This window comes from Loxodonta africana, chromosome 6, assembly GCF_030014295.1.
Source record: "Loxodonta africana isolate mLoxAfr1 chromosome 6, mLoxAfr1.hap2, whole genome shotgun sequence".
Classification (NCBI taxonomy): Eukaryota; Metazoa; Chordata; class Mammalia; order Proboscidea; family Elephantidae; genus Loxodonta; species Loxodonta africana.
Genome location: NC_087347.1, coordinates 49,730,889 through 49,875,067, shown reverse-complemented (window position 1 = coordinate 49,875,067; position 144,179 = coordinate 49,730,889). Strand labels below are relative to the sequence as shown.

The window sequence follows — 144,179 nt, the reverse complement described above, 5'->3', positions numbered from 1 at the left end:
CTCTTGAGTATTAATTTACTGGAATATTTTCCCTCAAATTAATAAAGAGGTTATCACCAAAAGCACACCTTAAAGAGGGATGAGCAATTTTGTAATCTAACTGCAATCTATACCACATAAAGTACCAACAATGGTGGCAGAAGGAAAGCTCCAGCTGGCTTACTCCAAGTATTCAGAATGACTTTGACTTTTCCACCATCTCCGCAGTCATTCATAAAGACTCATTGCCAAAGGCTACCCAAAGCTGTGATGGAGGGAATGAGAAAGCAAATGTGTTTGGCTGTTAAATCACTGTAGAAGTAGAGCACTGTCGTAACTGAGAGTCTGAGAGCAAAGGCTGGGAGTTAGGGAACTACCTGTCAGGGAGACAGTAGAAGAAACCTCATCACATACAAAATCAAACTAAGTCCTTCCAGCTGGGATTCCGAGGGGCCACTTGTATGACACTTAGGTCATACAAGAGCTAAGAAAGCTATAATGCTTTTTCCCCCCTTGTTAGGATAATTTTAAGTTCAAAAACATTTTTGTTATATGCCTGTTTAAACTGCCTCACATAAACACAACTGAGGAAAACTGTGAGAAACTCATAATCAAAACAAATGGCTGAATGATGTTTTAAATGTTCAAAGGAAGAAATTAACTAATTACACTGCTTGAATGGTAAGGTCACAATGTCTCCTTTGGGAGGTCAAAATTATGTCTTCCCCACCTTCGACCTCACCGTACCCCACCTCCCAATAGTGAAGTGGATAATTTCTGAGGAATACAATGACCCTTTATGCCTGGCTTCTCTTGTCTGCTAGGGATGCCATCTGTCTCCCACTCTATATAAACAATCCCTGCAGGAATCTTCTGATGACCAAACAGATTAACAAATGCCCAGTTTTCACACTGCCAATAATATTCTCATCCACATTAGGTCTCTTCAACAACTCAAAAATTAAGCCTAATAACTGATCTTTGTTTATAAGGAATATCAGTAGCATTTTAAAGATAACCTCTCAGTACATACAGCCATCTGTTGGGAGGAGAAAAACTGGAGGGGGGTGGGGAGACCTCCCTCTAGGCAACAGAATAAATGAGCTCTTGAGGGAATAAGAGAAATAGTAAAAAGAAAATCACATTTGTAAGAAAAACGGACGAAAAAATACATGAAATTTCATCAGGTCTAACTGAGGGGGGCTCCGTTAAAATATGGTTTCTTCTAAATGATAAATTATAGAATACTATTCAAGAAAAGGCAAGTTACACACTCTGACACTAAGAGTCCAGAGGTCCCTTGACTCTAGGACAGTGAGCAGATATCGTACCCTGGAAGGCTAAAGGTTCCCGTGAAGTTTGCCTGCAGTCCACCTCTATTTACACTGATAGCCGATGCTGTCCTTCTCGAAGTTTAATATCGATTGAATCCTTGTAACTCTGTGAGCTCTCTACATTGACTCCAAAGACTTCCAACTCTAAAAGAAATAAATGTGCCTAGAAAGATTTCCTTTAAAAGAGAAAAAAGTAGTAACAGCAACAACATTAAACGAAACACACCTGAGCACTGCTAACAGAGGAGAAGATAAGGCAAGGAAGAGCAGACCTCTGCGGCTGCACGTCCTCGAAAAACATCTACGTGTAAATCTGCAGCCCCACTTTCCTCCAGGCCCCAAGCCCTGCAAAGAATGTTCACAACACATTCGAAACGAAGAAGGAAATGAAACCCCCTCTCCCTTAAGTGATGCTCAAAAGGACCCAGAAGTCCCAGCTCCCTGTGATAACTAAACCATCAAACACGTTCCAGTGCCTCTCACCCGCGTTTCAGGGCAGCGGAAGCCGAAATGTCAAATGAATGGCCGTGCCGAGGCGCGAGAGAGGAAAACAAAGCCACCTCCCGCGGTCCGGTACCTGCGGCGCCTGAGCCAGGCGCGGGCCGCGCACTCACCTGGGGCTCGGCGCCCTCGGACGCCGACTGCGGGTAAGGATCCGGTGGCGGGGCGGGAGGGCGCCCCCGCAGTCGCCTGGGCCGCGGCCCCGGCGCCCTCCTGCCCGTCTGCGAGCGCTACCGGGAAGCTGGAGGCCAGGGGCGCCGCCGCGCGTCGCATGCAGCTCCCGACTGCGGCGGCCGCTGCCACGGGCCGAAGGACTACGCGCTGCCGTCCTCTACCCTGCGACCCCGAGCAGCGAAGAGCGAGACGCGGCACGGGAGTAGAACGCGCCCGGCGCCCTCAGAAGCTCTTCCCGGCGCCTTCCGCAGCGGGCCGGGTCTCGGCTCGCCTTTGTGCTGCTGGCATCTTCCTTTGCTCCCAACGTCGCTCGGAACTCCCCGAGGTGGCTCCGCGCCACCGCCCACCCCAGGGTTATGCCGCGCCCCCCGCGCGAACCGCCGATTGTGTCGAGTCAGCAGCAGCAGCGGCGGGGGCGCGCGAAGCCATGTCTCCCGCCCGCGCTGGGGAGGACGCCGGGGGTCCACGAGAAGTGAGGAGGTGTGCGGCCAAGAGCGGCCGCCCCTGCGCGGCGCGGCCCCGAGCGGCTCCGCCGCGTTCGGCTCCACGGCGCTGGATCTCCAGGCGCCGCCCGCGAGCAGCACGCCGGCCCCCTGCGGCTCCCCCTCTCGCCGCTCCCCGCCGCTCGCCCTGACTCCCTCCCGCAGCAACCTTCCTCCTGCCCAGCCTGTCCGGGAGTCTTGCCCAGCCCCGGCCGCAGAGGGCCAAGGGTCCGACCCGCTCACCTCCAGCGACTCCGGCGCTCCTTCCGCTAGACGCCTCGGTGGCATCTGCCTGCTCCGCCCTACGGGGCGCTGGCCTGGGGGCTTCCTGCACGTTGGCGCCGAGTGGGCGGTTTAGCGGGGAAGGGGGGTACTGGCCGAGAGGGGCAACCAGACCTGGCCAGCTGAACCTCCCTGAGGAAGGTGTGGGAGGGCGGGGCGCAGGCAGTTGCGCGGAGGACGAGTCCGAGGCTGCGGCGGAGCCTGAGCTGCTCTCCGCCTGCGAAGCCAAAGGACATGAAGGTTCTAAGCGGGCCGCGGAGGATGGAGGAGACCTTTTGAGGTCTTGCAGGCAGGACTGCTCCTAAATCCCCCCAGAAAGCTGAATGGGGAGTGCCATGCCTCGGTTTCCCTCACTGCAAGGGCAAGACTGTAGAGCATTACTACTCTATGTCACCTACGCGGGGTGTGGTCATGATTAAAAAATTGGATCGTTGAAAGGCTCTGAGTTTCTCTGCCTAAAGAGGGCACTAAAAATAAGAATTATCCAATTAATATTTTCAGGCTTCTATTTATTTATATTTACTTTGTCAGTAGCATCTTCACAAACTCACCTTGTCATACTCAGAAGAAAAATAGCTCTGAAATGTAAGGCTGTTATCCTCCAGATATAGGAAAGATATACTCAGTTTTACAGTTTTAACCATATTACCTAGAGAAAGACCCAAAACATGCTCTCCCCCAAATAATGGATAGCCATTATTCTGAGGTTTTGTGAGCATATACCCCTTTTCTGGTAATGGCGATTCATTTTTCCTTTTTGGGAACCATCCCTCCCCCTCATGTACGATGAATGTTTGTGGTTTCAAGAGACTGACGCCCCACTCCCCAGAACTGGCCAGTCTTCACATTTCAGATGACAGTGATTGGCTAAGGGTTGGTTATGTTGATCCCGGTACTCAGGCTGGGGCTTTTGCTGGATCAGTTAAAAAGAAAAGAAAAAGCTCTTTAAACTAGAATAACTAAATTGGAGGGATATAAGCCAGTGGTAACAAGGGCCAACAATGCATGGGAATGAAGCCAACATCAAGGAGAGAAAAGCTGAAGGAAAGAGGGTGTCCTTTTGAGCCTCTTGAGGCACATATGTCTGAAGTGAACTCTACCCCTGAAACCAACAAATCCTCCCCCTTTTTATTTCCTCAAGTCAGTTTCAATTGTGTTCTGTCACTTGCCACAAAAGAGCCCTGACTCATTATTCCCCTGAGCCTGTCCATCCCAGGCTTCATTGCTAGGCTACTCCACTGATGTATACTTCTCCATGCCCCTCCCCACCCCATTCCCCACGCCCTAGTCTAGCTCATACTGGAAGAATGGGCATCCCAGGTGATGTTCTCTTTCTACAACTTGTTCTAGACCCAGCAATCCCACACCTGCAACCCTTAACGTCCACTGTTACAAACTGTCTTTAAACAAAAAGCATAAAAATAGAACTAAAATGGATCACTATTGCTACCCTTAGGTTTAAAAAAAAACAAACAAAATTTTCTCTTCCCTTGAAAGCAGCTCCCTCTATCTTTAAAGCTTCCTACATACCCAACTATTAAAACTGAGGCTAATGTATTAAGTAAGATTAAAAGAAAAGTCATCCTAAAACTTCAGACTTGCAAGTGTGTAAATTGTAAAGGTTAAGTTCTTTCATACCCAACTTCCCATCCCCCATCACCACCACTTCCCAATGTAGGTCTCCTCCTCACAGAATCCCTGACTGGTTCTCACCTAGCCTCCTCTTGAGCTATTTCTGTAAGGAGAGCTCAGTACTTCACAAGCTGGTCAATTCTACTTTGGAACTGATCTACCATTAGAAAGTGATTCCTTAATTTGAATCAAAATAGTTCTTCTTCTACCTAATAGGACTCCAAGTTCTAAGTACAGACTTGTGAACCACTAAAATCGTCTCTTTTCCAAAATCTTTGTGTGGCCTTTCACTGTTTACTGTATCCTAGCCCTTCACCATCCTAGTTACCTCCTTTCTATGAATGTACTCAAGTTTGAAAACAGTCACCCTGAAGTATGATGTCCAAAGCCAAACCCAAAGGCGGAATCCAAGAAACTTAAGCTGTAGGCCCCTTCCAACACCATTAAGAGGGGCCCTAGAAATGTGTTCATATGGTCTTATGTTTTTGTAAAAGCATCAAAAGTAAGATATTTTAATCTCAAGTGACTGATAGCTCTTTTCACCCTTAACTTCCCCTCTGTCATAACTTCCCTTTTATCTGGAGGCATTGGAGTAGCTGCAGGCATTTTGGGGATCTCGCTAAAATTGAGTTGGAGATACATTTGGTTTGGTTACATGGGATAAATTTATGTGATTCACAGTCATTGTAACACTGATATCTATTCTCACTGCTTGAGAGCCTAGGTCAACTGGACCACTCAGCTCTGTAACAGGAAGATGGAGGGCCAGAGATCATACCGCCAAATGAATGCATACTTAAGAACCCAGCAGGGAAGTATATATCGGTAATGGAGTAGACAGTGTTTGAAATGTATGGATCCAGAAACTAGAACATGGAAAATGCTCTGAAATCTTATTCATTATATGTGAAAGAAATTTAATAGCTTGTCCCAAATTTTACAGCCCTTACAACATATGTATCTTTCCCCATAATGAGTTGTGGACTGAAAAGAAACTCTTCTAAACTACGAATAATAAAAACAAATTTTGATCAACTATGCTAGTGGAAAAACTGAAATATCTCTATTAATGCTATCAAAAATATGACAAAATCTTTTTCATGTAAAGAAGAAATCAAAGAGTATGCAACCAAAATATGTAGGGCAAAAGTTCTATAGTGAGGTATCCAGCAATTAATTTTTTTTAATTGTTATTTTTCAGAATTTGGTGATGTCTGATACTTGTCAGCTCTTTAAAAGGTATAATTTGTTGTAATTTTTTATTCCAAATAAATATTTTTTTTTGTACCTCTTGTATTTGCTGTATGTGTTCTTTTCTTAAAAGAGGGCTCTCAACTGTATAAGCTTCAGACCCCATAGCACCTGGATCTGACCCTCATTGAATGTGATAATCTGAGTATGGCCTAGTCAGCGCAGCATTCAGGGAGTGGGACCTTCCAATTGTAGAAATGACTAATTAAGCACAATATTGCCTTAAGATGTCCATTCCTGTAGTACTTCATCTATCAATCATCATACAGGAATAAACGAATAGTTACAATGAGGGAATATGGGGCATGACTGAGGATACTCATTTGAATGCCAAATATATTCTTAAATGTATTACAACTTTTCTGCCTTTTTAAACAACGTATACCAAACATAACAGACCCACTATTTTCATAATGCACATCATTTATTTACTAGGCTATGATTCAGTGATGCCCTTAAATCCTATGTAGGTACAAGTGTCCTTGACCCTACATTCAATTGCCTCAGGCTACTATGGTTTTTTGTTGTTGTTGTTGCAGTGGATTTGACACACTTTTAGAGTAACTTTTCTTTAGAGCCCCACGTTTCCTAGCTATCACCCATTGCTTTTTCTTTTTGATAATCTTTTTTATCTCTTTCTAAATTCCTGATTTTGGTCTGGTATGGAATTGGTAGACTACATGAATATGCTTACTAGAATTTTGCCTAAAATGGTTTCTGGAAGGAAGCAGATTCAGTGAATAACTACCTGAATTTTCATTGCCCAGGATTCTTTCTTTTTTTTTTTTTCAACTTCTCACCCATTGCCAATGGAAAGAATCTCTGGATTCTGCCTTCCATGTATTCTTAGGCAAATATTTAATAACCACCTACCAGGAGATGGAGCCCTGGTGGCACAGTGGTTAAGAGCTCAGCTGCTAACCAAAAAATAGATGGTTTGAATCCACCAGCTGCTCCTGGGGCAGTTCTACTCTGTCTTACAGGGTTGCTAAGAGTCAGAATCGACTCAACAGCAATGGGTAACTATGAATCAGACACTCTACTAAGTATTGAAGATAAGAAAGTGAACAGAACAGACAAAAATCCCTGCCCTCGTGAAGCTTATATTCTAGTGGAGTAGGGGACGAAGAGGAAAATAATAAGGAAGATGTGGCAAAGAGCATTAGAGTTCAGAATATCCATATGATCCTCCACATTTGCCGGTATCCCTCACATTTAGGCTAGTCATATGACTACTGGCAAGTCTGATATGAGCAAAAGCAATGTATAATACTTCTGACTGAGGAGGTTAAGGATTCAGTGGACTTCTCTCATTCTTTTCACTTTGCTGGAGACCACGGAGGCCATGTGTTGACATGGTGTCATCCCAGGATGGAAGGAGACTAGATCCTTGAGCCTTCACATGGAGAAGAGCTGTCTGGCAAATATGAAACTGTGATATGAGCAAGAAATAAACTGTTAAGTTACTTGGATTTGGGGGTTATTTGTTACAACAGCTGGTATTAACGATCTTAACTAGAATGGAAATTCGTACCCTGAAGAAGGGTATTGCTATAATAAAAATCTAAGATATGTGGTCTTTGCTTAGGAGTTCAACAGCAGGCAGCAAGGAAACTAATATTGGAAGCTAGAAAGATGGTGATAACGATATGCAGTGGCAAAGCAATTAGTAAAATGTTGCTGTGATAACTTAAAGCTCACCTTATTCTTATTGAGTCAGCAGCTCTAAGGCAAGTGGTTGAAAGGAATCAAGTAGTCAGTGATGACTCCTGCTGGTTGCATAAGGCAAGATATCACACACACACACAAACACACACACACACAAAGATGAGCTCAGGAAAGACTGACCAGTTATCAAAAATAAATTAGAATATAGAGATCCTAGAAATGTAGGACTTTGCAGAGATGGCAAGGCTGGTTGCTCTTAGGTCCCAAACAGTAAGAAATGGGATTTTAAAAGGCTTTGAGAGACAAAGGCCCAGGAAAACTCAGTCTGGAAGGAATCAGATTCGAGGGTATGATCAGACAGCTTTAGGGTCACCATTAAGCTGGGAGTTTAAGAATTCTTGTTTAGATTTTCCAGAATAGATGACATAAAGCAAGTCTTAACACAATCCAAAACAACAAACCACTATAAACCACCTTTTCTGACCATGAAGCCATAACAGTAGAAATCAATAACAGAAAAAGCAAGGAAAAAAAATCAAACACATGGAAACTGAACAACAGCTTGTTTGAACACTACTGGGTTACAGAAGAAATTAAGGATGGAATAAAGAAATTGATAGAATCAAATGAGAATGAAAACACTTCCTACCAGAACCTTTGGGACACAGCAAACACAGTGCTCGGAGGTCAATTTATAGCAATAAATGCACAGATCCAAAGATAAGAAAGGGTCAATATCAAAGAATTAACCCTACAACACGAGCAAATAGAAAGGCAGCAGCCAAAGAAGCCCTTGGGCACCAAAGAAAGCAAATAATAAAAATTAGAGCAGAATTAAATGAAATAAAGTAAAAAAATAGAAAAACAATTGAAAGAGTTAACGAGACCAAAAGCTGGTTCTTTGAAAAGACTAACAAAATAGATAAACCATTGGCCAAACTGATAAAAGAAAAACAGGACAGGAAGCAAATCACTCGAACAAGAAATGAAATGGGCAATATCACAACAGACCCAACTGAAATTAAAAGGATCATAACAGAATACTATGAAAAACTGTACTACAAAAATTCAAAAACCTAGAGGCAATGGACAGATTTCTAGAAACACACGACCTACCTAAGCTAACACAAACAGAGATAGAGCAACTAAATAAACCTATAATAAAAGAAGGGACTGAAAAAGTAATTTAAAAACTCCCAACAAAAAAAAAAAGCCCCGGCCCTGACAGCTTCACTGGAGAATTCTAACAAAGTTTCAGAGAAGAGTTAACACACTACTACTAAAGGTATTTCAGAGCATAGAAAAGGATGGAATATTCCCAAACTCATTGTATGAAGTCACATAACCCTGATACCAAAACCAGGTAAAGACACCACAAAAAAAAAAAAAAAAAGGAAATCACAGACCAATATCCCTCATGAACTTAAATGCAAAAATCTTCAACAAAATTCTAGCCAGTAGAATTCAACAACATATCAAAAAAATAAGTCACCATGACCAAGAAAGATTCATACCTGGTATGCAAGGATGGTTCAACATTAGAAAAACAATCAATGTAATCCATCACATAAATAAAACAAATTGTAAGAACCACATGATCTTATCAATTGATGCAGAAAAGCCTTTTGACAAAGTCCAACACCCATGCATGATTAAAAAAAAAAAAAACCTGGGTGAAATAGGAACAGAAGGGAAATTCCTCAACATAATAAAGGGAATTTATATAAATCCAACAGCCAACGTCATACTAAATGGAGGGAGTCTGAAAGCATTCCCTTTCAGAACGGGCACCAGACCAGGGTGCCCTTTATCACTACTCTTATTCAACATTGTGCTGGAGGTCCTAGCCAGAGCAATAAGGAAAGAAAAAGAAATAAAGGGCACCTGAATTTGCAAGGAAAAAGTATGATTTGCAGATAATATGATCTTACACACAGAAAACCCCAAAGAATCCACAAGGAAACAACTGGAACTAATAGAAGATTTCAGCAAAGTATCAAGATTCAAGTAAACTACAAAAATCTGTTGGATTCCTCTGCACCAATAAAGGGAACTTTGAAGAGGAAATCATCAAATCAATACCATTTACGATAGCCCCCAAGAAGATAAAATACTTAGGAATAAATCTAACCAGAGACATAAAAGACCTATACAAAGGAAACTACAAGACACTACTGCAAGAAACCAAAAAAGACCTACATAAGTGGAAAAACACACCTTTCTCATGGATAAGAAGACTCAACATTGTGAAAATGTCCATTTTACCCAAAGCGATCTATAGATACAATGCAACCCTGATACAAATTCCGATGACATTTTTTAATGAGATGGAGAAACAAATCACTAACTTCATATGGAAAGGGAAGAGGCCCCGGCTAAGTAAAGCATTACTGAAAAAGAAGAACAAAGTAGGAGGCCTCACACACTGATTTTAGAAGCTATTATGCCACCATGGTAGTCAAAACTGCCTGGTACTGGAACAACAACAGATACGTAGACCAATGGAACAGAATTGAGAATCCAGACATAAATTCATCCACCTATGAGAAGCTGATATTTGACAAAGGCCCAAAGTCCATTAAATGTGAAAAAGACAGTCTCTTTAACAAATGGCTCTGGAATAACTGGATATTCATCTGCAAAAAAAAATGAAACAAGACCCATACCTCACACCATGCACAAAAACTAACTCGAAATGGATCAAAGACCTAAATATAAGATCTAAAATGATAAAGATCATGGAAGAAAAAATAAGGACAACTCTAAGTCTTAATACATGGCATAAACAGAGTACAAAACATAACTAACGATGCACAAACACTAGAAGAGAAACTAGATAACTGGGACCTCCTAAAAATCAAACACTTATGTTCACCAAAAGACTTCATCAAAAGAGTAAAAAGATTACGTACAGGTTGGGAAAAAAAAATTGGCTACGACATATGCAATCAGTGTCTAACCACTAAAATCTACAAGATACTGCAAAACTTCAACAACAAAAAGACAAATAACCCAATTAAAAAATGGACAAAGAATATGAACAGGCACTTCACCAAAGAATATGAACAGGCACTTCACCAAAGAATATGAACAGGCACTTCACCAAAGAAGACAGGCTAACAGATATATGAGGAAATGCTCAAGATCATTAGCTGTTAGAGAAATGCAAATCAAAACCACAATGAGATACGATCTCACCCCAACAAGGCTAGCATTAATCCAAAAAACACAAAACCATAAATGTTGGAAACGTGTGGAGAGACCTGAATACTTATATACTGCTGGTGGGAATGTAAGATGGTAGAACCACTTTGGAAATTGATTTGGTGCTTCTTTAAAAAGCTAGAAATAGAACTACCATACGATCCAGCAATCCCACTCCTTGGAGAAATAAGAGCCATCACACAAATAGATAAATGCACACCCATGTTCACTGCAGCACTGTTCAGAATAGCAAAAAGACAGAAACAACCTAGGGGCCCATCAACAGATGAATGTATAAACAAATTATGATATATTCACACAACGGAATATTACGCAACGATAAAGAATAACAATGAATCCATGAAACATAACATGGATGAATCTGGAAGGCATTATGCTGACTGAAATTAGTCAGTCACAAAAGGACAAATATTGTATGAGACCACTTTTACAAGAACTCAAGAAAAGGTTTAAATACAGAAGAAAATGTTCTTTGATGGTTACAAGGGAGGGAGGGAGGGAAGGGGTATTCACCAACTAGATAGTAGACATGAATTACCTTAGGTGAAGGAAAGGACAACACACAGTACAGGGGAAGTCAGCACAACTGGACTAAACCAAAAGCAAAGAAGTTTCCTGAATACAACCAAACACTTCGAGGGACAGAGTAGCAGGGGCAGGGGTCTGGGGACCATGGTTTCAGGGGACAGCTAGGTCAATTGCCGTAAAAAGTTTAAGAAAATGTTCTGCATCCCACTTTGGTGAGTGGCAACTGGCTAACGAGTGCCCATCTAAGATGCATCAATTGGTCCCAACCCACCTAAACCAAAGGAGAATGAAGAACTCCAAAGACACAAGGAAAATATTAGCCAAAGGAGATAAAAAGGGCCACGTAAACCAGAGACTTCATCGGCCTGATACCAGAAGAATTAGATGGTGCCTGGCTATCACCAATGACCACCCTGACAGGGAACACAATGGAGAGTCCCTGATGGAGCAGGGAGATGGGCGAGGGGCAGAGGGTAGGGACACAGAACTCAAATTAATGTAAAAAGACCAGGCTTAATGGTCTGACTGAGACTAGAGAAACCCGAGAAGACATGGCCCTGGGACTCTCTGCCAACCCAGAACTGAAACCATTCCCGAATCCAACTCTTCAGGTAGAGATCAGACTGGACTCTAAGACATTAAATGATACTTGTGAAGAGTGTGCTTCTTAGTTCAAGTAGATAAAAGAATGGACAGCTCCTGTCTGGAGGTGAGATGAGAAGGCAAAAATGGAGAGGAGCTGGTTGAATGGACACTGGAAATCCGGGGTAGAAAGGGGAATTATGCTGTCACATTATAGGGATAGCAACTAGGATCACATAACAAAGCGTATATAAATTTTTGTATGACAAACTAACTTGAGCTGTAAACTTTCATCTAAAGCACGATAAAAAGAAGAAAAAATTACAGATCTGGCATTTGCATCTTGGTGAACAAAGAGTTAGACACTGGATATTTTTAAGGATTTCTCCCAGGAATTCCAGCTTATGTATAAACTGCTCTTACACATTTCAGGTATATGGCTATATCAAAAACAACAACCACAACCCAACAGTATCCACATGGAATACTATACAGTAATGGGAATGAACAAATTACAATAACAATATGAATGAATCTCACCAACATAATGTTGAGTGAAAGAAGACACTAAACAGCACATATTGTATGATTCCATTTTTATACCCACAAAACAAAAAAAGCTAATCGATGCCATTAGAAATGAGGATAGTGGTTAGTTTGGAGTAGGAAGTTATGATTGGAAGAGGGTCACAAGGGGGGCCTCTGGAAAGCTGGCTGTTACAAATTGAATTATGTCCCTCAAAAATATGTGTTGTAAATCCTAACCTCTATGCCAATGGTAGCCCTGATGGCACAGTGGTTAAGAGCTCGACTGGTAACCAAAATGTTCTCAGTTCAAATTCACCAGCCTCTCCTTGGAAACCCTGTGGGGCAGTTCAACTCTGTCCTGCAGGGTCACTATGAGTCGGAATCAACTCGATGGCAATGGGTTTGGTTTTTTGGTTTTCTTAGATAACTTAGACACTAATAATGTTCTCTCTCTTAATCTGGGTGCTAATTACACAGGTGGATTAGTTTGTGAAAATTTATTGAGCTATACATTTATAATAGTATGTGGGACAATTTTTTTCTACATACTTCAATTAAAAAGTTGGGTTTCTGTTTTGTTTATATATATATAGGATATCAGTACAAATTCTAGAACCAGTGCCTGCTCTCCCGTGGACAATGCTGTAGACCCACTGACCACCTACCACCCAACTCTGCTTCTCTAATGAGGTGTTCTTTGTCAGGAGTTTTGATACATCACAGCAGTGATTTGTAACCAACTGTATGCCTCAGAGTATGACCGCACACATACTGAGTTAAAAATCTTCATGGGTAGAGTCTCCCTTTTTTTTTTTTAATGTATATATTTTAATGTAGTATCTGGGTGAAGCAGATAAACTTTCATATTTGAAAATCACTCTCCTGGAATCTTATTTAGCTTATTTTATGCCAAAAAAAGGTAAGGGTTCATGCCATTTGGAGAATATTATGAAACCAACCCCCAAAGGTCATATGAAAAATTTTCATGGTGCCAGCAGATCACACCCCCACTTGAAAGGCAGTATCCCTGCAGCTTCGAATACGCACACAGATCTGCACCGTGATCACTCTGGTTCCTGTTTATTTTGCCTGGATCTCGACTTGTGAGACTAAGCATTATGTGCTCAGTCTACAACGTACATATGGTTACTCCAGCTTGCTGATTAAAAATAGCCTCTTATCTCATTGAACTCCTTAGGAAGCTAAACCCCACCTGTCAACAATTGCCCTGCCAGAGGGACTTTGTTTAAACAGCACTCAGAAACATCATTGATAAGCATTAAAGAAACACTGCAATAAAGAATTCCATTCCACTTTGACTTGGCTCTTTTAAAGAAAAAACCGTTTTTCTCTGAGTATGATCATATATAATTGTTTATGTTAATATCCATTGCCATTGAGTTGATTTCAACTCATAGCAACCCTATAGGACAGAGTAGAACTGCCCCACAGGATTTTCAAGGAGCATCTGGTATACTCAAACTGCCAACCTTCTGATTAGCAGCTTGAGCACTTAACCACTGTGCCACAAGAGTGCCATGTTAATAATTGTTCTTGTTGTTAGGTGCCGTGGAGTTGGTTCCGACTCATAGCTATCCTAAGTACAACAAAACGAAACACCTCCTGGTCCTGCACGATCCTCACAATCATTATTATGGTTCACCCCATTGTTTCAGCTCCTGTGTCAATGCATCTCGTTGAGAGTCTTCCTCTTTTTTGGTAACTCTCTACTTTACCAAGCATGATGTCCTTCTCCAGGAACTGATCCCTCTTGATAACACGTTCAAAGTATGTGGGACGAAGTCCCGCTATCCTTGCTTTTAAGGAGCACCCTGGTTGTACTTCTTCCAAGACAGATTTGTTCTTTTGGCAGTCCATGGCGTATTCAATATTCTTCATCAACACTGTCATTCAAAGGCATCAATTCTTCTTTGGCCTTCCTTATTCATTGTCCAGGTTTCACATGCATATGAGGAGATTGAAAACACCATGGCTTGGGTCAGGCACACCTCAGTCTTCAAGGTGACATCTTTGCTTTTGAACAGTTTAAAGAGGTCTTTTGCAGCAGATTTGCCCAATGCAATGTGTTGTTTGATATCTTGATGGCTGCTTCCATGGGTGTTGACTGTGGATTCAAGTAAAATGAAACTTTTGACAACTTCAATTTTTTTCTCTGTTGATCATTATGTTGCCTATTGGTCCAGTTGTGAGGATTTTTGTTTTCTTTATGTTGACGTGTAATCCTTACCGAAGGCTGTAGTCTTTGATCTTTATCAATAAGTGCTTCAAGTCATCTTTACTTTCAGGAAGGAAAGTTGTGTCATCTGTATAACACAGGTCATTAATGAGCTTTCCTTCAATCCTGATTCCACATTCTTCATACAGTCCAGCTTCTCAAATTATTTGCTCAGTATACAGATTGAATAAGTATGATGAAAGGACACAGTCCTAATGTACACCTTTCCTGACTTTAACCACACAGTCTCCCCTTGTTCTGTTAATAGTTAGTAGTAGTGGTTTGTTATTTCAGGCATTTGATTGTTTTGGTTTAGTTTGTTTGTAATAATATTTGTCTCACCCACCCAGCTACTGCTAGAAAAAAGAAAAACTTCATGGCTGTCATGAGGAAACCCCTTTTGTGGAAAAATTCTGGTTCATTACAACTTCAATGAAGGATATTCAACATACAAAATTTTCCAAAATGCTTAATTTGTATTGACGACATTAGACAATTACACTGACTAAAATTCTTCAATTTTGTAAGCATTGTATTCATGACTATCAGACTTTCAGTGCTAGGTTTTCTAATACAAACATGAGCTCTTTAATCCACTCCTTGAAATCTAGTTGTAAATAAATGTTACTTTTTCCTTTAGTTAACTAAAGATCCCCTCCTCCCCACTCCACCACAACCACCTCCCCCCAAAAAAATGCCTTTTAAAAGCTAAACAACTGGTGAAAGGACAACATGGGAACTTTGCAGCCAACTATGCTTCTAAATTAAAGTGCATTGATTTAAAGAGATTTTCTTTTTAGATGAGCCACACTCCTGAGATTAGAGAATTTAATGGTAATTATCTTAAAAACTGGTTATACCCAGGCTGTGATGAATTTGGGGAAAACACAACATTCCATGCATTTATTATCTCCCACCCCAACAACAACATCATAAGAGATATGTAACAAAGACAATGTTTAAATAGTTTATTAAAAAGGAATTCATTTGATACATTCAAAGTTTTTACCTGTTGTGGTTAAATTTTGATAGGTTAATTTTTGAGGTCTTTAAGAGCTTTAGTATCAAATAACATGTAAAGCAAAGAATTGGGTTTTTTGCTGTTAAGATAAAAAAAAATTCTTTAATTACTGGATTAAAGAGTAATTTTATTCTTTGCAATCAAAGGGAATGGTTCAGCATCTCATTTTAGCATAAATTCCTGAGTTCGAAAACCAAGCCACATTTACCTTCAAGACCTTTGGTTAAATAACTCAAGTATTGTTTCTCCATGACCTATGATAAACTCCTGACAACTCTGAAACCCACAAAAGATTTGTTCCATTTTATAAAGAAAAAAGTGCTAGAAGAAAAATGGTTATTTAATGTGTTACGAGTTGCATGAAACATTGTCAAATCAGAAGTTTCAAATTTTCTTTAGGTTAAAATTTATGTGTCAGTGATGTTTGCCTGATAGTAGATGACAAGTGCATAATATTATGTCATAATTTTATTGTTTCAATTGCTAACTAAGTTACAACTTTGTTTCCTTTGACTCTAGCATATGGAAGTCAATAGTTTTAACCGGGGTATTCACATTGTTTACCCATGGAGTTTTTAATCACTATTCTGATGTCTAGAGACTTAATAATCTTGATGTATTTTTTGTACATCCTGACTATTTGGTAATATGTCCCACAGATCTTTCCATTTTAAGAATTATCATTGTTATAAATTAACCACAGACAGCTCTTTGCTGATTCACTGAGAACTTGACTAAAATATTTCAGCAAAAATGGACTAAATCAAGATATTTAGAACTCTTATGTAGAAGCTGATGGGGTTTTCCAACTGCTGCTGACCCAGAATTATATGGAACCAAAATTAACAAGTAAACTAAAAGAATTACCATGAGGTTTATATGAGAATATTGATGATGTTTAATGTTTTATTTTCTAGTGTAATTACTAGAAAGCCCATGGCAGCTTATGTTGGTTCTTATGTAACTTATGTTGATTCTAACATTATTCAACCTAAATTGTTAAAATATTATCATTCTTTAATACAATACTCTAAAGAATATTTTCCACAGATCAAAGAAGACTTTGATGACCAAAAGTTAGAATCCCAAAATCTGTCTAGGATTATTCCAGGAGACTATGTATATTGGAAAAGACATCAATTAAAAAGACTTATTAGAACCGCATTGGAAAGGGCTATATTTGGTCCTCCTTACTAACCCATAAAAAAAAAAACCCATATGCTACTAAATTACAGTGAGTTAAAGCTTGGATCCATTTGTCTCAATTAAGGAATGCTAAATCATCTTGTTGGACTTGCCAGCCATCTGGAGACCTGGAGATTATACTCAAATGTCCCCGTGGCCAGAAGCAGATGACTTTGGAGGTAGACAGCTAATCCCAAGGGAACAATACCCCATGAAAATTATTGAAATTTTTGGACTCTGCTTTATAATTGTAGCTATTCTTATGTTAATTTCTTTATTACACATTTTTGGTATTATCCCATAATAAAGTTTTATTTCCTTGACTGAAGGAATTTATTTTATTGTAGCTGTTATTTTTATGCTATTTAGGTTGGAGCCCTGGTTGCACAGTGGTTAAGAGCTTGGCTGATAACCAAAAGGTCAGCAGTTCAAATCCACCAGCTGTTCCTTGGAAACCCTATGGGGCAGTTCTACTCTGTTCTATATGGTCGCTACAGGTTAGAATCAACTCGATGGCAATGGGTTAGGTTTTTAGACAGTTTTTCTTCATTATGAAGCTCTTCTTAAATTCAACTAGAAAAATCTATTCACAAGTTATTTACTGCTATGGCCCATGTTGCTGATAATGTTGCCAGTGGAATGGCTTTCCAAGAAAAAATCTTTAGAATCTCTTGGTAAAATTGTCCTTGACAATTGAATAGTCTTAGATTTCTTGCTAGCACAACAGGGTAGAGTCAATGCAATTGCCAATACCTTGTTCCTGGGTCAATACCAGAGTGTAAATAAAACAGGATATTACTAAAAATCACCACTAAGCCATTGGGTTACACACAATACCACCCATGACCATTCCGTCTTTTTAACCTCTTTAGGTGGCTACCCCATAAAATCAGTTCTTGGCTACACTCCACGTTACAAACAGGCTTACTCCTTTTAATCTTTGTGACTGTAATTATAGAAACTGTTAAAGGTTTGTGGACTGTACCACTAATCTTTGCAACCATACTGTATGTTTAGCTTTACAAAGAGTTACGTATCTTGAAAACATCCACATTTCTAGAATCTCTGAATATGTGCCCTAGAGCTGGCCACCTTGTGTAATACCAGGTTGTTCCTCAAGATTTGGCCTTCAGATCTAAACAACCTTCACGAGAATGTCATGAAAAGTAGAGTGGCTTATCTATAGTGTTGTAAAGAAAAGGATTAAAATGACAAGTGGTGCCTAGCTACTATAAATTGTGGTGACTGGGATCATAAAAGCTCAGTGAACAACCACCTTAAACCTCCAACTAAGGCCATGCAGAAGACAGCACTCTTATAGTGATCAAAGATTGTGATTAAGGAATTTCTTCGAAAATTCTTGATCAAGAGGAAGGAATGAACAAGAACATCAAGAACATTTTAAATCTAACCAGAGGTGCTTGGCATGGCCAAAATGGTCGACAGCTAGTTCAATTCAGGAACCATTTTGTTGTTTTTCTTCTCCTCTAGATACATAACTCATGCTTAGAATTTTGCCTATGTACGTTATCAGGAAGTTTATCTCTGTTATACTCAGCAGAACGTATCCAAGGAAATCTATGATATAGATAAGAAACTCTCATAATTAACACTTTTAACTACCTTGTCACTTATGTATATGACTGTTAAGCAAAATGAATAGCCTGCGAACTGTAACTAACCTTTAGAAGCAGCTTGTCTAGTTCCATATAATTGTATTTAGGTGATCAGGCTCACTGAAACCTTGAAAATTATTCTTTCAGAAAACAATCTAAGATTAATGAACATGTCCTGTTTCTAAGACTCCAGAAATCTTACAATCATGCTCACTGGCCTTGTAATTGTCTTAGCAAGGTTTCTATCTTTGTATTCTTTATAATGTTTGAGCACATACTGCTATAAGAATTATGTATTCTGACATAAATGTCAACCAATCAGAAAAATCCACTGTAAATTCCTGACGTTTTATTATAAAATCTTCCCCAAAACCTTCATCAAATTGGAAGTGCTTCTGCAACCTTGTGGTCATACTGCCCCAGCTAGAACTGCATCTATTTCCTCAATAAAACTCTGCTTTTACATTTACAGAGTAGCCTGTTATACTCTTTGACACTGCTATAACAACTTACCACAAATTTAGTGGCTTAAAACAACATGAATTTATTATCTTGTAGTTCTGGAGGTCAGGAATCTGAAATCAGTTTCACTGGGCTAAATCAAGTTGTTGGTAGGCCTGTGTGTTTTCTGGAGGATCTAGGGAAGAATCCATTTCCTTGCTTTTTCCACCTTATAGAGGCTGCCTACATTCCTTGGCTGTGTCCCTTCCTCCATTTTCAAAGGACATAACTCCAATCTTTACTTCTGTTGTCTCATCTTCTTCTTCCACCTGTACCCTCTTGCATCCCTCTTATAGAGACCCTTATGATTACATTGGTCCCATCTGGATAACACAGGATAATCTTCCCATCTCAAGATCCTTAAAGTAATCACATTAGGAAAGTCCCTTTTGCCATGTAAGGTAACATATTCACAGGTTTCAGGGATTAGGGTGGCCTTTATTTAGTCTACTACAAGTAGCTGTATTTCTAACTAAAATACTACATTTACAAGCTTCTCTTACACATAGTTATAAGATTAAGTTAATTACATTAATATTAAATATACCCAACCTATTATGCACAAAAGATTCTTTTACAAATAGATCAAATACAAAAGAAGGTAAATTTTATTTCATATAAGCAGGCATAAAGAAATCAACAAGACAGGGTAAAACCTCCAGGAAGTAGCAACACTATGAAGCCCTGAGCATTCCTGAAGCTAAAGGGGCGAGGGAACAAGCAGTGTTTTCAGTACCTGGTACACCTGCAGCCATGGGACAGGGGTCTGACAGGAACTGTAGCCTCCAGTAGAGAAATTACAGGATCTTAATAATTTCTAAAGCCAAGGCCTGGTATGAGAAATAAATACCAGTCTCTCCTTCTCACTCAAATCTCTTGCTATGCCATCCATTGGCCAAAACCAACTGGAAGCCAGAGGGCAAGAAGGAATATATGATGCTGTGCATAAAATTCAGTTCCTTGTGGCACAGAACAGCAAAGAGAGGGGTGGAAAATAGGTCTGGAAAGGCAAACAGAATAATCAACACACTGTTTTGTACTTTTAAAATTAACATAAATATTACAGTGTACATGTTATCAGGAGGGTCCAGTCCCTGGAGAAGAACATCATTCTTGGTAAGATAGAGGGTCAGCAAAAAAGAGGAAGACCTTCAACAAGATGAATTGACACAGTAGTTGCAACAATGGGCTCAAACATGGCAACAATTGTGAAGATGGTACAGGAACAGGCAGTGTTTCTTTTTGTTGTTCATGGGGTTGCTATGAGTAGGAATCAACTCAAGGGCATCTAACAACAACATTATAGTGTACAGAAAGTAAATTTTAAAATGATGTCTGCACTGCTTTCTTTCAATCATAAATTACAAATACAAGTTACTAAACCAGAAGTTTTGTCTCAGAACAGTCATTTGCCAATATGCATGTGACAGCAGAAACAAACAAACAAGAAAACTATTAAAGAGAGAGAAGGAGAAAGAGAGGTAGAGACAGAGAGATTGATTGATTGATTTTTTAGTTCCTCAAAGAGAGGTGTGGATTTGCTTTTCTACTGTGTTGACTTAGTGATGAAGAAAGAGTGCAGAAGACTATGGCTTCCTATCAATTGACCATTTTCTGAAATGCTGGGTGTTCCATCCTCCACATTGCTCTAGTGGAGAACAGAGACACGGCAGCTGGAACAAATACTTGTAAATAAACACCGCTGACCCACTTAAAAAAACAACAGTTTTATTGAGGTATAATTCATATACAATACAATTCACTCATTTAAAGTGTGCATTTCAATAGTCACAGAGTTATGCATCCATCACCACAATCAATTTTAGAACATTTTCATTATGCCAAAAAGAAACTGCACACTCTCAATCTTCCCATTCTTCCCTCCCATGCCTAGGCAACTACTCATCTATTTTCTGTCTCTACAGATTTGCTTATTCTGGACATTTCAAATAAATGAAATCACACAATACATTGTCTTTTGAGAATGGCCGGTGTCGGATTACCCAATAAACAAGGTAAGCATGTGCTTAGGGCATCAACAAAACAGGGGCACCAGATATCCAAAGCAAAGACCCATAAATGCCAATAGGACAGGACACAAGGAAAAGCATGCATCACAGTAGAAGGAACTGGAAAGGTATTAAATGAAATTGATACCATTTTATAAATTTTGCGTATGACAACAATTATATTTTCCTTTTCATTTCAGAACGGTGGGGTATAACCTCACATTCAGTTTTCACTCACTGACCACGTAACAATGTGACCACAGCACTACAGTCATGTGACTCAGGACACATCCAGTCCTATGAAAAGCAAACCAAAACAAGTCTTCAGATTGAGCATACCCTTGTTTTGTATCACGTTCTTTGCAATTATTCTTGACTCTGTTGGGTAGAAGCAGTAGCCCAATGAACTGTGAAGATGTAGCATCAAAGGTCAGAAAATGAGTACCGAAATATTAAGTATTATTTCAAGAAGAAAAACAGTCATAGAGATCTGCAAAGGGCCCACCAACAAATATCATATGATAAACGAATGAAATTATTTTCAATTGCCTTGTAAATACTATTTCTTTTGACTATCTCAGACCTGAAGGACAAAATCACATGTTCCAAATCAATGTACTTTTACTTATTAATTTTCAAATACAAATTTTTCTGTTAATGTCCAAATTTGAATGTACATTTTATTTGATAAATTTTACTTGCTTTATAAATTTTATTTATTTTCAGTTATTCAAATTTATTTGCTACAGCAGAACCAAATTTAAAAAGTGACATAATTTTATATCCAGGTAAAATGAAACGGCAACAACTAAGTGGAATGAAAAAACGAAAGCTCATAGAAGATAAAAACCAAACAATTTGCAAATCCCTAAAAACAATTCCAAAATTAACTTCCTTTTTAAAACATAATTAATCAGAAGACACTTATTCTGTTGAACGCTGAAGTTTAATGGGTGCAAACTGTTGTACTAGGATCGCTAGTGTTGAAATTACTAACCCAAACCCATTGCTGATGAGTCGATTCTGACTCATAACGACCCTATAGGACACAGTAGAACTGTCCCATCAGGTTTCCAAGGAGCAGCTGGTGGATTTGAACTGCTAACCTTCTGATTAGTAGCTAAAGGTTTAACTACTGCGCCACCAGGGCTTCGAAATTACTAATAGCAATATGAATATAACAGAATTGTTCTAAATTCTACATCCATTCCTTGCTGTAGCAAAAAAAAAAAAAAAAAAATTAATAATGGTGTAGAAAGTAAAACTGTTTTAGAATCTGAAATTGTTGCAACTACAGACCCCATAAATAACAGAAATACAGTTTCTGCTTTGTGGAATAATTTTTCCTCTAATGATGTAAATTATCAGATCAACATCACAGTGACCATTTGAAAATTTATGCCAAAAATTTCTGGATGGTAAACAAAAAGGTTTTGTAGCCAAGTATATTTCTAGGGTACCAAGAAATGGTGAAAATTATGAGAGGGAGTAGCTACTGTATTCTCCATCAGTCGGATCTGTATATTGTTCTGTTTGCAAATTATTCAGTCCTAAATCATTTAATTCCTGGTTTGTTATGGGTGGATTTAGCGATTGGTGCAACTCAAATATGATTGATAACTATGAAAACAGTTCAATTCATAAAGACTGTACATTGTCATATTTAAACCTAAGATTTAACTCATGAACTGGAAACACAAATTAATGAAAAGCATCAGTATTGGAAAGCTGGTTTGCCACGTGTTGTTGCTGCCATAACAATTGCTGAACTTGGACTAGCTTTTTGAGGAAGAAATGAAGTGTTTTGGTCCCCATGAAACGGAAATTTTTGGAATTTACTTGAACTTGTTGCTCAGTTCAATCCATTTTTAGCAGGTCACATCACAAAATATGATAACACAGGAAAGGGCAGCCCACTGTCTACGTCTAAAACAACTTGTGAAGAATTAATAAACTTAAAAAGTGATAAAGTTTGATCAACTATTTTCAGTGAAATAAGTATAATTCAATATTTCAGTTTGTATATTCCACTCCTGATCTTTCTCATACAGATCAGCGAAGTATTGTTTTAAGACATAAATCTCCAACAGATGGAAAACCTGTAGACTGATTTATCACATTTACTAGCTTAAAAAGTCATACTTATGAAGAAATTGCAAATCAAGTACTACACCATTTATGTGAAGTTTGCAAAACAAATTTTTCTAAGTGCAAAGGCCAGTTCTATGACAATGTTCCCAATATGCCAGGGTGTTCTAAAGGCATCCACAGAAAAATTTTAGAACATAATTAGTATGTGATTTTCATACCATGTGCTGCGCATTCACTTAATCTTGTAGGGTGTAGTACAGGAGGTTGCTGTCCAGAAGCAGTTGATTGTTTTTTTTTTTCCCCAACTGTTCAGTTACTCTACACATTTTTTGCCACCTCTACTCACTGGTGGTCAGTTCTTAAAACATACTTAGGCAATGATTGAGTATTAAAGTGTCTTTCTAATACACACTGGAAAGTGCATGCTGTAGCAATGACTGAAATCCTGGTATCTTACACTCAGATTCTAGATGCCTCAGAAAATATTGTGAAGACCAGACACAAAAAGGAGATATCAAAACAGAAGGTGAAAACATTGTCAACAAAATACAAACACTAGCGAATGTATTTATGTTGGTTATATGGAATAATATATAGTAGCATTTTCATCAGATGAGTCAAGCTCTCCAAGACTCAAAAGTAAACTTAAAAGATATGCACAGATATCTATCAGTCATTAACAGATTATTTACATAATTTCAGAGAAGATTTTGAAAACTTGGAGAACACAACAAAACAAATACTGCCAAATACTGATTATCAAGCAGTTTACCATCACAGAAGCATTAGAAGGAAACAAGACAGAAGTACTCCATGATTATCAAGGAGTGCCAGAGATCAATTTCTCATAACCACATTGCCACACTTGAGTCTTGCATGAAAAGAAGGGCAAAAGTGTATGAAGTTCTTTGAAATAGATCTTCCATCTTAAATAATGTGGATATAACCGAAGAAGAATGCATGAAAGCCTCCAAGAAATTAGTGCAGGCTTATCCTGATAACTTAAATTCAAACCTTTATGGAGAAGTGTGACAATTTCATTCTTACATGAGAACTAAGTTTACACATCCAAGAAAGACAAATTTTACTCACATAGGCATGTATGATTCCATAATGGAAGATAAAATGCAATGCATATTTTCCAATGTTGAAATTGCTTTACATGTATTCCTAACTTTAATGATCACAAACTGCACAACAGAACACTCATTTTCATCCATAAAGAGAATCAAAAACCCTCAGCATACAACGATTCAAGGAAAGACTCGATTCATTATCCGTACTATATATGGAAGTAGATATGTTCCGGCAGCTTAGCTGTGATGAATCATCGAAGAATTTGTAAGGACAAAGAACAGAAAGAAATGTTTTTAATTATAATGTGTTAGAGATGAAAGATCTATCTAAAAATAAAATATAGTAATTTGTTGTAATATTTGATTTTTAATCGTTGAATTTTCTTTTATGACACAAGCATCAAAATTGAAGTATTAGCCATTTAAAACAAAACTGGTGAAAGACAATTTTTCACTGTGGGAGATCAAAAGAACTATACAATCGTCGTTGAAACAACTAAGTTCACTGACTCATTTTCTTTGTTGTAGAATGTGTGGAATATTCTTTTTGTAGAAAATGTGGTATATATTAAAAATCATAGTACCCTGCATCCAGTAAAAATTTTATAATTCAGTTCATCTCATTCTGCTAAAATGGCATACTCCACTTTTGCGATCAATTGCTAATATCATAGTCACTTTTAAAAAGAAGTTACATCATGGATAGCTAAGACACACACACATATATATCTGTGTATACACATAACTCACGCAACCCGTTGGAATGTGTGAGTAAGCAGAGGAGGGGGCATCATAGATTATCAGTGTTTAGGGCCCTCACATGTCTTAATCCTGGCCTGAGAATGGCTTCTTTCACTTAATATAGTGTCTTCAAAGTTTATTCATGTTGTAGCATATATCAGTCCTTCATTTCTTTTTACAGCTAGATAATACTCCATTGTATGGATATACCACATTTCATTTATCTGTTTGTCAGTTGATAAACATCTGAGTTGTTTCCACTTTTTGGCTATTATATATAACATTGCAATGAGGATCTGAGTACAAGTTTTTGAGTAGACATATATTTTCATTTCTCTTGGCTATATAGCTAGAAGAATTTCTAGATGATATGGTAGCTCCATACCAGACAATGTTCTGCTGCTATTCATGAGGTTTTCACTGGCCAATTTTTTCAGAAGTAGACCACTACATCCTTCTTCCTAGTTTTAGTCTAGAAGCTCTGCTGAAACCTGTCCACCACCTGCTGGTATTTGAAATATTGGTGGCATAGCTTCCAGTATCGCAGCAACACACAAGCCACCACTGTACAACAAACTGACAGATGCATGGGGATGAGCCAGAACATAAGCCTCTCAAGTTGGAAGACACTCAAAATACAACTGGGGAAGAGCTGCCTTTTCAAATTACAGTCGACTTTAATGACATAGAGCAAAGCTTTCGGGATCTTGATTTGCTGAGGTGGCATGACTCAAAATGAGAAGAAACAGCTGAAAACATCCATTAATAAGCAGAACATGGACTACACAAAGTATGAATCTAGGAAAATTGAAGTTGTCAAAATGAAATGGAATGCATAAAGATCGATAGGTTAGGCATTAGTAAGCTAAAATGGACTGGTATTGGCCATTTTGAATCAGACAATCATACGGTCTACTATGTTTGGAATGCCTAATTGAAGAGGAATGGCATTACATTCATCATCAAAAAGACATTTCAATATCTATCCTGAAGTATATCACTGTCAGTGATGGGATAATATCCATACCCACGCAAGGAAGACCAGTTAAAGCAGCTATTATTCAAATTTATGCACCAACCACTAATGCCAAAGATGAGGACACTGAAGATTTTTACCAACTTCTGCAGCCTGAAATTGATCAAACATGCAATTAGGATGCATTGATACTTACTGGTGAGTGGAACACAAAAGTTGGAAACAACGAAGGATCTGTAGTTAGAAAATATGCCTTGGCGATAGAAATGACAGCAGAGATTGAATGATAGAATTTTCCAAGACCAACAACTTCTTCATTAAAAATACCTTTCTTGACAACAGGAACAGTGACTATACACGTGGACCTCACTGGATGGAAAACACAGGAATCAAATCGACTACATCTGTGGAAAGAGACAATGGAAAAGCTCAATATCATCAGTCAGAACAAGGCCAGGAGCTGACTTTGAAACAGGTCATCAGTTGCTCATATGCAAGTGCAAGTTGTTGCAATATTGAAAGCTTCTACAGGGAAAATACTGAACTAGCAGGAAGCATCGAAAGAAAATGGAAGGAATTCAAACGGCCACTGTACCAAGAAGAATTGGTTGATGTCCAACCATTTCAGGAGGTGGCATATGAACAAGAACTGATTATACTGAAAGAAGAAGTCCAAGCTGTGCTGAAGAGAATGGCAAAAACAAGCCTCCAGGAATTGACAGAGTACCAATTGAGATGTTTCAACAAATGGATGCAGTGCTAGAGGTAGTCACTTGTCTATGCCAAGAAATTTGGAAGAGAGCTTACTGGCCGACCGACTGGAGGAGAGCCATATTTGTGCCCATTTCAAAGAAAGGTGACCCAACAGAATGTGTAAATTATCAAACAAAATTATTTTTTAAAATAATTTTTATTGTGCTTTAAGTGAAAGTTTACAAATCAAGTCAGTCTCTTACATATAAACTTATATACACCTTACTATTTTTACATACTCCCACTTACTCTCCCCCTAATGAGTCAGCCCGCTCCCTCCATCCAGTCTCTCCTTTCGTGACCCTTTTGCCAGTTTCTAAACCTCTCTACCCTCCCATCTCCCCTCCAGACAGGAGATGCCAACACAGTCTCAAGTGTCCACCTAATACAAGTAGCTCACTCCTCATCAGCATCTCTCTCCAACCCATTGTCCAGTCCATTCCATGTCTGATGAGTTGTCTTTGGGAATGGTTCCTATTCTGGGCCATCAAACAAAATTATTAATATTACACACAAGTAAAATTTTGCTGAAGATCATTCAAAGGTGTTTGTGGCAGTATGTCGACAAGGAACTGGTAGAAGTTCAAGCCAGATTCAAAAGAGGATGTAGAATGAGGGATACCACTGCTGATGTCAGATGGATCTTGGCTAAAAGTAGAGGATACCAGAAAGATGTTTACCTGTGCTTTTTTATTGACTATGCAAAGGCATTTGACTACGTAGATCATAACAAATTATGGATAACATCATGAAGAATGGAAGTTCCAGAACACTTATTTGTGCTCATGAACAACCTGTATATAGACCAAGAGGCAGTCATTTAACAGAACAAGGGAATACTGAATGTTTTAAAATCAGAAAAGGTGTGCATCATGGTTGTATCCTTTCACCATAGTTATTCAATCAGTATACTGAGCAAATAATACAAGAAACTGGACTGCATGAAGAAGAATGGGGCATCAAAACTTGCGGAAGACTCATTAACAACCTTTGTTATGTAGATGACACAACCTTGCTTGCTGAAAGTGAAGAGGACTTGAAGCACTTACTGATGAAGATCAAAGACTACAACCTTTGGTAAGGATCGCATCTCAACATGAAGGCAACAAAAATCCTCACAACTGGACCAATAAGCAACATTATGATAAACAGAGAAAAGACTGAAGTTGTCAAGGATTTCATTTACTTGGCTCCACAATCAACGCCCATAGAAACAGCTGAAAAGAAATCTAGCGGCGTTTAAGGTATTGGGCACGTGTGCTGCAAAAGATCTCTTTAAAGTGTTCAGAAGCAAAGACATCACTTTGACGACTACAGTGTGCCTGATCCAAGCCATGGTATTTTCAATCGTCTCATATGCATATGAAAGCTGGGTAATGAATAAGGAAGACTGAAGAATTGACACCTTTGAATTATTCTGTTGGTGAAGAATACCGAATATACCATGGACTGCCAGAAGAACGAACAAATCTGTCTTGGAAGAAGTACAGCCAAAATGCCCCTTAGAAGGAGAGTGAGACTTTGTCTCACTTACTTTGGACATGTTATCAGGAGGGACCAGTCCCTTGATGAGGACATCACACTTGGTAGAGGGTCAGTGAAAAAGAGGAAGACCCTCAACCAGATGGATTGATAGACTGACTGTAACAATGGGCTCAAACTCAGCAACGATTGGAAGGATGGCACAGGACTGGGCAGTGTTTCGTTCCGTCATACATAGGGTCACTCTGAGTTGGAACTGACTCCACGGTACCTAACAACAACATGGTAACTCTATGTTTAACTGTTTGAGGAACTGTCAGACTGTTTTCCAAAGGGACTGCACCGTTTTACATTGAGACCAGCAGTGTGTAAGGGTTCCAATTTCTCCACATTATCATCAGTACTTGCTTTGTCCTTTGATTACAGCCATCCTAGTGGATGTGAAGAGGCATCTCATTGGGTTTTCATTTACATTTCCCTGGTGGCTAATGATGTTGAGCACCTTTTGATGTGCTTATTTGCCAGTAGAATATCTTCTTTGAAGAAATGTCTATTCAGATCCTTTGTCCATTTTTTAATTGGGTTGTTTGTCTTTTTGTTGTTGAGTTGTATTAATTCTTTATATATTCTGGATATTAAACCTTTAGCAGATATATTGTTCCCAAATATTTTCTTCTATTCTGAAGCTTGTTTCCTCGCTTTTTTGGTAAAGTCCTTTGATGCACAAAGTTTTTTCATTTTGGTGAAATCCAATTAAACATTTTTTTCTTTTTGGTTGCTCATGCTTTTGGTGTCATATCTAAGAATCCATTCTGAAAAATAAGGTCCTGAAGCTTTACCTATATATTTTCTTATAATAGCTTTGGTTCTTACATTTAGGTCACTGATCTATTTTGGGTTAATCTTCATGTGTAGTGTGAGGTATGGGTTCATTTTTCTCTTTTGCATATGAAGATCCAGTTGTCCCAATACCATTTATTGAAGAGATTATTCCTTCTCCATTGAATGGACTTGCTTTTGTCTATTTTTTAATTGGGTTGTCTTTTTATTATTGAATTGTAACAGTGCTCGAAACCTGAAACCAAACCCATTGCCATCGAGTCGATTCCAACTCATAGACACTCTATAGGACACAGTAGAACTGCCTCATAGGGTTTCCAAGGAGCAACTGGTGGGTTCAAACTGCCGACCTTTTGGTTAGCAGCTGAACTCTTAACCACTGCACCACCAGGGCTCCAACATAAATTTCTTAAGTGACATCTGGGACTATTATAGGGAGGTTGTAAATGGAGGAAAAAATTCTTTACAAGTTTTTAGACCGTTAGAATAAGCAGAGAAAGTTTTTTATAATTTATTTTGCTGTTATTAAGAATATACACAGCAGAAGACACACCAATTGAACAGTTTCTACATGTACGATTCAGCACCTTTGATTACATTCTTTGAGTTGTGCAAGTAATCTCACTCTCCTTTTCTGAGTTGTTCCTTCCCATTAACAAACTCGCTGCCCCGAGTTTCATATCCAATCTTTCATGCTGCTGTTATCAATTTGATCCCATACAGACAGATCTTAAAAGAGCACAATGCTCAAAGCCGACATTCTTAACTAGTTAAGCTAAACTGCTGTTTGGTTTTAAGAAGATTTAAGGGGATATTTTTGGTTTAAGGTTTAAAGATTATCTCAGGGTAATAGTTTCAGGGAATTATTCAGCCTCCACGGCTCCAGAGAGTATAGATTTCAAGAGAATTTTAAATTCCATCCTGCAGTTTTCCCCTTTTGATCAGGATTTTTCTAGAAAATCTTTGTTGAAAGTATTCATTTATGGTAGCGGGGCACCATCCAGTTCTTCTGGTCTCATGGCAAAAGAGGCAGCTATTCATGGGGGCAATTAGCCACACATTCCATTTCCTCCTCCTATTCCTGACTCAAGGAGAGAAATTCTTAATAAATATATTGCTACCACAATTTATTTAAGAACTATAAACCACTGTGACAATTAGGACTTCTACTACCATGTCTTCTAATCTTTCTCTATTTCTTTTCTTCTTCGTTTTTTATATTATTTTTTCACATTGAAAATAGATTCATGGTTTTGTTCTGATTATGTAACACATGCTCATTGTGTAAAAAAATTGAGTAATATGTATTATTCTTATTAAAAGTAAGCTAAGCACATTTTCATGTTTAAGAATTATTAATATTTCCTTTTCTGAACTTTCTGTTCATATCCTACGCTAATTTTTCTGTTTGGTTACTGACATTTTCCTTATTGGTTTATAATAGCTTTGTATATATGCTAGTGATATTAGCCCATTGCAGGTAAAATAAGATAAGGAATTTTAAGAGAGAACTTTTAAAAAATTATATGTTCAACTTAATATCTTATTTAAAACGGCATTGTTACTACTTTTAACAGTTATGTTTGCTTTCTATACATAAAAGAAACCTAACTATAATGTTTTAATCAAATAGAAATTTATTTTTATCACATATTAAGAAGTATGGAGGTGGCAGTCCAGAGCTGATACAAACTACCCAACTTAGAAAATTAGAACTTAACAAGATTGATGTTGGTTGGTTGGTTGGCTGGTTAATTCCCACCTTGTTTCACAAAAGATTTGAGATATTATTCTGTGAAATATATAATCAACAAGCATGAGCCTTTATAATTCCATTGAAATTTAACTCTATTCTTGGTTGTTTCTCTATAAAAATAATATTCACATATGGATTATTCATATATAGTTACTTTCCTAATGAGTGTCACCATAACATTGTTCCATAATCAAAATTCTATTTGGAATACCTGACATATTTAGCAATGAAATTAAGAGACAGAGTTCAACTGCCATGTAATTCCCTTCGACTGAGAAATTTCTTACAGTGTAATAGTGAAGAAAATCATGTTATCCCCTTTTCAAGCTCAAATTAAATTTTGAACCAACTTGTTAAAAATAGCAGAAAAATTTTCAGGTACTATTTCTAAATATTATTGAATTTCCGTAGTACTTCCTATACAATCTGCCTTGGACATTTGGGATTTACATTACTGCCATGATGGAAGTTAACTTCCCCCGGATGAGCAGCAGGCAAATATTTAAAAATATTTACTATCAGTTTTTTGTAATCCTCTTTTCCTTTTTCAACAATTTTGGCCACTTAATATAACATGGCAAGAACTAGTATTCCTACATAACTTACCAATTTCCCTCTTGTACAGTCTGACTCCAAGATATAAAATAACCAAGCCAGGAATATTATCACAACCTATTGAAGGTATTGGTAACATTGTTAAAGTCCCTCTCTTATTGCCTTTCAACACAGATACCCAAATTAATTGGTCAAACATATCAATAATTACATGTTCCCTTCTTACTCTTTGTAGTTATTACTAGATATGCTCTGAGGTTTTTAATTACTTTGGGAAAATTTCAATTATTTTTGGCTACTCTCAGTATTGTCTGAGGTAAGTGACGTATTTAGGCTGCAATAAACTAAAAGGCTAAAATGATATTAGTGAGTGTAAGCAAAAAAGATTACAAAATTGTCTAGAGGTAGTTACGCTTTCTTGGAAATCGATCAGGACCTTATTAATGTACTGCCTCTAATTTTATTTCTTTCATTTAAGTGTAATGTGCAGAGATCAGTGAAAAGTCCAAAAGGGAGCAAACAAAATTAAGGATTATAAAAGGGAGTAGGTGTGAAGAAAATAGAAGTGGGTCTTTGGTATTGTTTTACCCTGAAAATGAGACAACTGAGAATCTACTTGTTATTTACAGCCAGCCCTGAACCTCTCTTCGGATTTATGTTTCCCCCCACCCCCTCCCCAGCCTGGCCCAAATCATGCCGAACCTCTGTACCTATAAATATGACCCTGTTTGGAAATAGGGATTTTCTTTTGTATATTAATTAGGTCACGGTAGAGTACAGTGGGTCCTAAACCTAATCCTTTCTGAGTGGTGCCTGGTCCCAGGAGAAAACACATGGAGCACATTGGTCCAGGTGACTTACAGACATTGTAAACATGGGAATAAATGCTTATTTTTGTATGCTACTGAGTTTTAAAGTGGTTTTGTTAGGCAGTATTATCATGGCAATAACTGACATATAGAATGGTCATTTAGTTTGATTCCAAAATTTTATTATTATAAAAATTTTACCATGAATAATCATCCTTTCACATATATCTTGAACTTTCAGCCAAATAAATTCCAAGAATTATAACTACTTGTTCATATATTAGGAAGCTAAACAGATAATTTTGATAATGATAAATGGCAATATTTACTGGGTACATTCTACATTCTTTAGTTATTTGTATGTGTCAAGAACTACAACGTGTCTAAGATTTTACCCTACTTGCTGGTTAGCCTACCACAACTGCTGACAAAGACGAGATTCTTGGGTCAAAAACAAAGGACTTTGTTACTCATGACACAGTAAGCAGCTTGAGCATCAGTATATTTGCATCCATTTCTCCTTGCCCCCCAAGTCCCAAAGAAGCATCACTAACTGGTCCAGATGGATAACAGCACAAGCAGTGGGCTGTGTTACAGGAGAGGAACCCTGAGTTTAGGGAACCCAAATCTTTTATAATGGGTAGTAAGAAGGCCTGCACTTTGTTTCAGGGTGAAATACTCTCTTCTAAGGCTCTTCACTATACAAATATACTTGAAAACATGGTCCAGAACAAAGAGCAGTCTGTGCCTCTCCTCACAAGTCACATAGAAATGTGAGAGACTTCAGGCGAATTATCTTCTATCAATGCGTATTAACTTATTTAATCCTCTCCACACCACTTTACAAATATGGAAACTAAAGCACAGAGAGGTTACATAATTTTCCCAGGAGCATAAAGCTAATGAGTACTAGAGCCAGACACGTGGTTTCATATTTCTAGGACAAAGATCTCTTTTTAAGAAACAGCCTTTAATACTGTAATTGTAGAATAAGGTATATATGAACCAGATGGTTTTCGTTATCATACAAATCCGTAGTCCTTTTGAGTCTATTAAGCTGTTCAGTTTATGTAAGGGATTGTATTTTGGTAGCACTGTAGCTAGAGAGAATGTTTTTTTATGAACAGTTATTTTAAGAAGTCAGGATGCTTTCCAGGAAGAAAGAGTATGGGGTAGAAATGAAAACAGCCAAGCTGTCAAAGGTTTCAAAACACAGTATGCACAACACAGCTAACGTAGAAGCTTTGATTTTACTGTCAATATATTTGACTGAATTTACTACCTTGGTAGGTCTTCCATATTGATTGTTAGGGGGAAGACAAAGAAGAAAGCAATGTGAATATGGATTTTTTTCTCTTTGTTGTGGAAAAGGGGAAAACAAGTTTACTTTGTTAATATAATCTTATTAAAGAATGTTTTATAAGTACGCAGCTTTTTGCCATATAATTGGTTCACCAAAATATCCAGATGATATCTTGAGCTCAATTTGAATGTTAATATATTATATAGGTTATCATTATTAGAGCAATGAAGTACCACTTGTTTACAAATACAATTAAGAAAGCTCTACAAAGGAATCAGAGAACCTATGCAATAAAGGAATTCCTAAGAAATAGGATTTATACAATGGTTGTTTCGAATTCAATGTCTGGATGAAGTATTATTTTGATTTCCACGTTTTTCACCTGCCTGGATCTTCCTGCATTTTGGATGAAATGCATTCCTGTTGTAATACTGGTCTGTAGCTTATCTCAGAGTTGTGTGTCTCTTGAAGGTTGAATTGCTCTTTAATTGCTATAACCGGGAGTATTCTGATTCTTTGCAGAAATACTTATTTGAACACATTACTTACATTTAACTTATTAAATCAATTCTTTAATGTAAGTATGCATGTGTATTTATTTTTTATTTGTTATTAAGAAACATGATTTTGCTCAAATCCACAAAACAATGAAGTGTTGTAATCTTTTTTTCATTTCATAAATAAAAACAACAATTTTATTCTATTCATTTGATATATTGACTCCAGGAATCCAAGGAAGTGCTAAACACCAGCATTGTAACTAAGCCTAAGAACAACTCAACCAACATCTTGACTGCAGTGATGTTAACATTTCACCCAGAGATTGAATTCTAAACGACTACTTTATAAATTTTATCTTTCAGGATTTTCCCCAATATGGCGTAGGTTCTTTTGGCCAAGAATCCTGTGGGAGGGACTCTGGCTGTGCTGTGGACACGGGACTATGGATGTAGAGGCACAAATGAACATGGAAATCTCCAAAGTCACCATGTAGATGGGAGGGAGTTCCCAGGAGAAGGAGCAGAGCTGGGTAGACCCTCAATGATGTCCTCTACAGAGTAGCTGTAGTCTCCTTTTCCTTTATCCTGATTTTCTACATCAAGTTTCAGTCTACTCTTTCTTTGTATGAAAACACCTCAAATGAATAGAAAACTAGGCACAAAAAAAAAGATATAAATAATAAAATGAAATAGCCAACTCTAATGATAATGGAGCCCTGGTGGCACAATGGTTAAGAACTCAGCTGGTAACCAAAAGGCTGGCAGTTCAAATCCATCAGTCACTTCTTGGAAACCCTATGGGGCAGCTCTACTCTGTCTTAAAGGGTTACTGTGAGTCAGAGTCAACTTGACAGCAATGGGTTTGACTGAGTTTTTTTATAATGATAATACAGGTCTAGGGATACAGAGGAAACCAGTGATGCAATTCTGATACATATGTTGCAGACTTTCAAACAGGATGGACAGAGACTTTTCCATTTTCTCCCATGAGGCTCAGGTAATCTCACCAATGTAAAGTGACTGATTTATTCGTTCATTTATTCAACAAATACACATTGAGATCTTAGCATATCCCGGTAACTATGTTAGATATTTTTTAAAGTATTTTTATTTTATTTTTTGAACAGGTTATACCTTCAAATGATTTAAAAAAAAAAAGTTATAAGATAAAATCTTATTTCCACGATGTTCCCATCCACCTGATTCCCTAGCTCATACAGCTTATAGGTAGGGTGACCACACATTTTGGCTTGTCTATAATTTTTCCAGTTTGTATCTTTTATCCTGGTTTAATTATTAGTAGTGCCTTTTTTCACTTTCAAAAGTATCCTGGTTTAAATAATAAGCATGAGAGCAGAAATCAATGAATTTGAAAACAAAAACTACAGAGAAAACCAATAAAACCAAAAGCTGGTCCTTTAAAAAAAAATCAATAAAATTAATAAACTTCTAGCCAGACAGACCAAGAAAAAAGAGAGAGAAGACAGGAATTACCAATATCACAAATGAAAGAACGGTTGTCACTACAGATCCCGACAAGGTTAAAAGAATAATAAGGAAATACTACAAACAACTCTATGTTGATAAATATGACCCAAGGCTGTTGAGTTGATTTTGACTCATAGCAGCCCCATGTGTCACAGTAGAGCTGCTCCCTAAGGTTTTTGATGGCTGTAATCTTACAGAAGTAGATCATAAATTTGACAACTTAGATGAAATGGACCAATTCTTTAAAAGACACAAACTACCAAAACTCACTCTAAAAGAAACAGATATTCTAAGTAGTCCTATTAACTACTAAAGAAATTGAAATTGTAGTTAAAAACCTTGCAACAAAGAAAGCTGCAAGCAAATGTTTCACTGATAAATTCTACCGAACATTTAAGGGAGAAATAATACCAATTCTAGAAATCTATTTAAAAAAAAAAAAGAAGAGGGAGAAATACTTCCTAATTTGTTTTGTAATGCTAACACTGTCCTAACACCCAAACCAAAAACATTATATGAAAATAAAACTAAAGACCAATATCCCCCATGAATATAAATGCAAAAATCTTCAACAAACTATTTGCAAGTCAAATCCAGCAATTTATAATACACCACGACCAAGTGGGGTTTATCCCACAAATGTAAGGCTGGTTCAACATTTGAAAATCAATCAATGTAATTCACCATATTAACAGCCTAAGGAGAAAAGCCACATGATTATCTCAAAAGCATTTGACAAAATTCAGTATCTATTCATGATAAAGATTCTCAACAAACTAGGAATTGAAGGAAACTTTCTTAACCTAATAAAGAACAACCACAAAAAACCTACAGCTAACATCATACTTAATGGGAACAAGGTAAGGATATATCTATTCAACATCATAGTGGAATTCCTAGTCAGTGCAATAATGGAAGAAAAATAAATCAAAGTCATACAGATTCGAAGAAAAAAATAAAACTCTCTCTACTCACAGATGACAGGATTGTTTACACAGAAGATTCCAAAGAGTATACAAAAAACATTCTTAAAACTAGTGAGTGTACAACAATAGGAAAATAAGTAAAATTTAGGAGGACAAAAAAAAAAACCTAGCAAGTGAATTTAACAAGTTTGCAGAGTAAGAGATACACACACACAAATCAATTATATTTTTCTATATTATGAATGAACAATTGCCTGTGAAAATTAAAAAAAATAAACCACAATTCTTTTACAATAGCACCCCCAAAATAAAATACAAGAGGGTGGAGGGGGTTAGAAGCTGGCGAAATGGACACGAAAAGAGAGAGTGGAGAGAGGGAGCAGGCTATCTCATTAGGGGGAAAATAATTGGGAGTGTGTAGCAAAGTGTATATGGGTTTTTGTGTGAGAGACTGACTTGATTTGTAAACTTTCACTTAAAGCACAATAAAAATTATTTAAAAAAAATAAATAAAATAAAATACACATAAATCTAACAGAATATATACAGTATCTGTATGTTGAATACTACAAAACATTGATGAAATAAATTTAAAAAAGGAACTAGATAAATGGAGACACATCAGGTTCGTGAAATTGGCAGACTCAATAATGTTAGGATATAAATTCTTCCCAATTTGGTCTAAAGATTCAGCATAATCCCAAACAAAATCCCAGATTTTTTTTTTTTTTTTTTTTTTGTGGATAGCAACAAGTTGATTCTTAAAATTCCTGTACAAAGGCAGGGAACTAGAATAGTAAAAACAATTTGGAAAAAAGGGACAAAGTTGGAAGACTCACACTTCCTGATTTCAAAACTTACTGAAAAAGTCTTAAAAAGACTATAGAAGGATAAACACAGATCACTGGACCAGAATAGAAAGCCCAAAAATAGACTTACACAAATACTTTCAACTGATTTTTGACAAAAGTAAAAAGACATCTCAATAAAGAAAGGATAATCTTTTCAACAATGGTATTGGAACAATCAGGTGTCCAGAAGCAAATAAATAAATAAACCACAACCCATACCTCATACAAAAAATTCTAACTATAAATGGATCACAAACCAAAATGTAAAACTATAAAACATCTAGAACAAAGCACAGGAAAAAATGACCTTGATTAGGTAAGTTTTTAGATATGATACCAAAGCACAATCCATACATAGAAAATTTGATAAATTAGGTTTTATCAAAACTAAAAACTTTTGCTCTGTGAAAGATAGTATTAAGAGAGTGAAAAGACAAATCGTATACTGGGAGAAAATATTTGTAAAACATATTTCAATAAAGGACTTGTACCCAGAATGTATTTAAAACTCCCAGAAGTCAACAGTAAGAAGAAAACAAACAATTCAATTTTAAAAAATGGGCAAAAGGTGCAAAAGGACACTTAATTAAAGAAGATACATAGATGTCAAGTAAGTATATAAATAGATATGCAATATCATTAGTCATTGAGGAAATGTAAATTAAAACCACAATGAGATACCACTACACGTTTGTTCCACACCACTGCCCTCGAGTCGATTCCGACTCATAGCGACCCTATAGGACAGAGTAGAACTGCCCCCATAGAGTTTTCAAGGAGCGCCTGGCGGATTCGAACTGCTGACCTTTTGGTTAGCAGCCGTAGCGCTTAACCACTACACATTTGTTAGAATGCCTAAAAAAACAAAAACCTGACAATACAAAGTGGTGAGGAGGATGGGAGTAACTGGAACTGTCACACACTGTTGACGAGTATGCAAAATCACTCAGCTACTTTGGAAAACAATTTGGTTGTCTCTTACAAAGTTAAATATACACTTAATACAAAGCCCAGCAATCCCACTCCTAGGAATTTACCCAAGAGAAATGAAAACTTATGTTCACACAAAAACCTGTATGCAAATATTTATAAGTTTATTCAAAATCGCCAAAAACTAGAATCGACCTAGAAGTCCTTCAACCAATGAATGGCTCAGCAAACTGATGTATTCATATGATACTACTCAGCAAAAAAAAATAAAACAAATTATTGATTCACCAACAACATGGATAAATCTTAAACACATTTTGCTAAATGAAAGAAGCCAAACCAAAAAGGGTTTAATTCCACTAACATGACATCCTGAAAAGTGAAACTATAAGGATGGAAACCATTTCAGTGATTGCCAGAGGTTGGGAGGTGGGGGAAGGGGTTGATTATAGAAGGGAAGCTTGATGGAATTTTTGGAGTAATGGAACTGTTTGTATTCAACTTCATGATAGATATAAAACTATACATCTGTCAAAACCCAGAGAACTGTGCACCACACAAAATGAATTTTACTGTATGTAAATTTATAAAAATCAACGAGGATGTGGGCAGAACCCAAGATGCAATGCAGACTAGGGCAAATACATTTCGCTATATTCCACATAAATCAGATAACCACACTGAGGCAGATGGGGAAGAAAGAAGCTGACCTAAGTAACTTTGGAGAACAGTGTTTTGAGTGGATACTGTAAGGCTAAAGACAAAAAGAACTGTGAGTACAGTTGTGTTCTAGTTAGTAATTTTCTCAAGAAGGGGGTGTTAATGGGAGTTGGACCAATAAGTAAATACATTTCAAAAAATAAGAACCAGGTTTTCCACTGTTAGAAAAAGAAGTTAAATACAAGGAAAGTGGAATAAACACTGTGCTACTGGATTAGAGTAGGGGGGATCAGTATGAACTCATTTTTTTGTTTGTTTTTTAAATACAGATCTATAGATACAGAAATAAATATCGACGTGTATGTATACTTAGGTTAGTAAGTATAAATATATTTCCTACTCTATCTTTTGAGAAGGACTAGAGGCAGTGATGTCCTAGCAAACAGATCATAATTTCTAAGTAAAACCTAAAAAAAAAAAAAAAAATCCCACTGCCATCAAGTAATCTAACTCCTGGTGACCCAACGGGATGGAGTAGAACTGCCCCGCATGGTTTCCAAGGTTGTAAATCTTTACAGAAACAAACTGCCACGTCTTTCTCCAGCGGAACGGCTGGTGGGTTCAAACCATCAACCTTTTGGTTAGCAGCCCAGTGCCTTAACCGCTGCACCACCAGGCCTCCTCAATTTCTAATACCGTTCTCTAAATAAAAGGAACCAGGGCCCTTGGAAAAGTGGTTGAATCCAGGGCTGGGGCGGGAAAATACAGTATGAAGCATCTTGCGGTGCTAGGAAGTAAGGAAGCGCTAAAAAAAAGTTGAGGGCGTGTTGAAGCAGCGTAGCAACTACTCCGAAAGACCACTCTCCCAGGGGCCGGAGCTGGAACAATTTGAGCAACAAAATAAATGAGAGTATTGGTTTATAACCCAAATATAAATATCCACATGTCCACACTTACATAAATAAATAACTGAATAACTAAATGGGAGAGAAGGTACAATTCTTCCCTATGGGAGAATTCCAATTAATACATGTAGAAAAAAATGAAGGAAATAAGAAAATCACCATTACAGTACTGTTATGGATTGAATTATGTCTCCCCCAAAATGTATTAACTTGGTTAGGCCATGTGTAGTTGTCCTCCATTTTGTGAGTTTCTTATGTTTTATAAATCATAATCTCTGCCTGTGGTTAAAAAGGATTAGGGTGGGATGTAACACCCCTGCTCAGGCCGCATCCCTGATCCAATGTAAAGGCAGTTTCCCTGGGGTGTAGCCTAACCATCTTTTATCGCTCAAGAGTTAAAAGGAAAGGGAAGCAATCAGAGACTTGCGGTCCTCATACCACCAAGAAAGCAGCGCCAGGAGCAGAACGCGTCCTTTGGACCTGAGGTTTCCGCGCTGAGATGCTTCCAGACCAAGGGATGCATCACAAGGCCGTTCTTCCAGAGCCAACAGAGAAAGAAAGCCTTCCCCTGGAGCTGATGCCCTGAATTTGGACTTGTAGCCTACTCAACTCTGAGAGAATAAACTTCTCTTTTTTCTTTTTTTAATAATTTTTATTGTGCTTTAAGTGAAAGCTTACAAATCAAGTCAGTCTCTCACACAAAAACTCATATACGCCTTGCTACACACTCCCAGTTACTCTCCCCCTAATAAGACAGCCCGCTCTCTCCCTCCACTCTCTCTTTTCGCGTCCATTTCACCAGCTTCTAACCCCCTCCACCCTCTGATCTCCCCTCCAGGCAGGAGATGCTAACATAGTCTCAAGTGTCCACCTGATCTGAGGAGCTCACTCCTCACCAGCATCCCTCTCCAACCCATTGTCCAGTCCAATCCATGTCTGAAGAGTTGGCTTTGGGAATGGTTCCTGTCCTGGTCTTATGAGAATTTGGGGTCTGCATCCCACTGGTCTCCTGCTCCCTCAGGGGTTCTCTGTTGTGTTCCCTGTCAGGGCAGTCATCGGTTGTAGCTGGGCACCATCTAGTTCTTCTCATCTCAGGATGATGTAGTCTCTGGTTCATGTGGCCATTTCTATCTCTTGGGCTCGTAATCGCCTTGTGTCCTTGGTGTTCTTCATTCTCCTTTGATCCAGGTGGGCTGAGACCAACTGATGCATCTTAGATGACTGCTTGCTAGCGGAGAATAAACTTCTCTTTGTTAAAGCCATCCACTTGTGGTATTTCTGTTACAGCAGCACTAGATGACTCAGACAAATACCATAATAACAGCTGTTGCTTGCCAGATGTCCTGATAGATGCTAAAATTAGTCCATGTAAGTTTTTTTTACTGTTAAAAATATACACAGCAAAACACCCAAATTCAACAATTTCAACATGTACAATTCAGTGACACTGATTACATTCTTCAAGTTTTGCAACAATTCTCACCCTCCTTTTCCAAATTGTTCCTCCCCCATTAACATAAACCCACTGCCTCCTCAGTTTCCTATCTGACTTCTCAAGTTGGTATTGTCAATTTGAGCCCATATACAGCGTTCTTTAAAAGAGCACTATGCTCAAGGCAGACATTCTTTACTAATTAAGCTAAGCCACTGTATGCCTGGAGCCCCAGTGGAGCAGTGGTTAAAGTGCTTGACTGCTAACCATAAAGTTAAATGATTCAAACCCACCAGCTGCTCTGTCTGCTTCCATAAAGATTTACAGCCTTGGAAACCCTATAGGGCAGCTCTCCTCATCCTATAGGGTCACTATGAGTCAGAATCAACTCACTGGCAATGGTTCTTTTTAATTATTATTGTTTGGCTTCAAGAAGATTCAGGGGATATTTCTGGTTTAAGGTTTAGAGATTATCTCAGGGTAACAGTTCCAGGGGTAGATGTGTAAATTTAAGGAGAAATATTTGCATAGCCTCAAAGTATTTCCCCCCAAATATTCATTAGTTACAAAGAGAAAGATATTAAGACTGTAGTGAAAAACCTAGAGAACACCACCTTAAGCAAGGGACCAACGTTAACATCATCAGTAATAAGACATACAAACATCACGTTCTCCCTGATATGATGTGCCAAGAAGGGTACAACATTACTTCTGTGATATTCTTCCCAATAATGCATAACCTCGATCTAATATGAGGAAGCATGAAAAGCCCCAATTGAAGCATGGGGATTATCTGTGGACTGTCTATACTTATCTCTCCTTTATAGTTCCACAGATAAGTGAGATGCCATTGCAATAGAAAGAACGTATATACTTAGAGAATAGTTGGCTCTTTGGATTGATGCTCTAAAATACATTTCCAGTTTTCATATTAAAACCTTTCTTTGGTCCTTTCACCTCAATATTGTATGCTGTCCTCATTTCTCTTTCACTGGATCGGCTAACAGTTTTACAACTGTGGTTTGATGGGCATTTCTCTCCAGCACACGAAGTGGAGGTTTGTCTATTGGAGAACCCGAAATAGTCAGATCAATTCAGTCGGCCACTTGCTAAGTAAACGGGGGCTCATCTCGGATCTGACTGCATTTGTTAAATGGCTGAAGTGACTGTCGGCTGCTCCCCCAGGGAGAGGAGAGAAACGTGTTCCGCGCCTTGGCAGCGGTAACAGGTGTTCTGTTCCGCTAAAGAGAAGCAAAGTCCTGTTGCCTTTTCACTGTAGACTTTTTTTTTTTTTGGTTAAGTGTGATTACATATCTTAAAGAAAAACTACTAAAAGCGGCTGAAATTTTATATTTTCAATGATCTTTCTTGTTTCTTAGCGAAAGTCAGATTCAGACATCGCTATGAGTAGGAAACAAAGAAACCCCGGTAGCTAGTGGTTCAGGCCGGCAGTTCAAATTCAGCAGGCGCTCCTTGGAAACTCTACGGGGCAGTTCTACTCTGGTTTACAGGGTCGCTATGAGTCGGAATCTTACTAGGCGGCAACGGGTTTCGGTTTACGAGTAGAAATCCACTCGATGGCAACGGATTTTTTTATTCACAAGGGCCCTGGTAGCGCAGTGGTTATGCTTTTGGCTACTAACCAAATAGTCAACAGTTCGAATCCACCAGTCGCTCCCTGGAAACCCTATGGGGCAGCCCTACTCTATCCTACAGGGTCGCTATGAGTCGGATTCCACTCGACCGCAACGGGTGTGGTTTGGTATTCACTCACCTGTCGACAAGGCAAGAAGTAATTTATGCTGAAGAGCCAAAAGACAAGAAAGCAGATTCCATGTGTTTTACTCTACTTCTGGACCTCAGGGACGAGGAGGAAGGGGGGCTTGTCTTTTCATTCAACAAGAATGTCTAAGCTGTTTTTTTTTCTTTTTTACCATTTTTCTTAAAGCTCATTAGCAAAAAGCTGTTACTTTCCTGTTGTTCAGAAGTTACTTTATACTTTAGCCCTTCTACAATTAAAAACTTAAAAAGCAAATCCTCAGACTCTCGCCTGCTGCAGAGTATGTGTTCGTCAAAATCACACAAAAACCACTCGTTCACCAAGATGAGATCCGTAACTCTACAAGAGAGCACAACTCCTCAAGAGGTGAGTGAGTGGAAACTACCTATCCCGGCGTGCCCCGCTCGCGAGCACAATGGAGTCCTGTCGTCATCCGGGTCACGGGGCTGCGCGTTCCCAGTGCGCCGCAGGATTCCGGCCTGGGTCCCGCCCCGGGCAGTGGACCCTCCTGGGACAGGAAAACTGCAATTCCCAGCATGCCCTTCCACGGATGCGCCTGCGTACAAGAGCTACGGCGACGAGGACCGGGTTGTTTTAAAGCGCGGTCTTAATTCCATGGAAACCGGCTCCGCCACAGGCGGACAGATGGACTGTGGGGTGAGGCTGCGGGGCTGAGGCGGGTGGGCCCGGGTCCGAGGAGTGGGATCTGGTGCGGAGAGTTCACCATCGCATTCCCTCGTTGGCAGTGTCCAATCTGGCCCGCTGGGACCTAGGATCCTGATTTGTGGCGGTACTGCACCGAGTGCCGGTGGAAGCCACTTAGGAAGGCAGTTTGCATTGACCTGGCTTCAGCTGAGGGAGGGAAGATAGCCACCATGGCCTCCAGATTAGCTCCAAAACCAAACCAAACCTGTTGCAGTCCAGTCGATTCTTACTGATAGCGACCCTATAGAACAGAGTAGAACTGCCCGATAGGATTTCCAAGGAGCAGCTGGTGGATTCGAACTGCCGACCTTTTGCTTAGCAGCGTAGCTCTTAACAACTGCCCCACCAGGGCTCCACCAGTACCACATTTATCTGTATTCTAGGTTGGAGGTTATAGGTTCCCGGGAAGGTCATTTCGATGTTAATGTTGCTAGATTCTGGCCACCAATTATTCTCCCTGACCTACTTACTAGAATGTAGGTGTCAGGAACTTGGACATTCAATGATTGCTGTTTTCTCAGTACCTGGCACTTGGTATGTTGTGGTTAGGTGCCACCAAGTCGATTCCGACTCATAGCGACCCTCTGTACAACTGAATGAAATACCGCACAGTCCTGCGTCATCCACACTTGGCAAATTTTTATTGAGTTATCTCCCTGTTCTTTTTTTTCTTTCATGCATTTAACCTTTATTTGCTGCCCACCATGTCCCAGGTACTTTGCTAGGCCCTGGAAATGGAAAAAGGATTAAGAAACTGACCCTACTGTGGAGAAGCTTACAATTAGTCTGTATTGAACACCCACACACTCCTCATGACCCTGAATTGTTAATCTTGAAGCATTCACGACCAAATCTCATGACTTTACAAGCTGTGCATATACTGACAAGTTCAAAATTTTTATGTCCAGTTCATACCGCTCCGCGGAACTTCAAATCCACAAACTCAGTCATCCGTTGGACATCCTTCCTATTCTAAACTTAACATTTCTAAAACAACTCTTGCTTTCCCCCCTAAAAAAAACTGGTTCTTCCTGACAGGCTTCCATTGTATCAGTGATAACACCATCCTTGCAATTGTTCAAGCCAAAAATGTTGCAGTAAGATAAGTTGCTTCCTTTCTTTCATATCTCATATGTGATCTACCAACAAATCCTATCTTTAGGTTATGTCTGGACTCTGACCACTTCTTACCACATCCACTGCTGTCACCCTGGAGCTAGCCAAGAGCATCTCCTCCCTGTATTATAAAAGCAGCTTCTTAACTGATCTTTGTACTTCTGCCCTTGCCCTTCTACCATCTGGAGTTAGAGCCAGAATGATCCTGTTAAAACCTAAATTAGATCACAGCACTCTTCAGCTCTAAAGCCTCTAATGGCTCTTTAAGTCACTGAGCCAAACCCTTGCAATGGCCTCCAAGGTCCTACATGATCTAATCCCTTTATTATCCTTTGACCTTGACTCCTACAATTCTCTCCTCACTTGTTCCTTTCCAGGCAAATGACTTCTTTACTGTTCATGGACCCATCCAGTGTTCTTCTTAATAGGGCCTTTTCACTTGCTGTTTACTCTTTCTGGACCTCTCTGCCCCCAGATAGCCATATGGCTTGCTTCTGCACAAGTATTTGCTGAAATAGCATTTCAGTGAGGCTTTCTCTGACCACCCTGTTTAAAATGAAAACCTGCACCACAGCCACCATTCCCATGCTCTTTACAATTTTATTTCTCTTTGCACTTATAGCCAATGAGCAAACTATGTATTTTACTTAATATCTATCTTCCTCAACTGGAATGTAAGCTCCATGAGGGCAAGGAATTTTGCCTGTTTTATTCACTGCTGTTTTTCCCAGTGCCTAAAATAGTATCTAGCACATAGTGGGCGTTCAGGAAATAGTTGTTGGATGAATGAGTAAATGAATGAAGTCAGTGTTAAAACCAGAAAACCAAACTCAAGTCAATTCTGACTCATAGCGACCCTACAGGACAGAATAGAACTGCCCCTTAGGGTTTACAAGAAGCATCTGGTAGATTCGAACTGCTGACCTTTTGGTTAGCAGCTGTAGCTCTTAACCACTGTACCAATAGGGCTCCATACTGACCAAATTTGTTTTTTACAGTGATGGTGATAACAACGTTGAACTCCTTGCTTGTTATTTTTGAACCAACAGCATATGATTGTAGCTATTCCTAGGTATAAAATGTAGTCTGTCCACAGAAACATATGTTCCCTTTTTCACAGTCACCTGGCTTTTAATATATGTTACTTATGACATTGGTCTTATTCATGCCATGCTTTTAGGGAGGTAACTTGCCTCGGAGCTCCTTGGACATATTCCCCCTAAACATAGAAATGGAACTGTATTAGTTTAATAGTGATATGCCACAGAAAGTAGTTGTGAAGAAATTTTTTTTTAATTCAAGTTTACATCTTAGTAATTTTATTATTGTTATTATCAGGTATCAGGACTTAAGTTCAAGGCTGCATTGAATGATATTTGTTCCTTTTCAAAAACAGGGACAAATATGTTTAAGTTGTAGTCTCTTTCTGGAATAATGCAGTTAGAAGTAGATTCTTTTCTTGTAAGACTGCAGTTCTTAGTGTAGAAGCTTTAGATCTGTGGCTTATGAGACTCTACCAAGTGGCCTGTGGATCATGTGGGAGATGGCATTTCTGTGACCCCTGCTTTAGTCCTTCCAGATGGGGGAAGTCAGGCAGGCGGTATAACTACAGTGAAAATGAGAATTTCTGTCTGACTCTAAGTCCCAACTCAGCGGATTCACAGGAACCCCAAGTCCTCATCTCACTCTTCCTTTAACTCTTTTTGATAGGAATTAGTTTTCTTAGAATTTTTTTTGTTGATACTGTATATTTTCATTAATGGATGGCCTGCTGAATCAAGGAGCATTTCTAAAATTTTATTAAGAAATATGGATTTTGATACATCTTATGTGAGGCAAATATGTCCCCCTGGACTCTGGGGATAGGATTATGTGGGACACATATGTCCCTCTGGACTCTACATCACTTTCTAGCTCCCTTGACAGGTACGTACAATGTATGAGACCTAAAAATGAGGTATTCACACAAACATGGAATCATTGTGAGAAATGCAACTTCAAAATAACACATAGGATCCTGGAAATACAAGACTTATCTCACTGTACAAAAGCTAAAAGAGATAAAAGTTTCACACAATCACACCTTCAAGATGCAACACCTTATAATACCCTGTAAAAACAGTAATTTGTGGTACACTCCTGTTTCTTCCATTTCAAACATTTATGTAGGTCCCTCCCTGGCAGCAGCATGCACTAAAAATGAGAAAGCAACTTCCCAAGAAACCTGAGAGGCAGAAAATGTAGCTGGATGAATATATATACCATTACTCATTTCACATACAGTCCCTGGGTGATGCAAATAGTTAACCACTTGACTACGAGCTGAAGGGTTGGTAGTTCACACTCACCCAGAGGTGCCTCAGAAGACATGCCTGATGACCTGCTTCCAAAAGATCACAGCCTTGAAAACCCTATGGAGCACAGTTCTACTCTGCGCCCATGGGGTCACCATGAATTGGAACTGACTCGACGGAAGCTAAAAACACCACCAGGTACCACAAGGACTTTTCCTGGTGGTCATGAAGGTGGTCCTGCTCTTGCTACTCACCTACCCTGTGGCCTGAATGGCATCACTGCCACGTCCCTAGCTTCCAGGGGCTCTCCTTACTTTGACAATGCCACCCACCATAAGGAGGAGCAGGAGGGAGGGTTTTCACCCAATCCTGAGACCCACTTTTAATAAATCCTCAAAGAGTAGAATGGCTTCTTTAGTTTTTGAGTCAGCTGAACATGTTCCTCACCGACTGAGAGGATATTTAAGGGAAAACACCATGTAACTCACTCAAAAACTTCATCCTCTGCCCAGCATCAATCAGTGTGCCAGGCACCTTCATCTCCCATATGTTAAAGTGAAATTTCTGCTTACCAGAGCAAACCTCCACTTCCTCAGGGACTGCGAGCAAAATTGTTCCATCTTTTTGTGTGAGAGTGTTTATTTTTTCTCTCTGAAAGCCTGAGAAGCTCCAGTGTAAAGGAGGATAAGGTGGAAGTGGGAGGTGATACAAATCAAATTCCTACCTGTCTTAGTTATCTAGTGCTGTGACAACAGAAATACCACCAGTTGATGACTTTAACAAAGAGAAATTTATTTTCTCACATCTAAAACCAAAAAAAAAAAAAGCAAAAAACACAAACCTGTTGCTGTCAAGTTGATTCCAACTCACAGCAACCCTATAGGACAGAGTAGAACTGCCCCTAGTTTCCAAGGAGAGGCTGGTGGATTTGAACTGAGGACCTTATGGTTAGCAGATGTAACTCTTAACCACTGCACCACCAGGGTTCCTCTTATAGTGTAAAAAAAAAAAAAGGATAGGCTAGAAATCTGAATTCAGGTCAGCATGCCACTTCCAGGGGAAGGCTTTCTCTCTCTGTCAGTTCTAGGAGAAGGTCCTTGTCATCAGTCTTCCCTGGTCAAGGAGCTTCTCAGCGCAGGGACCCCAGGTCCAAAGGACGTGCTATTCTTCTCGCCCTTCTTTGTTGGTGGTATGAAGTCCCCCTGTCTCTCTGCTTACTTCTCTCTTTTATGTCTCAAAAGAGAATGACTCAAGACACAACATAATCTTGTAGATAGAGTCCTGCCTCATTAACGTAACTGCTGATAATCCCACCTCATTAACATCACAAAGATAGGATCTACAACACATAGGAAAATCACATCAGATGACAAAGTGGTGAACAGTCACACAATACTGGAAATCATGGCCTAGTGAAGTTGCCATACATTTTGGGGTGGCACAATTCAATCCATAAACAGACTTTTTTTTAAAGCAGTGAAGCAATTTAATTTCAGCTGTTTTTCATTTTGATTTTGTGGTTGAACGTGCACACATATGTAAAGAAGATGTAAATATTTATTTATAGTTACTTTAGGGAAGAACCAACAAAACTATGACTTTTTAACAATTAGATGAAAAGTTTTTAGGTAAGAGTCTGTATCCCATTCAAAATATGTGGGGAGACTTTTGAACAATAATATAATACAATATTGTGACTTTAACCTCAGGTGAATATAGAACCTGCAGTGTCCAGACCGGTCCTCTCTCCAACCCACATCAACGCTACGGCTTCTGAAACATTCACTGTACTTCAACAAAGGTTGAGAATAGTTGAGGAAGAGACCAGTTCTCTGAGGGATGACCTAGTCATGTTGGACATTAGTGATAAAAGGTAACAAAAGAAAAATGAACTAGAGCTCTGTAGGTTAAAGAATTTTGCTTCACTGGTTATTAATAAGGAACTACAATGTGGATGGTTTGAGAAATGAAATAGGTGTATTGAAAAGAATTGTGAATTGAGAAATAAGAGTTTCTGTTTGAATGTTAATCAGAAAAAATTTGCAAAGTGTAAAGTTGTCATCCTATACCAGAGCTACTACCACTGTTCCCCTCAAAAGATATGTAATGTGTTGATTGGGTGTACAGAATTTTAAATTCTGTTCTTTAACATTTGATTCAAAACAAACACGTACTTTTTATGTAATTAAAAAAATGTGTTTATAATTTTTAAAATAAAAAATAGACTTTGACTTTAGTCAAGGTAAGGAATCTGAAATGTTGATTTATACCAATAACTTGATCTTCATTTTCTTTGTCTAGATTTATTGTAAATTAAGAGTTTATAGTCCTAAAAATTTTCATAATTTAGAATGAGGTACTCAGAAAGAACTCTTTTTCCCCTAGTGCTAAGAATTTACTGCTTTAAAAGTTGGATTATCAATGTCCTGAAATATCTGGGTGCTTAAACAGCAAATAGGAGCCCTGGTAGCACAGTGGTTAAAGCACTTAGCTGCTAACTGAAAGGTTGGTGGTTCGAGCTCACCAGCTGCACCGCAGGAGAAAGATCTGGCAGTCTGCTTCCAAAAAGATTATAGCCCTGGCCCCCAGATACCCTTTTAACTCAGTACCGAAGTCACTTCTGAGTTTCACCTTTCAGCCAAAAATTAGGCCTATAAAATAAAACAAGACTAAAACGGCACACCAGCCCAGGGGCAAGGACAAGAAGGCAGAAAGCAACAGGAAAATGGGTAATGGGGAGCCCAAGGTCAAGAAGGGCATACTGTTGAAATGTTGTGGGGTTGGCAACCAGTATCACAAAACAATATGGGTATTGTTTAATGAGAAACTAATTTGCTCTGTAAACTTTCATCCTAAGTACAATTAAAAAAAAAAAAAGATTAGAGCCCTAGAAACCCTATGGGGTAGTTCTGCTCTGTCCTATAGGGTCAATATGAGTCAGAATAAACTTGATAGCAGTGGGGTTTTAGTGGGTTTTGAATAGCCAATATTCCAATTTATTCGTGTGATTATCTTTAAAATTACATATGTATTTCCTGAATGTCTCTCACTAAGACCTGTAAGTAATATATCAAAAACAAACAAACCTGTTGCTGTCGAGTAGATTCGGACTCATAGTGGCCCTATAGGACAGGGTAGAACTGCTCTATAGGGTTTCCAAAAAGCAGTTGGTAGATTCGAACTGCCAACCTTTTGGTTCGTAGATATTATGCTTAACCACTATACCGCCAGGGCTCCTATAAGTAGTAAGGTTAGTATTATACCAAAAAACAAAAGCCACTGCTGTCCATTTGATTCCGACTCATAGCGACCCAATATGGCAGAATAGAACTGCCCCCTAGGGTTTCTACGGCTGTAAATCTTTACAAAAGCAGACTGCCACATCTTTCTCTTGCAGAGTGGCTGATGGATTCAAACCGCCGACCTTTTCGTTAGTGGCTGAGCACTTTAAACACTGTGCCACAATGGCTCCTCATTAGTATGATGTTGTTGTTAGGTGCCATTGAATCAGTTCCGACTCATAGTGACCCTGTGCACAACAGAATGAAACACCACCTGGTCCTGCGCCGTCCTCACAATTGTTGTGCTTGAGACTATCGTTGCAGCCACTGTGTCAGTTCATCTCATTGAGGGTCTTTCTCTTTTTCGCTGACCTTCTACTTTACCAAGCATGATGTCCTTCTCCAGGGACTGGTCCTTCCTGATAACATGTCCAAAGTATGTGAGACAAAGTCTTGCCATCCTTGCTTTTAAGGAGCATTCTGGCTGTACTTCTTCTAAGATTTGTTCATTCTACTGGCAGTCCATGGTATATTCAGTATTCTTCACCAACACCATAGTTCAACGGCATCAGTTCTTCCATCTTCTTTATTCATTGTCCAGCTTTTGCATGCATGTGAGGTGATTGAAAACACCATGACTTGGACCAGGCATACCTTAGTCCTCAAAGCCACGTGTTTACTTTTTAACACTTTAAAGAGGTCTTTTGCAGCATATTTGCCCAATGCAAGGCATCTTTTGATTTCTTGACTGCTGTGTTTCCGTGGGTGTTGATTGTGGATCCAGGTAAAATGAAATCTTTCACAATCTCAATATTTTCTCTGTTTATCATGATGGTGCTTATTGGTCCAGTTGTAAGGATTTTTGTTTCTTTATGTTGAGGTGTAATCCATACTGAAGGCTGTAGTCTTTGATCATCAGTAAGTGTCTCAAGTCCTCTTCACTTTCAGCAGGCAAGGTTGTGTCAGCTGTGTATCTCAGGTTGTTAATAAATCTTCCTCCAATCATGACGCTGCATTCTTCATATAGTCCTGCTTCTCAGATTATTTGCTCAGCATACAAATTGACTAAGTATGGTAAAAGGATACAACCCTGACCCACACCTTTCCTTATTTTAAACCAGGCGGTAGGTATCCCCTTGTTCTGTTCGAACGAATGACTCTTGGTCTATGTTACGTGTTCCGCATGAGCACAATTAAGTGTTCTGGAATTCCCATTCTTCATGATGTTGTCCATAATTTGTTATGATCCACACAGTCAAATGCCTTTGCATGGTCAATAAAACACAGCTAAGCATCTTTTGGTTTCGTTTGCTTTCAGCCAAGATCCCCTGACATCAGCAATGATAATCCCTTGTTCCACATCCTCTTCTGAATCTGGCTTGAATTTCTGGCAGCTCCCTGTCGATGTACTGCTGCAAATACGTTTGAATGATCTTCAGCAAAATTTTACTTGTATGTGATGTTGATGATATTGTTTGATAATTTTCACACTCGGATCACCTTTCTTTGGAATGGGAACAAATATGGATCTCTTCCAGTCGGTTTGCCAGGTAGCTGTCTTCCGAATTTCTTGGCGTAAACAAGCGAGTGCTTCCACCTTTGCATTCCTTTGTTGAAATATCTCAGTTGGATATTCCATCAATTCCTGTAGCCTTCTTTTTTGCCAGTGCCTTCACTTGGACTTATTCCTTCAGTACCATTAGTTCTTGCTCGTATGCTACCTCCTGAAATGGCTGAACATGAACCAATTCTTTTTGGTATAGTGACTCTGTTTATTCCTTCCATCTTCTTTTGATGATTCCTGCATCATTTAATATTTTCCCCTTAGAATTCTTCAGTATTGCAATTCAAGGCTTGAGTTTTCTCTTCAGTTCTTTCAGCTTGAGAAGTTCTGAGTGTGTTCTTCCCTTTTGGTTTTCTAACTCCAGGTCTTTGTGCACATTTCATTATAAAATTTACTTTGTCTTCTTAAACCATCCTTTGAAATCTTCTGTTCAGCTCTTTTACTTCATAATTTCCTCCTTTTGCTTTAGCTATTCAACATTCAAGAGCAAGTTTCAGAATCTTTTCTGACATCCAATTTGGTCTTATCTTTCTTTACTGTCTTTTTAATGACCTCTTGCTTTCTTTATGTATGATGTTCTCAATGGCATTCCACAACTCATCTGGCCATCAGTCATTAGTGTTTAATGAGTCAGATCTATTCTTGAGGTGGTCTCTAAATTCAGAAGAAATATACTGAAGGTCATACTTTGGCGCTTGCGGTCTTGTTCTAATTTTCTTCAGCTTCAACTTAAACTTGCATATGAGCAGTTGATGGTCTGTTCCACAGTTGGCTCCTGGCCTTGTACTAACTGATGATACTGAGGTTTTTCTTCGTCTCTTTCCACAGATGTAGTCAGTTTGATTCCTCTGTATTCTGTTCGGCGAGGTCCATAGTCACCATTTATGTTGGTGAGAAAATGTATATGCAATGAATAAGTCGTTGCTCTAGCAGAATTCTATCATACAATCTCTGGCATCATTTCTATCACCAAGGCCATATTTTCCAACTACTATTCTTTCTTCTTTGTTTCCAACTTTCACATTCCAATCACTGGTAATCATCAATGCATATCGATTGCATGTTCGATCAATTCAGACTTCAGAAGTTGGTAAAAATCTTCAGTTTCCTCATCTTCGGCATTAGTGATAGGTGTGTAAATTTGAATAGTAGTCATATTAACTGGTCTTCCTTGTAAGCGTATGGATATTATACTATCACTGACAACAGTGTACTTCAGGATTGATCTCGAAATATTCTTTTGAATGATGAATGCAGCGCCATTCCTCTTCAATTTGACAATCCCAACATAGTATACCATATGATTATCCAAGTCAAAATGGCCAGTACCTGTGCATTTCATCTCACTAATGCCTAGGATGTCCATCTTTATGTATTCCATTTCGTTTTTGACGACTTCCAATTTTTCTGGATTCATACTTTGTACATTCCACATTCCTATTATTAATGGATGTTTGCAGCTGTTCCTTCTCATTTTGAGTTGTGCCACATCAACAAATGAAGATCCCAAAAGCTTGACTCCATCCGCATCATTAAAGTTGACTCAACTTTGAGGAGGCAGCTCTTTCCAATAATGTTTTGAGTGCCTTCCAACCTGAGGGACTTATCTTCTGGCAGTATATAAGACAATGTTCTCCTGCTAGTCACAAGGTTTTCACTGGCTAATTTTTGCAGAAATAGACTGCCAGGTCCTTCTTCTTAGTCTTTCTTTGTCTGGAAGCTCAGCTGAAACCTTTCCACCGCAGGTGACCCTGCTGGTATTTGACCTACTGGTGGCATAGCTTCCAGCATCACAGCAACACACAAGCCACCACGGTAGGAAAAACTGACAGACATGTAAAGAGTATTATAGTGCCTTTGAAGTAAATAACTCTTTAGCAGTTTGGATTAAGTTTGGTATAAATGTTGAGTATATTGGCAAGAAAATTCGAATGTTTACTATGACTTTGTTTAAAAATTTTCTAAAAATGTGAATATATTGCCTCCATGCTAACTTTAATTCTTAGTTCACCATTATAGAAATAGCATTTAAGATGTCTGTTATGTATCATTTGTTTTTATATACAAAAAATGTTGACAGAATTTCAGGTTAAAATAAACAACCATTAAAAAGTCAATAATTTTTATTCATCTCAGGTTGCCCTCATCCTCTACCTAATGGTATTCTCTATATTTAAATTTGGAGGAGCAAATAGATGCTTGCTAACTAATGAACCTAATTTTTATGGTTGGAAATTCCACAGTACACATTGCATCATATTGCTGTATTGGAATCTTTGTTTAGAGGCCAACTGGAAGCTCCAAACTGTGTAGCAGACCCTTTGAACCAGAAAGCCATTAGTTCTATCCAGAATGAAGTAGTTTGTTCAGGAAAAACAGATATGATATGGGAGAACTGTGAGTTCCTGGTAAACCGAATGTGCCGCCTGGAAAGCCTCATCCAGTCCTTGAAGATGAACATCTTCCGTCTGCAAACTGAAAAGGATTTGAATCCACAGAAAACAGGTATAGAGAGAAGAGAATCATGAAGTTTGGTCTTGTGTGGGTGATTGATGAGTTTATGATTCTTTTCTTTTCCTGAACTTCTTTCAACTGCTTCTTTTCTGGGAAACAATGCTCGATGACCCTCCTGTGCTGCCTGGTAGCTTTTCTGAAGGATCGGCTGAATTCAATACAGGAAGAGCATTCCAAGGACCTGAAGCTGTTGCATCTTGAAGTGATGAATTTGCGCCAGCAACTGAAAGTTGTAAAAGAGGAAGAAGACAGGGCGCAAGATGAAGTGCAAAGGCTGACAGCCACTCTGGAGAGTGCCTCAGAGACAAAGGTTTGAGTTCAGAGTTCTTTCAAGTAGAAATTCACGGTCAGGTGTTAGCTGGAGGAGGCAACAGACCTATAAAACTGACTTTTAAAAATAGACGATGTTGATGTGAGGATTTTTGGAATTTGAAATTGATCTGCATTGACAGATCAGTTGCCATCAGTGATAGTTCAAGTATTTATAGAGCACTTAGCCCACACATTCTATAGGGCTGCTATGAGTTGGAATTGACTCGACAGCAATGGGTTGTTTTTTTTGGTTTAGCCTGTACAGGTGACTGTGAGGGTCCAGAGGTATAGGTAGAGTCTGTGCTTTTGAAGAGCTTATATGCTATTTGGGAGAACAAGACATAGCATAAAAAATGAAATAGAAAAAAATGAGGATTTAGGAAGTATTATAGGACAATAGGTGAATATTGCAGAATAAGTGCTCTGAATTCAGATGGCTTTGAGAGGGCGAGGATGCCCTGTCTGGAATAGATTAGTCTAGGTAGGCTTCTCGATACCTAGGACTTGAGCTGCACTAAAGAGCAGAGTGGAGGAGCGAGAACACTTCAAGGTACACACATAGCTGTGAACAGTTAGTTGCACAGAGGCAGCAAAGTATGTGTACTAGAAGAACAAACTATGGACTATGTTATTTTCTTTGATCTTTGAAAAACCTTGTGATATAGGGTATTATTGTCCCCATTTTAATGATAAGAGAACTGGGGCCCAGAAAGAAGTCTCTTGTCCAAGATCACATACACCTGTCTTCTTCTTGTAACCTAGGTTTGAAGCTGGATCTTTCTCCTGGGCACAGTTAGGAGGAAATGCCTAAATGAGCTTGACAGGAGGTGAAGATTTGTTTGGAGGATCTCAAACTCAAGAATAATCACTAGTTGGGCTTGCTTCTATGGGAAGTTATTAAGATTTCTGATAAGTGACATATGAAAACGGGAAAACGAATCTGGCTGTAGTATAGAGTACTGATTATAGTGAGAAAAGATTGGATGCAGGGAAACCGATAAGGAATCCATTGCATTATTTGAGGCGTAAGCCTTATTAGTTCTGCCCTAGGGTTATGGCATTTTGAAAGGAAAGGGGGATATTCTGTGAAGAACGTCTTGCTAAAATATGGCATTGTATAGGGAGTGAAGGCAGGAGGAAAGGCAAAGATGACTCTCGAAGTTTTATATCTGGAATTATATATCCATTAATATAATTGTACATCCATTAATAATAATAATCATCATAAAGGAATAAATAGTGGAAGGTGCGTTTTTCATCTTAACTCCTAAACATGGATACTATTCCAAGCTAGAGGAAATAGAGCTCTTAAGAAGAAGAGACCCTGTAAGAAAAATGATCTATCAAGGAGATTTTCTCTGATTATTGAATTTTACATAGGAGCTGGGTGAAACTAATCACTTTTTACTGTCTAAAAAGTGAAATGATAGAAACCATGGATAAAAGTAATAAAATAACTATTTCTTTTAAAATATTGTAACAACTACTTTGGACCTGTAGTAAGTATTTATAATTATAATCAAAATAGCATTTATAGGTTGGCAGAAAAAAACCCTAGATTTGAACTGATACACCTATAGACGTTTTCCTCCTGTCATTGTAGAGGATTTAGAAGCTTTTCTCCTTCTACTTTTAGAAGAATGTGGCTATTATTGAGGAGGAACTGAAGACCACAAAACGTAAAATGAACCTTAAAATTCAGGAGGTAAGGTGAAAAGATGCTGTGGGGTGGTAGGGGGTGGGATTGCAGAACGGAATTCTAGAAAGTAGAAAAGAAAGAATGAAAAGAAACCTTTGAAGGAGAATTTGTGACTGTGTAGTAGGAAGATACTATGTGAAATTCTAGCGAAACGTTAAGATGTCCTTTCATCTCAATACTGTCATCAAACTGGAAATAAAAAAACAAATGCTCTCTGAGCAAAGATGGAAATAGTTATCACAAAATTTTTAGTTTCCCATATGCCAGAGTCAAGTGGGCACCTTCATGCAAAATCCTTTTAATCTAAAGCTGCATTTAAAATATAAAGCTTTTAATAAACCTGGTCATCTAATTTTACTTGGAAACCTTCATTTCAGCCCAAGTTTTAGTATATAACAGATTGGGAATTATGAAATAGGTGGCTTCTAAAAACAGTCATACTAAAAATTCTCTCTTAAAAACAATGAAAAACTCAGAAGAATTACTCAGTATATCTGATAAATGGCCTAAAAAACCTCAATATTCCCTTACAAAATAATTACAGATGTTAGTACAAATTAAAAGGGTCAAAGTATGTTTAAAGAATTGTTACACAGGACACAGAAATAGATACATGTTTTAGGAAAATTCTCATACAAAATTATAAACATCTAAGTGCTTAAGATGGTAAGCTTAAAAAGCTTAGCTACCTAGAAAATTCTCTTATGTAGAACTTTTGATGCTGTGGTAAAATATTGAATTTTCATTGAACTCTGTCAAGGATCTGCAGAAAGACCGTACTAGTCAAACCTGGAGGGGGGTGGAGAGGGGCAGGACAGCTGTTCAAAGACAGAATTTGTTGTTGTTGTTGTTGTTAGGTGCTGTTGAGTCAGTTTTGACTCATAGCGACCCTACGCACAACAGAATGAAACACTACCCGGTCCTGCGCCATCCTTACAATCATTTTTATGCTTGAGCTCATTCTTGCAGCCACTGTGTCAGTCCACCTCGTTGAGGGTCTTCCTCTTTTCCACTGACCCTGTACTTTGCCAAGCATGATGTCCTTCCCCAGGGACTGATCCCTCCTGACAACATGTCCAAAATATGTAAGATGCAGTCTCGCCATTCTTGCTTCTAAGGAGCATTCTGGTTGTACTTCTTCCAAGACAGATTTGTTCATTCCTTTGGCAATCCATAGTATATTCAATATTCTTCACCAACACCACAATTCAAAGGCTTCAGTTCTTCTTCCGTCTTCCTTATTCATTGTCCAGCTTTCACATGCATGTGATGTGATTGAAAATACCATGGCTTGGCTCAGGCGCACCTTAAGTCTTCAAGGTGACGTCTTTGCATTTCAACACTTTAAAGAGGTCCTTTGCAGCAGATTTCCCCAATGCAATGCGTCATTTGATTTCTTGACTGCTGCTTCCATGGCTGTTGATTGTAGATCCAAGTAAAATGAAATCCTTGACAACTTTAATCTTATCTCCATTTATCATGATGTTGCTCATTGGTTCAGTTGTGAGGATTTTTGTTTTCTTTATGTTGAGGTGCAATCCATACTGAAGACTGTGGTCTTGGATCTTCATTAGTAAGTGCTTTAAGTTCTCTGCACTTTCAGCAACCAAGGTTGTGTCATCTGTATAACGCAGGTTGTTAATGAAGCTTCCTCCAATCCTGATGCCCCGTTCTTCTCAGATTATTTGCTCGACATATAAAGAATACATGTGATATATCTCCCTGGAGCATTAGCTTTTCTTGAATATTAGGAAGGGACAAGTTTGTATCTAGAAAGTAATTTAAAGTGATCCTTATGTTATACAGTAATTATAATCTTGTACTAAAACCTGAGAAATATAACCAAAAAGGAAAACTATGGCTCATTCTTACTTAAGAGTATAATATTTAACTGATCATTGTATGAAAAAGAAATTTTAAATTTGAAAGGAATGAACAAAATCTTTAAAAGCTGATTTGGCCACATTAGAATTTAAAACTTCTACGTGTTAAAAAAAAAAAAGCAAAAAACAAACTAATAAAACATCATAACAAAACTAGACAAGGAGTAAAAAACCTTATAGAACAATGGGAAAAGGGTGAGAAATAACAGTTCAGAAAAGAAATATATAAAAAGTTAATAACCTTATTTAAAATGTTTAATCTCACTAGTAAAGAAATGCAAAAAAAAAATAGAAATGATAATACTTAATGTTGATGGGATTTATTCAAATATTGCTCATAGGAAAGTAAAATTACAGTATATGTTCAGAGTCCAAAATAATGTTTGTACTTTTAACCTCATGATTCCTTTTCTAGAAATTTATTCTAAGGAAATAATCAGAAATGAATTGAAAGGTGTATTCAGAAGCATGTTCAGCAGAAGAGTATTTTGTTTTGTTGTTGAGAATATACACAGCAAAACATATACCATTTCTATTATTTCTAAATGTACAGTTCAGTGATATTGATTACATTCTTCAAGTTGTGCAACTATTCTCACCCTTCTTTTCTGAGTTGTTCCTCTCCCACTAACATAAACTCACTGCCCTCTAGAGATCCTATCTAATTATTCCAGTTGTTCTTGTCAATTTGATCCCGTATAGATGATTCTTAAAAGAGCATAGTGCTCAAGGCAGAGATTCTTTACAAGTTAAGCTAAACTATTGTTTGGTTTTAAGAAGACTTCAGGGACATTTTTGGTTTAAGTTTTAAGGATTATTTTGGGGCAATAGTTTCAGGAATTCATCCAGTCCCCATGATTCCAAAAAGTTTGGATTCCATGAGAATTTTAAATTTTCCCCTTTTGACCAGGATCGTTCTATAGAATCTTTGATCAAAACATTCAGTAATGATAGCCAGGCACCATCCTGTTCTTCTGGTCTCATGGCAAAGGAGGGAGTTGTTCATGGAAGCAATTAGCTGCACATTCCACATCCTATTCCTGACTTTCCTTCTTCCTCTATTGCTCCAGGTGAATAGAGACCAATTGTTGTGCCTTGGATGTCTGTTGGCAAGCTTTTAAGACCCCGGGCACTATACAACAAACTAGAAGGTGGAACAGAAGCACTAAACACTTTATTAGGCCAATTAACTGGGATGAAACCATAACCGTAAACCTCCAAACCAAGGAACCAAATCCCATAAGGTTTTTGGTTGTCCATAAGCAGCCTCAGCAGCTACTCTTTGTTGTTGTTGTAAATGTAGCTATCACACAACTTTTTTTATCTTATTTTTGATGAAGGTTTACAGAACAAACAAGTTTCTCATTAAACAGTTAGTACACATACTGTTTTATGACATTGGCTAACAACCCCACGACGTGTCAACAATCTCCATTCTCGACCTTGGGTTCCCTATTACCAGTTTTCCTGTCCCCTCCTGCCTTCTAGTCCTTGCCCCTGGGGTGGTGTGCCCCTTTAGCCTCCTTTTGTTTTATGGGCCTGTCTAATCTTTGGCTGAAGGGTGAACCCTGGGAGTGACTTCATTACTGAGGTAAAAGTGTGTCCAGGGGCCATACTCTCAGGGTTTCTCCAGTCTTTGTCAGGCCACTAAGTCTGGTCTTTTTTTTGTGAGTTAGAATTTTGTTCTACATTCTCTTCCAGCTCTCTCCAGGACCCTCTATTGTGATCTCTGTTAGAGCACTCAGTGGTGGTAGCCGGGCACCATCTAGTTGTACTGGACTCAGTCTGGTGGAGGCCATGATTGATGTGGTCCATTAGTCCTTTGGACTAACCTTTCCCTTGTGTGTTTAGCTTCTTCATTATTCCTTGCTCCCGAATGGGTGAGACCAGTGGAGTATCCTAGATTGCCACTCACAGGCTCTTAAGACTCCAGACGTTACTCACCAAAGTAGAACGTAGAACATTTTCTTTATAAACTGTGTTATGCCAATTGAGCTACGTGTTCCCCAAAACCATGGTCCCCACAGCCCCCAGCCCAGCAGTTCGGTCCCCCAGGGAGCTTGGTTGTATCTGTGGAGCTTCCATGACCTTGTCTTGTACAAATTGTGCTGGCTTTCCTGGTATTGTGTACCAGCTTACCCTTCACCAAAGTTACCATTTACCTATTGTCTGTTTGGTGTTTTTCCATCTCCTCCCCTTCCCTCCCTCGTAACCATCAAAGATTGTTTCTTTTTGTGTGTAAACCTTTTCATGAAATTTTATAGTAGTGGTCTGGTACAATATATGTCCTTTTGTGATTGACTTTTTTCACGCAGTATAATCCTCTCCAGGTTCACCCCTGTTACGAGATGCTTCGCAGATTCACAGTTGTTCTTTATCATGGCATAATACTCCATTGTATGTATGTACCATATTTTGTTTATCCATTCATCTGTTGATAGGCATCTAGGTTGTTTCTATCTTTTTGCTATTGTGAACAATGCTGCAATGAACATGGGTCTGCATATGTCCATTTGTGTGATAGCTCTTATTTCTCTAGGATGTATTCCTAGGACTGGCATTGCTGGATCATATGGTATTTCTATTTCTAGCTTTCTAAGGAAGCGTGGTATCGTTCTCCAAAATGGTTGTATCATTTTGCATTCCCGCCAGCAGTGCATAAGAGTTCCGATCTCCCTGCAGCCTCTCCAACATTTGTTATTTCCTGGTTTTTTTTTTTTTTTTTTGATTCATGCTAGTAATGCTGGAGTGAGATGGTATCTCATTGAAGTTTTGATTTGCATTTCTCTGATAGCTAGTGATCTCAAGCATTCCCTCATGTGTCTGTTGGCAGCGTTAATGACTTCTTTGGTCAAATGTCTGTTCATTTCCTTTGCCCATTTTTTAATTGGATTGTCTGTTTGTTGTAGAGGTGTTGGATTTTCCTGTAGATTTTAGAGATTAGACCTTTGTGTGATTTGTAATAGCCAAATTTTTTTCCCAGTATGTAGGTTCTCTTTTTACTCATTTGGTGAAGTCTTTTGATGAGCACAAATATCCCACAACTTTTGCCTGTTCAGATTTTTACAGATGTACAACTTATTGACAGCAGTTATAAAAATCAGCTATATAATCCTTCCCTTAATCAATGTGATTTTTCCATCACCATTATCTCCCCTCTATCCCCTCCCTATAAACTATGACCTCTATACTTTTGCCTTTTCTTATCTTTTAATATAACTGAGGTCATATAATATTTGTCTTTCTGTGATTAACTTATTTCACTCAGCATAACGTCTTCAAGCTCCATCCATACTGTACCGTGTATCAAGACTTTGTTTCTTCTACGGGCTGAGTAATATTCCACTATATGTTCAAGTATGTAGCACATTTTGTTTATCCATTCATCTGTTGATGGCCATTTAGGTTGTTTCCACTTTTTGGCTGTTGCGATTAGTGCAGTGAACATTGGTACACAGGTCTCTGCTTTCAAGTCTTTTGGGTATATATCTAGGAGTGGAATTGCTAGGTTATATGGTAGTTCTATTTTTAGTTTTTTTGAGGTTCCACCACACTGTTTTTCACAAAGGCTCTACCATTTTGAATTCCCACCCAGCAGTGAATAAGGGTTCCAATATCCCCACATCCTTGCAACATTGGTTATTTTCTGTTTCTATTTTTATATTTTAGCCGTTAGTGGGAGTGAAATGGCATCTCATTTTGGTTTTGATTTGCATCTCTGTGATGGCTAATGACGTTGCACATCTTTTCATGTGTTTCGTGGACATTTGAATGTCCTCTGTGGTGAAATGTATATTCAAATCCTTTGTCCATTTTATAATTGGATTATTTGTCTTTTTGTTATTAAGTTGTTGGAGTTTTATATACACATTTTGGTTATTAGATTCTTATCAGCTATATGGTTTCCAAAGATTCTCCCAGTCATAGTGGTTTAAATTTATAATTTGTGTTTAAGCTGCAGCACAGGGATAGTTGGGAATATTTTATTTGTCTTAAACATACACAGATATTTGCTCTTTGTACTTTTGTTGTTATATAAGATAATCTATTGTTGAAAACTAGGCCTGACAGCATTGCCCCTGCTTGTTCTCCTAAGAATTATATGGTTTTAGTTTGCACATTTAGGTCCTTAATCCAATTTGAATTTGTTTTTGTATGAGTCATGGATCCTGTTCATTTTTCTATGTGTGAAAATCCAGTTTTCCCAGTGCCATTTATTGAAGAGACTCTTCTTTCCCCCCATCAAATGGATTTAACACTCTTGTCAAAAATCAGCTGACCATAGATCTGTAGGTTTATTTCTGGACTCTCTATTCTATTCCATTGGTTTATGTGTCTACTGTTATACCAGTACCAGGCTGTTTTGAGTATTACTCGACAGCAGTGGGGTTTTTGGGTTAATATGTTTTAAAATCAGGAAGTGTGAGTCTTCTTACTTTATTCTTCTTTTTCAACATTACTTTAGCTTTCTGGGACCCCGTGCCATTCCAGATAAAGTTGAGGATTTGTTTTTCCATTTCTGTAAAGAAGGCTCTTGGAATTTTGATTGGGATTGTGTTGAATCTGTAGATAGCTTTGGGTAGTATTGGCACTATAACAATATTAAGCCTTCTAACCCAAGAACACATAACATCTTTCCATTTTTTAAAGTCTTCTTTAATCTCTTTCAGCAGTGCTTTATAATTTCCATTGTATAAGTCACTTGTTCAGTTTATGCCTAGGTATTTTATTATCTTAGATACTATTGTAAATGGAATTATTTCCCTAATTTCCCTTTCATATTGATCATTAGTGGTGTATAGAAACCCAACCAATTTTTGTTTGTTGACCTTGTGTCCTGTAACTTTGCTAAATTCTTCTATTCTAGAAATTTTCTTGCTGACTCTGTGGGATGTTCTATATATAGGATGGTGTCATTCATGAATAGAGATAATTTTACTTCTTCCTTTCCAGTCAGGATACCTTTTATTTTTCTAATTGCTGTGGCTAAGGCTTCTAATACAATATTGAATAGAAGTGGCGAGAGGGCACCCTTGTCTTGTTCCCGATTTCAAGGGGAAAGCTCTCAATCTTTCTCCATTAAGTATAATGTTGGCTGTTGACTTTTCATATATGCCCTAAATCATACTGAGGAATTCCCCTTCTATTCCAGTCTTCCTTAGGTTTTCATCAAGAAAGAGTGTTGGATTTTATCAAATTCTTTTTCTGCATCCATAGAGATGATCGTGTGGTACTTTTACTTTGTTCTCTTGGTATATGGGAAACCCTGGTGGCATAGTGGTTAAGAGCTATGGCTGCAAACCAAAAGGTCAGCAGTTCGAATCTACCAGGCGCTCCTTGGAAATTCTATGGGGCAGTTTTGCTCTGTTCTATAGGGTCACTATGAGTCGGAATCGACTCAATGGCAATGGGTTTGGTTTTTTTTTTTTTTTTGGTGTATTATATTGATTAATTTTCTAATGTTAAACCATCCCTGAATTCCTGGAATAAATCCCACTTGGTCATGGTATATGACTCTATTAATATGCTGTTGGATTCTATTCACTAGTATTTTGCTGAGGATGTTTGCTTCCGTATTCATAATAGTTATTGGCCTATAGTATTCTTTTCTTGTGGTGTCCTTGTTTAGTTTTGGTATTGGGGTTGTGTTTGCTTCATAGAATGAATTAGAGAGTATTCCTTCCTTCTCTATTTTTTGGAAGAATTTAAACAGTATTGGTGTCAATTCTTCTCTAAATGTTTGGTGGAATTCCCCAGTGAAGCCAGTGATCCAGGACTCTCTTTTTTGTCTGGAAGTTTTTGATTGCTGATTCGATCTCTTCACTTGTTATCCATCTGTTGAAATTTTCTGTTTCCTCTTGAGTTAGCTCAGGTGGGTTGTGTGCTTTTAAGAATTTGTCCATTTCATCTAGGTTATCCAGTTTGCTGACATACAGTTGTTCATAATATTCTGCCATAATTCTCTTTATTTCCATCAAGTCAGTTGTAATATCCCTGCATTCATTTTTTATTTTGGTTATTTTTTCTTTGCCTGTCTAGCTAAAGGTTTGTCAATTTTATTGATCTATTCAAAGAACCAGCTTCTGGTTTTATTGGTTCTCTGTATTGTTTTTCTGTTTTCGATTTTATTTATTTATGCTCTGATCTTTCTTATTTTCTTTCTTCTGGTAGGTTTAGGCTTGGTTTGCTCTTCTCTTTCTGGTTCCCGGAGTTGTCAAGTTAGGCTGTTGGTTTCAGATCTTTCTTCTTTTTTCATGTAGACATTTATTGCTATACGTTTCTCTCTGAGTACTGCCTTCACTGCATCCCATAAATTTTTCTGTGTTGTGCTTTCATTTTCATTTGACCCTAGGAAGTTTGTGATTTATCTTTTGATTTCTTCATTGACCTATTGATAGTTTAATAGTGTGTTGTTTAATTTCCATGTTTTCGTATTTTCCAATATTTTTAATAGTGAAAAACTGAAAATACCTAAATGTCCAATATTAGGGATATGGTTAAGAAAATTATACAGCATTTCCAAAATGAGCTGTCTTGCAACAATTTCATGTCAAACACATCTTCACCCCTTCCAACTTTTTTTTTAACTTTAAAAAGACTATAATATATACCACCTATACAGAACACACATAAACATATGTGTACAATTTATAGAATGAACTGTAGACTTGTGTAATCATCACCTGGGTTTAGAAATAGAATGTTGTTAAGTTTTACATCTCTTGATAAAAGAATTGCATTATGAAACTCCCATCTAAGTTGGAAAGGATTTCTTTACCTCATGATAAAAGATACACTTAACCTTCTTTATATCTTTATCTGATTCACTGACAGATTTAAGGTCGTGCACCCAAATTCTTGAGTGTCAGTTTTGTCTGTTACTTAGCAGTTACTTCATAATATATTTAGAGCTTTAAATTCCAAAACAGAATTCGAACAGCTTTTAGAGGTATGCTCACACTACTATGCAATAAAAAATACACAGATGAAGAAATCAAGATAAAGGAACGTAACAGTAAAAAAAGCTAAGACCAAAATTAATACAGAAAATACATACAATAAGGTACTATCCTAGTGTCTGCCAAACTTTTTTGGACAACATGTATTTTACCCTGCAACATCATACACACATATGTATGTACATGTTGTGTGCCATCGAGAGTCAGTTCTGAATCACAGCAACCCTATAGGACAAAGTAGAACGGCCCCATAGTGTTTTCTAGGCTGAAAGCTTTACAAAAGCAGATGGCCAGGTCTTTTCTTCTGCAGAGCTGCTGGTGGGTTCCAGCTGCTCACCTTTTGATTTACAGCCAAGTCCTTAACCATTGCGCCCCCAGGGCTCCTTCATTTGTACATATATATATATACAAATATTTCATGAAACTTTACCCTCACTACTTGCTATGCATTCTGATATTTTTTCCTATTCTACTTTTCTTTTTTTCAGGTGCTTCTTGCAACTTACTAATGGGTCTTGATAGGCATTTGTAAAACAGACTTATACAATAGGAATATAAGGGCAACACATTGGACTCTACATTTCTTAGGAGGGCATCCATTAGGCGAAAAATAAAGCATGTTTCTGAATAGTTATAAAAGAATGAAGAAAGTTTGGGGGTGAGATAACAGTGTCTGATACACATTTCATGGTGACTCTGATCTTTGTTAAATGGGTATGATGTTAAGTTTTTAGTTGGTGTTTGCCTAACTGCAATGTTGCTCTGTAGCTAAGGAGACAACTCTCTCAGGAGAAGCACCTAAGGGAGTCTCTTGAGAAATCTGGATCAGCCATGCTACTCAAAATACAAGAAATGGAATCAACAGTGGAGGTGGAGCAGAAACAGGTAGCGAGGTTTTCTCTCCTTGTTTTATGTTAGGGAAGTGAAAGCAAAAAAGGAAAACTGATATTTTGCCTGCAAGTTTATAATTTCACTAATTTCCTTTAGATTTGTTAAATTATTTACTTCTTTAATTTAGTAATTTTCTTTTAACACTCACTACAATTAAAAAAAAAAGTGTAAAATAAGAGAGGACTCTAATACCATTTAGTATAACCCTCTTAATTTCTGAATGAGAAAGCTAAAGACCAGTGAGGCTAATTTGTCTCAAGCTTTATAGAGGTGAACTCTTGGCTCCTGGAACAGTATGCTTCTCTGTATACCATATATCTCTGTTACAGACATCGATTTTGGAAAGTACTGTCCTATTCTTTTGTTATATGTATGTAATGTAGATAGAAAACAAAAGCAGAACTGAATAACATTTGAAACAAAGGAAAGCAATGAGTAAAATAATCAGCAATGTGTTTACATTGCTGTTTTCAACTCTCATTATTTCTTTAGCACAATATATTTGCCTTTATCATAGTTGCTAGTAGAAGTGTCTACATGTAATTTAGAATATTTTAAATTCTGTGTGCCCAAGGCAGTTAGTAGTTTCAAACTATAGTAACAATTCCATTATCTTTATCATTTTAACCAATGGCTGTTCTTCATAATAGAATTATAAAAAGGAATTCACGTTAGGAATTTGCAAATGATCCTTTATTGCTATAACCAGCACCGTTGAATGTGGTAGCCCTAGCTACATACGGCTATCTAAATTTAAGTTAATTAAAATTAAATATAATTAAAGATTCAGTTTTTCAGTCACTCTAGCCACATTCCAGGTGCTCAGTAGTCACCTGCGTCTAGTGACTGTTCCATTGGAGAGAGCAGTGAAAGTTCTATTGGACAGCTCTGCTATAGACATTGGACTCTATTGAGATCTTTAACTGTAGCATATAGACAAACTCTGCTTTTTCCCCAAGTGACATTAAGATTGCAGATTCTCTCTTGCACATGTGCAATAGGGTAATTTATTAGAAATCTTTACCTTACAGAAAAGGAGTTTTTCTTATACAATTTCAGGTGCAAATTTTGCAGGAAAACTGCATTGCCCTACGAAATTCTATACAGACTACGCAAGCACTACTGGTACAGGAGCAACAAAGAAAAGGAGAGTTGGAAGCTGCTGCCTCACAGCTAAAATGTGATCTAAGTATGGAAATAAATGCTCGAAATCATACTTTTGTTAGTTCTTTCAGATTTCCTGCAAAAACTCTTGAGGCCCAAATTCTTGATGTGGGAATTCTTAACCTGTGTTTCTCAGAGTCCTGAATATAAAAACTTGCTAATTTCTTTTCTTTCTGTGACGTTGAGGAAAAAGAATGTTGATAGTGAAATAGAATTTGACCCTCTTGATTATGAACTATTCTTTATTTAGGTTTTTTTTTTCAGGATATTTAGCTTAAGTGTTTGTGGACTTGGGAATATTTGATTTGTAGAGACCTGGACTTAGTATTGGGTGATAGAACATTAATAAGTAAATAAGGATATTTATCCTGCTAACCTACTGATACTAACCATTTATCATGTCAGACTCCCCATTCTTGAGGTTATCAATCTACTTCAGTTACCATATATTTGTATCAATGGATGGTTGTAAGGTACCTAGAGAAAGTTTAAATTAATTTCATTTCACAGGTGAGTATACAAAGGACTCAAAGGACATAGAGCTAGGGAATAGAAGAGTCTAGATTTGATCCGAGGTTTCTTGGATTCATGCTTCTTCCAACCCACCAGCCCTTTATCATCCTGCAGTTGTTAATATGTAATTATGAACCAGTTTTCAGATAGTCTCAAAGACTCAAAGACTCACTCAGAGATTGCAAAGAATTACAGTGCAGTGCCTCATGTGTGAATACCACTTCCTAGGTTACATAGAGCTTTCACATAAATTATCACATTTACTTCCTAAAGTTACAAAATGAATAAATGATGAAGTGAGGCCTAAACCTGCATCTTCTAACTCCAAGCCCAGTGATCTTTCCAGTTCATCTTCTCTACTCTGGCTGTAATGGAGTCAGGAAATACCAAAAGAGAAATTAAATTTTAAAAATTATGGAGCAAAGAGTAGTCTTATTAGATGTTTTGACTTACTCATTTAGCAGAAAATACTCTTTTTCTATGTAGTTGTTGGGTAGTGAAATCCTCACTGGCAGTGTCACAAGATAATTTTTTTTCTCCTATGATTATGTGCTTGTAAAAATACGAGTTACATTTTACGGTACTGCCAGATTATCTCATTCGAGCCTTGCAACAACCTTGTGAGAAAGATATACCCATTCTACAGAAGAGTCAAAAGATCTAGCAAGACTGCCCAAGGACCCAGAACCAATAGAATAGGTGGGACGAAACACAGATCTTTCTATTCTGTTAGTTATCCCTCTGAGTTTTTAATGTTAACTTTTGCATTAGGTTAATGTCCTATTTTTTAAATTTTGCAAAGAACATATGGAAGACCATTAAAAAATCAAGATTAAAACGACAGTAATCCAAACTAACAGAAGGAAAAGGAGGCCTGTCTCAATACCTACTCTATGCTTAATATTGAGCTCCTTATATGTATGTGCAATTTCATGATTTTAAAGTATGAATAGTTATTGTAACTAGATTAATAGAGTGTTGTTAGATATTTACTGCAGTGAATTAAAAATTTAATTGCTTAACAATTATTTTTATTGATAATAAACATATAGATATATGCTAATTAAAGTGATTAAATGGTTCTCTCAAGTAAAACACTTCATTCATTAGTTGACTTTCAAAATAGGCCATATAGTTAACTTTTTGATCCTTCCCTTATTTCAAATTAGAATTTACTCTAATTGGCATGAGTCTTGAAGTCATGTGTTCAAAAGTATAGTTTTTTCTAAAGTATATCTTATATTAAAGTTAGTTTTTATGTTTTATTATTTTTTTATTTTAGAATATTTAAGTGAAACAAAATAGATCTTTATGAATTTTCTGTGAAGCTAAAATTATTCTTTATTTAGATTTTTTTTCCAGGATATTTAGCTAGCTTAACTTTCAGAAAAGTTTCATCTTTTGACTACTGCACAGAATGCCAAACGGTTCCCCAGTTTTCTGTCTTTGATTTTCTGTTCATAATACATACTCCCTGGTTTCAAGTATCTTTTCCACATAAAGTCATCCTCCTGAGCTTCAGAACAATATCTTGCTGCCAACTAAAAATTTCTATTTGCATGCCCTGCAGATACTTCAAGACACATGATGAAAAAAACTGTTTCCCTCATTCTATCCCCCAAACCTGATTTTTGTCCTGTAATCCCTATTTAGCTGAAGAGTCTTCCATCCACTCTACTGCCCAAGTCTGAACGCTAGGTGTTCACCTTGACTCAACACCTTTTCCTCACCAGTCAGCCACCAAGTCCTGACAATTCTCCCTGCTTAATATTTTACGAATCTATTTTTTATCTGCAGCCCCACTGTCAGTCCCTTAGACCCAGCCATTGTTTCCCACTTTGTCTACTTCTACAGCTATCAAACTCAACTTCCTGCTTCATTGAAACTATATTAGAAAGATCTCTCTAACAAGCCCCCCAGAGATCCCTATCTTGTACATGTAGGGTAAAATGTTACCTTGTTTACCATTGCACACGACTTTGGGCTAGTTTCTTGATAATTCCATGACTTAGTTTCCAGTCTATTAAAATATGATAGAAATATTTGAACTCTCCCTTTTTCTGCAAAATACAGGCTAAAATATAAAACTTCTTGGAAAAGATGCTATATGATTTCAATGTAGTAAGTTATTTTCATAGATGTGTGAATTTTTTGTTTTTAGTTTCTAGAGATGACCTCATTTCCAAGTTGGTTGAAGAAAACAAGGTGAGTTTTGAGGTTGTAGAGTTCAGAGATTTTCTTCTTCTCTCTTCACTATGTAAGATTTTCTTTTTCTGTATTGGTTTATAGTTCTTTTCATTCTCTCGAAGACTTAAAAAAATTTTTTTTCAGTGTACTCGGGTTATGTATTTAGGACTGTTGTCAGCTGGATACATAGGAAATAAATCATCTCACGCAGGTTGTTATAGTTTGGAAAAGTGAACTGGCAAAAATAATGAGACTTATTTGCATTTTATGACTATTATAAACTAATTATAATAAACTAAAGAAACTGTTTTATGAAGTACAAGAAGCATAACTACTTTTATATCTTATTAATTTCTAAATGAGTCTCTTGATACGTAGATCCTGTTTGGAATAATTTTTCTGGAGGTATCTTATCCTTTGTTATGTGATGTTTACCTTTCATGAGATGTTTCTCCTGGAAAAATAGAAAAGTGGTTCCCTCTCAATAGAGCTTACACCTTGTCCTTCCTATTCCACTAAGTACTTGTTAGGGGAAGCACAGCCCCCAGCCTAAATCCCCACCATCCTTCTCCCATCTCAGAGAGAACTAGCTATTTCTTTTCGAGGAGCAAGAATGTTTTCTTCTGCTCCGCCCTCAGGTATTGCTTGATAAAAATACCTTCACCAGTTACAACTTTTAAAGATCCTTGAATGTGTTTCTTTGAATCATGAGATCTTACTACTAATAGGAAAACATATATATGTAATATAAAATAAATATTTCATCTTAGAGAGTAGAACTTTCTCAAGTCTATTAGGTAAATATTTAGCTCAGGATATTAGACAAATTTTTTCTAGTTAGAATCCCAATATGAGACTTGATAAATTTAATAAGTAGTTTTGATAAATAATTTACAAATGAAGAGAAGTTTAGGAGCTGAAGATACTGAAGTTTTTTTTAATTCCTTGTAAGACACTTATCTATGTATATCGTTAGAACCTGAATTGGTGCTGGCCAAAAACAACAAAGATACACGTAATATCTCTGCTAACCTATTAACAGGGAGAAACTCTTTTTTTTCCCCCTTATAGAAGGTACAGATGTATTTCAACAAGGGACGTGAAGAAAATATGTATTTGAGGTCTGAAATAATAGCTCTTCGTCAATCAGCAGAAAAAGCAAAGGTAGATCTTCCTCATTTCTCTAGTTTTCAGATGTTACTTAATTTTATCTAATTAAAAAGCTCAGGAACCAAGATTATTCCTGATTATGTAAGTTTATACCATCTCCATTATCTAAATTTTTACTTCCATAAGATCTACTTCATCTATGCAGCATTATCAAATTAAATACATTCCTCATTTCACTCTCCAAATTCCTGTGACATGGCAGTATATCAGATACACTGCTACCTCATCCATTAACTTACACTTTGCCTTGGTTTGCTTCCTAATTTACTCATTAAATATTTACCTTTTTCCCCTGACTAACTTCTAAACAGTTCAAGGGCAAGGGCTATTTCTTAAACTTCCTTTCTATCTTCTATGGCAAATAGCATTGTAGGAACCTAATAAATGGTTGCTGGATTTTGGAGTTATGTATAATCATCGCCTGTGGGATGGGAATTTCCAAATTTGCTGATGATTTGGATATGTATATATATTTGGAGAAGAATCACCAAATATGCAGCCAAACTGGAGATTTATTATAGGTCACAGTGAAGTAGTGTTTATCATTTAAAAGTACTTTTCTGTTTGTACAATTTAATAACTTCAGTGCTAAGATCATAATATTGCTGTGCTCTGTGATAAAGAAAATGCAAAATAAATGTATTCTTTTATAAAATAGTAATAACAATAACTCCTACTGCTCCTTACTACACTAGTAGTAGTTAATGTTTACTGTATCCTTTCTATATTCCAGGCACAATTCTGCTGTTGTTGTTAGGTGCTGTTGAGTCATTTCCTACTCACAGTGACCCTTTGTACAGCAGAATGAAACACAATTCTGTTGCTATAGGGTTGTTATGAGTCAGAATCGACTCAACGGCAACAGGTTTGGTTTTTTAAAATTTTTTATATTACTAACACACTGTAATCTTCACAATAACAGTATGAAATAAAAACTATTATTATTCCCATTTTAAATATAAGGAAAATGATATACAGAGAGGTTCATTAACATAGCTAATAAGTGGTACAGTGAGAATTTGAGCCCAGGTAATTGGCTCCGGAAACCCTGGTGGCACAGTGTTTAAGAGCTGTGGCTGCTAACCAGAGGGTCAGCAGATTGAATCCACCAGGCGCTCCTTGGAAACTGTCTGGGGGCAGTTCTACTCTGTCCTATAGGGTCGCTATCAGTCGGAATCAACTCAACAGCAACAGGTGTAACCTGGATCCAAAGAATATTAACTATTTCTTTTCGAGGAGCAGAAGTTCTCCTCTGCCCCATCTCTAGATATTCCTTGATGAATAGTTTGTACATCTGGTTATAAGTTTAAAATGTCCCTGAATGTGTCCATCTACCTTTTGGTCAGGTAATTTTTTTCATTTTTATTTACCATTTTATTTTTTTGTTATTGCTTCTTTGATGTTATCTGCCCCCCCACTTGAAGAATTTGTACATTGAGACATAAGATCTTTGTCAAATCTACCTTGTAAAAATAACTGATAAAGATATTTTTCACAGGAATAAAAATTTCAAAAGAACAGTAGAATTATTAACTATAGGTAAGAGCTCTGTAGCACAATTTTTTTTTAATTTTTACTATGTTTTAAGTGGACATTTACAAATCAAGTCAGTCTCATACAAAAATTTATATATACCCTACTATATACTCCTGGTTGCTCTCCCCGTAATGGGACAGCACACTCCGCTCCACCTTTTGTTTTCGTGCCCATTCGGTCAGCTTCTGAACCCCTTTGCCCTCTCTTCTCCCCTCCAGACGGGAGCTGCCCGCATAGTCTCATATGCCTACCAGATCCAAGAAACTCACTCTTCACCAGTATCAGTTTCTATCCCATAGTCCAGTCCAATCCCTGTCTGAAGAATTGGTTTTGGGAATGGTTCCTGTCTTGGGCTAACAGAAGGTCTGGGGGCCATAACCTCCGGGGTCCTTCTAGTCTTGGTCAAACCATTAAGTCTGGTCTTTTTACCAGAATTTGAGGTCTGCATCCCACTGCTCTCCTGCTCCCTCGGGTTCTCTATTGTGTTGCCTGTCAGGGCAGTCATCGGTTGTAGCTAGGCACCATTTAGTTCTGGTCTCAGGCTGCTGTAGTCTCTGGTTTATGTGGCCTTTTCTGTCCCTTGGCCTCATAATTACCTTGGTGTAGCACAAAATATTTTTGTTTTATTTTGACAGATTAATCTTGTGAAATTGTACAGTCACCTGCAGTTTGCTTTTATGAATAATGTAATTGGTGGTGAAGGAGTTTAGCTATTTTGTATTATTAGCTAAACACTTCTGAATGCTTACCATCAAATCATGGGAGTAGATTTCTCTAATACTGGCTAGGCAGCTACATTGTAAATTCTCATCCTGCAGATGTCTTGCTCTAATTGCTCAGCATTCAAAATTGGCAGTAAACTGCTGAATGCCTCAGTTGCTCCACTAAATCAGCAGATGTCTCCTTTTAATTTAGAATTATTTAGGGTGTTGACTCCAAATATTTGAAAATATTTTATAAACTAATAAAATATCAATTGTGGATAGGTTAAATAAATTAGGTCCACATATATAAATACTATACAATCATTGAAAATAGTGATATATAAGAGATGATGATTATTATTAGAGAGATCTATGTCTTGCTGTATATATTGTCTTAGGTTTTGAATGACCAACTGACTAGCAAGTGTTCTGAGCTGAGCAGCATGCTTCAGACCGTTAGTATGGAAAACGCCAGAATCATTGCTGACCATCAAGCCATTCTGAAGGTATTCATTTAACACTGGTAAACTTCTCATATAGGCAGCAGGAAGCCTCCCTGGCTGTAAGATCAGGAAATGTATATTGCCAACTGGACAAATAAAATATTTTAACAAGTGTTTCCAAAAAAACAACTGAATTATATAATTTTTGATTAGTGATTTTTTAGTTCTCGTCAGAGGAATGGTTTGGGCTTATACTCGGTTCCTTTTCAATGGTTTCTTTTCAAATGGCATTCCCTGAGGAAAAGTAATTACCTGCCCCATTATTTACAGAATCATAGAGAACGTTTATGACTATCCCTATAGTATTTATCTTTTCCCCAAACGTGGTATGCTTTCCCATTTTGCTTATGCCATTTCCTTTACTGAGAATGCTCTTTACCCATCAACTCTTTGGAATTCTATTCACTTTCTTTAAGAAGGAAGCTTGATCATCCCAACTAGAAGAATGAGTTTTCCATTTCAACTTCTACTCCTAGAGCACTAAACATATTCTAATAATAATAGTTCTTATTTTTTTTTTTTTTTAGTATATACCAAGCATTTTGCTGAGGATTTTACATATATTACCGCCTTTAATTCTAGCAGCCACCATGTAAAGAAGTATTTATTATCTTCATTTTACAATTAAGAGAAATGAGGCTTAGGGAAATTAACTTGCCCAAACTCACCTAGCTAGTAAGGGGCAAAATGGAATTTAAACCTAGGTCTGATTCCAGAGTCAATTTTTTAACCATTATGTTATGCTGCCCTGCCCTCCTCCTGCAGTTCTTCACTTTATTGCAGTAATTTATATGCATGACTCATTTTTTGTATAACGTTGTGAGCTTCCTAGAAACAAAGACATTGTCTTAATTATCTTTCTGTTATTTTCCGTAGCGCTAAACATGTTTTGTATATAACAGGGACTCAATAAATATTCTTCATTTATTCAACAAACATTTAGTGTTTACTCTGTGCAGGTATGATACTAGATCTAGATAGGATTACTGTGGAGAACAAGACAAAATCCCTACTTTTGTGGAGCTTATTTAGTGGACTGAATAATGTGGCATATGTAACACTGTCACATTTTAAAACTTTAGAATATAACACAAATGGGATCCCATCTTACCAAGAGTGAAGATTTGCTTTGAATCAAATATTAAAATAGAAATGTTTTAAAATATGTTTACAAAAACAATTGTTAATATATACTTTATTTGCAAAAACCTTATGGAATATAGATAGGGGTCTGTATGTATAAAAATGTTGTGTTTTGATAATTCTAAAATGGTGAGCTAGAGAAAATAAATTCGATTACAGTACTCCTGCTATAATAGTATCAGTGCTGTTTAAAATATTCTTGAAAGAATTCACACCAAGCTCTTCAACATGATTATCCCTGGAGACTGGAATTATTTAGAAGGTGGGTTGGGAGATGGAGGTGGAAGGATCTTTTCACCTACATACATTTGTATGGTTTTACTTTTTTTGAAATTAAGATGTGTGTTATATTGAAATTTTAAAATCCCCAAATACCCTTCCTATATTTTATACCTTTAAAAATATCTTGGTATTAGTAGTGGTATAAATTTTACAGCAGGCTAGGTAAATAATGTGCCGTGGCTGTTGGCTAGGAGAGCTATAAAATGGCAGAATTCTAGTCAGCTCAGCGTAGAGACAAAGAGAACACTGGGTGTTCAAATAAAACTCTCTTAAAAAGAGGTTCTATTTATATGAGAATTTTACCAGCTTTTATGATTCTTAATGACACCCTATCAAATGACTCTCTGCCGTCTCAGCTTTTAACATTATTCTTAACACTCAGGAAGGACAGAAAATGATGACGCAGACATTTCAAGAACAAAATTTACTGCTGGATGCTGCCCATGCCAGTATCACCAGTGAACTACAGACTGTTCAGAATGAGAGAACCCAACTGCAGGCACACCTGTAAGTAAATTATGAGCAACTTCTTATGTATCTTTTGTTCTTAGGTTTGTTTTTTCTTATCCCTAATGAAAAAGTTTAATTCTGCATTTACTGAGCCAGCCACAAAGATAAAATAGATTAAGACTCTACCCTCAAGGCACTTGTTTTGTTAGACCATTTTGGTAACTGCTCTCAGGCAGAATATATGTTCTGTAAGAACATTTAGTCAGTCTTTCTGTTAAAGTGGAACTCTTGCTAGGCTTTCATACCTCCTTGTTCTCTTCCTGCAGGGACCATTTAATCTGTGAGCATAACCAGTGTATCCAGAAAGCAGAGGCTGCTGAGAAGAGGACAGCTGTGCACAAAGAGCTGCTGGAATCAACTATTGCCAGATTGCGAGGTGAACTGGAAGCATCAATACAAGAGAAGAAGTCTCTGCTAGAGGAGAAAGAAAGACATCAGAGAGAGGTAGGTAGAAGTGGATTTATGTTACCTCCTGGTTGTGGTAAGGATCTTGTTTTAAAATTGTACACTAAGTGCAAAAGACAAGAGAAGAAATAAAACCCAGATGCAGTTTGTCTGAGTTGCCCATTAGAGAAATTCTAAGGTGGCTATCTTTTAGCAGGTGAAGTAGCCTGTGCCAGATAGTACAGTATGCCCTGATATAGAGCATTAGTGAATCTAACTTAACATTCACACATCCTCATATTAAAGAGGTCAGATTTCAAATATTGATTTCCCTTGAAGGAGTGGGAGAATGGGGGTGAGGCGGGGATAGCCCTGTCTTCCTACTTAGGAAGGAACCAGCAGAGTCTGACATGCAGACGTGTCTTTTTAATTTCAGGGCTATTTGTGAAGTCTCCTCTGCCTCAGAGACTCCCTGATTGATTGGCCCTTTTTCTGAGAGGATGTGCTATCTCTGCAGTGTAGGTATTAATTGACTTGCAGGGTGTGTCTGCTCTAGTATAGCCTGCCAACTGCTTTAAAATTGACCCACTTCTTTTTTCTTTCTTTCCTTGGGCAGGTTAAGAAAACAGAGAAGGAAATAGCACAAGAAAAAGCCAATTTGGAAATGGAGTTAGCTAAAAGCAAGGTATTCCACATTTTATTTGTTGATATTTCACTATATTTCATTTCCTTCTGTGTTGCTACATACTGAGGAGATGGGGTCATTTTGTTGAATACCAAGATGTAGGGAAAAGAAGCCATGAAGCTAGATGCAACTAGGAGTACTCCAGTCACTGTAGCATAAGGTTGCATCTGGGCTATGTTTGCTTATTGAGCATTTGATGTTTGCCGGTGAGTCATCACTGCCTCTGGCCCTAGTGTTCCTAGTATTTTAGCCAGGAAATCCCCTGAGAGTCAGCTAATGGACCTGTGAAAGGCAAAGGCATGACTGCTGACTATGCATTAAAAAAAAAAAAGAGTTCCTAAGTAATTATTAGCATTTGCCATTGCAATCTGCAAAGTACCCATTTCTGGGTTCTGAAAAGATAGGAGGGCCAGAGAAACAATAAAATCCTTATTAAAATAAAATAAAACAACCTTTAAAACATTGGTGCTTGTGTTTTAACTTTTGAAGAGAGTAAAAATTACGTATCACTGTCATGTAGAAAATATATCTGGAGCATCAAGGAATATTAGCCTACCCCAGACTATAAATCCAGCAACAGGTGTCCAATATAGTTACTAGGCCTGGACTGTTCCTTGGCGCCTGGTTATGCTAAATAGCACTCATATTACCGTGTATTTGTGAACCTAAGGACTGAAGAGAGAAGAAAAGCTAAATTCTGAGCTTGAGCTCAAATATCATTCCCACCAAGCTGGCAGGTTGCTCCTCTGGTTTAGTCTCTTATTTGTGAAGATCTAGTTCAAGGGATATGAAAACAACCCAACCTAAAAAGCCTTGAATGAAACTACCTGTGGCAAGGACTTTGCTGATATCAAGTTGGCCTCAGATATGCTTTTTAAAATTTGGAAAATTGGTGGCTACTATTAGATTCGTTAATTTTTGCTTTGAAAAGTTAGTGAATGTTACATGGCTAAAGCAAGTGCTGTGACTGTATCTGAGATAATAGCATTATTATGTTGCTTGTCTGATTTGGCACAGTGGTTAAGAGCCACTGTAAGCTACAGCTGCTAACCAAAAAGTCGGCAATATGAATCCACCAGCTGCTCACTGGAAACCCTATGGGGCAGTTCTACTCTGTCCTATAGGGTTGCTATGAGTTGGAATCGACTTAATGGCAATGGGTTAACGTAGGCTAAGTGTATGTCCACAGGACTGAAAGGTACTTGCTCATTGTTACGCCAAATGATAATGCTTATATAAAGTTCCATATTTTTCTGCATAAACTATTATTTTTAATATGCATCCTTTGTGAAGCTGTTTTTTGTTTAATTATGATAAAATACCCATGACATAAAAGTGACCGTTTTAAAGTATACAGTTCAGTGGCAGTAAGTACATTCACAGTGTTGTGCATCCATCATCACTAATTCCAGAACTTTTATCACCCAAAAGGGTGTACCAAAACCTCATACTCATTAAACTCTCCATTCCCCCAATCCCCAGTTCCTGGCAATCACTAACCTGATTTCTGCCTCTATGGATTTGCCTTTTCTGGATGTTGTTGTTGTTGTTAGGTGCCTTCGAGCCGGCTCCGACTCATAGCAACCCTATGCACAACAGAACAAAACACTGCCTGGTCCTGCGCCATCCTTACAATCGTTATGCTTGAGCTCGTTGTTGCAGCCACTGTGTGAATCCCCCTCGTTGAGGGTCTTTCTCTTTTCCACTGACCCTGTACTTTGCCAAGCATGATGTCCTTCTCCAGAGTCAGATCCCTGCTGACAACATGTCCAAAGTATGTAAGACACAGTCTCGCCATCCTTGCCTCTAAGGAGCATTCTGGTAGTACTTCTTCCAAGACAGATTTATTCGTTCTTCTGGCAGTCCATGGTATACTCAACATTCTTGGCCAACACCACAATTCAGAGGCGTCAATTCTTCTTCGATCTTCCTTATTCATTGTCCAGCTTTCACATGCATATGATGTGATTGAAAATACCATGGCTTGGGTCAGGCGCACCTTAGTCTTCAAAGTGACATCTTTGCTCTTCAACACTTTAAAGAGGTCTTTTGCAACAGATTTACCCAATGCAATGCGTCTTTTGATTTCTTGACTGCTGCTTCCATGGCTGTTGATTGTGGATCCAAGTAAAATGAAATCCTTGACAACTTCAATCTTTTCTCCTTTTATCATGATGTTGCTCATGGGTCCAGTTGTGAGGATTTTTGTTTTCTTTATGTTGAGGTGTAATCCATACTGAAGGCTGTGGTCTTTGATCTTCATTAGGAAGTGCTTCAAGTCCTCTTCACTTTCAGCAAGCAAGGTTGTGTCATCTGTATAATGCAGGTTGTTAATAAGTCTTCCTCCAATCCTGACGCCACGTTCTTCTTCATATATTCCAGCTTCTTGGATTATTTGCTGAGCATACAGATTGAATAGGTATGGTGAAAGAATACAACCCTAGCGCACACCTTTCCTGACTTTAAACCAGTCAGTATCCCCTGATTCTGTCCGAACAACTTCCTCTTGATCTATGTAAAGGTTCCTCATGAGCACAATTAAGTGTTCTGGAATTCCCATTCTTCGCAACGTTATCCGTAGTTTGTTATGATCCACACAGTCAAATGCCTTTGCGTAGTCAGTAAAACACAGGTAAACATCCTTCTGGTATTCTCTGCTTTCAGCCAGGATCCATCTGACATCAGCAATGATATCCCTGGTTCCACATCCTCTTCTGAAACCGGCCAGAATTTCTGGCAGTTCCCTGTCGATATACTGCTGCAGCCGTTTTTGAATGATCTTCAGCAAAATTTTGCTTGGATGTGATATTAATGATATTGTTCTATAATTTCCACCTTCGGTTGGATCACCTTTCTTGGGAATAGGCATAAATATGGATCTCTTCCAGTCAGTTGGCCAGGAAGCTGTCTTCCATATTTCTTGGCATAGACGAGTGAGCACCTCCAGCACTGCATCTGTTTGTTGAAACATCTCAATTGATATTCCATCAATTCCTGGAGCCTTGTTTTTCGCCAGTGCCTTCAGAGCAGCTTGGACTTCTTCCTTCAGTACCATCGGTTCCTGATCATATGCTACTTCTTGAAATGGTTGAACATCAACTAATTCTTTTTGGTATAATGGCTCTGTGTATTCCTTCCATCTTCTTTTGATGTTTCCTGTGTCGTTTAATATTTTCCCCATAGAATCCTTCACTATTGCAACTCGAGGCTTGAATTTGTTCTTCAATTCTTTCAGCTTGAGAAACACCAAGTGTGTTCTTCCCTTTTGGTTTTCCATTTCCAGCTCTTTGCACATGTCATTATAATACTTTACTTTGTCTTCTCGAGAACCCCTTTGAAATCTTCTGTTCAGTTCTTTTACTTCATGAATTCTTCCTTTTGCTTTAGCTGCTCGACATTCGAAAGCAAGTTTCAGAGTCTCCTCTGACATCCATCCTGGTCTTTTCTTTCTTTCCTGTCTTTTCAATGACCTCTTGCTTTCTTCATGGATGATGTCCTTGATGTTATTCCACAACTCGTCCGGTCTTCGGTCACCAGTGTTCAATGCGTCCAATCTGTTCTTCAAATGGTCTCTAAATTCAGGTGGGATATACCCAAGTTCATATTTTGGCTCTTGTGGGCTTGCTCTGATTTTCTTCAGTTTCAGCTTGAACTTGCCTATGAGCAATTGATGGTCTGTTCCGCAGTCAGCCCCTGGCCTTGTTCTGACTGATAATATTGAGCTTTTCCATCGTCTCTTTCCACAGATGTAGTCTATTTGATTTCTGTGTGCTCCATCTGGCGAGGTCCATGTGTATAGTCACTGTTTATGTTGGTGAAAGAAGGTATTTGCAATGAAGAAGTCGTTGGTCTTGCAAAATTCTATCATTCAATCTCCAGCATTGTTTCTATCACCAAGGCCATATTTTCCAACTACTGATCCTTCTTCTCTGTTTCCGACTTTCACGTTAAAATCACCAGTAATTATCAATGCATCTTGATCACATGCTCGATGAATTTCAGACTGCAGCAGTCCTAGTGGTTGGTGCGTATATTTGAATAATAGTCATATTAACTGGTCTTCCTTGTAGGCATATGGATATTATCCTATCACTGACAGCGTTGTACTTCAGGATAGATCTTGAAATGTTCTTTTTGATGATGAATGCAATACCATTCCTCTTCAAGTTATCATTCCCAGCGTAGTAGACTATATGATTGTCAGATTCAAAATGGCCAGTAGTAGTCCATTTCAGTTCAGTAATGCCTAGGATATCGATGTTTATGTGTTCCATTTCATTTTTGACGATTTCTAATTTTCCTAGATTCATACTTTGTACATTCCAGGTTCTGATTATTAACGGATGTTTGCAGCTGTTTCTTCTTATTTTGAGTCGTGCCACATCAGCACATGAAAGTCCTGAAAGCTTTACTCCATGCACGTCATTAAGGTCGACTCTACCTTGAGGAGGCAGCTCTTCCCCAGTCACCTTTGAGTGCCTTCCAACCTGGGAGGCTCATCTCCCAGCACTATATCAGACAATGTTCCACTGCTATTCATAAGGTTTTCACTGGCTGATGTTTTTTAGCGTGGACTGCTGGGTCCTTCTTCCCAGCCTGTCTTAGTCTGGAAGCTCAGCTTAAACCTGTCCTCCATGGGTGACCCTACTGGTATCTGAATACCGGTGTCATAGCTTCCAGCATCACAGCAACACACAAGCCCCCACAGTATGACAAACTGACAGACACGTGGATATTTCATATAAATAGGATCATACAGTATGTGGCCGTTTGTGTTTGACTTCTTTCACTTACAGTGTTTCCAAGATTCATAGTATATATATCACTACTTCATTCCTTTTTATGACTGGATACTATTCCATTATATGGATATACCACACTTTGTTTATTCATCCATCATCATTTGGGTTGTTTCCATGTTTTAGCAATTGTGAATACTGCAGCTATGAACATTTGTGTACAAGTTTTCTGGTATTTTTAAATGTATATTTTTGTAAAGCTATGTCTTTTTAAAAATTGTTTGAGCACCTGTTTTCAGTTTTTTGGGTGTATACCTAGGAATGGAATTGCTGGGTCATGTGGTAATTCTATGCTTAACTTATTGAGGAACTGCCAAATTATTTTGTACAGTAGCTGTGCCATTTTATACTTCAACATCAATGCACAAGTATGTCTTAGTTTCTTAGTGCTGCTGTTAACAGAAATACCACAAGTAACAAACTGAAATTTATTTTCTCACAGTTTAGGCTAGAAGTCTGAATTCAGGGTACTGGCTCTAGAGGAAGGCTTTCTGTCTGTCCACTCTGGGGAAAATCCTTGTCTCAGCTTTTCTAGCCAAGCATCCTTGGAGTTCTTGGGCCTGTAGATGGATCTACCTCTGTAGTCTTCAGGGAGCCCTGGTGGCATAGTAAAGAGCTTGGATGCTAACCAAACTGTCAATAGTTTGAACCCAGCAGCCACTCTTTGGAAACCTTCTGGGGCAGTTGTACTCTGTCCTGTAGGGTCGCTGTGAGTTGGAATCACCTTGATGGCAATGGGTTTTGGTCTGGTAGTCTTCAGATTGTGTCAGTCTTTCCCCAGTGTCTGCTTTCTTCTGTGGCTAATCTGTCCTTTTATATCTGAAAAGCAATTGGCTTAAGATACATCTTCCGTTGATATGGCCTCATTGACATAACAAAGAAAATGTGATTATATCCATAGAAATAGAGGTTAGGATTTATAACACACATTTTGGGAGGGCACAGTTTAATCCCTAACACCATGATAAATGCCACTTAGTCATGATGTGTAATCCTTTTTATGTATTGCTATATTCATTTTGATAATATTTTATAGAAAATTTTTACATCTGTGTTCATGAGCCTGAATTAATATTTAAAATAAACCAAGTACCAGGAAGACTTCTACTTTGAGTAAAGACGAACTATTAAATGATTTGTAACAACCCTCCCTCTGTAGATAACTAGAACAGGTGAAAAAATGTAAAAGGATAGAATAAAAAGTTTTAAAAGCATCATAGAGTATCGTGGATTGAATTATGTCCCCCCAAAAATGTGTATATCAACTTGGTTAGGCCATGATTCCCAATATTGTATGGTTGTCCTCCATTTTGTGATTGTAATTTTATGTTAAGAGGATGAGGGTGGGATTGTAACATCACGCTCACTCAGGTCACCTCCCTGATCCAAGGTAAAGGGAGCTTCCCTGGGTTGTGACCTGCACCACCTTTTATCTCTCAAGAGATACAAAGGAAATGGAAGGAAGCAGAGAGTTGGGGACCTCATGCCACCAAGAAAGCAGCACCAGCAGCGGAGCATGTCCTTTGGACATAGGGCCCTGCACCTGAGAAGCTCCTCGACCAGAGGAAGATTGAGGACAAGGACCTTCCTTCTGAGCCGACAGAGAGAGAAAGCCTTCTCCTGGAGCCAGTGCCCCAAATTTGAACTTGTAACCTACTAGACTCTGAGAAAATAAATTTCTCTTTGTTAAAGCCACCCATTTGTGGTGTTTCTGTTATGGCAGCACTAGATAACTAAAACATAGAGTTATCAAGATAGTGAGACATTACCAAGCCTAGATCTGGGAGAGGACTGGGACATTCAGTTACTTTTATACTGTAGCATTTGCCTACCTGAGGAGGAAAACACAGAGCTATCCTTTTGGTTGCTTTGCAAGGCTAGACAGAAAAAATTCACAGTTTAGGCCTTACCAAGTGTGGGGACCTCAGTAAATTACTCCGCACTTTAGGCTGGGGTTCTGAAGGGCCAAATTCTTAGGAGTAAGCTTAAACCAGAAGAAAACCCTTGTATAGACTCATAAAATTTCAAGTCTTAAGTTGGAATTAGGTGGTCCTGGATGGCTAGTGTACCCAGGGACCTGGCAGAAGCAAATGAAAGTCCTTTCTGAAGTAACTAACTTTACACTGAGTATGAAATCATTTCTGCAAATAATTTTCAAAAACAATTTCCAGCACACAATGAGAAATAACCAAGTACATTAGGAAACAAGACACCATGAGCAAGAGAACCAGCAGCTCACAACAAAATCAAACACACAAGTCTCTATATATTGGAGACCTCTATATACAGTGACTCTGTCTATTGGAATTGTCAGACACAAACTGTAAAAATAAATGAATAAATAAAAGTTTACTGTGTTCAGGGAGATAAAAGCAAATATTTTGGCAGGGAGCTAAAAAATATAAAAAGTAGCATTTCCAGTTTGAAAACAAATCAAAAGGAATACTAGAACTGAAAAATATCAATAACCAAAATTTAAGAACTTAATGCCAGCCTGTTTGCCACAGCTGAAAAGAGAGTTAATTAGAAAATAGGTATGAAGAAACTATCCAGAATAAAACACATAAACCAATGGATCTGAAACAGGATAGCTAAAAAGAAATCTACACATGGACATATCATAGGAAAAACTTTAGAAAACCAAAGACAAAGCAAAACTCTTGAAAGCAATCAGAGATAAAAGATGTATTTCCTTCAAAGGAAGAACATTTAGACTGACAGGACTTCTCAACAACAATGATGGAAGTCATAAAAAGTGGAATGACATCTAAAATATGTTGAAAATAACTGTCAACCTAGAATTTTATGCCCAGAAAAAATATGCTTTGAGAATGAAAGCAAAATAAAGCAAGACACATTTCTAAGCGGCCTTAACTTGAACTGCTTTCATTTAGTCAACCATCTAAGCACTTACTGTGAGAACACCATTTGAGTTGTTTTTGATATATTTTGTGAGCAAGAAAGGTTAAACAAAACCAAACTCTCTTTTGCATGTGTAGATGAATTTAATTACTTGCCACATCAGACTTGTCAAATCCTCACATTTAGAGGTAGAAGAACATGTACATAAGATACCATCTCTTTTATATCATAATTGTTATTTTTAGAATAAGATTATTTTGGAGTCTGGCATAAATTGTTTTCTCCTTTTGTTTTCAAAGATCGACATAAATGCATTAACCCATAACATGCAGACTCTAGAGGAAGAGAATAAGCACCTGTCAGATGAAATCGCTTCCCTAGAACATCAGCGAGTCACTTCTGATTACCATGGGGTGGGTATAAAAAGGTCAGTCTAAATAAGAGCGAATGAATAATCAGTTAAAAAAAAAAAAAAGTCAGGAGAAGGGGTTTCTTTGTTTATTTTAAAATATGTATTATAAGTCTTGAATCACTGAGGCTAAATATAGCAGAGATCCCTACAGTATTCAAAGAAGAGAGCATTTAAGAAAACAAGAGTTTAAGGTAGAATTAAATGTCCACATACATACATAGATGATCTGTAATGCTAAAAAGTGCAAATATGTCTAATGTATCTAAATATTTCTCTTCCATAATTACGAAGAATAAACTTACATTTTTTTCCTTGTCAGACAGTTCCCTCCATTAGGCAGTCAGTAACTGAAGTCTAAAAAGTATTTGACAAGGTCAGTGCGATACAAATGAATGGTACAATTCTTAAGCATCTACACATGAAGGGGATTTGAAATGATGATTGTTCTGTTTAGCAGCTAGATTTCCTGTGTGCTTTTGAAAACTTGAAAAAGAATCAGGTTTTTTAATTCTATAAAATGCAAATAATGTTTGAAAATTCCATAGAAGGCCCTGATCTAAGTTTGACTTTATATGAGCTAAATTCTTTCAAGCCCTGTCATATAAACTGCTCATTACTTCAAATATGAAAAATTACAGATACTTAGATTTCCATGGCTCTAGAACCAGTCTAGAGTGCTCAGCTGCTAACTGAGAGGTTGGTGGTTCAAACCTACCAGCTGCCCTTGGGGAGAAAGATGTGGCAGTCTGCTTCAGTAAAGATCACAGCCTTGCAAACCCTATAGGGCAGTTCTACCCCGTCCTGTAGCATGGCTATGAGTCAGAATGGATTTGACAGCAGTGGGCTTGGTTTTGGTTTTGGAGAACCAGTCTATCTAGGTTTCAGTTCTGACTGTAATCTTGGGTATTATCCTTAATTTCTCTGAGCCTCAGTTTCCTAATCTGTTCAAAATAATAATACTATTATTAGGAAATTTTGAAGTTAAATAAGTTAATATATGTAAAGCATGTAGCAAATAGCTAACATTTGTTAAATCCTGTTCTGTTACTCACAGATTAAGCAAACGTAAGCCGGAAATAGTGAATTATGTCAATATAGGACATTTACCAGCATTAATAAAATTTGATCTGAAGATTTACTACTAACGATTCATAGTGCAGCTTGTCAGCTGATGAATGAGAGTTTGTGTTCTCATTCACATTTGCTGTGTGTTTATTATCACTACACTTGGTTTGTGACAGGGCTTTGAACCTGTTCGTTCCAGTTTGAATTTGCATTTCCAACCCAGATATACTGAGTTAGAATCTACATTTTAACAAGATTCCCAGGTGATTCTTATGTATAATACATTTTGAGAACCACTGCTCTACTAGTGATTCTCAGAATTGCCCCTAACCAGCAGCAGTAGTATCACCTGGGAACTTGATAGACCTGCAAATTCTCAGCAGGGGCTCAAACCTGAGCGAACTGCTATAAAACCCTGGTTTGTGACGATGATGTTGACATTTAGCAAATATCAGTATTTCCTGTTCTTAACATGTAACAGTGAAATTGATTATGGCAGGTGAAATTTTCCATATTCAATTACTAAGTGTCTCTGATAATAAAGTATGAATTAGGCCCAAAATTTAACCAAAAGGAAAACTATATCTGATACCCATTTCCTCAACAATGAAAAAATTAATGTGATTATTAAAGGCTTTTTGAATGATGGAAATATGTAATTCCATGAAATATAGTACCTTCAGTAATTTTTGTCCCAGATAACATTGTGTTGAGTGTTTGATGAAGCAATGAGTTTGAGTCCCAAAAACAATTTCTTTTGTTTTTTGAGAGGTTTTTTTTTTTATTTTTTAAGTGCTTTTTACTACAGTAACTCAAGTGTTTCCTACTCTCTAAGTAGTCATGACCATTTTCTTAAAGAACTGTATATTGCTCCACAAATTTTATATCTGTATCTGCTGACAAACCAGCCCACATCTGGGCTGGATTGCAACTACAAAGGAAAAACTAACATAACAAAACAGTAACAGCAAAAAAGAATATACAAAGAACAAGCTCTAGGACTCTTAAGGCACCCGTGTACTTTCACTAGCAGCCTCCCTGGCTGTTGCATATTAGCACCGTCATAAGTTATCTAGGGAAAAACTAAGAGGCAGCAGTAGGAAATAAATATGAATCTTGGTTATGTTACTATAGAAACAGTAAAGGTATAAATACTTGTTAAAAAAGAAAATAGTTTTTCCTTTCTATGCCTAGAGGTACTAATACCTGTGCTTGCTTTAGCAGCTTGCCCAGCAGCAGGTAGAAAAGGCCTTGGGAAAAATTGCTAATAGTAAAAATAAACTGGCCTATGAAAAGGGAAAACTCCAGGTATGAGCACTTATTTTCTGATTTTCGTTGCCTTTTTTTTTTTTAATACCAATTGTCAAGCTAAATATTGATGGATTTTGAGAAGACCTAGCTCTGTCATGTACTGATTCTGTAACTTTCCATGAGTCTCTGAACCTCCCTAAGTTTGTTGCCTCATTAAAATCCAATTGACATCTATTCAAATACCTATAGTATAATGATGAAGCCTGAAACTGTGAAGCCAAAACCTATTCTGTGACTATTTGACGCTTTATTGTAATTTATTTTATGCTTGGTCATTCACTGAGATTGTAGAGAGCCATGATCTCTTTTTTGCTGAGTTGTTATAACAGTTTTGAAAAACAATAACCTGGGAAATTGGAACTTAGAGGCAATAGGACAGATCTGATGAATATGATATTATTCTTTTGCTACCTGCGGTTTTTGTCCCTGTGGAATCCACACAGCAGATTAGGTTAAAATGGAGTCATACTTCCTGCCACTTATATGGGTAGGCCTGCCTTAAACCAGGGCTTTGAACTGGCTCTTTCCAGCTTGAACCCTGCTGAGAATTTGCATTTCCACCCATAAGAGTCACTGAGGGTCTTGTTAAAATGTAGATTCTGATTCAGTATATCTGGGGTGGAAATGTAAATTCTGAGCTGGGGTTCAAACTGGAATGAACCAGTTCAAAGCCCTGCTTTAAAGCAACTCCAGTGGAAACACTGAAGTCCAAATCAGTGGTTCTCAGCCTTGGCTGCACTTTAGAATCATGTGGGGAGTTTTTAAAAAGCCCTATACTAGGAAATGTATGATGTCTGCCAGTTACTTTGAAATGCATCTTTTTAAAAAAAGAAAGAAAAACGATAGATTGATGGATGGATACAGTGAACGACAGATATGTGATAAACTAAGAATAGTAAAATTTTAAATGGTAGAATTTAGATGATGGGTAAACGCATTTTCACAGTAAAATTTTTTCAACCTTTCTGTATGTTTAAAATCTTTCCTCATAAAATATAGGGTGAAAGTTCCCGTGACAAGGCTCTACCCCAGAGCTATTAGAATCTCAGAGAGTAGGTTCCAGACATCAAGTTTGTAAAGCCTCTCAGGTGATTGCAATATGCAACCATAGTTGAGGACCACTGGACTAATGGATGAAGTGAATCTCAATTAAGCTTTACCATAGAGCTGATTTGATAAGTTCATTAGAGGCTGTGCCAAGCACATCAGCATTAACCTCATCCTCATCTGCTCAAGGGGTTACCTGCAAGATCGGGCCCAGAAGCAGCAGACATCTGAAGGGTAGTTGATAGATCATGGTTGTGAAATGATGTATTACTAGTCCAATAAAAAGATAAAGTTATTTGTTCACTATTGGTGTGCTTTTAATTCATATTCTCCAGAGGCAATGGTGCATTTAAATATAATCATCTACACTTTGTAACCTTGGATAAATCTTAATTTTCTTGGCTTTCAACTTATTCACCTGTGAAATGAGGGTGTTAGGCATACCTCTCTTATCTAGTTCTTACTGGGAAAGATAGTCAGCATTACAGGCTGGGTATACAGATTATCACAGGAAGGATTTTCTCCTCTGTGAAATTAATGATCCCATGAAAAACTATGGCTCATGATTTTGACCTTTTAGCTTTTCTGAGAGAAATGAAGTGTATTTTTAAATATAAAACAAAATCCCAAATGCTCATAAAAAAAAAACAAAAAAAAAATTTTTTTTTTTTTATAGCACACTTAAAACCAAATTTTGGCTGGGAATGGAATGCTCTTAAAATTTATGAATTGGTCTGATGTCATCTGTCTGACCTTTCAGACCTGTACTACATAATCTGAGAGAAGTTATCTACATAATCTTAAAGAAAATATATGCCTTTTTTTTTTCTGTCTATACTCCTATAATAAGGGCTTAAGATTTCTGATAGTCTTTGAAAGCTGAAACACTTTTGAAACTATTAATTCACTTGTCTTTTATGTTATTCCTTGGACTGGAACATTCTAAAGGCAGACTCCATCAGCCCTAAGAAAACTGCTCTTATAACACATAACTCTTGCAAGAGAATTTAAAGGAAGAGCTGCATACTAAAACATAACAATCTGCTGTGTGTTCTTTCTCAATTGGATTATAATGTATTAAAAATATTAGATATGAATCTTAAGATAAAAGATGTGTTTTCAGAATTGACTTGTTAGAAATACTGGATTTTAGGTATTTTTTTAAACTGGCAGTGCCACAAGCTGCTATCTCACATTTTATTTTCAGTGTTGCATAGTATTCCATTAAGGAGCTCTGGTGGTACAGTGGTTAAGCACTCAGCTGCTAACCAAAAGGTCAGCAGTTTGAACCCACTAGCCACTCAACAGGAGAAACATGTAGCAGTAATTGGAAACCCTATGGGGCAGCTCTACTCTGTCCTATAGGATCACTTTGAGTCAGAATCGATTAGTTGGCACACAACAACAACATAGTATTCTATTATATAAATATACTGCCTTAGGCTGTGTTCTCTAGAGAAGCGGAACCAGTGAAACATGTATATACGTATATATACGTGTGTGTCTATACATATATACATATATATATGTATATATACATATATATATATACAGAAAGATTTATCTCAAGGAAATGGCTCACACAGCTGTAGAAGCTGGCAAGTCTCAAGTCCGTGGGTCAGGCGTCAGGCTGGAGGCTTCTCCTGACTCACATAGCTTCAGGGGCTGACAAACCCAAGATTGGCAGGTCAGAAGGCAGGCTGCTGGCTCACAGGCCATGGAGACTGATGAATCCCAAAATTGGTGGGCAATACAACAAGGCGTTGGCTCAAGTTCCAAGAACTGTAGGTCAGATGATGACAAGGTGGATGCAGGATCCAGAGGAGGTGTGCAGCGAACTTTGCCAGAACATCCATATATATATATTGGATGCAGGCCACACCCCTGAGGAAATCCCCCTTACAACTGATTGACAGTCACATCAGATCAAATCATGGAGGATGACTACACCATTATATAACTGCCAAACCACTGAGGATCATGGCCCAGCCAAACTGACACACAGCCTTAACCATCACATATGCCATAATTATTTATTCATTTTTCTGTTGATGGATATTTAGGTAGTTTCCAGTTGCTTCCAAAATTACAATCAATGCTGCTATGATGAATTCTTATATATGTCTCCTTGTACTTATACATAAAAGATTCTCTTAGGCTAGATATAAGTCATAGGTGTAGAATAACTGGGTTTTAGGATGTACATATCTTACACGATTTTTGTGAAATTTATCTTTAGAAGTGGTTATATCTATTTAAAATCCTACCAGCAGTGTAAGAAAAAAAAAGTGTAAGAGGATATGTTAAATAGATACACTAGAGTAATATCTCACAAAGTAATACTACATACCATTTGCCAGCTGCTGTTGAGTCAGTTCCAATTCATGGTGACCCCGTGTGTGTCAGAGTACAAGTGTGTTCTGTAGGGTTTTCATTAATGAGTCTTTATTTATTATTCATTTGTTTTTCACCTAGGCAAAAGTTAAACAGCTAGAAGAACAACTACATTGCCTTACTGACACCAGGTTACACAATGACCAGCTACGCAAGATGAATAAGGCACTAGAGATCAAATATGCTCAGGTGTGATTAATATCTACCAAAGCAGATTTCCTCTATATTGTTTTAATTAGTGTTTAAGAAATTGACTCCTTTTCCCCCTCTTTACCATCTGTGTAGAAAAATAAAAGTCCCCGTTCTGTGACACCAAACTGTAAGCATCAGTCAAATCAATTCAACTTTGTTCTAACACCAGCTACACATGCAGCACTTCTTCTCTGACCCTAACCACTAGAGCTAGGTCAGATCTCACAAGTTAAAGGGCACAGTCCTCCAGACCACCAGGTCTGCCTAAGACCTCACGCAGCCGCAAGCTTGGGAATCCCCATGACACCCTCACCTCTGACCTGCTGGCTACAAATTTAGAGGTTTCCCACTACTCCTTCAGAATGCCAGCCATCAACTTGGGTCTCCAGAGCCCCTCTTCTGACCACCTGGCTCCTATTACCCCTTCGGGTTTGATAATTCATTAAAAGGACTCAAAGAACTGAGAAAAGTACTATACATATGATTACAGTTTTATTGTAGAAAAAAGGATATAAGTGGAGAAACAGGGCAAGGTCTGGGAGAATTCCCAGTGTGGAACTTCCATGTCCCCAAAAGGGACTTGCTACTGTACCACATGCATCCATGTCTTTCACCAAACAGGAAGCCTATGGAGCTTCCATGTTCAGAGTCTTTATTGGGCTTCATTATGTGGGCATGGAGTTGTGTGGGAGGCATCTACCTGCCCCCAGCTTGGCTGATAATCAGGTAATGGTCTTTCTGGCCTGGCCAGTCCCTCAGGTTTGGCCTGGAGAACTTATCGAAGACACTGGGGAAATTCCCAGGTTTTAGAGTTCTCTCTCAAGAACCAAACACGAAGACCAAATTATTTGAGCGAAGTTAAATTCTTTACCCCCCACTGTCCAACCCCACAAAGTTTAATATTCTCTCTTTTAACGCATTTAAATTCAAGAAACATTTTTAAAAACACTGTATGCAAGGTTCTGCTAGACTATAGAGGAATTCATAAAGATGCCTGAAGCAGGATTGGGACATTTAACTTGCTTATGTTTAATTGGAGAGTAAAGAATATATTCAAGCATTCATGACTTTGCCTTGGCCAAAAAAGAATATACTCAAGCAACTCTATTACAGAGTAGAAAGTTAGGCCTCTCAAAAAAACATCGTATTATGAGCTTTCATAGGGAATGTCATTATAATTGGAAGCATCAAGAAATGCTTTCATAGGGAAAGTGGTTTATTGAATTGAGCCTTAAAAAATTGTTGGCAGATGTGAGAAACTTTTTTTTTAATTATAGGTAAACTCAGAACTCAGTGCCAACAAAGTATACCTGCAACAGACAGAAGATCATCTGAAAGAGGTATTAGTAATGAAGGTGCTTACTTGTCAGCTTGGTGGCTATTGAAGCTGATATCCTTTTTTAGGTCACATAGCATTTTAACAACAAATAAAAAAAGAAGTTACACAAATAGGGCATTTAGTAAAGAAAATAATTCAGTAATGTGTAACCAAAAGCAATTTATTTCAATAATTACAAATGTACCATGTATGTAATTGGGTTTTTGTTAATCTTTAAGTCTTAGTATAAGCCTGTGTCTATAAGATTTATATATATAAATACCCCTGGTAACCAAGGGAACTGGAGTCCCCAGATTGTGCAAATGGTTAATGCACTCGGTTGCTAACAGAAAAGCTGGATGTTTGAGTCCACCTAGAGGCTCCTTGGAAGAAAGACCTGGTGATCAAAGTCGGAAAAATCAGCCATTGAAAACCTATGGAGCACAGTTCTGTTCTGACACACAGGGGGTTGCATGAGTCGGAGTTGATGCAACGGCAGCTGGTAACCAAGGAACTAGAATGTGTCTTCAAGTGGAATACTCCTAGGGTTCTAACCACGTGATTATACTGATGAGTGATGAGGTCACAAAGTTGGTAAAAGAGGCCCCATTAGATACACTTTCCTACAGGGAGTTTAGTTTAAGGTCTGTTTCTTCAGTAGGACACACCTTACAGTATGATATCGTCATTCTGAAAGCAAAGGAACACGTTTTCAAGTATATTTTCCACTGGTGCTTCACTCAGCATTGCCTGTGTTGTTTCTCCTAGTAAAGTAGGCACTCCTTGAAAAATAACTTTAAGTTTAGTTGATTTTATTGCGTTTAATGGTGATGCCTCCAAGAAAAAAGAAATCTCCAGAGAGGCCTGGGTCTTCTAAACTCCTTGAAAGTCCTAGGTCCCATGTAAACAATGTAAGGGAAAGAACTTCATCAGATGGTTTGCCCAGTGTTATTCCAAACTCTACACGCCGGGTGAGCTTTGCACCTACCCTGCCTTCAATGAAATCTTCTCAGGAGATTGGAGACTCTAGAATCTCTCTGAAGACTCTTTTGAATGCTATTAAAACTATGGAGGGAAGACTGGAAGGCAAAATAGATATTCTTGCCTCAAGACCAGTAATAAGAGATGGATCGCCTAATTTTCCTAAGCGAGATTTGGTAAGTGAAGACCACAAATTCAGTCTTAAGGAAATTTCAGATTTATACAAGATTGAATAAAAGTAGTAAAAAGATAATGCTTGGAGGTATGAGTAACAACAAATAAATTTGGTTCTTCCCAAATGGGAAAAACTGGCAATGTAAATCAAAACCATTATTCTGGTTATTGCATAAATAATTTTTATTTTGCATATAAAAAAATCAGATTTAGTTAAACAGTAACCATTGAGATTTTATGAAATCTTAATTGTGATTTCTTAAAAATTCAAAATTTCTACCTAATCTTAACACTAGAGCTAAAATGTTTGGGTAAAGACTGATTTTATAATAGAAGCCCCAAGAACACTAATAGAAGTTCCAAGAACTTGAACACTGGTAAATATTTTCCAAAGGGAACTTACTAGAGCATCCATATTTACTTGATATTTAAAAACAGAAAATACTATAGTTTGTCTTCTAGAGTTGACTGCTATTTAGCTCCTTTCTGTAAACATTTTTATTAGTGGCATTTTCATGTTTTATCTTGTAAACAGTGATAAAATTTTAAAAACTATGTTCTTCCTTTTGTACTTTTCTGCGACAAAATCCAGTAGGTTATCATAATCTATAAGTTGACATCGTTTGTACTATTCTGTACAAGGTTAGTTATTGCACTATTGTTTCTTAATAGCAAAAGACTGGAAGCAACTAAAATTCCATCGCTGAGACTAGCTAAACAAATCACAGGGTATCCACAGTTTGGAATACTGCTTAAAGATATGTATATTATGAGGTTTAAAAAAAAACAAGGTTCAGAAGAATATAGTAAGTTATATTTGTATGCAAAAGGGGAATGTAAAGAATATGTACGTATGTAGTCACTTATACAAGGGTAAGTAAAAAAGTATTACCGCTGAAGTTCCAGTTCATACATGCACAGGTTTATTCCAAACAGAACATGTCTTTGACAGTGAATGGCTGCAGACAGGTTCTTTTCAGTAATACACTTTTCTTAGTCTCGTTAGAGTGCCTTCAAAAAAAAGGATACTTTTTGTGTCATGGGGAAAAAAAAAGGATTTTGAGGTCAGGGCTAATTATCAAATTTTTAACAAAACTCAAGTGGACATGTTCCTAAATCATCGAAGCTTTGAAGTTTATGGGAATACTGCCCCACATAAAACAACAGTTTTTAGATGGATCAAGCATTTTGAAGAAGGTCAAGAAGACCTCAAAGATGAGCCAGGAGAGGGAAGACCCCTTAGAAGGTTATGGCAACGTTTTTTGGGGATTCCAGAGGGGTAATCTTGATATATTTTCTCAAAGGACACAGGATGATCACAGGGGCTTACTATGAAGAAGTTTTAAGAAAATTGAAAACTGCCATTGGTAAGAAAAAGACCAGGAAAGCTGCACCAAGGAATTTTTTTCCATCACGGCAATGCACCTGCTCACTCTTTGGGGGTAGCAAGGGCTGTCCTACGAGAATTTTGTTGAGAAACCTTACTCTGTCCGTCCTACAGCCCCGATCTTGCCCCTTCAGACTTTTCTCTGTTCCCCAAACTCAAAGAACACTTAAAAGGAATGCAATTTGAGTCCCTTGAGGATGCCAAAACTCCGGTTTTGATTGGGTGTAAATTCAAGAGTGCGTTATTCTTCAGGGAAGGGTTAGAGAGATGGAAACACCGCCTTCAGAAGTGTATAGATCTAGATGGAGGATATGTTGAGAAACAGTAGCTTCACATTTTGATGTTTTTATTTAATGAAGCTTTCAATGATTTTGTAGCAGTACTTTTTGACTTACCCTCATATATGCATTGAATATCTCTAAAATGAATCATAAAAACTGACAACATTATTTTTGAGGAAGGAAACTGGGTGGCTGGGAGGTTTTTCACTTTACCCTTTTGTACCTTAAAAGTAATGTGAATGTGTTACCTATCAAAATAATTAATTTTATAAGCAATCCATTTTCACCAAAAGTGAAAAGTAGAGGAAAAAATGGTCTGCTCAACAAACTGCTGGATAATTGGATATCCATATGTCCAAAAAGAAGAACTTACACCATATATAAAAATTAACTCAGAATGGTTCTAGAAGAAAATATTGGAGAACATCTTTGTGATCTTGGGGTAGGCAAAGATTTCTTAGATTTGACATAAAAAAAAAAAAACATGATCCATAAAAGAAAAAAAAAATTGTAACTGAAACTTTATCAGATTTAACAGTTTCTGCTCTCCAAAGACGTTGTTAAGAAAATGAAAAGACAAGATACACACTGGGCGAAAATATTTGCAAGTTACATATCTGATAAAGGCCTTGTTTCCAGAATTTATAAAGAACTCTGAAAACTAGTAAGAAAACAACCCAATAAAAAGGATGTGCAAAATATTTGAACTGATATTTCACCAAAGAAGATATGTTGTTGTGTGCCATTTCGTTGATTCTGACTCATAGACCCCATGTGACAGAGTAGAACTGCTCCATAGGGTTTTGTTGGCTGTAATCTTTATGGAAGCAGATCACCAGGTCTTTCCCCCACGGAACTGCTGAGTGAGTTCAAACCACCAACTTTTCAGTTAGCTGCCAAGCGCTTAACCATTTGCACCACCAGGGCTCCTTCAAAGAAGATATATGGATAGTAAATGAAAAGATGTTAAACATCAGTGACTCAGGAAATGCAGATTAAAACAACAATGTGATATTACCACACATCTATTTAAATGTCTGAAATTAAAAAATGGATCACACTAAGTGTTAGCAAGAATGTGGAGCAACTAGAACTTTCATATACTACTGGAGGGAATGCAAAATGGTACCTGTCTTAGTCATCTAATGCTGCTATAACAGAAATACCACAGGTGGATGGCTTTAACAAAGAGAAGTTTATTCTCTCACAGTTGAGTAGGCTAAAAGTCTGATTTCAGGGCGCCAGCTCTAGGGGAAGGCTTTCTCTCTCTAGCGGCTCAGGAGGAAGGTCATCAGTCTTCCCTTGGTCTGGGAGCATCTCAGCGCAGGAACCTTAGTTCCAAAGGATGTGCTCTGCTTCTGGTGTTGCTTTCTTGATGGTATGAGGTTCGCAACTCTGTGCTTGCTTCCCTTTCCTTTTATTTCTTGAGAGATAAAAGGTGGTGCAGGCCACACCCCAGGGAAAAATCCCTTTACATTGGATCAGGGATGTGATCTGAGCAAGGGTGTTATATCCCACCCTAATCCTCTTTAACCATAGGCAGAGATCATGATTTATAACACATAGGAAAATCACAAAATGGAGGGCAACCACACATGGCCTAGCCAAGTTGGGGGACACAATTCAATCCATTACCGTACCACAATTTGGAAAACAGGTTGGTAGTTTCTTTAAAAGTGAAGCATACTACCACAATATGACCTAGCCCTTCCACTCCAAAGTATTTACCCAAGATAAATGAAAGACTTGTCCACAAATGTTCACAGCAGCTCTATTTGTAATAACTCAAAACTGGAAAAAAATCAAGTGTTCATCAACAGATGAATGAGTAAATAGTGATACATCCATACAATAGAATACGACCCTGTGTGTGTGTGTACCTGTGTACGGTCAGTTGATTTTTAACAAGAATGTTAAATCCATTCAATGGGGAAAGAAGAGCCTATTTAATAAATGGGGCTGGAAAAGCTGGATTTCCTCATGGAAAAGAATGAAGCTAGATCCATACATCACTACATATACAAAAACCAATTCAAAATGGATCAAGGACCTAAGAAGTGAGAACTAAAATCATAAAACTCTTAAAAGAAAATATAAGGGTATTGCTTTAGTACCTGGTTTTTAACAATGGATTCTTAGATATGACACCAAAAGCAGGAGCAGCAAAAGACAAAATAGATAAATGGGCCCTCATAAAAATTAAAAACTTTTTGTTCATCAAAGGACTTTATCAACAAAGCGAACAGACAACCTACAGAGTGGGAGAAAATTTGGGGGAATTATATATTGGATAGGGGTTTAATATTCAGAATATTAAATCCCTACAACTTAACAACAAAAGACAAACAACCCAATTGAAAAATGGGCAAAGGACCTGAATAGACATTTCACCAAATGGCTAACAGGCACATGAAAAGATGAGTTCAGTCATTAGTCATTAGAGAGATGCATATCAAAACAACAAAGAGATACCACCTCCCCCCCCCACTAGAATGGCTATGATTTAAAAATAAATAGATAAATAAATAACAGGTGTTGGTGAGGATGTGGAGAAACTGGAACCCTCCTGCCTTGCTGGTGAGAATGCAAAATGGTACAGACACTGTGGAAAACTGAGGCAGTTCCTCAAAAAGTTAAATATAGAACTGTCATATGACCCTGTAATCTCAATCCTAGGTATGTAACCCAAAAGAGTTGAAAGCAGGAACACAAACAAATCTGATCATTGTAGCATATTTGCAATAGCCAAAAAGTGGGAACAACTGAAATATCCATCAGCAGATAAATGGCTAAACAAAATGGAGTTCATACATACAATGGAATATTACTCAGCCATCAAGAGAACTGAAATCCTGATACATGCTACAACATGTCTGGAAGCTCCACTTAAACCTGTCCACCATGGGTGACCCTGCTGGTATTTGAAATATGGGTGGCATAGCTTCCAGCATCACAGTAGTAGCAAGCCATCACAATACGACAAACTGACAGACTAATGGTGGCACTGAGTTATACATACAAAAATTGTTTAACTGGCAAATGTTTTGTTACATGTATTTTTACTACAATGAAAAAAATTAATTAAAAAGAGGACAAAATAAGTTCTGTAGTCTAATTACTCTAGTTAACAGTAATGCACCAATGTCAATTTCTTGGTTTTGATACTGTACTACAGCAATATCAGATGTCACCACTAGAAGAAGCAGGGTGAAGGGCACCTGAGACTCTTTGTACTATTTTTGCAACCTCCTGTGTGTCTATAATTATGTCAAAATTAAAAGTTAAAAAGAGTAATATTTAAAATGGTACATTTATCATCTGAAATGACTGAATGGATATTCTAAAAGTGTTTCAGGGATATAAAGTTCTAATATTTCTAGTTAGGATTCATTCTGCTGTAAGACTGCTTTCTTCCTGTTATTCAATATTTATTCATCTTAGTTTTTATTATAATAACTCACGCATATGTTTTCAAAAAAGGGCTAGTTCTATGATAATCAATTTTTTCCCCATTTTACACCTCACCTGCATAGTCTTGTTCTGCCTATCCTTGTGCTAGTCTTTCATGGAAACTGATTAATATATTAGGTTTGCCCATGATTATTTATACACATATTTTTGTTGTTTTGTAGTTTTCTTTAAAGGGATAAGCAGCTAATAAAGCTGATTTTATATATATATAGCAGTGGATAAGCATTTAATGGAGCATTTTAAGTTGGGTTTATAAATTGCTGTGTCTTATTCTAATCACTGCTTCATTGTGTTTTGGAAAATTTATGTATCATTTCTTTTTTTCTAAGGTGAAATCCATTCTTGAAAAGAATGAAGAGGAGCTCTCTCTAGCAGTGAGGTGCCGTGATACAGCCCTGAAAGAGAGTCAGAAATTGAAAGGAGACCTTGAGGCTCTGGAGGAAAGAGAAAACAGGAAGGCAAGACATCAGTCTTCTCTGAATCTGTTGCTTAAGAAATCTTTCATGAGCCGTATTCTTTAATTTCATGTTACCCTTAGTAAGACAGAAGGAGGATTAATCAGAGGAGAATTTTTTTTCCTTTTTTTTTTTTCATTTTTATTGTGCTTTAAGTGAAAATTTACAAATCAAGTCAGTCTCTAATACAAAAATTTATATACACCTTGCTATATCATCCTAGTTGCTCTCCCTTTAATGAGACAGCACACTCCTTCCTTCCACTCTCTATTTTCAGGTCCATTCAGCCAGCTTCTGAACCCCTCTGCTCTCTCATCTCCTCTCCAGACAGGAGCTGCCCATAGTCTCATATGTCTCCTTGATCCAAGAAGCTCACTCTTGACCAGTATCATTTTCTATCCCATTGTCCAGTCCAATCCCTGTCTGAAGAGTTGGCTTTGGGAGAATTTTTTTTTTTCCCCAAAGAAAAGGTAACTCTAGAATACTTTTAAAATATTTCCCTTAAAAATACATTATTTAATTCCCAATACTTTTTGAACTTTCTATCTTAAAGTAAAAGTCCTACTTTTTTCTGTTGAAACACATCTGACCTGGGTAATAATGGCTTGCCTAAAAAAAAGTTGCCATCAAGGCAATTCTAACTCATGGCAACCCCATTTGTGTCAGAGTAGAACTGTGCTCCATAGGGTTTTCAGTGACTGATTTTTCAGAAGGAGATCACCAGGCCTTTCTTCTGAAATGCCTCTGGGTGGGTTCAAACCTCCAACCTTTCCTTTAGCAGCTTTGCTAGCCTAGCACATTAACCATTTACACCACCCAGGGACTCCAATAACCTGTCTGGTTATGTTTTATTATCATCATATAGCATTACTATAATTTCATTTTAAATAAAATTACTAAGTGCTTTTTACTTAGCAGTGTGTGTGCTTAGTGAGAACAGAGGTCCCATACAGTAAAATGGTAGTAGTGTTGTCAGAACCTGTCTAACTTCAGGGAGGATAATCTAAATCAAGATCAGTCCAAGGCTGAGGTAGAGTTCAGACATATCTCCACTCTCCAACCTTTTTATCAATTCTGACACCAGCCATCCTCCCCGTGGCACTCTCTGCTGGGTTCAATAATTCATTGCAATAGTCACACAGAACCTACAGACCAGGGAGGTGGAGCCAACATGGCACTATAGACAGAAGCACCATGCTGTCCATCTGTAGCAAAGACCCAAAAAACTAACATCAATCTTAGAACCCTAAGCACCAAATGAAGGAATAAAGAACTAGATCAACCACCAAATGGAAAAAGAGACTGACAGAAAACAGAAAACGAGGAGAGCTACAGAGTGGAGGTCTCATGCCAGCTAACACAGCATGGCTTCACAATCTTGGAGCACAGACAGGGAGTATAGGAAGGTGACTTCACAGAGCTCCCAACAGGAGACAGAGCACCTGGGAACTAGATATATGCACTTTCCCACCACTCACTCTTCTGCCCTGTATGCTGCCTCTGCCACTTTCTAATGGCCCACAGTTGCTCAACTGGAGAGACACCAGCTCACTGCTGCCCATGGTCCATTCTGCCCCCACTGGCTCCCTTAGCACAGTCTTTTATCCCCGTTCCCTTTCTTTCTCTTCCTTCTCCGTCCTACCTAGTGCCCTGCACTGCCTCCACTCCTTCCTGATGGGCTGTGTTGCACCGCCCTGGCAAGAGAAACATCAGCTCACCATCACCCCAACTGCACCCTACCCCCAACAACTGTTTCCCTCAGTGCTATGTTTTTGTTTTTTGTTGTTGTTGTTTCTTGTCTTTCCCTTCCTTCCTTTCCTTTCTCCCGTGCACTTTGCCCCATGCACTGCCTCCACCCTTCTCCACAGGCTGTGTCTCATGACTCAGCTAGACAGCTACCAGCACACAGTCTCCTTGGGTCTGCCCTGCCCCCATCTGCCAGCTCCTGCTGTGGCACCATTTTTGTTTGCTTTTGTTTCTTTCCCTTCTATCTACTCTTTCTCCCTCTCACCTAGCTCCTCACATCACATCCTCTCCCTTCCCTCCTGCCTCTTTATACCACCTATGAAGCACCGCACCTCCAACTGGCACCAGAACAGACCCTTAGCCCCTGCCCCAATGCACCCCTGGTGCCACTCTGCCAAATGCCACACCCCCAAGCTGGACCAGCATGGTCCCTGGACCCCACCCTGCACTGCCCCCCTGCCCCACCCAGCCAAGCGGGACTGGCCCAGACCCCTGGACCCCCAGACCTCACCCCATGCCATCCCTCAGCGCCACCTGGCAGAGCAACATGCCCCCAAGCAGGACTGACATGGACCTCTGGATCTGGTCCCAAACTGCCCCCCCCAACGAAGCCCTACACCCTGAGCAGGACCAGTGCAGACCCCTGGACCCCCAAACCCTGCCCCATGCTGCCTCAAGACCCACCCTGGTGAGCACCATGCACCTCAGCAGGACTAGCGCAGACCTCCGGACTGCCAGACCCCACCCCATACCACTTTCTGGCCCCATTCTGCCAACCACCACACACACCCTCATGCAGGACTGGTGCAGACCTCTGGGCCTCTGACTCCACCCTGCCACACCACCCCAGACCCACCCCCTAGCCCAGGTCCCTGCCGCAGACAAATGACCCATCTCTGCCCCATCACCCCCCTGCTGGACCTGCTCTGCTGCACCATAGCTGAATGACCAGCCCTGCCCACCTGGACAAGGTGGTGAGAACTATCGTGTCCAGACAAGCAAGCAACAGAACACTCCCAGTATGCCCACCTGACATAACCAAATAAAACAAAAAAGCAGGATAAAAAAAACAAACCTACAATCAATAAACGAACAAAATAATGCCTGAATGTCTGGAAGACAACTAAAAAACCCACTGCTGTCGAGTCGATTCCGACTCATAGCAACCCTGTACACAACTGACAACATCAAAACATAAAAAAACAGGATAGGCTGGATCCAGTAAGCTACCAAAATGAAACACCAGATGACCTTCCAGTAGAAGAAAAGATACTGGGACTAACTACCTGGTAGAAAATTCACAAGTCTAATATTCAGGGCTGTCCAAGAGATTAGGAAAGAGGTGAAGGAAAAAGACAAAACTAAGGAAAAAATAAAATCTTGAAAAATACAGACAAAATCAGGGAAAAAAAAAGACAAAGCAATGGAAGAATTCAGGAAAATAATACAGGGAAAATATCAAAATAAATAAACAATTAGAAAGACATACAAAGACAGCAATTAGGAATCCAAAAGATAAACAATGAGATTTCAGAAATGGACAATGCAATTGAAAGTTTTAGGAACAAATTTGAAACAGTGGAAGACAGCATCAGTGAAATTGAAGACAAATCCATGCATACCACTTTGTTTGAGGAAAAATCAGAGAAAAGAATGAAGAAAACCTAGGACTTATTTGGGACACAATTAAGCCCAAAAATGTGCGTGTGATCGGAGTTCCAGAACGAGGAGAAAATAGAAAGAACAAAGAAGATCATTGAAGATTTACTGACAGAAAACTTTCCTAATATCATGAAAGATGAAAAGCTGACAATTCAAGGTCAATGAAGCCCACGTAGGATAGACCCCAAAAGTAAGTCACCAAAACATATCATAATCACGCTCGCCAAAACCAAACACAAAAAATCCTGAGGGCAGTTTGAGAAAAACAAAAAGTCATATACAAAGGAGAAACAATAAAACAAAAAATTACTTGGTAGAAACCATGTAGAGAAGAAGGCAATGGGATGACATATATAAAACAACAAAAGAAAAAAAAAAAAACAAGAATAATACATCCTGCAAAACTCTTGCTCGAATATGATGGTGAAATTAGAACATTTCCAGATAAACAGAAATTGAGGAAATATGTAAAAAAGCAAATCAAACTTACAAGAAATATTAAAGAGAGTCCTTCAGTTAGAGAACCAAGAACATCAGACAACAACCTGAACATAGAACCCAGAACAGCATCAGCCAGATACCATCCTAGGTAATGAATTTTCAAGGATTAAACTAAAAGATTTACAACAGGGAACCAGAGACATCAATCTGTAAATGACAACATAAGAACAATAAAGGGTTGTGGGGGAGGAGGATAAATGGTGTAGGTATAGAACTTTCAAATGGAGAAGATAATCAAGTAATAAAAGACTGGTTCAAACTTAGGAAGATAGGGGTAAATTTCAAGGTAACCACAAAGAAAGTTAATAAACCTGCTCATCAATGTAAAGAAGAAAAACAAAGTCTCAAACACAAAAACAAAATAAATGAAAAGAAATTCCACAAACAATAAGAACTCAGCACAGGAGAACAAAAGGAACAAAGAAAACATCAGCACCACGAAAAGTAAATAAATAAATAAACTACAAAATGACAGCAGTAAACTCACACATATTGATAACCACGCTAAACCTGAATGGATTAAATGCACCAGTGAAGAGACAGAAAGTGACAGAATGGATGAACAAACATGGCCCATCAATATGCTGTCTACAAGAGACACACCTTAGAAACAAAGACATAAATACATTAAAACTCAGAGGATGGAAAAAAATATATCAAGCAAACAGCCACCAAAAAAAAGCAGGAGTGGCAATACTAATTTCAGATAAAATAGACTTTAAAGCAAAACCCACCATAAAAGACAAGGAAGAACATTATGTAATGATTAAAGGGACAATCCACCATGATGACATACCCATAAAAAATATCTATACATCCAACAACAGGCTCTAAATTACACAAAACAAACTCTAACAAAACTGAAAAGTAAAATTGACAGTTCCATGGTAATAGTAGGAGACTTCATATCATTCTCAGTAAAGGACAGAACATCTAGAAAGAAACTCAGCAAAGATATGGAAGATCTAAAGGCCATAATCAACCAACTTGACTTCATAGACACTGTAGAGCATTCCATCCAACAGTAGCAAAGTATACATTCCTTTCCAATACACATGAAATATTCTCCAGAATAGACCACATCTTAAGCCACAAAGCAACCCTCAACAAAATCTAAAACATTGAGATAATACAAAGCATCTTCTCTGATCACAATGCCATAAAAGAAATTAATAACAAGAAGAACAAGGAAAAAAAAACATGGAAACTGAATAACACTTTGCTTAAAAACCACTGGGTAATAGAAGAAATCAAAGATGGAGTCAAAAAATTCCTAGAATCAAATGAGAATAAGAATACATCATACCAAAACCTTTGGGACACAGCAAAGGCAGTGCTTAGAGGTCAATTTATAGCAATAGATGCACACATCAAAAAAGAGACAAAATCAAAATATTAGCTACACAGCTTGAACAAATGAAAGAGAATAGCAAAAGAAGCTTACAGCCACCAGAAGAAAGGAAATAAAGATCAGAGCAGAAAGAAAATGAAATAGAGAATAGAAAAACAATAGAAAGAATCAACAAAACCAAAAATTGGTTCTTTGACAGAGTCAGCAAAATCGATGAACCATTGGGCACACTGACAAAAGAAAAACAGGAGAAGACACAAATAACCCAAATAAGAAATGAAATGGGAGGACACTACAACAGACCCAACAGAAATAAAAAGGATCATAACATAGTAATATGAAAAACTGTACTCCAATGAATTTGAAAATCTAGAGGAAATGGACAAATTTCTAGAAACAAACTACCTACTTACACTAACACAAACTGAGGTCGAAAATCTGAATAGACTCGTAAGAGATTAAAAAGGTAATAAAAAAAAAGCTCCCCCCCCAAAAAAAACCCAGGCCCAGATGGTTTCACTGGAGAATTCTACCAAACATTCAGAGAAGAGCTCATACCAGTACTGCTCAAACTATTTTAGAACACAGAAAAGGACTCCGAATTTGTTCTTTGAAGCCAGCATAACTCTGATACCAAAACCAGGCAAAGACACCACACACACAAAAAAGAAAATTACAGAACAATATCTGTCGTGAATATAGATGCAAAAATTCTCAGCAAAATTCTAGCCAATACAATTCAGCATCATATCAAAAAAAAAAAAAAAAAAAACCCACAACCAAGTGGATTCATACCAGGTATGCAAGGATGGTTCACTAGAAAATCAATCAACATAATCCAGCACATAAATAAAACAAAAGAATCACATGATCATCTCAATCAACACAGAAAGGCATTTGATAAAGTCCGACACCCATTCCTGATAAAAACTCAATAAGGTAGGAATAGAAGGAAATTCCTCAACGTAATAAAGGGCTTCTATACAAAACCAACAGCCAACATCACTCTCAGCAGAGAGAGGCTGAAAACATTTTCTCTGAGAATGAGAACAAGACAAGGATGCCCTTTATCACCACTCCATTTTAACATCGTGCGGAAAGTCCTAGCTAGAGCAGTAAGGCAGGAAAAAAGAAATAAGTGCATCCAAATTGGTAAGGAAGAAGTGAAACTATCCCTATTCACAAACGATAGAGAACCCAAAAGACTCCATAAGAAAACCATGAGAACTAATAGAAAGATTCAGCAGAGTAGCAGGATACAAGATAAACATATAAAAATTAGTTGGATTCCAATACACCAATGAAGAGAAATATGAAAGGAAAGCCAATCCAGTGCCATCGCAATACCATTTATAATAGCCCCTAAAAAATAAAATACTTAGGAATAAATCTAACCAGGGACATAAAAGACCTGTACAAAGAAAGCTACAATACAGTACTGCAAGAAACTAACAGAGACCTATATAAATGGAAAAATATACGATGCTCATGGACAAGTAAACTTAACATTGTGAAAATGTCAATTCTACCCAAAGCAATCTACAAATACAGTGGAATCCTGATCCAAACACCAATAGAATTATTTAACAAGATGGAAAAAATTAACCATTAACTTGATATGGAAAGGAAAGAGGCCCCAGATAAGTAAAGCATTATTGGAGAATAAGAACAAAGTAGGAGGCCTGGCACTATCTGACTGTAGAACCTGCTATACAGCTACAGTAGTAGTCAAAACAGCCTGGTACTGGTACAATGAGAGACACATTGACCAATGGAACTGAATAAGAGTAAAAAGAAAACCTATAGACTGGGAAAAAATTTTTGACTATGACATGTCCGACAAAGGTCTAATCTCTAAAATCTATAGGAAAATCCAACACCTTTACAACAAAAAGACAATCCAGTTAAAAAATTGGGAAAGTATGAACAGACACTTGACCAAAGAAGACATTCAGGTGGCCAACATACGCATGAGGAAATGCTCGTGATCACTAGCCATTAAAAAAAAAAAAATGCAAATCAAAACCACAATGACATACAATCTCACCCCGATATTACTGGCACAAATTGAAAAAAAAAAAAAAAACAGAAAATAACAAATATCGCAGAGGCTTTGGGGAGATTGGAACTCTTATGACTGCTGGTGGAAATGCAAAATGATAACAACCGTTTTGCAAAACAACATGACACTTCCTTAGAAAGCTAGAAATAGAAATACCATATTTCTCACTCCCTAGGAGTATACCAAAAACCAAACCAAACCTGTTGCCATCAAGTCAGTTCTGACTCATAGCAACCCTATAGGACAGAGAAGAACTGCCCCATAGGGTTTCCAAGGAGCAGGTGGCAGATTCAAACTGCAAACCTTTCGGTTAACAGCCATTGCTCACAGTAGCTCTTAACCACTGTGCCACCAGGGCTCCAGCCTAGGAGAATATCCTAGAGAAATAAGAGCCATCACGCAAATAAACATATGCACACCTAGATTCATTGGCAGCATTATTCACAATAGCAAAAAGATGGAAACCTAAGTGCCCATCAACAGATGAATGGATAAACAAACTATGGTACGTATGCACAATGGAATACTATGCACCAATAAAGAATAACAATGAGTCTGCAAAACATCTTACAACATGGATGAATCTAGAAGGCATTATGTGAGTGAAATAAGTCAATCACAAGAGGACAAATACTGTATGAGACCACTATTATAAAAACACATGAAAATGTTCACATACAGAAAGAAACAATCTTTGATGGGTACGAGGGAGGGGAAGGGTAGGGAGGGAAAAATACTAAATAGACAATAGATAAGTGGTAACTTTGGTGAAGGGAAAGACAGTACACAATACTAGGGAAATCAGCACAACTTGACCAAGGCAAAGTTGTAGAAGATTCATAGACACAACCAAACTCCCTGAGGAACTGAGTTACTGGGCTGAGGACTGGGGACCATGGTCTTGCGGGACATCTAGTACAACTGGCGTAACGTAGGTTATAAGTTGTTCTACATCCTACTTTAGGGAGTAGCGTCTGTGGTCTTAAAGCCTTGTAGGTGGCCATCTAAGATACATCTACTGGTCCTACCATGCCTGGAGCAAAGGAGAATGAAGAAAACCAAAGAAACAAGGGAAAGATTAGTCCATAGGACTAATGGACCACAACTACCACAGCCTCCACCAGACTGAGTCCAGCATAACTAGATCGTACCCAGCTACCTCTACTAACTGCTCTGACTGGGATCACAATAGAGGGTACTGGTCAGAGCAGGAGAAAAATGTAGAAGAAAATTCAAACTCACAAAAAAAAGACCAGACTTATTGATTTGACAGAGCCTGGAGAAACTCTGAGAGTACGGCCCCCAGACACCCTTTAAACTCAGGACTGAAGTCACTCCTGAAGTTCACTCTTCAGCCAAAGATTAGACAGGCCTATAAAATAAACAGTAACACATGTAGTTCAACCATGTATATGAGACTAAATGGGCACACGATCCCAAAACCAAAAACAGAAGGAACAAGAAAACTGGATGAATGGAAATGGGGAATTCGAAGTCAAGAAGGTGAGAGTATTGACACATCGGGGGGTTGGCAAAGGGTGTCACAAAACAATTCCTGTATTGTTTAACGAGAAACTCATTTGGTCTTAAACTTTCCTGTGAAGCACGATAATAATAAAAAAAAAAAAAAGTACACACCATACTTCAGTGAAGTGGCTTATTAAGGAGGTAACAGAGCACAGTTTAGGGTCAGGATCAACAGGCTACAACTCAGGATCAGAATCAGGAAGCATGTGTGCAAAGTATGAATGTCTCCTCTGAGGAGGAGAACACATCCTTCCCTTCTTCAGGGCAGGACGAGTCTCTCAGCCTTTCTCGGCCAACTGTGGAAGCAAGTAGACCCTTCTGTCTGCTGTGCACGCCCCCTCTCAGCTGAGCAGGCCCCCATTCAGCCCCCTCAGGACAGGCCTCCCCCTGGCCCCCTTAGGACAGGCCTCTTCTCAGCCCACTGTATTATGTTTCTATAATGAAGGGAACTAGTGAAGGCCTGTCCTGCGGGTACTGAGAGAAGATCTGCATGGTTGAGAAGGGGTGTGCACGGCAGAGAAAAAGCCTTGCTTGCTTGCACACCCAAAAGGAGCTAAGAGTTGTCCTGCACTAAAGAAGGGAGGGATGTGCTCTCCACTTCGGGGGACCCTTCCAGACTTTGCCTACGTGTTTCCTGATCCTGAGTTGTAGCCTTTCGATCCTGATCACGAGCTGTACCCTGTTGATGCTAATGACGGGTTGTACCCTGTTAAAAAACCAAACCCATTGCCGTTAAGTCAATTCTGACCCATAGCGACCCTATAGGACAGAGTAGAACTGTCTCATAGGGTTTCCAAGGAGTGGCTGGTGGATTCAAACCACCAACTTTTAGCAGCCAAGCTCTTAACCACTACACCACCAGGGCTCCAATAAACTACTTAACAATAAAAATAGTCTGTGAGTTCTGTGTGGTTATTGCAACGAATTATCAAACCCAGCAGAGAAGTAGAGAGTGCTTTGGGAGGGATGGCTGGTGTCAGAATTGGTAAAAAGGCTTGAAGAATGGTGGTATGTCTGGCCCCCACTTCATGGGTATCAGCTTTGTGCTGATGGTGATTCTCATTATCCCACCTGAAGTTAGGTTCTGATGCTACTACCACTAGCATTTTAAACATCCCAAATGTTTCCTAGAGAGCAGGTGCTAAATTTTGCCTCTCTGAAGAGGGCTGCAGGTTACCTCATACTTCAGCAGCTTCCACTTTCTCCTAGAGTCTTTTATCTTCAGGTAATTCTGATGGGTTTCAGATGGGTGCCCCCATTTCTGCCCCCATCACAAAACAGATGGGCAGGACCAGAGATGGACAGTCTGGAACCACCTCAGGACCCAAGAAGTTGTTGATCGCAGTGTCTGCAGTCTGTATACGTGCTTGACATGACAATGGTTGGGAAGCACTGCAGAGTTCTCTGTAGAATCTGCAGCCTAGGTTTCTTTTTCTCAAAGTCACAATAACTTAAGAAACAAAATAAAGATAATAAAAAAAAAAAATTTTTTTTGAAAGATAATACATAGTTTTAATTTTTCATCTTTGCATTCTATCCTGCCAGGGTTCTGTACTCTTTCCTAGGAGCAGTGGGACTCAGAAGCAGAGTAAGAGTGATCAGAAAGGATCAAATATCTGCCTTGTTTCATTTCCAATTAGGTGGGAAACTTTCAGCGACAATTAGCAGAGGCCAAGGAAGACAACTGCAAAGTTACAATCATGTTGGAGAATGTGCTGGCTTCTCACAGTAAGATGCAAGGTGCTCTGGAAAAAGTACAAATGGAGCTTGGGCGGAGGGACTCAGAGATCGCAGGCCTCAAGAAAGAAAGGTACCTGAGATTATTCTTCTGTCCTTGACATTACTGCATTATACTAAGGAGCAGTGTGCAGTCAGGAAATGAAGTCACTTTGTATCTTCCTTTGTGAAAGACTAGTAGGAAATATTTAAAGAATTAGCAAGTTAGGGGTGATCTCAGATTGGAAACGAACATGATTTTCAAAAATTTAAAATTTTTCTAGTGATGTGAGGGACTATGTATCCTAGAAATTCATCTAATATATTGCTGTTTTACCCTTGCTTTTTTCCTTACCATTTAAACCTAATTCTGCCCTTGGGCCTACAGAATAGTAATTGTCAAGATACTTGAAGATAAATGCCTACTTCAGTTTGAATTAATTATCCATTTGTTAGTATCCTATTTCAAGATTAAGAATTATTTTAGTTGAATAATTCTGAGAACTATGTCTAGCCAAGCTTTATAAGTTAACTCCTTTGAATTAGTTTCAAAGATTTTGTACAACTTTTCCCTTGAGGTTATAGAACAGGTGCTCTGAGTTTAATACGGCCTTTAAAAATGTAATGTGTGTATTGGTGGTGCATATTGCCTCTATACTGTGGGAGAACAAGTAAATTTTTTTTTCTTCATTGTGGGTTTCTTTATTTTCTACAGTGTGAATATGTATTGTCTTTGAATTAAAAAAAAAGTCAAGGGGAATGGTTTTAAAAATATTGATTTCCATCACAATAAAATTCTAGGTAGCTGTTGTATTTAGAAGCAAAATTCTCAACAGCAAACCAATCCATATGGAGGTGATACGGTTTTTTTACTAGTGATATATTCTTACTAGTATAAAAGTACTAGCCCATAAATAAGCAACACATATTGAGAGTCTAATGTATCAAGGCAAATTGAATCATGGATGAGACAAGTTATGTAATTCCTACGAGCCCTAGCGTCTTAACCTGAAGCTGAGGCTACTAATGGTCATTTGCAACTCTGAGATATTCTGAGCATCTGTAGGCTACTACGTTTGACACTACTAGCTTCTCAGAAGAGTGTCCTGTAATTCTCAGGCATCCCATGCCTGGATGATTCTTTTCTATAACACTCTTTTGTGCTTCCCATTTTTAGGGCTCTAAATCAACAGAGGGTGCAGAAGCTGGAAGCAGAAGTGGACCAGTGGCAGGCCAGAATGCTGGTTGTGGACGCCCAGCACAGCAGTGAGGTAGAAGCCAGGTTTCTAAAGATGGTAACGTTGAGATTTTGGGTTTTATTGGGATATTGGTTTACGCTACGGTTTTGAAAAAATTATGTGAAACAATCAGGTAAATTTCTCCTTCATTCAAGTCTTAGTTTTGGACAGTGACATATTTGCAAATGGGAAACGGGCCTGGAGTTTTATAGTGAGGTCACTTATTGGCAAGCCAGAGCCACAATTATGCTTAATTCTCTTCGTCTCACATGGTCTATGTCCTTTTCATATATCAATGCATAAATGATTGTAGAACTTAAAGAACTTAGAAAATAACTTTTAACTCAGTCAGAAGTAGCTAGAGTGATCCCACAATTAATAAGGAGACATACACAGGTATGTGTGTGGGTTTATGCACAGGCATGAATATATTTTATACATACACACACACCCACATAAAATACACATGGATTTTTCATATAAATAAGCTTTTTCTGTAAGATTATACAAGGAACATTTGTCAGTTCTTCTCTCCTTGGGAAATGGGACCAGAAGGTCAGAGGATCAAGGAGGGAAGTTTTAACTAGTTAAAAATTTCTTTTAATTAGGATAAATTAACTCTGTTTTGCATAGCTCTCTAGTGACCAATTGAGCATATCCTTCCTAATTGCCTTCAAAGAGTCTCCTAAGCAATGTCTGTAATAAGTTCTCACATATATATTTCAGGCATCTGGAGTTTTTGATTCTGGTTCCAACTAAATGTTGTTTCAGTATTACTTGATACAGTGAAAGGAATGAATGTACAGTGTTATGGACTCTTGTTTCTCTTACAGGGGAGTTTGAAACACTTTTCTCTCTTTCAGATGGAGCCTCTACAAAAAGCTCTAGATATAGCTAGAGAAGACAACAGAAAACTGGCTATGAGCCTAGAACAATCTCTCCAGACAAATAATCATCTGCAAGCAAAGCTTGATCACATTCAAGAGAAATTGGAAAGCAAAGAGCTTGAGCAACAGAATTTGGAAACTTTCAAGTAAGGGCAGTGTAGTCACAGTGAAATTAGGGAAGAACCTCTGTGAGAGTAAGTTTGGCTCATTCACATTAGCTAGTTAAACCCTTTTTTTTTTTCTACTTTGGAATAGTACTTCCAGCAGAACCATGTTAAGCAACTAGGCTTGGCTGAGCAGCAGCAGATACTAGCTGGCTGAGGTATACTCATTTGGCTCTCCTTTCCAGCTCTTCCCTCATCTAGTACCAAGCTTCTTCTTACGTGAAAGTAGGCCAAATTTTAAAGATACTGGTTGGAAGGGACACTTACATGTTTCTGCCAAGCTTTGGAAATAGAACGCGTGCATGGCTCTTTATTCTTTTCCATTAGTGAATACGTTGATATAGGAGAAAGGTGAAAGCTGGATCAGAAAGAGGGTATTTTTCATATATATGATCTGTGCAAATTTTATAGTCTGGTGAAATGTTACTAGCTCAAGGCTACTCAATATTGGTTGAAACAAAGTTGTGTTTATATAGTAGTTGTTATTGTCATTTGAAAACCTTTCAAAACCAGCTTAGGTAGTTACGGTTTAGACAATTGTTAGTTGTTCCAAACCTTAAAAATTCTCTAGGTGACCACCAGATGAAGTCTCTCCCATTACTGCCAAAAATTTCTCGGCAAGCTCATTTGTAGGAAAAGGATGAGGTGAAGTCAGAGGTCTCCTTGCAACATTTGCTTGGAGGTTGAGAATTTACATTTATGCCACTGCTTATAATAGTTGGTATTATCATTAAAGATGAATGATGCTTCTTTACCTGCGATCTAGGGACCTCTTGAAATTATACACAAAATTATACTTATTAGTACACACACAGGAAGAAAAAGCAAAGTTTGGGAGGTTATGTTTTCAACATGTTGAGTTTGAGGTGGAATTATTTAGTAGACTATTAGAATTGTAGGACTAGTTCTGAAAAGAGTTTTGGAGTTCATCTCTATAAAGGTGGGAGTTAAAGCCTTGGCGTGGGTTAGACTTCCATGGGAGAAGTATGGAGAGAGAGCCAAGGTCAGAACTTTGGGAATTCACTACATTAGGATGAAGGTACAGGGGCCAGAGAAGGAGCATATAGGAAGTTATAGAAAGAATCAGGGGGCAAAAATGAGTGAGTCAGATGCTGCAGAGAGTCAAAGGGAATAGGTCCAAAGAAAAAGCCATTGGATTTTGCAACTAGTGTCTACTGATAATCCTCCAGATGGCCAATTTCTGTGACTATAGATGATAACAAGGAGTTAGTCAGAGATTGATGAGGAACGGCAGACAAGGAGGACATTCGTAATGGGAGAGAAGATTGGATGGCAGCTCAGGGCATAGCGTGAGGAAAGTTACTCTGCTCCTTTCATTTTTAGGATGGGAGGAACTGGACAAATAAACCAGTTGAACTGGAGAATAAAAAAAGAGAGTGTATATAGAAGAGTTATTGAAAGTGAGGTTGAACATTTTTTCCTTTAAGCCCAGAGGGAAATAGAAGAAAATGGATGACTATTCAGAGGGGCTGTTAAGGGAGCTGATGTTGGATGGTCTAATATTTTCCTTAGAAGAAAATAGGAGTATCATGTATGGGGCAGGGCGAGAAGAGGCTTGAGAAGAGAGGAAATTAGAATTTTTAGGACTAAATGATGATGATGACAATTATGATGATGATGATAGCAGCTAGCATTTATTATGTACTCACAATGTGTTGGGTACTGTGCTGAGCACTTCACATGTGCTATTTCCTTTGTGTCTTATTTCCATATTTGACCCAGTGATGGTGGGTACTGTTATTATTCCCATTTTACAGATAAGGAAACAGGCATGTAAAGATGGTATACCATACCCAAGATCACACATCTCGTTAGAGCTGGGGTTTGGATCCAGGCAGCAGTAGGCTGACTCCAAAACTCAGTCTTAATTACTTTGCTGTAATGAACACAGTAAATTTAAAGGCAAATTATAGGGTTATTGTATTAAGAAAATCAAGATACTGTACAAAAACAAATAATGGTTTTTTTCCCTTTATATGTCTCCCTGTTTTTTTGACCATTTTTTAGAATGGGGTGGATAATGGGAAGGAGTGTGGGAATGTAATAAATAACAAACCATAATTCTCTCCAACAACTTCAGGATCTTCCATGCCCCCATGCTTCACCACATGCCTTTGGGCCAGGTGTCAGCAACTCTATAGAGGTGATACGTCGAAGTTTATTGATATTCTGTACTGGTTGAGGGGGAGGGAGGACAACAGTTGCAGTTACCACCTTGCAAGTCTCATCTACAGAAGCCAGTGCTGTCAAGTGAACAAGCTGAATCCATTGGCAGAGGCATTTTAGAAACACTCAGGGGACATGGGCATATAATCTACAACAGAGCAAAAGATGGTCAGGAGGATAGAGGGGGAGAAGGAAAGAGATTTCAATGGCAGGGCAGGTTTCTCCTACCCTTTGAAAAACGCTGATAACTCATGAAGTAGTCACATGTTAAGTCTTTGTCAGCTAGGTCAGAGTTTGTTAAAGTTGGAAAAACTAGCAATTGTTTAAATCCATTACTTTTTTACCTTTTTGAGAGTCACATATCCCTTTAAAAGTCAAGATCTATGGACACTTCCACACAAACACACTACATTTTGCTTATCATCCCAGGGAATTCGGGCATCCTTAGAAGTCTATCCATGGGTCCTGACCAAAGAACCCAAATTAAAAGTGCTGATTTACTATAAGGCTCTCACTTTATAGGTAAGGAAACAATAAAATTTGAAGTTAAAACTTCAGCAGTAAATACGTGATAGCAAAAAGAGACAACCAAATAAGACAAATATCTCTTATAGTAGAACTGCCTCCTCTAATATTTTTCCTTGATATAGTTTTTCACTCTTTGGTTGAATCTCTTTATATAAAATGAATTTTTTTTTTTTTTAAAAGCTACAGCACATTTTTTATCTTCTGTTAATGGGCTCCAGATTAGTGAGGTTCACCTGGTGACTGATCTGCTTCTCGTTTATAAATCCCACACCTTTGGAAATTTACACATTCCCCTCTGAATCTTTATCTTCAGAGATGATTTCTAAAGTTGATTTATCATCTGCCTTCTTCAAAACAGGGAACGGATGGCTGAGGAGTCCAAAATGGAAGCTGAATTACATGCTGAACGCATAGAAGCTCTAAGAAAGCAGTTTCAAACTGAGAGAGAAACTGCAAAGAAAGCAGCACAGCGGGAAACGACTGAGGTATGGAGTCAAGTGGCACAGATGTCTCTCTCAAAGTGAATGCTCTCAGAACCAACTAAGGGATTTCAGAGAATGGCTGCACTGGTTCTCTGACCAGCAAATCAGATGTGAGTGAGCCATCCTGTGCTGTTTGTAAAATGACACACAGGAAAGCAACTTCTGATACGCAAGCTCTCTGTTTAAGATCCTAGAGTGGTAACCAAGCCTGGTAGAGGAATAAATAGACTGCCATCTGAAAGAACGACATAAGGCCACCTGTCTCCTTAATTCACTTAACTAGCACCCATTATTCATCTACCTCCTCCTGAGAGGTACATATGAAAACAGAAGAAGATAAGGTCTGTGCTCTGGTCTGCATTAAATGAATCCTTGTTTAATTGTGATCTCCATTCTGGGAACGAGAAAAGTAGGGAAAACAGAAGAGGAAATTTCTTGGTTTGCTAGAGGCTGCATACAATTTTGAAGGAATTCGAAGTAAGGAAAGTTCATTGTAGGCTGGCTGGGTGATAGAAAGGAAGATTAATGAAAGTATAGGATTAAGGCTGGCAGAGATGACAGGACTGGACACCTCATATGAGAGGATGAACAAGCTCAGTTGCAAAAATGAACAGGATATGCGAGCAAATGAAAAGGAGGCTTAGTTGATTGGAGCAGAGAGTTTGGGAAATGCCAGAGAAGGGGTGTGTTGGTTTGATAGGACCAGCTGGTAGATGGCCTTGACTACCAGAATGTAACATGTGATCTATTAAGTAAATATGGAACACTGTAGATTTCTGACCAGAGGAGTGATATAAGCACACTTTTAGGAAGGTTAATCTGACAGCAGTGTAAGATAGGCAAAAAGGTAGGGAAGCAGGAGAAATGGAAACTCAAGAAAACTGTAACAGTTGATTTGGGCATTAGATGATTAAGGCCAAGCAAATAGTTCTGTTGAAAGTAAGTATTAAATCAGAGAGAGCCTTTTTAATAGAACAATCACCAGAGGCTAAATGTTATATTGTAACCAAAGGAAAGGAAGAATTAGCATAATTCAAGACTTGGTTGGGGAGTGGGTGGCTGGTAGTTTGCCAGATTTGGTACATTTAGCAATTGCAGTTGACAAAGAGACCATTCACACAATCAAATTCAATTAATGGTGTTGTTGTTGTCAGGTGCCACAGAGTCAGTTCTGACTCATAGTGACCCTGTGCACAACAGAACAAAACACTGCCCAGTCCTGCGCCATCCTCACAACCGTTGTTATGCTTGAGCTCACTGTTGCAGCCACTGTGTCAGTCCGCCTCGTTTAAGATCTTCCTCTTTTCTGCTGACGCTGTACTTTGCCAAGCATGATGTCCTTCTCCAGGGACTGATCCCTCCTGACAACATGTCCAAAGTATGTAAGATGCAGTCTCGCCATCCTTGCCTCTAAGGAGCATTCTAGCCCCATTTCTCCCAAAACAGATTTGCTCGTTCTTTTGGCAGTCCATGGTATATTCAATATTCTTCGCCAACACCACAATTCAAAGGCGTCAACTCTTCTTCAGTCTTCCTTATTCGTCGTCCAGCTTTCACATACATATGATGTGATTGAAAATACCATGGCTTGGGTCAGGCGCACCTTAGTCTTCAGGGTGACATCTTTGCTCTTCAGCGCTTTGAAGAGGTCCTTTGCAGCAGATTTGCCCAGTGCAGTGCGTCTTTTGATTTCTTTACTGCTGCTTCCATGGCTGTTGATTGTGGATGAAATGTAAATGAGTAAAATGAAATCCTTGACAACTGCAATCTCTTCTCCTTTTATCATGATGTTGCTCATTGGTCCAGTTGTGAGGATTTTTGTTTTCTTTATGTTGAGGTGTAATCCATACTGAAGGCTGTGGTCTTTGATCTTCATTAGGAAGTGCTTCAAGTCCTCTTCACTTTCAGCAAGCAAGGTTGTGTCATCTGCATAACACAGGCTGTTAATGAGTCTTTCTCCAATCCTGATACCCCGTTCTTCTTCATATAGTCCAGCTTCTCGTATTATTTGTTCAGCATACAGATTAAATAGGTATGGTGAAAGAATACAACCCTGATGCACACCTTTTCTGACTTTAAACCAATCAGTATCCCCTTGTTCTGTCTGAACAACTGCCTCTTGATCTATGTAAAGGTTCCTCATGAGCACAATTAAGTGTTCTGGAATTCCCATTCTTTGCAGTGTTATCCATAGTTTGTTATGATCCACACAGTCGAATGCCTTTGCGTAGTCAATAAAACACAGGTAAACATCCTTCTGGTATTCTCTGCTTTCAGCCAGGATCCATCTGACATCAGCAATGATATCTCTGGTTCCACGTCCTCTTCTGAAACCGGCCTGAATATCTGGCAGTTCCCTGTCAATATACTGCTGCAGCCATTTTTGAATGATCTTCAGCAAAATTTTGCTTGCCTGTGATATTAATGATATTGTTTTATAATTTCCACATTCGGTTGGATCACCTTTTTGGGAATAGGCATAAATATGGATCTCTTCCAGTCAGTTGGCCAGGAAGCTGTCTTCCATATTTCTTGGCATAGACAAGTAATCACCTCCACTGCTGCATCTGTTTGTTGAAACATCTCAGTTGATATTCCATCAATTCCTGGAGCTTTGTTTTTCGCCAGTGCCTTTAGAGCAGGTTGGACTTCTTCCTTCAGTGCCATTGGTTCCTGATCATATGCCACCTCTTGAAATGGTTGAATATCGACTAATTCTTTTTGGTATAATGACACTGTGTATTCCTTCCATCTTCTTTTGATGCTTCCTGCGTCGTTTAATATTTTCCCCATGGAATCCTTCACTACTGCAACTCAAGGCTTGAATTTTTTCTTCAGTTCTTTCAGCTTGAGAAATGCCGAGCATATTCTTCCCTTTTGGTTTTCCATCTCCAGCTCTTTGCACAGGTCATTATAATACTTTGTCTTCTCGAGATGCACTTTGAAATCTTCTGTTCAGTTCTTTTACTTCCTCAATTCTTCTTTTGCTTTAGCTGCTCGATGCTCAAGAGCAAGTTTTAGAGTCTCCTCTGACATCCATCTTGGTCTTTTCTTTCTTTCCTGTCTTTTCAATGACCTCTTGCTTTCTTCATGGATGATGCCCTTGATGTCATTCCACAACTCGTCTGGTCTTCGGTCACTAGTGTTCAATGCGTCAAATCTATTCTTGAGATGGTCTCTAAATTCAGGTGAGATATACTCAAGGTCATATTTTAGCTCTTGTGGACTTGCTCTGATTTTCTTCAGTTTCAACTTGAACTTGCATATGAGCAATTGATGGTCTGTTCCACAGTCGGCCCCTGGCCTTGGTCTGACTGATGATATTGAGCTTTTCCATTGTTTCTTTCCACAGATGTATTCAATTTGATTTCTCTGTGTTCCATCTGGTGAGGTCCATGTGTATAGTCACTGTTTATGTTGGTGAAAGAAGGTATTTGCAATGAAGAAGTCGTTGGTCTTGCAAAATTCTATCATTCGATCTCTGGCATTGTTTCTATCACCAAGGCCATATTTTCCAGCTACAGATCATTCTTCTTTGTTTCCAACTTTTGCGTTCCAACGCCAGTAATTATCAATGCATGTTCATTGCATGTTCGATCAATTTCAGACTGCAGCAGCTGATGAAAATTAATGGTACATAAAAGAATTTTGTAAATTGAAATACGCTATGTAAATGTGTTATAAAAAGTAAATGCTGGGAGGGGGCCAAGATGGCTGACCAGGTAGATGCTACCTCGGATCCCTCTTGCAACAAAGACTTGGAAAAACAAGTGAATCGATCACATACATGACAATCTACGAACCCTGACCAACAAACACAGATTTAAAGAGTTGACCTGAATGACAGAGACCGAGAACGAACAACTATGGGGAAGCAGCGACTGTTTTCGGAGCCTGGAGCCAGAGTCCCAGTCAGGAAACCTTGGCGCAGGGCTTTGGGTTGGGCACAGGGGAGCTGAGCACAACATCCTGTGATGGTGCAAACACGGGGCGCAGCCCCAGCCCCCTGAACTGACCTGGGGAGGGGGCCCAGCTGGTCCACATGGGGCGGCGAGGTGACGCGGCTGGCAGGAGGAGAAGTCACCAGGAGGCAGCGACTGTTTTTGGTGCCGGGAGTGCAGCGTCCCAGCCGGGGGACCTTGACGCTGAGCTTTGGACTGGCAGCGGAGAAACTGACCGCGGCTTCTGAGACAGCGCGAGCTCGGGACGCGGGCCTGACCCTCGGGGGCAATCTCTACCCGGCCAGTGCACACAGGCTACACGCCCCTCGGGAATCTCAGATAACAAGCAAAATAAGTAACTTTGTCTATATTCCAGGGTGCTACTCTCTCCTGTTTTTCTGAACCCTCCCCTCCCCTTCCCAGGTGGCTTCATTAACATTGGAATTTCCTGAGCCACAGGGAGAACTGCTCCGCGGTTTTTCTTTTCCTTTTTTTTTTTTGGTCTTTTCCTAACCCATTCTTCTGGCCTGAGAGAAGCAACCACAAAAAACCCAGGGACCAAAAATCCTTCCCTAATTGGACTAAAAACACAGAACCAGCTCCAGCCAAGCATATGTGATCCACAGTCTCGGGCTTTCATCCCTACAGGGAACAAGGTGGCTATTACAATGCAAAGGCATTTCTGATAGGGATCTGACTGCATTTGTTTTAGCGGATTTACTGGAAAGACAAGTTTCCCAGGTCTGATATCTCTGCATATTCAACAGAGCCCTCACTGACCCACAATAGGGAACTGAGGGCTGAAGCTCCCCCCAGACCACCTAGCCTCCTGCCTTAGGGGTCTAAGGAGGGTGACACCTACCAATCTGTAGAGGTACTTGCATTGGGGGCCTAAGGTACAGCTGCAGAGCCCACCCACCAAGGTGCTTTAGGAATAGAGACACACCTACCTCACTGACACTTGGGGGAAGCCTGTCAGCATCCTGCCCCCCCGGAGTGTGAACCCCAGCTGCTACTAGAATCTGGTGCACACAGCTATCACCACTACTTCTCAAGGTGGATAGGTGACAGTGTGCATCACACACTTGATGACCCAAAATCAGATTCTACTCAAGAATAGTGAATGGACTCAGGCATATATATCTGGTAACAGCCCAAACCAGCTGGTAATAGGTCATAAGTGAGTCAAGGGCTACAACAATCAAGGCAGCGCAATCTAGTAGCCCATCTATGTATACTGAAAGAAAACAAAACAAGATAAGACTCGGTGAGCAAATATAGAATAAATCACTACAATATCTTAGTGATGGCTCAAAGACAGCAGTTGATATCAAACCACATAAAGAAGCAGCCCATGACTGCTTCTACAACCCCCCAAACTAAAGAATCAAAATCTTTCCCAAATGAAGATACAATCCTGGAATTACCAGATACAGAATATAAAAAACTAATTTACAGAATGCTTCAAGACATCAGGGATGACCTCAGAAATGAAATAAGGCAAGCTACAGAAAAAGCCAAGGAACACACTGAAAAAGCAGTTGAAGAACTCAAAAAAATTATTCAAGAACATAGTGGAAAAATTAATAAGTTGCAAGAATCCATAGAGAGACAGCATTCAGAAATCCAAAAGATTAACAATAAAATTACAGAATTAGACAATGCAATAGGAAGTCAGAGGAGCGGACTCGAGCAATTAGAATACAAAGTGGGAAATCTGGAGGACCAGGGAATTAACACCAATATAGCTGAAAAAAAAATCAGATAAAAGAATTTTAAAAAATGAAGAAATCCTTAGAATCATGTGGGACTCTATCAAGAAGGATAACTTGCATGTGATTGGAGTCCCAGAACAGGGAGGGATAACAGAAAACACAGAGAGAATAGTTGAAGATCTGCTGGCACAAAACTTCCCTGACATCATGAAAGATGAAAGGATATCTATCCAAGATGCTCATCGAACCCCATTTAAGATTGATCTAAAAAGAAAAACACCAAGACATATTATCATCAAACTTGCCAAAACCAAAAATAAAGAGAAAATTTTAAAAGCAGCCAGGGATAAAAGAAAGGTCTCCTACAAGGGAGAATCAGTAAGAACAAGTTCAGACTACTCAGCAGAAACCATGCAGGCAAGAAGGCAATGGGATGACATATACAGAGCACTGAAGGAGAAAAACTGCCAGCCAAGGATCATATATCCAGCAAAACTCTCTCTGAAATATGAAGGCGAAATTAAGATATTTACAGATAAACACAAGTTTAGAGAATTTGCAAAAACCAAACCAAAGCTACAAGAAATACTAAAGGAAATTGTTTGGTCAGAAAACCAATAATATCAGATACCAGCACAACACAAGGTCACAGAACAGAACATCCAGATATCAACTCAAATAGGGAAATCACAAAAACAAAATAAGATTAAATTAAAAAAAAAAAAACGCTCAAAACAGGGAATCATTGAAGTCAATATGTAAAAAGATCACAAAAATCAAAAAGAGGGACTAAATACAGGTGGCATAGAACTGCCATATGGAGAGGGATACAAGGCGATATAGGACAATACAAGTTACGTTTTTACTTAGAAAAATAGGGGTAAATATTAAGGTAACCACAAAGAGGTATAACAACTCCATAACTCAAAATAAAAACCAAGAAAAACGTAACAACTCAGGAAACATAAAGTCAAATACTATGAAAATGAGGAACACACAATTTACAAAGAAAAAGTCTCAGCACAAAAAAGTAAGTGGAAAAATGAAATTGTCAACAACACACATAAAAAGGCATCAAAATGACAACACTAAATACATACTTATCTATAATTATGCTGAATGTAAATGGACTAAATGCACCAATAAAGAGACAGAGAGGCTCGGACTGGATAAAGAAACACGATCCGTCTATATGCTGCCTACAAGAGACACACCTTAGGCTTAGAGAGACAAACAAACTAAAACTCGAAGGATGGAAAAAAATATATCAAGCAAACAATAAGCAAAAAAGAAGAGGAGTAGCAATATTAATTTCTGACAAAATAGACTTTAGACTTAAATCCACCACAAAGGATAAAGAAGGACACTACATAATGATAAAAGGGACAATTGATCAGGAAGATATAACCATATTAAATATTTATGCACCCAATGACAGGGCTGCAAGATACATAAAACAAATTTTAACAGATCTGAAAAGTGAGATAGACACCTCCACAATTATAGTAGGAGTCTTCAACACACCACTTTCGGAGAAGGACAGGACATCCAGTAAGAAGCTCAATGGAGACACGGAAGACCTAATTACTACAATCAAGCAACTTGACCTCATTGACTTATACAGAACTCTCCACCCAACTGCTGCAAAGTATACTTTTTTTTCTAGCGCACATGGAACATTCTCTAGAATAGACCACATATTAGGTCATAAAACAAACTTTTGCAGAATCCAAAACATCGAAATATTACAAAGCATCTTCTCAGACCACAAGGCCATAATAGTGGAAATCAATAATAGAAAAATTAGGGAAAAGAAATCAAATACTTGGAAACTGAACAATACCCTGCGGAAAAAAGACTGGGTTATAGAAGACGTTAAGGAGGGAATAAAGAAATTCATAGAATGCAATGAGAATGAAAATACTTCCCACCAAAACCTCTGGGACACAGCAAAAGTGTGCTCAAAGGCCAATTTATATCGATAAATGCACGCATACAAAAAGAAGAAAGAGCCAAAATCAGAGGACTGTCCCTACAACTTGAACAATAGAAAGTGAGCAACCAAAGAATCCATCAGGCACCAGAAGAAAACAAAAAATAAAATTAGAGATGAACTAAATAAATTAGAGAACAGAAAAACAATTGAAAGAATTAACAAAGCCAAAAGCTGGTTCTTTGAAAAAATTAACAAAATTGATAAACCATTGGCCAGACTGACTAAAGAAATACAGGAAAGGAAACAAATAACCCGAATAAGAAACGAGATGGGCCATATCACAACAGACCCAACTGAAACTAAAAGAATCATATCAGATTATTACGAAAAATTGTACTCTAACAAATTTGCAAACCTAGAAGAAATGGATGAATTCCTGGAAAAACACTACCTACCTAAACTAACACAATCAGAAGTAGAACAACTAAATAGACCCATAACAAAAAAAGAGATTGAAACGGTAATCAAAAAACTCCCAACAAAAAAAAGCCCTGGCCCGGATGGCTTTACTGCAGAGTTCTACCAAACTTTCAGAGAAGAGTTAACACCACTACTACTAAAGGTATTTCAAAGCATAGAAAATGACAGAATACTTCCTAACTCATTCTATGAAGCCACCATATCCCTGATACCAAAACCAGGTAAAGACATCACAAAAAAAAATTACAGACCTATATCCCTCATGGACATAGATGCAAAAATCCTCAAAAAAATTCTAGCCAATAGAATTCAACAATATATCAAAAAAATAATCCACCATGACCAAGTGGGATTTATACCAGGTATGCAACGCTGGTTTAATATTAGAAAAAATGTTAATGTAATCCACCATGTAAATAAAACAAAAGACAAAAACCACATGATCTTATCAATTGATGCAGAAAAGGCATTTGACAAAGTCCAACACCCATTTATGATAAAAACTCTCACCAAAATAGGAATTGAAGGAAAATTCCTCAACATAATAAAGGGCGTCTATACAAAGCCAACAGCCAACATCACTCTAAATGGAGAGAGCCTGAAAGCATTTCCCTTAAGAACGGGAACCAAACAAGGGTGCCCTTTATCACCACTCTTATTCAACATTGTGCTAGAGGTCCTAGCCAGAGCAATTAGACTAGACAAAGAAATAAAGGGCATCCGGATTGGCAAGGAGGAAGTAAAAGTATCTCTATTTGCAGAGGACATGATCTTATACACAGAAAACCCTAAGGAATCCTCCAGAAAACTACTGAAACTAATAGAAGAGTTTGGCAGAGTCTCAGGTTATAAGGTAAACATACAAAAATCACTTGGATTCCTCTACATCAACAAAAAGAACATCGAAGAGGAAATCACCAAATCAATACCATTGACAGTAGCCCCCAAGAAGATAAAATACTTAGGAATAAATCTTACCAAAGATGTAAAAGACCTATACAAAGAAAACTACAAAGTACTACTACAAGAAACTAAAAAGGACCTACTTAAGTGGAAAAACATACCTTGTTCATGGATAGGAAGACTTAACATAGTAAAAATGTCTATTCTACCAAAAGCCATCTATACATACAATGCACTTCCGATCCAAATTCCAATGTCATTTTTTACTGTGATGGAGAAACAAATCAGCAACTTCATATGGAAGGGAAAGAAGCCTCGGATAAGTAAAGCATTACTGAAAAAGAAGAAGAAAGTGGGAGGCCTCACTCTACCTAATTTCAGAACTTATTATACAGCCACAGTAGTCAAAACAGCCTGGTACTGGTACAACAGACACATAGACCAATGGAACAGAATTGAGAACCCAGATATAAATCCATCCACATATGAGCAGCTGATATTTGTCAGTTAATTGGGAAAAGATAGTCTTTTTAACAAATGGTGCTGACATAACTGGATATCCATTTGCAAAAAAAATGAAACAGGACCCATACCTCACACCATGCACAAAAACTAACTCCAAGTGGATCAAAGACCTAAACATAAAGACTAAAATGATAAAGATCATGGAAGAAAAAATAGGGACAACGTTAGGAGCCCTAATACAAGGCATAAACAGAATACAAAACATTACCAAAAATGATGACGAGAAACCAGATAACTGGGAGCTCCTAAAAATCAAACACCTATGCTCATCTAAAGACTTCACCAAAAGAGTGAAAAGACCACCTACAGACTGGGAAAGAATTTTCAGCTATAACATCTCCGACCAGCGCCTGATCTCTAAAATCTGTATGATTCTGTCAAAACTCAACCACAAAAAGACAAACAACCCAATCAAAAAGTGGGCAAAGGATATGAACACACACTTCACTAAAGAAGATATTCAGGCAGCTAACAGATACATGAGAAAATGCTCTCGATCATTAGCCATTAGAGAAATGCAAATTAAAACTACGATGAGATTCCATCTCACTCCAACAAGGATGGCATTAATCCAAAAAACACAAAATAATAAATGTTGGAGAGGCTGCGGAGAGATTGGAACTCTTATACACTGCTGGTGGGAATGTCAAATGGTACAACCACTTTGGAAATCTATCTGGCGTTATCTTAAACAGTTAGAAATAGAACTACCATACAACCCAGAAATCCCACTCCTCGGAATATACCCTAGAGAAATAAGAGCTCTCACACAAACAGATATATGCACACCCATGTTTATTGCAGCTCTGTTTACAATAGCAAAAAGCTGGAAGCAACCAAGGTGTCCATCAATGGATGAATGGGTAAATAAATTGTGGTATATTCACACAATGGAATACTACGCATCGATAAAGAACAGTGACGAATCTGTGAAACATTTCATAACATGGAGGAACCTGGAAGGCATTATGCTGAGTGAAATTAGTCAGAGGCAAAAGGACAAATAGTGTATAAGACCACTATTATAAGATCTTGAGAAATAGTATAAACTGAGAAGAACACATACTTTTGTGGTTATAAGGAGGGGAGGGAGGGAGGGTGGGAGAGAGTTATTTACTGATTAGTTAGTAGATAAGAACTACTTTAGGTGAAGGGAAGGACAACACTCAATACACGGAAGGTCAGCTCAACTGGACTGGACCAAAAGCAAAGAAGTTTCCGGGATAAAATGAATGCTTCAAAGGTCAGCGGAGCAAGGACGGGGGTTTGGGGACCATGGTTTAAGGGGACTTCTAAGTCAATTGGCAAAATAATTCTATTATGAAAACATTCTGCATCCTACTTTGAAATGTGGCATCTGGGGTCTTAAATGCTATCAAGCGGCCATCTAAGATGCATCAATTGGTCTCAACCTACCTGGACCAAAGGAGAATGAAGAACACCAAGGTCACAGGATAACTAAGAGCCCAAGAGACAGAAAGGGCCACATGAACCAGAGACGTACATCATCCTGAGACCAGAAGAACTAGTTGGTGCCCGGCCACAACCGATGACTGCCCTGACAGGGAGCACAACAGAGAACCCCTGAGGGAGCAGGAGATCAGTGGGATGCAGACCCCAAATTCTTATAAAAAGACCATACTTAATGGTCTGACTGAGACTAGAGGAATCTCGACAGTCATGGTCCCCAAACCTTCTGTTGGCCCAGGACAGGAACCATTCCCGAAGACAACTCATCAGACATGGAAGGGACTGGACAGTGGGTAGGAGAGAGATGCTGATGAAGAGTGAGCTATTTGTATTAGGTGGACACTTGAGACTGTGTTGGCATCTCCTGTCTGGAGGGGGGATGGGAGGGTAGAGAGGGTTGGAAGCTGACAAAATTGTCACGAAAGGAGAGATTGGAAGGGCTGACTCATTAGGGGGAGAGAAAGTGGGAGTATGGAGTAATGTGTATATAAACTTATATGTGACAGACTGACTTGATTTGTAAACGTTCACTTGAAGCTCAATAAAAATTTAAAAAAAAAAGTAAATGCTTGGGAAACAAAAAGTTGTATTAAACTGTTTCTTTAGTCAGAGATAGTTATTCAGAATATTTTAAAATTTGAAATCCTATTATCAAGGATCAATGACAACTGTAACCTTGTGAGACCAGGAGAACAGTGAGATACATCAGCAGAAAAGTTAGCTGCAAGGGTGTGTTGGGTGCATTGTTTAAGAGCCTGCCTGGCTTTAGAGTGTCACAGACCCAAAAGACCAGGATTTGAGTCCCAGTTCTGCCACTTTGGAGCCCTGGTTATGCAGTGGTTAAGAGCTCAGGCTGCTAACCAAAAGGTTAGAAGTTCGAATCCACTAACTGCTCCTTGGAAACCCCATGGGGCAGTTCTACTCTGTCCTGTAGGGTCATTAGGAGTCGGAATCAAGTCGTCGGCAACAGGTTTGGGGTTTTTTTTTTTTTTTGGCCTGCCATTTAGTAAGAAAGCCAATTAGTGTTAAGTTGATTCTGACTCATGGTGACCCCATGTATGTCAGAGTGGAACTGTGATCCATAGGGTTTTCAGTGGCTGATTTTTCAGAAGTAGATCACCAGGCCTCCTCTTCCAAAGTACCTCTAAAAACTCTAGATGGACTCAAACCACTAACCTTTTGGTTAGCAGCCAAGTATATTAACCTTTTGCACAACCCAAGGACGTTCTCTTCCACTTGTTAGCTATGTGTTAATTTAATAGATATATAAATGACTTAACTTGTGAGTCTCAGTTTCTGCAATCATAATATAGAGATCGTCACAGCTACTTTCCAGTTTGTTTTGAGGATTAAATTGGAAAATATATGTAATGTAATTATCAAAGGGCATGGAACATAGTAAGTATAAAGTTAATGACAGTTTTTAGGATTTGCCAAGGTTTAGGCAAAGCTGTGACTGAGGTAACAATGGAATATCTAACAGGAAGTTAGTTGGGTAGTGATAAATGACTAAAACTCTAGTGTGAAGTTAGGATTTGAAGGAAGGAGCTAGTATAGAAAGGTACAAACAGCCTTGATTTTATTCTTTGATATGCTGAACACTGCCAGCCATAGAGAATACCGCCTTCCTATATGTGGCAGTCAGGAAACCCTGGTGGCGTAATGGTTAAGAGATTGGCTGCTAACCAAAAGGTCGGCAGTTTGAACCCACCAGCTGCTCCCTGGAAACCCTACAGGGCAGTTGTACTCTGTGAATCAGGATCAACTCGGACGGCAACAGGATCCCTTCTATGAGTCGGAATAGACTTAATGGGAATGGGTTATCCCTTCTTAGCTGTCTTCATAAACTTTAAATAGCACTGGTTTAACAGCATGTGGGGGACTCTAAAATTCTTTAAGTAGTCACTATGATATTTCTCCACTAGAAAAATTTATTAGGACCCTTAAAATCAAATGGCAATATTATAAAAATATATGCTATGATAATAACTGACAAGTATTTGTATAAACTACCATATAATTTATTTTCAGTTCTCCAGGCAATTGGTGGCAAGTGACAGGAAGAGAAAAGCTATGGCATGATAATTACTGAGCAATTACTGTGTGCCAGACCCTATACTTACTCTATACATTATCTTACTTAACTGTTTATCATATTTAGCGTGGAAGGCTATGTACACTTTTCAGATGAAAAGTTTAAAAGCTTGATTCCTCATTTACTTCCATGAAGTACCTAAAATCACTCAGCTAATAAGTGGTAGAACTGAGATTTAATTTAGGTCTGTCTGACTCCAAAGCCATGTACTTAAAAAAAAAAAATGATGAATATACATTTACATTTTTATCTACTCTAAGAAAGATTTTGTTCTTTAGTGTTAAAAATTGCAAAAATCACTTGACCTATTTATGCCATAAGTCTGCTTAAACAGACATTATTATTATTGCTTTACCTTCTTTTTAAAAAGAAATATCCAAAGAAAAGAAAATATGGTGACAGAACTAAACATAAGCTTCCTTATTTGAAGGTAAAAGTGTTCTAATTTTTCCTTTGTGTTCCACAGCTGAAGAAAGCCCTTGACGAAGCCAACTACAGATCAGTTGAAGTATCCCGGACCAACCGAGAGCTGCGACAAAAAATAACAGAGCTGGAGAAAACACTGAACAGTAACAAGGAGAAAATAAAGAACCAAAAGGCCCAAATTAAGCACCACTTGTCAGCCAAGGCAAATAATGCTCAGAATATAGAGAGGATGAAGGTTGTATCAGAAACCACAAGAAACCATAGCTCTCCCCTCACTTCCTTAGTATCTGATGAGGATACAGGCAGCTGTGATGTCTGGGAAAGATAGGCTTCAGAGCACTAACAGCGGCATGTGTTGCTCTGGGAATTATAGCTACAACTAGGAAGTGGGCAGATTAACTTTGGGGGGACTATCTCTTATTTAGCAGGAGATAGTAATATGGAAATGGTTTCTCATTAGCTGCCGGTGTCACCTTCTGGCTCTCCATCTGTCTCTTCCACATTGACTGTACTGGGCTTTGCTCTGTAAGGGTCAGTTGGCTAGATGGAAAGGAGGGCCCAATAGGAACTGACAACTTTGGGTCTCATGTGGTATTCTGTCTGTCATCCTATAGGCAAAAAGAAGAAACCAATTTTCCACTGATTATCTTTTTATGTTATTTCCACCTGTACTTTCAGCAAATAGAACAAGAATTGAGGCAAATGGAGCTAATTAAGGATCAATATCAGAAAAAGAACTGTGAACAGGTAGATGATTTCCACAAACCCTGTGTTTACCATTCACACAGAATCTCAAACTTGGACAGGTTCACCGAAAATCTCCCTCTTTGTGCCTAACCAGGCGTTGAGTATCCAGAAATTTGTATCTGAGATGACCAACCTACAGAAAGAGATGCAGCTGCTGGCCAAGAGCCAATATGATGCCTCAGCACGCAGTAAACAGCAAGAGGTCCGGCTGGAGACAGAACGGAAGATAAGGCGGGAGCTAGAGAATCGGTGCCAGGTAAAGGTTTCTTAAAATTCATCTTGAAAACTGTCAGCAAATGGCATGTCCCAAAACCCAGCCTTATAGTGCCTGGATTTTCCAGGTTTTATAGGGTCACTGTGAGCTGGAATCAACTCGACAGTAACGGGTTTTTTTTTTAAATAGAAGAAAATATAAATTTACAAGTTGTTTATATTAGCTAAGTGTTTACAATTGTGGTGTCTAGGAAGAAGACCAGGAGCCCTGGTGGCACAACGGTTAAGCGCTCAGCTGCTAACTGAAAGGTGGATGGTTCAAACCCACCAGCTGCTCCGCAGGAGAAAGATGTGGCAGTCTGTTTCGGTAAAGATTACAGCCTTGGAAATCCTTTGGGACAGTTCTACTCTGTCCTATAGGATAGCTATAAGTCTCGTTACCGTCGAGTCCATTCTGACTCGTAGCAACCCTACAGGACAAAGTAGAACTTCCCCATGGAGTTCCCAAGGAGTGCCTGGTGGATTCGAACTGCTGACCTTTTGGTTAGCAGCCATAACGAATATGGCAAATGTTCTCTATTTTCAATTTAATAAAAATGATATTCATTTTAAAAGAACAGTTAGAGATCACATATGCAAAATAACAGTTACTAAGTAAGACTTCTGAGCTGAATTTCATGGTCTTTTAAGACCTTTATACCCTCTTGGTTCTTCCCTATAGCAAGATGCACCTGTGCTGTTATAGGACTGTTTGCTATTCCCAACATAATAAGAAACATACCATTATGTCACTGAAAAGAGACATCAAAAGATCATTGAGCTCCTGTCTCCCAATATGCATTGTCTGCTATGAAAAGTATCCCCCCATCCCCAAAAAGAGATTTTAATCACTTTTTCTTAGCTGAATCCATACATCAAAATTTGTAATTATATATGGATATACACACATTGTAGGTCAAATGGAATTCAACAGTTTTTATCTTTTATTTTGGTATCACCTCAAGTTAGTATCCTGTTATGCTTTTATAATTTGGTTGCCCATATATGACAATGTTAAAGCTTTTTGTTCCATATAGTATATTGAAAGTTTATAAAAACCTTGTATCACATTTTTAGGAATTAGAAGAAACAGTCAGACATCTGAAGAAATGTAAAGAGGCAACAGAGAATAAATTGAAAGAAGCCAGTGTAGAGTCAGAACAGGTAAGCCATTGAGCCAGACCCATGGACATAAAGACTTGGACAAGTTTCCTTAGACACAACACCCTGAAACATACAAGTCAGTATGAAATCCTTGATTAACATAGTTGTCAGGAGTGTAACAGGAAAGAACCAATAACTTACTAACTACAGTCTTTATTGTAAAGAATAAATGTTAGATTTAAGATTCTGTGTCCTCAGGATAGATAACAGAATAAATAGATAATAGTCCAAGTCCCTGCCACTAAATATAAACGTGGAAGACCCTGAGGTGTGTGGATTTTAACGCATTATTATTTGACATGAACTGAGGAAAGTAGCAACTCTTTGTTCATATCCATAGCTAAAAGTATAAAATAGGCTCTGTTTAATGTGTGGACTTGCTTTCTCTGTTCTAATATCTTAAATGACCCCTTTTGAGGGCAAGTATTTAAAACCATAAATTTTTAGAGCTGAAAAGGATATTAGTCTGCCATTACCGGCCCTCATTTTCCAGATAAGAAAATTGAGAATCTTAAGCTTAAAGTATCACAGTGACCTTGCTGCTATTGATCATGATTTGTCCCTTTTGCAGCCAGCCATTAAATTGCATGATCTAATATGGCTGTCAGAGTGGTATTTGGAAAGAACAAGGGCTCTAACAAGCCTGAGTTTGAATACCAACTGTGACACTATCTGTGTACCCTTAGGGAAGTTACATTTACTTTCTTTAACCCACCAGTTACTGCATCTCTAAAAGTCTGTAAGTTAATACCTAAAAAACAGACAAACTTTTTGCTGTTGAGTCGATTCTGACTCATATTGATACCTACCACTCTGTTATTCTGATAGCTCAGAGTACGTTTCAGTAAATGTTAGCTCCCTTCTCATTCGCCATACAATAGGAGACATGATGTACAATTTTGAGTATCTTTCCCTCCAGTCCTGGTAAAGAATGCTGGAAAAAGGTGGGTTTGGGTTTTGTTTTGTTTGGGGGTGGAAGTATAGCTATCAACGGGATGCATAAAGAGACGTGGAAAATATTTTAGCTTTGTAGCTTTCCAACAGTTTAATGGCACTGGAAAAGCAGAGATCTATTTCTTGTCTCACTATATCATACCCACAGTATCTGGTTACTATGGACAAGTACACAGTAGTGTAAGTACATAAGTACACAGTCACGCATATTTATTGATATGCCCGGCACCATGCTAACTGCTGGAGATGTGGGGTGAACAAGCCAGATGAAGCACCTGTCCTCATGGAAAAATGCCTTCTACCAGACAAGGGAGAAATGTGGCACATTCTCAGACTTCAGAATCAAAAAACTAAAACCCTGTCCATGAAACATAAGTAATCAAAGGCGAGAACCAATCATTTTAGTTTTTATTCTAGAGCTGGCTTGAAGTGACTTTATTTGTGAAAATCTGTTAGCTCATTATAAAAACACCAAATACGTAGAAAAATGCCAGGCACATTAGGCATTTAATAAATATTTGTCAGCTAATTGAATACTGATTCCAGGTAGTCTTCCAATGCAGACTATTAATATGACTGTTTTTGGATCTCTAACAAAGGTAATTTGGAAGTGTGTAATTAGGAGCAAAAGTGTAAAATATTTGATTATAAAGGAGATAAGTACAACTTATGCTAGCCAGTACAATTTTTTAGTTCATCCGTGTATACTCATAAAGCACAGCAGAGAAGGCTAGGCTTTACAGTTTAGGAACACTGGAGAAGTATTTAGTCTCAGAGAACAGAGTTCACAAATTAAAATATTATTTGAGCTACCACTTTCTTAAGAGACCTCCATGCCTACACTTCCATTTTCAATGTCATTTTGTACTTTTCCCGTGTAATTTTTCTTCTGGGCCCTCTCTTACCTAATTTACATCCAGGAAATATTAACAAATGCATAAACAGCAGCAGGTCTCATTCAGAAGTTATTCTTTTATCTATAGGATGTTAAGTGTATTGTGCAAATAGGTTGCAAGGGCCTTGCAGTCAGAAGTTACATATTTAATATCCAGGTAAAAAGTCAAACTCTAATACACAAAAAACTTGTGACTGTTGCTTTGTCCTAGCTTTCAATAATCACATTTATATGTTCAGATAACAGCTAACCTAGAAGAAGCTCATCGCTGGTTTAAGTGCAGGTTTGATGGTCTACAGCTTGAGCTGACAAAAAACCGGTTGCAGAGGCTTCCCCGAGAAGACAGGTGGCAGGAAGAGGTAAATTACTTGGACATGGTTATCTTAAACAATTTTAGATTTGTATTCTTCTTGAATTTCTAATTACAGAAGTTCTCTCTTTATCCAGCTACTCTCTCCACTAATCTTTAGATTTGTTTAAACCATTACCCGGAAACCAATGAACTAAATTTTTAAAAGTTTTACCTCTCCCAAACTGTCTCGATTAGAACCACCTACCTTGATGAATAAATGACATAGAGACAAAACAGTTCCTACAAAACAGGCCCTCAGCTCTGCAGAGTTAGTCTTAAACAGTCAGTGCTAGGTGTGTTTTTTTTCCAACAGGACCGAGATAGAAGGCATGATGTCATGCCCAACCAGTCTGCTCTACATCGATGGGAGACTAAACAGAATCTTAGGTTCATGTCCAAGAAGTGCCATTCTGAGGTAGAGAGGAAGTGATGTCCTTGACAGAGGAGCATCTCCATTTATGTCTACACCTCCATGATTCCATGAGCCCAACAATGAGGGCTGGCCTGTGGCTACCGTTATCAAAATGTGAAGCCTTTGATGTGGGCTGAAGATTGTGGACCTGAGTTTATCCTTTTATGAACTCATTTATATCAGTACAGAACCACTCCACCTTTTTTGTCTCTTTCACCCTTTTCCACTCAATAAATTTATATTAATTTGTTGTATGATAGGACATACTGTTGCATGATACTTGGTTATGTTTCTAAGTACACCTACTCCTCACTTATCGACTATCTCGTTACCTGACATTTTGCATTTATGACAATAGTAAAAAACCTACTATCCAACTGTTTTGCACATCAGTGATGTACATCTGGCAGTAACAAACACCGAGGTGCGAGGCATAAGTAACGCTGGCGGTGATGGTTAAGATTTTGTGTCAACTTGGCTGGGCTGTGATTCTCAGTGGTTTTGCAGTTATGTAATGATGTAATGATGTAGTCATCCTCCATTTTGTGATCTGATAATGGTCATCCTCCACTTGTGCATAATGCTGATTTTCACATAACAACCTGGTCTTTGGAACCTACCCATGTTGATAAGTGAGGAGTGAGTGTACATTATTATCAAAAAACAATTAGCAAGGTACTAAACTAAGTGATACAGCTATTTTGTTTCAGTGAAATGTCCTAGTCTAACACCTAATAGATAATCCCTAAAATAAGATTCTAGGGATAGAATCACCTGGAAAATAGCAAGTCTTCTGTTTTCCTGTAAATACTCTTCCGAGTGATTATCAATAGATTTTTAATAAGACCATATCTCTATTCTTATATAAGAGATCTCAGAGATTATATTTACAGTTTCCGTTATCATTTAAAAATAAGTTAATACACCCAGTGGTCATGGCCCCCAGACCTTCTGTGGGCCCAGGACAGGAACCATTCCCAAAGCCAACTCTTCAGACGGGGATTGGACTGGACAATGGGATGTACAGGGATGCTGGTGAGGAGTGAGCTTCTTGGATCAGGTGGACACTTGAGACTATGTTGGCATCTCCTGCCTGGAGGGTAGATGAGAGGGTAGAGGGGGTTAGAAGCTGGCAGAATGGACATGAAAAGAGAGAGTGGAGGGAGGGAGGGGGCTGTCTCATTGGGGGAGAGCAATTGGGAGTATGTAGCAAGGTGTATGTAAGTTTTTGTGTGACTGACTTGATTTGTAAACTTAAAGCACACACACAAAAAAAGTTAATACAGTAATCCAGATTTATACATGTAAAGCAGCTAGCACATTGCCTAGATTAATTAATACTCAAGTAATGGCAGCTGCTGACACTACTATCAGGATGTATATCAACTGGGTAATTATGAAATTGGAAAGAAGGTCAAGTGTAAGACTGTCAAACATTGATGAGACCACCCACTCAGTATCTGAAATAAACAAAGCTGACTTTTTGCTTACTTTATAGTAAGGGAAAGCTTTGTTGGTCAGGCATAGTCTCCCTGAGCAGGGCAGACTGCCGATCTTACACAGGGTTTTTGGGAAGTGTGGAGTTAAGGATTTGAAGACTTTGAAAGGCTTAAGTGGGCTGACAACATCTGTAGAAGAGTAATTATTTGGGTGGGACTGTTGATTGATTGACACTCAGAGGCATGTTTATTGGATTGAGCCCATTCCTGTTTGTCTGACTTTTAGAAGCAAGGGACTGTCACTGATTGTCAGGCTTGTAAAAACTTATTTTAGAGGAATTCAAAAATATCTAGCACCCTCAAGGTCAAATTCACAATGTGTGTCACCCGATCCAAAATTACCAGGCATGCAAAGAAGCAGGAAAATAAGATCCATAATGAGAAATCAATCAAAATTGACCCAAAATTAACATAGATGTTAGAATTAGCAGACAAGGATATTAAAACAATTATTATAACTGTATTCTGTATGTGCAAGGTGTATTACACCAGTGTATGGTAATATGAGAAAGGGACAATAATTCACAGTTAAATAATTCATATTAACTAGTAGAAAAATGTTGGATGGCTTCCTTTGGCAGTAGAGATTTACTACATGTGGTAACATCAAATTTAAAGGTGATCCTAACCCAAGATCTGAAGATACTTTGATTAATTTTTTTGTGGACTATAAATGTTCTGAGGCAAGCTAAATCTTGCCTACTGAATTAAGGAATAGGCAGTGGTTTTTCTAGGTGTGCTGTGTTGTTAACACTTCTAGCACATGGCCTAACCTTTTCATGTTTGTACAAAAGAGATTTATGAAAATCTAGGAAGAATCAATATGGACTCTAATGGACTTTGCTTCAGTTAATCTGTGGAATCTTTTGCCCATAGGGATTCTGAGACCATAGCTACTACTTTGGTAATTTCTTGAATCATTTCTTGAGTCTAGTGTATGTATTCTAATGTTACATCAGCTATAATCTGATCATATATAGGGGCTGTAGTGTATTTTATCTCAAAGTAGATCCTACCTATTAAATCTATAGGCATTACAAAAAATAAAGGAGTATTTCTCTGACAGTGATCCCTAAATACTAGGTATTGGGGAAATCCTAAGGAAAGGATTTAGGATCGTTAGAAATTATTATTTTTTTTTGAATGGTTTTTGTAAGCCGAATAAAGGTTTTTTTCCTCTCAAGCTTCCGTAATTACTACACACCCTCAAATTAATTTTTTATTATCTTTCATCATGTCATAGTCATTTTTACTTTAAGATAAAATTTCACTCTCTCACTATAAGTCAGTTTTCTTCTTTGTTGCTTTTTAGTCAACTTTAAATTTTTACTCTGAAGGATCTGATGTTCCATAGTAGTGAGATTAATGGTGGATATAATAACATTGATATCAACAAGAATGCCCCACGTAGGAGTTTAGAGAAAGAATGGGTTTATTGTAGACTAACATCTCTCTTGGAGCAGCATCACTAGACAGATTTTGGGTAGTTTTCGTTCAGTTTCTTAGTCAATGTTGGACAATTGTTCTTTCAGTGACCCTTTTCCTCGTAATATATCCTTTTGGTCTAATTTTTAATTGTTTTATCTAGAGGGCCATAGGTTGTGTTGATTTCTAGCTTGTTTACTTTCTAAGCCTCTCGGTAAACATCTAGTCAATATATTAGACTTTTTCTGAAATAACAATTTCACATTTCAATTTATTTTTTCTTATTAAACTCCCTAATTTAGATTTGAGCCTAAACGAGTCATTTCTTCTGTAAGGATCAGCACAAAGCCGGTTCCTATGAGGCAGAGGTTAAAGATGTCCCAAATTTCCAACTTTTCTAAGCTGTCGTACAACTCTATCATCTCTAACATCTACTACTCCCTCTCCCCACAGTATTCTCCCTCCTGTCTTTGGGTTCCCTAATTCGCCGCAATGTCTCACAGAACTCATGAACTGTATACAAAAAATGGCTCACCAGTGGGTTGCAGACCCCAAATTCTTGTAAAAAGACCAGACTTAATGGTCTGACTGAGACTAGAAGGACCCCAGAGGTCATGGTCCCCAGACCTTCTGTTAGCCCAAGACAGGAACCATTCCCAAAGCCAAGTCTTCAGACAGGGATTGGACTGGACTATGGGGTAGAAAATGATACTGGTGAAGAGTGAGCTCCTTGAATCAAGTAGACACATGAGACTATGTGGGCAGCTCCTGTCGGGAGAAGAGATTAGAGGGCAGAGAGGGCAGATGCTGGCCGAATAGACACAAAAATAGAGTGGAGGGAAGGAGTGTGCTGTCTCATTAGAGGGAGAGCAACTAGGAGTATATAGCAAGGTGTATTTAACTTTTTGTTTGAGAGACTGACTTGGTTTGTAAACTTTCACTTAAAGCACGATAAAAATTATTAAAAAAAAAAAAAAAGGCTCACGTGGTTGTGGAAGCTGGCAAGTCCCAGATTTGTAGGTCAGACATAGGCTTCTCCCTGGCCGTCAGTCTCTGCCCAAGGCACTCAACTGTCTCACTCCATGGGCTGGGAAGCCCACTGCATCATCTCCTATGGGTCTCTCCTGCAGCTCTCTCCTTCCTTTGTGGTGGTGGGCTCTTCTCTTTCCTGCCTCTGGGGTGGCTCGTTTCAAGCCCAGCAGGATGGCAAAACTGACCAGTCCCCTTGGTGGGCCACAATTGCCCTATCACACAGTTCCACCCACACAAAAAGCAATCCACTACACTGCAGAGCCCATTTACAAAGAGAAAGGACAAAACCTCCTTTGCTTCAGCTGTTGTGTCTACCCTAGAATACTGTTTGAAAGAGGAACAAGATGCTAAGTAATATGGCTATTTAATAATATTGGCATCTCTCTTCTGAAGAGCAATTATTCTGGCTCTTATCTGGTCATCAATCTCATTTCATTGAGCAAAATGGCTTTAAGCTGGCACTGTATTATATGATCTTGTATTCTCAGCCTTGGACTTATTTTAGCAATAGGGACTCTATAAAGCATTTGCTAGTATAAGGCCTTTTGTAAATGATCAGAAACAATATGCAACATTTAACAGAGCAGAATGGACTATGGAATATTCTCTTTTACTTTTGGATATTTTCCTGTGACTACTCAAGTCCATACATTTTGTCTTAAAACTACCCTGAGGTTCTCTGTAGGTGCATAAATGGAGGACTTTATCAATGGCTGACTTCCAGATAGAACTAACATGCTTTCTGAGACAGAGGAATGTTGTTCTTGTTTGTTGTTAAATGCCATCAGGTTGGTTCCTACTCATAGTGACCCTAGGTACAACAGAACATAACATTGCCTGGTCCTGCACCATACTCACAGCCTTTGCTATGTTTGAGCCTATTGTGGCAGCCACTGTGTCAATCTGTCTCGTTGAGGGTCTTCCTCTTTTTCACTGATTTTCTACTTTACCAAGCGTGATGTCCTTCTCCAGGGACTGGTCCCTCCTGATAACATGTCTAACGTACATGAGATGATGTCTTGCCAGTCTCCCTTCTAAGGGGCATTCTGGCTGGACTTCTTCCAAGACAGATTTATTTGTTCTTCTGGCAATCCATAGTATATTCAGTATTCCTCACCAACATCATAATTCAAAAGCTTCAGTTCTTCTTCGGTCTTTCTTATTCATTGGCCAGCTTTCACATGCATGTGAGGCAATTGAAAATACCATGGCTTGGGTCAGACATACCTTAGTCCTCAAAGTGACATCTTTGCTTTTTAACAGAAACAGAGGAAGGCATTGATTAATCCCAGCATTTTCTAAATGAGGCATTCACCTCTAATAAGGTACAGAGCAAAGACTAGATTCTCACAACTTGTTTCTTAAGTCAGATCTCTCCCATTAAACCTAACCAGAAGCTGAATTCATGACCATAAAATTAACTTTTCTGTCTTGGTTGTTTATTCCAACTTTGAGGGAACCAATTAGGCCCTTTTTAATTAAAACAATTATTGGTTGTTTTATCTCGTTAAGTCACAAGTCATAAAAACCCAAAATGAATTAGAATTTATTGGCTCCCACAACCAAAAAGCTTTGGATGAGAGTGCTTATATAATGTCATCAGGAATTTATCTGTGATAATTTCCTGTGTTTCCCAAATAGATTCCTTCCTTGAGAAGTCCAGATAGATGCTGATATCTCCATATTGTCATTTTAAGGTTTACCAACTCCAGGAGAAAGAGAAATTTTCTTTTTCTTATAGTTCTAACAAGAAATCCAGAATTAAGTCTCATTGGTAACATGCCCATTTTTAACCAATCAGTATGACTTAAAAAATGGATTATACATTGATAGGCTAGTTCTGGGTCATGTGCCCATCTCTGAAACTGAGGAGGGATTCCCAAAGAAAATCAAGGTGATGTTCCAGGAAGAAAAGAGAAATAGAGGGAGGCAGGGCAGACAAAAACTACAGCTATCCATCACAACAGTCATAAGATTCTAAGTAGAGAAAATACACCAGAGTGACCACTACTGAACTTCATTAAAGCTGCAGGAAGAGAGCTCTGAGTAGGTGCTAGGTTTTCTGCTCTTCTGTTTTATTGACACCCCTTTCCCTCCAAAGCATTAATATAAGATAGCCACAAGCTATGAAGTTCTTCCTGAAGCTTTAAAAAAAAACTGATTTTTAAATACCCTAAGTATAGGGACTTCCAGATAAAGACAATAGCAGCCGAATAGCCACCTACCTCCCAATATTTCCTCCACAAACAATACAAAACAAGAAAGGAAAAGTAAATTATATACAAAACCACACCCTTGGCATAACTTGAAGGCAGAGAATGCGAAATTTCAAAGTAACCGTAAGTAAAAAGAAAAAAATCACCAAATTGCAATGTGTACTCTGTCATGCTTCTGTCCCACTCAGCTCTACCTTGCTGCAAGACCTTGTTTAAAGGCAGATCAAGAAAAACTGAAGAGAATACAGAAAAAGGAAGCTGGTGAAGAGGTAGAAGACTGATATGAAACTACCACCACAAAGACGAAGTGTGCCCTAAGTCCAGAAATACTAAAAAATTGTCCAGGCAGATTAGAGCAGGAATTATAGGAAAGAAGATTTCAAGTACACATGATTTAAAGAAGTACTCCAAAATGCATAGCATCTGGAGGAGAAAAAAAGGCAAAAAGAAAGGGAGGAAACCCTTTGACAGTTGAATTGTGAAAGAGAAAAAAAGGAAATTTTAAGGTCTAGCAAGACAACAGAACCATAAACCCAGAGAATTTGTAACCCTTCTCACTATCCCTAAAAAAAAAAAAAAAAAAAAACTCTCCAAAACAAAAAATCAAATTTAAAAACTCTTGCAAAGCACCTGGACTTTGCTATACTGACAGAAGAGAGCACCATGAAACTAGAAATACTGCAAAGTAACACAATACCATAAATATGAACAAGAGGAAAATCCAATCCATACAGAGCTGTGGCAGAAAATCAAGAAATGAAATTTATATCAACTAAAGAAAATTTCTCCCTCCCACAAAAAAAAAAAAATCATGAAGCAGAAGAAACCAAAAGCGGACACTCCAGCTGAATATGTATTCATACATACTTTTGAAATTATGAAAAACCACCATGAATCAAAAATTCAAAAACTAAGAACAGAAATGGACAAAATCAGAAATAAAAAGAGAATTGATTAAAGTCAGGAAAGAAATGGAAGAAAAGGACAAAATTATCTCAGAAATAAGGAATAAATTACAAGGTGCCCAAGGAGTATAGACATAAAATAAGAGTCTTTGAAAAAAGGCAGGAAGACAACCAAGAAAATGAAAATGGCATAAAGGAAGAAGTAAAAAATGTCAGAGAGAAAGTAATGGAATGGAAGACAGACAAGAAGGAATAATATTCATGTTATTGGAGCTCCTGATGAAGAAAAACAAAGCAGTGGAACAGAGGTAATATTTAAAACAATAAGAATGATTTGCAGAAATAGAAAAAAAAATCTAAATCTACATATTGAAGGGGCTCATTGGATACCTGGAGGGTGGGGGGACAACCAACTTTGAGACATATCCTGATATAGCTATTAGATTTAAAAGATAAATGATTCTTAAGGTCTACTGGCAAAAAGATCAAATAATATACACAGGCAAAAGAGACTGGCATCAGACACTTCAAAACCAACACACTAAGCAAGGCGACATTGGAGCATTGTGGTAGACAAAATTCTAAGATGGTCCCAAAGTTTCTTGTTCCCCTGGTGTACATACCTGCATAATCCTTGGAACTGTGAAAATGATGAGTTTTAATCCTATGATTAACTAGATTGTTTCACAGTTGACTTTAAAAAATGAAGATTATCCCGGTAGGCCTAACCTAATCACACAAGCCTTTTGAAAGCAGTTTTCTCTAGCAGGTTACAGAAGACAAAGTCAGATTTGAAGCATGAGAAGAATTAGACATGCCATCACTGGCTTGAAGATGGAGGAGGACTTTAGGAGCTGAGAGCAAGCCTCCCGCTGAAAGCCAGTAAAGACATCTTGGGACCTCAGTCCTTTAACCACAAGAAACTGAATTCTGCCAACAATGTGAATCAGCTTGGAAGCAGTTTCTCATACAGAACCTCCAGATAGGAAAACAGCTCAGCTGATACCTTCATTTCATCCTTGTGAGACCAATCAGAGACTCAGGCCACACCATGCCTGGATTCCTGAACCACAGAAACTATAAGATAATAAGTCTGTGTTGTTTTAAACCAGTAAGAGAGCAGGGATGGTGATTCTGATACCAGACAAAGCAGAATTCCTGCTCAAAAGCATTAAACATGCAAAGCAGGATACTTTTTAACGCCAAAACCAACAATTTACAACAAAGATATGACACTTATAAATAATTATGTGACAACACAGCAACTGTTAAGCACAAGACTAGGCACGGTTACAGAATTGGCTGATAAAGACAGAATTGGCCTTTGTTAGATTTAGACAGTTTATTGCTTACATAGACAATGAAAGGAATAGTCAAAGGCGCCAGCTCCCCATGTCCCTTATACAGGATTAAGTTCTATAGAAGAAATAGAGAAAGTTATTAAAGAACTATCTGGCATAAAAGGACCAGGTCCATATGGTTTCACAGGGAAATTCTACCAAAGCTTCAAAGACCAGTAGACCAAAATGCACTGTCATTATTCCAGAACATCGAAATGAAGCAAAACTTCGTAATTCTTTTTATAAGGCAAGTATAACACTGATACTTAAACCAAATAAAGACAGCACAAACTACAGACCAATATCACTCATGAATATTAATACAAAAATTCTAACTTCACATCAAGAAAATAATGTACCATGGCCAAGTGGAATTTACCCAGGAATGCAAGTTGGTTCACTGTTCGGATATCTGTTAATAAATCTGAGGAAAATAATCATATAATTATCCCCAAGGATAATGAAAAAACTTTTGACAGAATTCAATACTCAATACACAAGAAAACAGTAATTGAGAGATACTTTCTTACCATGACCATTATATATATACATATACACACACATATCTATATATGTGTATACATATATATGCATATATATATAGATATGTGTGTGTGCACCTTATTCCTGTAGCCAGCATCTTCTTTAATTGACTTACACGGTTCAAACCACACAGGGGCATAATGCCTGGGAATTAGCATTAGGTACTCTGTAGGGAAGCTAGTAATATTCTGTTTGTGATTTGGGTAGTAATTTCACTTTGAAATAATTCACTGACCTCTACAATACACTTATGATTTGGACACTTTTTCTTAAGTATATTACACTTCTCATCACACATCTGTCACTTTGTCCTATTGTGGTGGCTTGTGTGTTGCTGAGATGCTAGAAGCTATGCCACTGGTATTCAAATACCAGCAGGGTCACCCATGCTGGATGGGTTTCAGCAAAGCTTGCAAGCTAAAACAGACTAGGAAGAAGGACTTGGCACTCTACTTCTGAAAAAATTTGCCAGTGAAAACCTTATGAATAACATTAATTGGTCTCAACCCACCTGGAGCAAAGGCAAAGGAAGAACACCAAGGTCACACGACAACTAAGAACCCAAGAGACAGAAAGGGCCACATGAACCAGAGACCTACATTATCCTGAGACCAGAAGAACTAGTTGGTGCCCAGCCACAATCGATGTCTGTCCTGTCAGGGAGCACAACAGACAACTCCTGAGGGAGCAGGAGACCAATGGGATACAGACCCCAAATTCTCATTAAACGACCACACCTAATGGTATGATTGCGACTAGAGGAATCCCAGAGACAATGCTCCCCAGAACTTCTGATGGCACAGGACAGGAACCATCCCCGAAGACAAATCATTAGGCATGAAAAGGACTGGTCAGTGGGGGGGAGAGAGATGCTGATGAAGAGTGAGCTAATTAAATCAGCTGGACACGGGAGAGCGTGTTGGCAACTCTTGACTGGAGGGGGGATGGGAAGATAGAGAGAGAGGGAAGATGGCAAAATTGGCACGAAACGAGAGACTGTAAGGGCTGACTCAATAGGGGGAGAGCAAGTGGGAGAAGGGAGTAAGATGTATGTAAACCTACATGTGACAGACTGATTGGAATGGTAAATGTTCACTTGAAGCTTAATAAAAATTAAAAAAAAAAGTTAGAAATAGAACTAGCATACAACCCAGAAATCCCACTCCTCAGAATATATCCTAGAGAAATAAGAGCCTTTACACAAACAGATATATGCACACCCATGTTTATTGCAGCACTGTTTACAATAGCAAAAAGTTGGAAGCAACCAAGGTGTCCATCAATGGATGAATGGATAAATAAATGATGGTATATTCACACAATGGAATACTACCCATCAGTAAAGAACAGTGATGAATCTGTGAAACATTTCATAACATGGAGGAACCTGGAAGGCATTATGCTGAGTAAAATTAGTTAGATGCAAAAGGACAAATATTGTATAAGACCACTATTATAAGATCTTGAGAAAGAGTATAAACTGAGAAGAACACATTCGTTTGTGGTTATGAGAGGGGGGAGGGAGGGAGGGTGGGAGAGGGTTATTTACTGATTAGATAGTAGATAAGAACTACTTTAGGTGAAGGGAAGGACAATACTCAATACAGGGAAGGTCAGCTCAACTGCAGTGGACCAAAAGCAAAGAAGTTTCCTGAATAAACTGAATGCTTCGAAGGTCAGCGGAGCAAGGGTGGGGTTTGGGTACTATGGCTTCAGGGGACATCTAAGTCAATTGGCAAAATAAATTCTATTGAGAAAACATTCTACATCCCACTTGGAAGTGTGGCATCTGGGGTCTTAAATGCTAATAAGCAGCCATCTAAGATGTATCAATTGGTCTCGACCCACCTGGATCAAAGGAGAATAAAGAATACCAAGGTCAGAAGATAATTATAAGCCTACGAGACAGAAAGGGCCACATGAACTAGAGACTTACATCATCCTGAGACTAGAAGAACTAGATGGTGCCCGGCCACAACCGATGACTGCCCTGACAGGGAGCACAACAGAGAACCCCTGAGGGAGCAGGAGAACAGTGGGATGCAGACCCCAAATTCTCATAAAAAGACCAGACTTAATGGTCTGACTGAGACTAGAAGAATCCCGGCGGTCATGGTCCCCAAACCTTCCGCTGGCCCAGGACAGGAACCATTTCCGAAGACAAC

The 144,179-nt window shown here is 38.3% G+C and overlaps 1 protein-coding gene across 2 annotated transcripts; it reads left to right on the top strand.

Moving 5' to 3' along the window:
* Positions 1-41,811: 41,811 nt before the first annotated feature.
* On the top strand, positions 41,812-133,338 carry CCDC150 (coiled-coil domain containing 150). Of its 2 annotated transcripts, XM_010602641.3 has the most exons (28): positions 41,812-43,245; positions 48,413-48,576; positions 53,833-54,053; positions 54,194-54,372; positions 56,011-56,079; positions 65,684-65,800; positions 66,866-66,995; positions 69,645-69,688; positions 70,742-70,834; positions 73,479-73,586; positions 75,391-75,515; positions 75,785-75,962; positions 76,519-76,587; positions 84,548-84,661; positions 86,950-87,033; positions 90,559-90,666; positions 91,947-92,009; positions 98,611-98,739; positions 109,226-109,395; positions 110,479-110,572; positions 111,403-111,572; positions 114,664-114,790; positions 128,319-128,513; positions 128,957-129,025; positions 129,120-129,281; positions 130,355-130,441; positions 132,530-132,649; positions 132,956-133,338. In XM_010602641.3, exons 1-28 carry the CDS (start codon positions 42,871-42,873, stop codon positions 133,070-133,072), a joined length of 3,681 nt encoding a protein of 1,226 aa, XP_010600943.3. In that variant the 5' UTR covers positions 41,812-42,870; the 3' UTR covers positions 133,073-133,338. The 2 variants fall into 2 exon arrangements, with proteins under 2 accessions (XP_010600943.3, XP_023398405.2); XM_023542637.2 differs by lacking the exons at positions 41,812-43,245; positions 48,413-48,576; positions 53,833-54,053; ... (13 more) ...; positions 91,947-92,009; positions 128,319-128,513 and adding an exon at positions 92,644-93,144.
* Positions 133,339-144,179: the final 10,841 nt, after the last annotated feature.

Excerpts from the sequence above, each read along its gene's own strand:
- CCDC150 (XM_010602641.3), top strand. The coding sequence starts at position 42,871 with ATGTGTTCGTCAAAATCACACAAAAACCACTCGTTCACCAAGATGAGA. Across the intron at positions 65,801-66,865 it reads TGGAGGTGGAGCAGAAACAG|GTGCAAATTTTGCAGGAAAA; the intron begins GTAGCGAGGTTT and ends ATACAATTTCAG. Across the intron at positions 111,573-114,663 it reads CAGAATTTGGAAACTTTCAA|GGAACGGATGGCTGAGGAGT; the intron begins GTAAGGGCAGTG and ends TCTTCAAAACAG.